The 137,849-nt window shown below is 59.8% G+C and overlaps 3 protein-coding genes and 1 long non-coding RNA gene across 7 annotated transcripts; 2 read left to right on the top strand and 2 right to left on the bottom strand.

Moving 5' to 3' along the window:
• The first annotated feature begins 24,075 nt into the window (after positions 1-24,075).
• TESK1 (testis associated actin remodelling kinase 1) lies at positions 24,076-54,182 on the top strand. The gene is made up of 10 exons (XM_048834691.2): positions 24,076-24,832; positions 40,702-40,823; positions 41,199-41,247; positions 45,276-45,422; positions 46,660-46,742; positions 47,294-47,384; positions 48,823-48,906; positions 50,643-50,732; positions 51,147-51,297; positions 51,820-54,182. Exons 1-10 carry the CDS (start codon positions 24,587-24,589, stop codon positions 52,893-52,895), a joined length of 2,139 nt encoding a protein of 712 aa, XP_048690648.1. The 5' UTR covers positions 24,076-24,586; the 3' UTR covers positions 52,896-54,182.
• Positions 54,183-58,954: 4,772 nt separating this feature from the next.
• On the top strand, positions 58,955-69,495 carry LOC142072087 (uncharacterized). 2 transcript variants are annotated; one of them, XR_012668340.1, is made up of 3 exons: positions 58,955-59,071; positions 65,576-65,670; positions 65,752-69,495. It is a non-coding gene; the product is annotated as an uncharacterized LOC142072087 (long non-coding RNA). The 2 variants fall into 2 exon arrangements; XR_012668339.1 differs by having other exon boundaries at positions 65,576-69,495.
• On the bottom strand, positions 61,464-88,748 carry CD72 (CD72 molecule). The gene is made up of 8 exons (XM_075128311.1): positions 88,277-88,748; positions 88,096-88,194; positions 81,062-81,151; positions 75,179-75,556; positions 73,462-73,610; positions 71,415-71,515; positions 63,371-63,562; positions 61,464-62,353 (listed from the first exon to the last, which is right to left on the bottom strand). The coding sequence occupies exons 1-7, from the start codon at positions 88,359-88,361 to the stop codon at positions 63,391-63,393; spliced, it is 1,074 nt and encodes a 357-aa protein (XP_074984412.1). The 5' UTR covers positions 88,362-88,748; the 3' UTR covers positions 61,464-62,353; positions 63,371-63,390.
• A 4,880-nt stretch (positions 88,749-93,628) lies between these two features.
• On the bottom strand, positions 93,629-133,340 carry LOC125629309 (B-cell differentiation antigen CD72-like). 3 transcript variants are annotated; one of them, XM_075128308.1, is made up of 9 exons: positions 133,264-133,340; positions 123,214-123,977; positions 123,033-123,131; positions 113,043-113,132; positions 107,158-107,535; positions 105,443-105,591; positions 101,206-101,306; positions 95,035-95,243; positions 93,629-94,503 (listed from the first exon to the last, which is right to left on the bottom strand). In XM_075128308.1, exons 2-8 carry the CDS (start codon positions 123,296-123,298, stop codon positions 95,066-95,068), a joined length of 1,080 nt encoding a protein of 359 aa, XP_074984409.1. In that variant the 5' UTR covers positions 123,299-123,977; positions 133,264-133,340; the 3' UTR covers positions 93,629-94,503; positions 95,035-95,065. The 3 variants fall into 3 exon arrangements, with proteins under 3 accessions (XP_074984409.1, XP_074984411.1, XP_074984410.1); XM_075128310.1 differs by having other exon boundaries at positions 95,089-95,243; XM_075128309.1 differs by lacking the exon at positions 133,264-133,340 and having other exon boundaries at positions 123,214-123,978.
• Positions 133,341-137,849: the final 4,509 nt, after the last annotated feature.

The following is a 137,849-nucleotide window of genomic DNA, read 5'->3' as shown; positions in this document are numbered from 1 at the left end:
CACCACCTCCCTAGGTAACGCATTCCAGTGTTTCACCACCCTCTTAGTGAAAAAGTTTTTCCTAATATCCAATCTAAACCTCCCCCACTGCAACTTGAGACCATTACTCCTCGTTCTGTCATCTGATACCATTGAGAACAGTCTAGAGCCATCCTCTTTGGAACCCCCTTTCAGGTAGTTGAAAGCAGCTATCAAATCCCCCCTCATTCTTCTCTTCTGCAGGCTAAACAATCCCAGCTCCCTCAGCCTCTCCTCATAAGTCATGTGTTCTAGACCCCTAATCATTTTTGTTGCCCTTTGCTGGACTCTCTCCAATTTATCCACATCCTTCTTGAAGTGTGGGGCCCAAAACTGGACACAGTACTCCAGATGAGGCCTCACCAATGTCGAATAGAGGGGAACGATCACGTCCCTCGATCTGCTGGCTATGCCCCTACTTATACATCCCAAAATGCCATTGGCCTTCTTGGCAACAAGGGCACACTGCTGACTCCTATCCAGCTTCTCGTCCACTGTCACCCCTAGGTCCTTTTCCGCAGAACTGCTGCCTAGCCATTCGGTCCCAGGTCTGTAGCGGTGCATTGGGTTCTTCCGTCCTAAGTGCAGGACCCTGCACTTATCCTTATTGAACCTCATCAGATTTCTTTTGGCCCAATCCTCCAATTTGTCTAGGTCCTTCTGTATCCTATCCCTGCCCTCCAGCGTATCTACCACTCCTCCCAGTTTAGTATCATCCGCAAATTTGCTGAGAGTGCAATCCACACCATCCTCCAGATCATTTATGAAGATATTGAACAAAACCGGCCCCAGGACCGACCCTTGGGGCACTCCACTTGATACCGGCTGCCAACTAGACATGGAGCCATGGATCACTACCCGTTGAGCCCGACAATCTAGCCAACTTTCTACCCACCTTATAGTGCATTCATCCAGCCCATACTTCCTTAACTTGCTGACAAGAATACTGTGGGAGACCGTGTCAAAAGCTTTGCTAAAGTCAAGAAACAATACATCCACTGCTTTCCCTTCATCCACAGAACCACTAATCTCATCATAAAAGGCGATTAGATTAGTCAGGCATGACCTTCCCTTGGTGAATCCATGCTGGCTGTTCCTGATCACTTTCCTCTCATGCAAGTGCATCAGGATTGATTCTTTGAGGACCTGCTCCATGATTTTTCCAGGGACTGAGGTGAGGCTGACTGGCCTGTAGTTCCCAGGATCCTCCTTCTTCCCTTTTTTAAAGATTGGCACTACATTAGCCTTTTTCCAGTCATCCGGGACTTCCCCCGTTCGCCACGAGTTTTCAAAGATAATGGCCAATGGCTCTGCAATCACAGCCGCCAATTCCTTCAGCACTCTCGGATGCAACTCGACCGGCCTCATGGACTTGTGCACGTCCAGCTTTTCTAAATAGTCCCTAACCACCTCTATCTCCACAGAGGGCTGGCCATCTCTTTCCCATTTTGTGATGCCCAGCGCAGCAGTGTGGGAGCTGACCTTGTTAGTGAAGACAGAGGCAAAAAAAGCATTGAGTACATTAGCTTTTTCCACATCCTCTGTCACTAGGTTGCCTCCCTCGTTCAGTAAGGGGCCCACACTTTCCTTGGCTTTCTTCTTGTTGCCAACATACCTGAAGAAACCCTTCCTGTTACTCTTGACATCTCTTGCTAGCTGCAGCTCCAGGTGCGATTTGGCCCTCCTGATATCATTCCTACATGCCCGAGCAATATTTTTATACTCTTCCCTGGTCATATGTCCAACCTTCCACTTCTTGTAAGCTTGTTTTTTATGTTTAAGATCCGCTAGGATTTCACCATTAAGCCAAGCTGGTTGCCTGCCATATTTACTATTCTTTCGACTCATCGGGATGGTTTGTCCCTGTAACCTCAATAGGGATTCCTTGAAATACAGCCAGCTCTCCTGGACTCCTTTCCCCTTCAAGTTAGTCCCCCAGGGGATCCTGGCCATCCGTTCCCTGAGGGAGTCGAAGTCTGCTTTCCTGAAGTCCAGGGTCCGTATCCTGCTGCTTACCTTTCTTCCCTGCGTCAGGATCCTGAACTCAACCAACTCGTGGCGCTGTGTCCCACGGGGGACAAGGACCCCCTCCCCGGTGCTTGGCGGTGCCGTGTTATGTCTGGAGAGCCGGCGTCTCCGTCTCAGGGCTCTGGGGCCGGGGTCACCCAGGGGAATGTACGTGCTCCATGTTCTGAACATCTTGAATTTTACTCTTGAAAAGCCTCGTGGCCGATCTCTCGCTGGCTGCGGGGGCCCGGCTGGAGAGCCAGACGCGCTGCTGAACCCACTGCTGGGGCTGAGCCGCGAAGCTGGTTTTAGCTGTGCCCCCCCCTTGCTTGTGCCCCCCTTGCGCGGGGTTGTTTTATGTCCGGCCTGGCGCAAGGACAGACCCTGTCCTGGGGACGGGAGGGCAGCTGGTTATTCGGAGCACGCTCCTGCTTCGCATGGCTGCAGCCCTCGGCCACCCTGGGCACACCCCCCCCCAGGGGCCCACCCTACGTCCCCTTGTGCTGAAGCCCTACCCCACCCTGGCTGCACCCCCCACCCCTTGCACCGGAGCACTCCAGCACACACACTCTCGCCAGCCCATGCGGGGAGATATTTTTATTGCACAAGATTTAACTGAAATCGGTTGTAACAAAACCAAGAGTGAGAAAGGGGAAGTTCCCAGCCCGGGCTGGGGACGCAGGGGGACGCTCGCCCCAGGCTGGGTTTGGGGAAGCTGGGGCTGCGGGATGGGGTTTCTGACTGGCCTGTGAGCAGTTCCCACGCTTCTTCCCAGAGCAGGCTGCTGCACATCGCACCCGCTCTCGGACACGTGACCCCAGCTGGACCCAAGGGGGTGGAGCTGTGAGATCTGGGGCGGCTTCCAGCCCAGCACGGCCCAGCACGGCCCAGCCTGGCCAGGCGCAGGGGGCTCCTGGCTGGGCCCAGGGCTCCCCACTGTGACCAGTTTGGCACAGCACCGATTCCCTCCCGTTTGGCATCTGGCTTGGGGCCCAGCTGCAGACACAGCCTGTGCCATGGACGGGCCCCTGCCTGCGACACGGCGGGCACAAGAGTCTCTCCTTCCCTGCCCAGCAGGAACCCCAGCACTGCCGGCCTCTGCGGGGCTGGGGGGCAAATGGGTTTTCTGACCCCTGGGCAGCCGGAACTGACTGCCCCACCCCCTCGTCTGGCTTGCCAGGTCTAACACTGGGCGTGGCCCTGGCCTGGCCCAGCTCTTGCTTCGCCCTCCCTCCCACCCCCGCGGGCCAGGGAGAACAGAGCTCTGAGGCCTGGGAACACCCCCCCATACACCCAAATCCTCCTGCTGACCATAGAGTTGCCAACCCTCCAGGATTGTCCTGGAGTCTCCAGGAATTAAAGATTAATCTTGAATTAAAGACTATGTCATGTGATGAAACCTCCAAGAATATGTCCAACCAAAACTGGCAACCCTAGCCTGGCCAGCACCATGTCCTGGGGCCTGCAGCAGGTCTGACAGCTTCGGGGAGGGGGCAGCGTGGATGTGACATACACGTCCCAACTCCCCAGCATCTGGGGGACAGGGTCTGGAGTGGGGGCAGCTGCTTGTCCAGCTCCCACACCCTGGGCTAGTGACCGTCAGGGCAGATCTCTGCCCGCTGCCTGGGGACGGGAGCCCTGCGTCTTGCTCTGGTTCACTCTCTGGCTCCATCTCTCCCCACATCCGGCTGACCCCCACTGCCATGGATGCCTACGCCACGTTTCGCACTGACCGGTGCCCAGGAGTGCCCCCAATCCATGGGGCGTGTAGTCACTCCAGACCCTGGCGATAAGGGGGGAAGGCTCCGGAGGCTCCCCCCTTTGGCGTGAGCTCTGGCCGTTGGCCTGGAATAGCCCGAGTCTCCTGCCCCTCCTGCCCCACTGGGAGCAGTGGGTGCCAGAGGGTGCTGGCTCAAGGGGGGGGGGGCGGGGATGGGTGCTGGATCTGTGCCAGATGGTGGGCCTGGGGGTCATTGCTGCTGCCCTCTTCTCTATGGGTGGGAGGTCGGGTATCGATTATCCCGAGCAGGGGGGTTGGCAGGGTGGTGCCCGCCTAAGTTCCCTCTAAGCTGCGTGGCCGTGCATCAGGCTATCAAGGGCGTGCAGGCTCAGAGCCACAGGGGCCTGGACTGGAGCAGCGCCTCTCCCCCGGCACCAGGCTGCTGCAGAGCGCAAGGGCTGCGGGGAGTCATCTCTCCCTGCCGCAGCCCCAGGGCAGCCTGCACCCCAAATCCTCCATCCCCGCTCCCTCCCGAGCCCACACCCTTAGCTGGAGCCCTCTCCTGCACCCTGAACCCCCCATTTCTGGCCCCACCCACAGCCTGCACCCCCAGGCCAGAGCCTATACCCCACTGCACCCCTGCCCCATCCCAGAGCCCTCTCCTGCACCCCAAACCCCTCATCCCCAACCTCACCCCAGAGCCCATACCCCCAGCCCAGAGCCTATACCTCACTGCACCCCAACTCCCTGCCGTAGCCTGGATCCCCCTACTGCACCCCAAACCCTTCATCCCAGGCTCCATTCCAGAGCCTGCCCCTCAGCTGGAGCCCTCACCCCCATCCTGCACCCCAACCCCCTGCCCCAGCCCTGAGCCCCCTCCCACACTCTGACCCCCTTGGCCCCAGCCCCGCCACACATCCCCTCCATATTGATGCACATAACAAAATTCATTCCGCACATGGATGTAAAATATTAGAGGGAACACTGCCCTCCATCACGCCTTGTGGTGGCAGGTTCTACACACAGAAGGGGGAGGCCCTTGGCCCAGAGGATACGACAGCTGCCTTTTGTGGGCTCCTAAATCTCACCAAATATCACCATTGCCATGGAAATGCCTGCAAGGGGTCCGCTCCCCCCAGCCCCCGATGGGCCCTGGTGCAAGGGGGCTGCTCCTGCCACCCCTCGACAGACCCGGGCATGAGGGGTCCACTCCTCCCACATCCCCTGATAGGTCTTGGCATGAGGGATCCCTTCCTCCCTGCCCCCGACAGGCCCTGGTGAGAGGGGGTCAGTCCCCACACACACCCCAGGCCAGGCCCTGGGGGAGGAGCTCTCCTGCCCCCCGTGTTCTCAGAAATGCCCTGTACCTAGTTCTGCTGCTGCCCCAGAACCCCGGGCTCCAGATGCGCTCACGGCACCGGGGACATGTCTCCAACCTGGTCTCCCAGCCCAGCTGTGTCCCCTCCCCAATGGGGACTGCCCTCCCCATCGCCCCCCTGCCCGATACCCCCTTCCTCTACATGCCAGCTCTGCCCCCCAGGGTGAGCAGCAGGCTCTGCCCTGGACTCCCTGGGTGAAGCTGCCTCCGGTCGCCCCCTGCACAGATGGCACCCTATGTTAGGGCTCTGGCCCCCAGTGCTCTGCCCCATAGTCCCTGCCCTTGCCCCCAGTGCTGTCCCCAGACGCCGGTAGTGGCCAGCCCCAGGCAGGGCGAGAGTTCAGAGCAGCCCCAGGGGCTTGGCTGGTGCTGGGGTCCCAGGTTGGACCCCCGTTTCCTGTACAGGGCCGGAGTTCTGGTACCCAGGGCCTGGCGTTTCCCCTTTTCGCGTCTCAGCCTGGCCAAGCTCCCAGTGATGAACAGGTGCCCAGAAGCCACCCAGGGTAAGTGGGAACAGGGAAGTGCCCAAAATACCCTGTGCCCAGAAGGGTCCGGATGGAATAGGGAAGGAAAAGCCAAGCAGCTGCTTCCCAAGCGGGCTGGGACCAGGGGTCGGACGGGGAGCAGCGGAGCTGGGGCGCTCGGGGCTGCTCCACCCTCCTTCTCAGCACCCTCCAGACAGGTCTGTCCTCCCCCTGCCCCGGCCGGGTTGGAGCAATGACCCCCCCTCGCTCGTGCAGGGGTCTCTGGGACTGGCCCTGTGCCTGGCCAGAGAATTCCAGGCACCTCTGCTTGGCCCAGGCCTCAAGGCGGGAGCAGGGGCACTCGGGGCATTACAGGCCCTCGGGTGCTTGTCGTCAGAGCCAGGGCGTGAACCCAGGCATCCGGGCCAAAAGCCAGCTGTTAATCACCAGTGGCCATGGGGTGCTGCTGCCCTACAGCGCAGCCCCACGGTGCCCTGCGCTGCTCACACAGCCGGGTCTTGGTGCACGTGGCAAGCCCGGGGGCAGGATGGCAAAGGGGGGAGAAATCAGGCCTCTGGCACTGCGTTGATGTCAAGGGCCCTGCCTGCTGGCAGCCACCCCTCCCTGGGCCATGTAGCGACAGCTCCAATCTGACCCACGGCCCCCTGAGTGTCGGAGAGGGGGAGGGTTGCCAACTTTCTAATCACACAAAACTGAACAAGCTACCCCTGCTGTGACGTTCAGAGTGTAATATAATATCTCATTGAAAGGTGACAGGGCCAGAAAGAGTTAATTACCTCCCAGACTGACCTGACCCAGGGCCGGACTTTAGGGTCTGGTTAGGAAGAGATGGAAATGGAGAGAGCTGTGAAATGCAGCCGGCATTGTGAGAGAGAGAAGGGGAGCTGTGTGCTCAGGGCTTGTGATGTCCGCAAACAAGTCTTGTCTACGGCTGTAGCTTTGATTCAAAGATCAACAAAAGGAATATTAACATTTAGGAAGACACCTGAGTGAAATGTATCAGGGGGTCGCCGTGTTAGTCTGTATCCCCAAAAACAACAAGGAGTCCGGTGGCACCTTAAAGACTCTCATGAAAGCTTATGCTCAAATAAATCTGTTAGTCTTTAAGGTGCCACCGGACTCCTTGTTGTACTTGAGTGCAATAGTGTTATTGTCTATGTCTCTTTGAAGGTTGTGGCAACCTGTGTCTGAACTGTTAATGGATAAGTTACCTTGTGCTAATGGCCAGGATGTTTGGAAGAAGGAAAGTTAAGCCTATTGTTTTCTCAGGCCAAAAGTCTGCAGGAAATGTATAAAAGCCTTGGGACATGATCCTTCATCTCAGATCTGCTCTGGGTTTCAAGAGGGGGAAACCTTAAGCCATAAGGACTGAGATCCCCAGTCACTGACTGGAGTCACCCTGAACATGGACATTGGACTATAACCAGTGGACTATTTCTAAAAGGACTTTTGGCAACTACAAACTCATCTCTGCTGTATAGCTGAACCTCAAGAATTGAATTCAAGTCTGTCTGTGTATTGATCTTTTAACCAACTCTCCACCTCTTTTTTTCTTTTTTTTAATACATTTTAGTTTAGTTAACAAAAATTAACTATAACGTGTATTTTGGGTAAGATCTAAGTTATTATTTGACCTGGGTCTGGGGCTTGGTCCTTTGGGGTCAGGAGAACCTTTTCTTTTATATGATTGTGACGAAGTAGGACTGTTCTTAATGTTTCCTCTGAATACTGTAGGGATGCCTCAGTTTCCCCTATGCATTTCTTAAGTTTCTAGGTGGTGGGATAAGGGGGTGTAATTGTTGCAGAGCAAAGGGCCAGGGTACATAAATGGCCGACACTCTGTTTCCTGGCAACTGATGGCCTGGGCCCTTCCCCCCTGCAAGGTGAGAGCTAAAGGGTTGGAGAACAAAGGAGTCCGGTGCCCTCCTGGCCCGGGAAAGGGACAAAGCCCAGGGGAGGTGGGGCTGGAGGGAGTTTTCAGTTTGGGGCTGGCTGGGGACATGGAGTGAAGGGCAGACGTGGTTGTCTGGCTCACTGCCCCCAAAAATGGACCCAGCTGAGGGGTCCTGTTCTCTGCACCTGCAAGCTCTGTGTTAGACCATGTTCCTGTCGTCTAATAAATCTCTGTTTTACTGGCTGGCTGAGAGTCCCGTCTGACTGTGGAGTTGGGGGGCAGGACCCTCTGGCTTCCCCAGGAGCCCCGCCTGAGCGGACTCGCTGTGGGAAGCGCACGGAGGGGCAGAGGATGCTGAATGCTCCGAGGTCAGACCCAGGAAGGGGGAAGCCGGGTGAGCTGTGTGTCCTGCAGACATGCTGCTCCCGGAGAGGAGACTTCCCCAGAGTCCTGCCTGGCTTCGTGGGGAGCAGTTGCAGAGCATCGCCTGGGGACGCCGTGACAATGATGAAATAAGATTTTCAGAGTTTATCATCCTCTGTTTGACGTGTGTGTCTGGATGGAGGCCGGAGGCTGGTACTTTAAGGGAACTGCGTTGTGTGGACGTCTGAGCACCCAGGAAGGGACTAGAGAAGCTGGTTTGGGCTGGCTGGGTAAATCCCAGTATTGGAATATCCCCCAGCGTTTGGGGTTTGTCTGATCCGCTCTGTTTGCGGATCACCCTGACTGAGTGACCTCAGCTGGCTCCCACGGGCAGCCCCGTCACACCCACCTGTCCCCGAGGCCCCGCCCCACTCAGTCCATCCCCCTCCCTCAGTGGCTCGCTCTCCCCCACCCTGACTCACTTTCACTGGGCTGGGGTTGGGGCTTGGGATGCTGGAGGGGGTGAGGGCTCCGGCTGGGGGTGCTGGCTCTGGGGTGGGGCTGGGAATGAGGGGTTTGAGGTGCAGAGGGGGACTCCAGGCTGGGAGGTGGGGCTGAGGGATTCAGAGTGTGGGAGGGGCCAGTGGGTTGAGGCAGGGGGTTGGGGTGTGGGAGGGGGTGCAGGCTCTGGGCTGGGGCTGGGGGTGAGGGTTTTGGGGTGCAGGGGAGGACTCCAGGTTTGGGGGGGCTCAGGGCAGGGGCACGGGGTTGGGGCTCAGGGTTGGGGCGTGGGCTTACCTTGGGCCGCTCCCGGTCAGCGACACAGCAGGGGGGCTAATGCAGGCTGCCTGCTTGTCCTGACACCCTGTTGCGTGTGCCCCAGAAGTGGCCAGCAGGTCCGGCACTAGTAGGCGGGTGGGCAGGAGGATCTACATGCTGCTCTTGCCTGCAGGCACCGCCCCCCAGCTCCTATTGGCCGGTACCCAGCCAATGGGAGTGCGGAGCCGGTGCTCGGGGTGGGGGCAGCACGCGAAGCCCTGTGGCCCCCTGCCTAGGAGCTGGACCTGCTGCCGGCTGCTGCCGGGGCGCAGCGCGGAGCCAGGACAGGTCGGGACTAGCCTGCCTTAGCACCACAGCACGGCCGAGCAGACCTTTAACGGCACGGTCGGTGGTACTGACCGGAGCCGCCAGGGTCCCTTTTTGACGGGGTGTTCCGGTCAACAACGGGACACCGGGTCACCCTAGCAGAGGGGAGGCTGCCGGCAGGGCCCTGCCATGCGGGCCCTTCAACTGTGGGCTTCACCCCACGCCCGCCTTGGCTGAGTCTGCAGGAGCGTGGCCCTGCAGAGCATGCTGGGAGGAGCCTGCGGGAAGGGGCTGGGGCCAGGCAGTTGCTTGTTCTGCCCTGCTCCAGGGGCAGGGCGGGGGGGAGGTTGGCAGTAGGGTAACCAGATCGAAAGTGTGAGAAATCGGGACGGGGTGGGGAGTAATCGGCGCTTATTACCCCAAAATATCAGGACTGTCCCGATAAAATTGGGACATCTGGTCACCCTGGCTGGCAGGGGCGCTGGTTTGGTGTCTCTGGAGGAGCTGGCTGGGAGGAAGTAAACAAAGGCCAGTGACCCTCGGAGCTCAGCACGAAGGGCAGGGGCCTGGATGGCCTGGACCCGGGGCTCGGGCTTGTCCCGGGAGAGGTCAAAGTCAGCCACCCCCTGCCGGCTGCAGCCACGCGCCTTCAGCCTCTTTGACGACACTGGACTGGGGCTTAGGCCTGAGCGGTGGGTCCAGAAGGCCAGGGAGGCTGAGCCGCCCCAACCCAGGCTGTGGCCCTGCCCATGCTCTGCCCCAAGGCCCTGACCTCGCTTCCCCTCTCCCCTGAAGAGGGTGGGGGCTCAGCTCCAGCCAGCGGCCGGCTGGGGGGCGCTTGAGACTCCTCCGGCTGCGGGGGGTGGGGGGGGCGCTTGGGGCTCTGGTGGGCAGGGGTTGGGGCCTCGGGCAGAAGGGGTGGGGGCAGGGCATCTCGCTCAGCAGCCATTGAACCCGCAGCCCGAACAGACACGGGGTGTGACCGGGAGTCACGGCCATGGCAGCCACGCAGGGCATCCTGCAGGACATGTGCCCCCCGACCCCTTCACTGGAGGACATGGCTGGCTGAGCTTCAGGGGCCTCAGGGGTCCCTCTGGGGTGAGCTGGTCATTTCAGCTCCTGGCTGGGCTAGCCTGGCTCACACAGAAGCCCTTGCCCCGGGGTCCCCATCAGGCCAGCCCAACGTCTGTTCTGCCAACAGGGGCCCTTTAGGGCTCCCCTTGCCGGGTGGAGGACAGAGCCATGCTGGCTGGCCAAGCAAAGACCCACACCTGCTGGCTGAGGGAAGGCACAGGTGGAAGTCCTTGGGGCATCTAGAGCCCTGTTCCCACTCCCCAGAGGCACTTGCCTTCCTCCCACCTTCCCTTGCACTTCCACCTGCTGGGAACAGCTGGCATCACTCTGTGGGGAAAAGGAGTGTGGGACCAATTCGTCTGCAGGATGCTCCATGGGCAGGGTGTGACAAAGTGGGAACAGTTTGTAATATTTTTATGAGGCCTGTTTGTGCCTCAGTTTCCCCATATGCTGCATTATTACCTGGTGGGTGGAAGGGGACTGCTTGTTCTCAGGGCAGGCTGACACACATAGGTGTGGGTGTCTCCAGCTGTCTGGGCCTGAGAAGAGAGAGCAACTCCAATCAACAGGACACTGGCGCCTAGCAACCAGTGACCCAGGGGATATGGACTGTCCCGCCTCTCCTTAGGGAAACTGAATAATCCCCAGCTCGAGATCAAAGGACTGGGGAGCAACAAGGTGGAGGATCAAAGCTGGCAGCTGGGAGGAGTCAGGCTCTCACCTGGAGTCTGATCTACGAGATCAGACAGAGCTTGACCCAAGGGGTTCCCTACAGCTTGGCTGGGCTCTGGGCTGACCAGACTGGACAATGCTCCAACCATCAGTTCTCTGGGCTACTGTGATGTTATTGACATCATCTGGGACCGTATAGATCATTGTTGCAACCAAGGTCCTGTCGTGGCACCAAATCTTGTATAAAGGGGGTTAAATGAGGTGTCTAAGGCACGGTTATGGTTTGCTGGTTATGATTATGCTATCTGGGTGCATGTATCATTTTTGTAGTTAAAGTTATGAATATTGGCTCTAGACTGTCTGTTTTTCAAACTTGTGCTGTGCTTCTGGGGGACACCCCAGACACGTTGGTGTCAGCTCTGCCTAGCCTGCTGGATGGCCCATTAAGGACCATCAGCTACACACCTGGCCCATTGAGAGAAGGCAGACACGCCTTGGGACTCAGCAAGGTGTGCAGGGACCTGCCTATGGACAGAACTCTGAGGTGTTTCCAGGCCATGGGATGGGCAGCTTGTCTTTGGGACAAAGAAAGCAGAGACCACATGGCAAGAGACTATAAAACGCTGCTGCAGCTCCTCCATCTTGTCTTCAGTCCTGCTTCTTACCTCTGGAGGGACTTTGCTACAAACAGAAGCTCTGAACAAAGGACTGAATGACCCATCCCAGCTGGGGATGTTCTCCAGAGACTTGATTTGAACCTGCCGTTTATTCTGTCACTGCTACAAGCCCGAACCGAGAACTCTGCCATTCCTGTATGTCATTGATTCCATTGAACCCATTCTAGCTCTCATCTCCTTTAGATTCTAAGGGATTGGCAACAGCGTGATTTGTGGGTAAGATCTGATTTGTATTTTGACCTGGGTCTGGGGCTTGGTCCTTTGGGATCAAGGGAACCTTTTTTCTTTTACGGGGGTGTTGGTTTTCGTAACCATCTGTCCTCATAACGAGTGGCCCTGGTGGAGATACTCTGAAACCTGTCCAGTTTCCCAGTAACAGCCGTGTTAGTCTGTATTCGCAAAAAGAAAAGGAGGACTTGTGGCACCTTAGAGACTAACCAATTTATTTGAGCATGAGCTTTCGTGAGCTACAGCTCACTTCATCGGAGTGTCTAAGGGAATTGCTTGTGTGACGTGTGGTTAGCCAGTGGGGTAAAACCAAAGTCCTCTCTGTCTGGCTGGTTTGGTTTGCCTTGGTGTGCACAGAAACCCCAGCCTGGGGCTGTGACTGCCCTGCTTGAAGCCATTTGTCCTGAATCGGCACTCTCCGTGGGGTCCCGTCAGAACCAGCCTCGTTACTGCTACCCTGAGGGCTCCCTGTGCTGTGTCCAGATGACTGATCGACCCGACGGCTCTGGCAGCGCTGTGGGAATGTCACTGCAGATGCTGGGCGAGCTGCATTAATCCCTGCGGAGTGGACAGGTCTCCACTTGGCTCTGTCTCAATGGGACTCATTGAGCGGAGCTCATGGGGTGAAATGGGGGAGGGGGGTGGCTGCAGGCCCAGGGGTCCAGAAACTGCGTGGCTCACCCTGGAGGAAGAAGAGCAAGACCCCGAGGGGTCTGGCGCTCTGGCAGGTTCCTCTTACAGACCATTGCAAAGCTGGGACCTAGCACCGACCCTGTGGGTCCTGGACATCTCTGTGCCAAGGCACCCAGTACAGCAGGGCCTGGTCCTGCTCAGGGCCTGGGGGTGCTGCTGAAAGGCAAAGAGGTAACAATCCTGCCCTGCCAGGGGCCCCAGCGCCCCTTTGCCTGGGTATCTGTCACGGGCCGCTCCCCTGCCCTGCAGCCAGTGCTGACGCACTTGGCTCACCGTGAGCACTGGCTTGCACACACACTTGTAAAAGCCCCTGGCCTGGAGGATGTTAATTTCCTCTGGGAGCCAGTCGGAGACCTGTTTGTCCAGAGCCAGCGGAACCTGCCCAGGCAGGGATCAGCAGGGTGGGGTAACTGACATCCTGAAATAGGACAGGAGAGAAACTAGGCCAGGGCTAGTCTGGGTATTTATTCATGCCATGGAGGTCCCTGGAGCCCCAGCGGGGAGCAGGGCCCTGTTGCACCGGGCGCTCTGCCAGCTGCTGCACAGACGCAGTGGGAGACAGGCCCCACTATCGGGCAGCGAGAGGTGGCGCAGCAGGGAGAGCGCTGGCCTCCTGTCTACACTAGCGGCCCCCCTGCACTAGCCCAGACACAGATACTGGGGGCTCCGGCCATGGGTGGCACCAGGCTGTTCTCTCACCCAGTGCCCCACACAGCCCACACCTTCCTGGGGAGCTGGGACCACGGGTGCTGTTTGAACCCTTTTCCTTCCCCATTTGTAGCCTGCCTGGGGAGTGCAGCGAGCGGCTCTCTGGCCTCAGAGTGTCAGAGAGACCGTCCCGCAGAGGATCTCTGTCTGCCCAGGCTGTGCGACCCCGGCACATCTGGCCAGGTGGAGGGGCGAGGGATGTTCCTAGCAGCCAGCCTGGGGCTCGGCCACTGCAGCAGCTGCGGGAGGCAGGTTTTCCCCGGGCCGGCTGGTTCTGATCCATGCTCGGCTCACGCTGGGGGCTGCCTCGGCGTGGAGCAGCAGAAGAGGATGAGAAATGTCAGCGAGCCGCGTGGTTGCTTATTAAGCTCTAAATGGGATTTGCCAGGCCGGGAGAGGCAATAAAGGGCAGAGCCTGCATTGGCTCTGAGCAGCAGCAGAGTCCCCGGCCAGCCCGCCCCCCTCGTCCCATCGCCCACTCAGCTCTGCGGCATCGGAGCGGGATGGGCCCTTCTGGGCTCTGTGATGGTCAGTGGGGCGCTCTCGGGGAGCTGGGGGGCCAAGCCCAGCAGCTCTCCCCGGGGCTCTCTGCCCCCTTCCTGGCACAGGAAGCAGCTGCTGTGGGCAGCGTGGGGGCTGGGTGCCTTACGCTAACGCTCTCTCCGTTTGTGGTGGTTCCTTAGCAACATCCCCAAAAATGCCCTGCCCATATGATGCCCCCTCCGGCCCACGGGAGGGGGTGAGGCACCAGCCTCAGGCCGGGCGGTACTGGGTTAACACCCTCAGCCAGGGAGCAGATGGAGTGAGGAGTAAGGAGGTGAAATGCACCATATCCTAGGAGCTTTCTTCTGGGCGGGGGAGAGGGTCCAAGAAGCTGGCAGCTTGTGGGGGCTCAGCACGGACCCACGAAAGGATCGCCCCACAGCCAGGCTGCCCAGCTCCTGCCCTTGTCTGAGCCTGGGGCTGCCTGGCTAGTGAAGGGCAAACAGAGGTGAGATCGGCTTCCTCTTCTGCTGTGACTTCCTGTCCCTGAGCCTGTCCCTCACATTCTAGCCCCTCATCCTCAGCCCTGCCCTACTCTCGGCTTCTACTGTCAGTACCACTCACCTTCACTCTGCCCCCTGAGCCCAGCTGGCCCCAACCTCACTGTCACGGAGTCCCTGGGCGATGCTCTGGAACTGCTCCCCATGAAGCCAGTCAGGACTCTGGGGCAGTCTCCTCTCGGGGAGCAGCCTGTCTGCAGGACACACAGCTCACACAGCTTCCACCTTCCTGGGTCTGACCTTGGAGCATTCAGCATCCTCTGCCCCTCCGCGCGCTTCCCACAGCGAGTCCGCCCAGGCGGGGCTCCTGGGGAAGCCAGAGGGTCCTGCCCCCCAACTCCGCAGTCAGACAGGACTCTCAGCCAGCCAGTAAAACAGAAGGTTTATTAGACGACAGGAACATGGTCTAACACAGAGCTTATTGGTGCAGAGAACAGGACCCCTCCGCCGGGTCCATTTTGGGGGCAGTGAGCCAGACAACCACGTCTGCCCTTCACTCCATGTCCCCAGCCAGCCCCAAACTGACTCACCCTCCAGCCCCTCCTCCTCTGGGCTTTGTCCCTTTCCCGGGCCAGGAGGTTACTTGATTCCTTTGTTCTCCAACCCTTTAGCTCTCACCTTGCAGGGGGGAAGGGCCAGGCCATCAGTGGCCAGGAGACAGAGTGTCGGCCATTTATGTACCCTGGCCCTTTGCTCTGCAACAATTGCACCCCCTTATCCCACCACCTAGAGACTTAAGAAATGCATAGGGGAAACTGAGGCACCCCTACAGTATTCAGAGGAAATATTAAGAACAGTCCCACATCGTCACACCCACGGGGCTCCTATGCCCAGAGCAGCCCCCTCTGCATGCCTGGCACCTTGTCTCACCCCAGAGCTTGGTCCTTGGGCCTCCTCCCATCTGGGCTGCTCCTGGGCTCACACCTGGGTACCCGCCATGCAGACAGGCCCTGGCTGCAGACAGGCCCTGGCTGGTGCATCACATCTGCTATTGGGTCACAGGCGGCCGGGGGGGGTCTGCCCAGAGCTCAGAACTAGCTGTTTCCCAGTCACTGATGGATCCTAGCATAGCGAACATCAGCAGGACTCTGGGACCTGGTGAATGTGGGAGGAGGTGAGACCTGTCATCTGGCTCAGTGAGAACAGCTGAGATCCCTGACCTAGCCCCGCTCTGTGTTTATGGCCGGGGGAGATGCAGGCTGAGTGCTGACCCAACCAAAGGGCTGCTACCAGAAGAGAAGGAAGAGGGCACAAAGATTACCCGTTAGGGAGGTGACACTCTGCCGGCGGGGGTGGCTCATAAAAGGCGGATCCCAGCTCTCAGTCGGGGACAAGTGCCATGTGGATTGACTGGCGGGGCGGGGGAAGCTCCTTGTTAGACCAGGCAGGACTGCGTGAAGAGGTGCGGGCTCTACATTGCACAGTACGTTTTTCTGTTCTCTGCAGGCAGATCTTTTCAAACCCTTTTGTTTGAATTTCTGTCTCAGGCTCTGGTAAATAAACATCAGTTGGGATTGACTATGAACCGGTCTAGGTGCCTGGTGCTTAGGAGAGCTGAGCTGAGCTGAGCTGAGACGGGGCCCAGGGGACACTGCTTCCCTGAGGGCAGTGGGTCGGTGGGCATGGCGGTGGCCAGAACATAGGGGACGGGGCACTTGAGTGTAGCAAAGCAGGGTGTGTAAGCTGCAAGCCTGCGGAGGGAAAGGGCAGGGCCTGCGGCAGCCCGGAGTGGAGTGCGTGTGTAGCCGGCAGCCGGTAGCTTTGGGGGAACCTCCTCTGGTGGGCTCAGACAAGACGCCTTCGCGCTGCGAGCAGGTGGTAGCGATTCACCCTGACCCCCCGGCTCCCCCAAGTGATGGCACAGGACCACAGTGGGGGGATGTAAGATGTAGGTGGCTCAACACCGAGGTGAGATAATACCGAGCGTGTGAGAGGACAAACTCTCCCAGCTCCCCCGGCTCGGTCCCCCGGCCCCACCGCTGGGACGCTCCTTGGGGCACAGGCCTGGCTTACCCCATCGCCAAAGCCCAGGGCAGGTCCCGGGGAGGTAACACCTCCAGCAGCAGCCTCTCCATGGCGGACTCTGCGCCCGGGTTCCCATCCCACGCCATGCAGCAGGGCTCGCAGGGGCATGGGAGCTGGAGACGGTTCTGCTGGGGGCCCTGGTAGGGAGCAGAGGGGACAAGAGCCGCATGAGACCCTGAGGCAGAGGAGGGGAACGGCCAGGGGGCAGCGCCGGGGAGATGCGCTGGAAGCCAGGGGCCATCAGGGAAGATGGCTGCGCCCTAGGGAGCACAGCCAGGCCTCGCAAGCGACAGCAAGTGTAGCAGGAGCCGGGGAGCAGGCGGGCGAGGCTGGGGCCGCAGGGAATCATAGAATCATAGAATATCAGGGTTGGAAGGGACCCCAGAAGTCATCTAGTCCAACCCCCTGCTCAAAGCAGGACCAATTCCCAGTTAAATCATCCCAGCCAGGGCTTTGTCAAGCCTGACCTTAAAAACCTCTAAGGAAGGAGATTCTACCACCTCCCTAGGTAACCCATTCCAGTGTTTCACCACCCTCTTAGTGAAAAAGTTTTTCCTAATATCCAATCTAAACCTCCCCCACTGCAACTTGAGATCATTACTCCTCGTTCTGTCATCTGCTACCATTGAGAACAGTCTAGAGCCATCCTCTTTGGAACCCCCTTTCAGATAGTTGAAAGCAGCTATCAAATCCCCCCTCATTCTTCTCTTCTGCAGGCTAAACAATCCCAGCTCCCTCAGCCTCTCCTCATAACTCATGTGTTCCAGACCCCTAATCATTTTTGTTGCCCTTCGCTGGACTCTCTCCAATTTATCCACATCCTTCTTGAAGTGTGGGGCCCAAAACTGGACACAGTACTCCAGATGAGGCCTCACCAATGTCGAATAGAGGGGAACGATCACGTCCCTCGATCTGCTCGCTATGCCCCTACTTATACATCCCAAAATGCCATTGGCTTTCTTGGCAACAAGGGCATATTGCTGACTCATATCCAGCTTCTCGTCCACTGTCACCCCTAGGTCCTTTTCCGCAGAACTGCTGCCTAGCCATTCGGTCCCTAGTCTGTAGCGGTGCATTGGGTTCTTCCGTCCTAAGTGCAGGACCCTGCACTTATCCTTATTGAACCTCATCAGATTTCTTTTGGCCCAATCCTCCAATTTGTCTAGGTCCTTCTGTATCCTATCCCTCCCCTCCAGCGTATCTACCACTCCTCCCAGTTTAGTATCATCCGCAAATTTGCTGAGAGTGCAATCCACACCATCCTCCAGATCATTTATGAAGATATTGAACAAAACCGGCCCCAGGACCGACCCTTGGGGCACTCCACTTGATACCGGCTGCCAACTAGACATGGAGCCATTGATCACTACCCGTTGAGCCCGACAATCTAGCCAGCTTTCTACCCACCTTGTAGTGCATTCATCCAGCCCATACTTCCTTAACTTGCTGACAAGAATACTGTGGGAGACCGTGTCAAAAGCTTTGCTAAAGTCAAGAAACAATACATCCACTGCTTTCCCTTCATCCACAGAACCAGTAATCTCATCATAAAAGGCGATTAGATTAGTCAGGCATGACCTTCCCTTGGTGAATCCATGCTGACTGTTCCTGATCACTTTCCTCTCATGCAAGTGCTTCAGGATTGATTCTTTGAGGACCTGCTCCATGATTTTTCCAGGGACTGAGGTGAGGCTGACTGGCCTGTAGTTCCCAGGATCCTCCTTCTAGCCTTTTTTAAAGATTGGCACTACCTTAGCCTTTTTCCAGTCATCCGGGACTTCCCCCGTTCGCCACGAGTTTTCAAAGATAATGGCCAATGGCTCTGCAATCACAGCCGCCAATTCCTTCAGCACTCTCGGATGCAACTCGTCCGGCCCCATGGACTTGTGCACGTCCAGCTTTTCTAAATAGTCCTTAACCACCTCTATCTCCACAGAGGGCTGGCCATCTCTTCCCCATTTTGTGATGCCCAGCGCAGCAGTCTGGGAGCTGACCTTGTTAGTGAAGACAGAGGCAAAAAAAGCATTGAGTACATTAGCTTTTTCCACATCCTCTGTCACTAGGTTGCCTCCCTCATTCAGTAAGGGGCCCACACTTTCCTTGGCTTTCTTATTGTTGCCAACATACCTGAAGAAACCCTTCTTGTTACTCTTAACATCTCTGGGAGAAGGACTGTGTCAAGTGTCCCAGGCCCACAGGATCAGGGCTGAGCCCCAACTTAGAAACGGGCTCTCGGAGGATCCCTTCAGTAGGTCAGGACCATCCCCCCGGGGCCGCTCTTCCTTCCGGCACCCGCTGGCCTCCGAGACTGAGGGCAGACGCTGCAAGCCGGGGGGGGAGCACTCCCTGTGGGCGTGGTGAACCCCCCTCCCCGAGGGGCGGGAGAAGCCATAGCTCGGCCTGTACGGGGCCAAGGGCGGTGTGACTGCATGTGGGTTACCCCGAGCGACGGAGCTACACCGAAGTAATTCTGCAGTGTGGACCGGGGCTGAGCCTCCTGCCACCCCCGGACCCCTGCCCACTGAGCCAGACCCTGGTACTGACGCGCCCAGCTCGGCCCTGCAGGGACACCCGGCAGCCTGGCCCAGCCGGAGCAGGTGTGTTAGTCTGTAGCCAGGGGGCTGCAGGATCCATTCCCTGGCTCTGCCTGTCTGTCAGTCAGTCCCAGCGAGAGCTCAGCTCTTAACACAGACACCTCCTGGCATCTCAGGCCACTGGCCCCCGGAGCCCCAGGCTGGGTCACGGGCTCCGCCTGCAGGGGATTCGTTCTGTCCCTGAGGCTCCCCTTGTGCTCTGGGATCCTCCGTCTGTCTGGCTGGCTCCAGCCAGACTGTTAACACCCCATGTACCCCCACCCTGATGGTCACATGACCCACCCCACCCCTGTCTCCCGCTCTGCCCACTGGGGAGCAATCCCCTATCCAGCCAGGCACTGCCAGGCTCAGGGGTCACCCTGACATCACAGGCAGGCCCCACGTGGGCACACAAGGGAGGGTTTCTCACTTACCCCCAGGGCAGGGCCCCCCAGCGGAGTGGAGTTGGAGGGCAGGGGGAGGGTTGGTCTCAGCTGTTTTCTCTCACCTGTCTCAGAAGAAAACAACCTGAAATTCACCAGAATGTGAGCAGCACCCAGGCCCACCCCTAAGTGAGCTCACCCCCCCAGCAGCCCCCAGATCCCACCCCACCCCAGGGACCCCTATGTCCCCAGCAGTCCCCAGATTCCACTCCAGGGACCCCTATGTCCCTGGCAGTCCCCAGATCCCACCCCACCCCAGGGACCCCTATGTCCCCGGCAGCCCCCAGATCCCACCCCAGGGACCCCTAACTCCCCAGCAGCCCCCTCCCAACTTCCCCTTTGCATCCCCCACATTGTGGTGCCCAGTCTCCTGCTGTATTTGGAGCTTTGTCCCTGGCACATTTCTTCCCGTCTGAGCATCTCTGCTGCTGTACGTGCCAGGCAAGGGACCAGGAGCCGGACCAGCGTGAGGGGCCCTGGCCTAGGGAGAAGGTCCCAGCTTCACTGGCTAAAATCCAGGTAGGATGGGGGCCCAAGGCTGCTCTGGGATGGGGGACCCATGGAGATCAGGGGCCCTGGCATGCAAAGCATCAGCCAGCTCTGAGCAGCTTGGCCCCGCTGCATGCTGGGATCTGCAGTCTCCCCCCACGTCTAGCCATGAGCTTCTGCAATCCGCTTCCAGCAGCGAGCTTTGGGTCAGGGCTCAGCCTCGCCCCGTGCCAGCGAGTGACTCCCACCAGCGCACCAGCTGCCAGGCCGGGCAGACGGGGTCACTCTGCTGGGGGAGTGGCTGGGAGCTCCAGGGCGTTTGTTATCAGTCACTCGGGCATGAACCTGCAGTGCCATCTGGTTAATGAGCCTCCTGCACATTGAGACACTCTTATCTCCTGCTGTCACATGCGATGCCAGTCCCTGCACCCCATGGGCAGGGCTGCCTCTGGGCTCCGAGCTGCACCGGGAGCAGCCAGGGACCCACGTGGTTCCAGGCGGATTCGGCGCGATTGCCCCCTGTACATCCTCTGCTCCAGCGAGCGACGGGACCGCAGTGCTCTGCATGCAACGGGCACCACGAGAACCCAAACTGGCCCTAACCCTGAGCCCCGATGAGCAGGCCTGGCCCAGCAGCCCCTCGGGCTCTTGGGACAGGCCTTGGTCTGAGCGGTGTCTATGCAGCCAGCCCAGCCTGCCAAGGCGGCGCTGAGAAAGCCAGGACCAGCTGGCCCCGGCTACGGCCACCCCTCCTCCATAGTTCACTGATCAGAGTTGCTGAAGTCGGGGGGGACAGCCCGTCAGGCGATCTAGCCCATCCTTAGCCCGGCTGGGTAAACAGGGCCCATGGCAGCCCCTTCCCCGGGCACCTGCCATCCTTAGCCCATCTAGCCCATCCTCCGAGCCACAAGCCACAGGACGGAGCTGCTGTTATTTGCCCATGAGGGGGCCACACAACATACAGCCTCTGTGGGATGGGCATGGGCAGACCTGCCAGGCACATACACAGTTTGCCCAGTTCACAGTTTCCCTGGCAAATAACAAGAGTTCGCCCTTCCCTACACCTCACCCACTCCCTAGGAGAGGCACTGTCACTAGAAGGGGAAACTGAGGTTCAGAGAAGGGACGTGGCCTGCCTAAGATCACATACTGAGTGAATGGCAGAGCTGGGAAGAGAACCCAGGAGTCCTGGCTCCCAGGTCCCTGCTCTAACCACTTGATCCCACTCCCCTGCCAGAGCTGGGGATAGAACCCAGGAGTCCTGCCCCCATCCCCGCTCTATCTAGTGTCATGGATCCACAAGATGTGTGCTATGCCCCAGCTTGTGAACAGTCCTTTGGAGGATCCCTTCAGAGGGCCAGACTCCCACAGGGCCCTGCTCTGGGAATGGGTGATTCCCTGTTCTGTTCATTCCCTCTGGGGCACCTGGCCTTGGCCACTGTCGGGAGACAGGATACTGGGCTAGATGGACCTTTGGTCTGGCCATTCTTCCTTCCCCCAGCCCCATCGCCTCCGAATCTGAACCCCTGGGCCCCAGCCTCCTGCTCCACCCCCAGAGCCCTGCCCAGCGAGTCCCAGCCAGACCCTGGGCAAGACATGTCTCCTCCGCAGGGACCGATGCCCCCTGCCAGGGTCTGCAGTGCTGCCCGGCAGCCTGTTCCAGCCAGAGCAGCGTTTGTCAGGCACCTGGAGCCCCCATGGGGCAGCCCTTAGCTCAGCCCAGAGACCTGCAGGCTGAAGCATCGTCCACCTGGCCGAGCAGAGCAGCTCCCCAGCCGGGCTGGCCTGGCCCCAGCTCAGGCCCTGGCCCTCTCTCGCTCCCTCGGCTGGTCAGTCCCAGGTGCGAGCAGCCAGTTCCCTCCAGTAGCCTGCTCTGTACCCCCTGCCTGGCCTGTCTCAGCCCTTTGTCCTCCAGCGGGGATCTCTGCCCAGCTTCCCTGCTGAGAGCTGGGGGGACCTCCTGCCCCTTGCCTGTGGGTCCCTGGGTGTCCAGGTGCTGGGCACTGGGGTCCCATGGCCTGGCTGGGATCTAGCATCACCACGGGGTGCGGCCAGCTCCTTAACAACCCTCTGCACTGCGGCCCAGACGGCCCCGGGACACCCACTTCCTTTTCTGCGCTGACCCTGGAGCAGACTTACCCCCCCATGGGTAACAACGCAAAGTGCGGCAGGAAACTGAGGCACGCCTAGGAGTCATCCAGACATTACAGACCATCCCCCTTCTTTGGTGACGGGTTTCGGGGCCCCGTCCCCCAGCCCACGGGGCCTCCCCAGAGCAAGTTGCCAGAGCGGTGCTGGGAGACTCTCTGCCCTCAACACCATGGCCCTGGCAGGAGCACGCGGTCTTGCGGGCTGTGCCAGCTCGGCCAGGGGGTCGCTGGGCTGCTGTTCCCAAAGACACGGAGTCCAGTTGCCCTCCTGGCACAGGGTGCGCTCAGCCCACTCGGGGCCATCTGTAAATGGCTGGGGCTGGGCACAGCAGGCCGGGGAGGCCGGCGGGGAAGTGGAGCCCAGAGTCCTGGGTGACGGAGGAAGGCTGACAGGACATGGCGGGGGCTGGCGGCCGGTTCGGGGGGGCTGGGACCTGAGGGCAGGTCTAAGACCCGTCCAGGCCTGTAGTGGAGACACCCCCACACCGAGGGGCCATTTCTGTCACCCTCCTCTGAACCTTTCCGATTCGAATGTACCGGCTGGGGCTGGGGCTGGGGCGAGCAGGCCTGCCCGCCGCGTTCACGGGGTGGGGACAGGGGATTTCTACAGGGGCTTCATGGCATTTTCCCTCTTAATAACTAAACATTAAGCACGGGGGACCCTGCCCAGGCAGGCGCTAGGTGCCCTTGGGGGCAGGGCCCCACATGCCCTGGGGAGCCCCGTCCCGGCCAGGCTCTGGGATGTTGGGGGGCCTGCGGCTTGTCAGGTCAGAGGCTGAACCGGAGCAGAGGCTGGGGCAGGGGGCCGGGGAGTGGGGCCGGGGCAGGGGCCGGGAGGGAGCCGGGGACAGGGCAGAGGGACGGGAGGGAGCCGGGGAGCGGGGCTGGGGCCGGGAGGGAGCCGGGGAGCGGGGCTGGGGCCGGGAGGGAGCCGGGGAGCGGGGCTGGGGCCGGGAGGGAGCCGGGGAGCGGGGCTGGGGGCCGGGACGAGGGCCGGGAGGGAGCCGGGGAGCGGGGCTGGGGCAGGGGCAGGGGCCGGGAGGGAGCCGGGGAGCGGGGCTGGGGCCGGGAGGGAGCCGGGGAGCGGGGCTGGGGCCGGGAGGGAGCCGGGGAGCCGGGCTGGGGCAGGGGCAGGGGCCGGGAGGGAGCCGGGGAGCGGGGCTGGGGCAGGGGCCGGGAGGGAGCCGGGGAGCGGGGCTGGGGCAGGGGCCGGGAGGGAGCCGGGGAGCGGGGCTGGGGCAGGGGCAGGGGCAGGGAGGGAGCCGGGGAGCGGGGCTGGGGCAGGGAGGGAGCCGGGGAGCGGGGCTGGGGCAGGGGCAGGGAGGGAGCCGGGGAGCGGGGCTGGGGCCGGGAGGGAGCCGGGGAGCCGGGCTGGGGCCGGGGCAGGGGCAGGGAGGGAGCCGGGGAGCCGGGCTGGGGCAGGGGCCGGGAGGGGGCCGGGGAGCGGGGCTGGGGCCGGGAGGGGGCCGGGGAGCGGGGCTGGGGCAGGGGCAGGGGCCGGGAGGGAGCCGGGGAGCGGGGCTGGGGCAGGGGCAGGGGCAGGGAGGGAGCCGGGGAGCGGGGCTGGGGCAGGGGCAGGGGCCGGGAGGGAGCCGGGGAGCCGGGCTGGGGCAGGGGCAGGGGCAGGGAGGGAGCCGGGGAGCCGGGCTGGGGCCGGGAGGGAGCCGGGGAGCCGGGCTGGGGCCGGGAGGGAGCCGGGGAGCCGGGCTGGGGCCGGGAGGGAGCCGGGGAGCCGGGCTGGGGCAGGGGCAGGGGCCGGGAGGGAGCCGGGGAGCGGGGCTGGGGCAGGGGCAGGGGCCGGGAGGGAGCCGGGGAGCGGGGCTGGGGCTGGGGCAGGGGCCGGGAGGGAGCCGGGGAGCGGGGCTGGGGCAGGGGCAGGGGCCGGGAGGGAGCCGGGGAGCGGGGCTGGGGCTGGGGCAGGGGCTGGGAGGGAGCCGGGGAGCGGGGCTGGGGCCGGGAGGGAGCCGGGGAGCGGGGCTGGGGCAGGGGCAGGGGCCGGGAGGGAGCCGGGGAGCGGGGCTGGGGCAGGGGCAGGGGCCGGGAGGGAGCCGGGGAGCGGGGCTGGGGCCGGGAGGGAGCCGGGGAGCGGGGCTGGGGCAGGGGCAGGGGCAGGGGCCGGGAGGGAGCCGGGGAGCGGGGCAGGGGCCGGGAGGGAGCCGGGGAGCGGGGCTGGGGCAGGGGCAGGGGCCGGGAGGGAGCCGGGGAGCGGGGCTGGGGCTGGGGCAGGGGCAGGGGCAGGGGCCGGGAGGGAGCGGGGCTGGGGCAGGGGCAGGGGCCGGGAGGGAGCCGGGGAGCGGGGCTGGGGCTGGGGCAGGGGCAGGGGCCGGGAGGGAGCCGGGGAGCGCGGCAGCAGCGGACGGGGAGGCTGGTACCCAAGGAGTTAAGGGCTCGCCCCGCCCCGGCTCCGCCTCTCCGGTCCCCTCCGCTCTCAGGGCCGCGCTCGGAGCCGCAGAGAAGCGGAGACACGGAGCGGCGGAACCGAGCCCGGCCGGGCCCCTGGCGAGCCCGAGCTCCGCTGCGCCCCGGGGCTGCCCCCCGCCGGAGCGCCCTGCTCCCGATCCCCTGCCCCGGCTCCACCCGGGGCCCCGCCCCCACTCCGGCCATTGCCCCGGGCCTGCTGCAACCCCCCGGCCCCACCCCAGGGCATGACCCCCCCGTCCCCACCCCTCCCCAGGGGCTGCCCCCTCCCCTGCCCCTGCGCCTGGTGCCAAACTCCCCTGGATCCCCTCTGGTCCTGGGGCCCCTGAAGGCCCCCAGGCCCTGCGCCTGTCTGTGCCCCCGCCCGGGCAGGACACTGGGCTCCCAGCTGGGGGCGAGGGGAGCTGTGCCCAGGCAGGGGGCCGAGCCGAGCACTATGTGAATGGCTCTGGGGGTGCTCAGCGCGCCCGACATGGACTGGGAGAAGCTGAGCCGGCGGCCCGGGCTCTCCCTGCGGGTGGACCGGCTGGACGAGGGTGACGGGGAGCCTCTGGCCGCCTGGCAGGGCTGTGGGCGCCTCCGGCCCTCCTCATACCGGGCCCTGCGCAGCGCTGTCTCCACCCTGGCCCGCATCGACGACTTCTACTGCGAGAAGATCGGAGCCGGCTTCTTCTCCGAGGTCTTCAAGGTACGGGGACGGGCACCTGGGGACGGGCAGTGCGGGACGGGGACGGGCACCTGGGGACGGGCAGTGCGGGACGGAGACGGGCACCTGGGGACGGGCAGTGCGGGACGGGGACGGGCACCTGGGGACGGGCAGTGCGGGACGGGGACGGGCACCTGGGGACGGGCAGGGCGGGACAGGAACGGGCACCTGGGGACGGGCAGGGCGGGACGGGGACGGGCACCTGGGGACGGGCAGTGCGGGACGGGGACGGGCACCTGGGGACGGGCAGTGCGGGACGGGAACGGGCACCTGGGGACAGGCAGTGCGGGACGGGGACGGGCACCTGGGGACGGGCAGGGCAGGACGGACATGTGAGGATGGGCAGCATGGGATGGGGATGGGCACTTCAGGGACAGGGCAGGTGCATGGGTTGGGCACCTCAGAGGGGTAAGGGTTGGGTGCCATGGGGATGGGTGTTTGCGCAGGGTTCTGTGGAGACTGGCGCTTCAAAGGGGTGGGGCAGGTGCATGGGGATGGGAGGGCTCCATGGGGATGGCGCCTTGGAGGGGTGGGAAGCTGGGCAGTGTGGGGACCGCACATGGGGCAGGGACCATGGTTGCCTTGTGGCAGTTGCCTCTTCCTTGTCCTATGCCCCGGCTCAAGGCCTCTGGCTGGGGGTGGAGAGGGCCGGCTCAGCAACCTGTCAGAGCTGTTCCTCCCGTTCCTCTGGGCCATGGGCGCGTGGGCTGGGCTGTGGGCCAGGGGCTAGAAGATAGGAGGGTGGGTACCAGTGGGCACCAGCCGTGGGGGCTGGGTGCCAGGGAGCGCCGGCCATTGGGCTATTGTGGGGACACCCCACTCCCTCTCCCAGGTCCCTGGCACAGCTTCCCCCAGGCTCCTGCTGGCCTCTGGTCTTCGGGCCTTGGCCCTGGCATTTGGCCAGGTATGGAGTTCAGCAAGGCTGGTCGGCGTGGCCGGGAGAACCCTGAACCCCGCACCTCGTCTCCAGGACAGTGGCTTTCCCCTCCCCCACCCAAACCTGGGAGCCCAGGGTCCCTGGCGCGGGGACCTGGGTCAGGCGGCTCTGCTGTGGGCAGTGCTTCCCCTCTGCAAACCCAGAGCAACCTCACCTCGGGGCTCTGGGACGCGCCAGACACCACACGCTCTTTGCTGGGCCCTGGGCTCTTAGGCACCACAGGGCCTGGGCACAAGGAGGGGGCTTTGTTAGCTGGGGTGTCCCGTCCCCTTGGGTCTCGGGTGCTTCAGAAGCCCTCCCTTGCTGAGCTCCTGAGTGTGTGTGGGGGTGTCGGGACTCCCAGGGCAGAGGAGCAGTGTGTGTGTCCGCCCAGCCGCAGGGGAGGGGGCTGCAGTGGCTGAGCTGTGGGGGCCCCTGCCCCGGGCTCCCAGGGCAGAGGGCTGGCAGCTGGGGCCGGAGCACAGGATTGTGTGTCGCAGGGTGTGGGGCGTGTCCAGGCTGTTTACAGCTGTAGGGACAGTGGGAAGCCAAGCCAGGAAGCTCTGGGTGTGAGCGGAGCCCATGGGGCCGAGTGGGGGACAGGGGGTCCCTTGTAATTCTGTGGGGCAGGTCAGGGAAGAGCGACGTCTTTGCACCTCAGTACGGCAGCTTAGCGGGGTGCAGCTGTGGGCCCAGGTGGCGTTGGGCAGAATGGGATGGGGGTGCTGGGCCCATCGATGACCTGGGTCCCACCCACTGTTGAGCGCGGTGGCGGGGCCAGTCGCGGGCAGGGCGCTGGACCTTCCGTCTGCCTGCCGGGGGTACAGGGGAAGGCTAGTGCCCAGGGTGCCGGGGGGCAGCTGGCATCGCCGTCCCGCGTGATGGCTGGGGCTTGGGGAAGCAGTTTGATTATCGAATCGCAGTCCAGCAGAGGGGCCCTGACGCTGGCTGTGGTGGTGTGTCTGTGCCGTGGGCTGCAGGGAGTCGGGCCCTGCCCCTGTGGTTCCAGAGCTCATCAGGCCAGGGGCCGTGGGGCCGGGGTCGTGCCTGCCGCGGGGGCCGTGGGGCCGGGGTCGTGCCCGCCGCGGGGTTTCTGGAGGGGGGAGCGGCAGGGTCTGGCCTGGGCTCTCCGCACAGCCTGTCTCACGGCCACAGGGCCCTGCTCGTTTTCACAGCAGCTGTCCTGGTGCGGTGTGGGGAGGGGCCGCTGGGGGCGGGAGGCTCCTTCTCTGCCCCTCCCTCCGCAGAGGAGCCTGCAAGCGTGTGCCTGCCCGGCTGCCAGAGACGGTTTGGCAGCGTATGGCACGAGGTGTTCGAGGCGCCCACGGGTCGTGGGCAGGTAACATCCTCCCCCCCATGCCTGGCCCCATGCGGCTTCATCCCTGGGGTCCTTTCAGGGGGGAGCAGAGCTGAGAGGGGCTCCCCAGGGTGCTTGTGGGTGCTGCCCAGCATGACAGCGCGAGCTCCAGCTCCCATTTGCAGCTCTCCGGTGGGGCGCGGGGTCAGCCTGGGTCCCAGGGAGCTCGCTAGCTCCATGCCTGGAAGAGCCCCCTGAAGGTCCCCCTGCCCCTGCCCCCTGCTGTGGCCTTGGCACCTGGGGCCGGTTTGCAGGGATCTGGGTCTGGCGTGCTTTCCCCGCCCCAGGGCCCCGCAGGAGGGCTGGCTGCCGTGGGGAGCAGCTGCTGCCTTGGTGACGCTGGCCGTCCCCGCGAGAGGCTGGCCCAGGCAGGCTAAGGGTGGCATTCAACAGAGCCAGGCGGGCGGTTGGCTGCTCAGGGAATACGGCTCCATCTAATAACGACTCTCCTGCCAGCCGGCGGGATCCACACCCCCTGCGCCCGCAGCCGGCGGGATCTGCGCCCCCAGCCGGCGGGATACACGTGCCCTGCGCCCCCTGCCGGGGGTTCGGGTGGCAGCGGCGGGGGAGGGGCAGGGGGTTCGGGTGGCAGCGGCAGGGGAAGGGCCGGGGGTTAGGGTGTCAGTGGCAGGGGAAGGGCCGGGGGTTCGGGTGGCAGCGGCGGGGGAGGGCCGGGGGTTCGGGTGGCAGCGGCGGGGGAGGGGCAGGGGTTAGGGTGTCAGCGGCGGGGGAAGGGCCGGGGGTTCGGGTGGCAGCGGCGGGGGAGGGGCAGGTGGTTAGGGTGGCAGCGGCGGGGGAGGGGCAGGTGGTTAGGGTGGCAGCGGCGGGGGAGGGGCAGGGGGTTAGGGTGGCAGCGGCGGGGGAGGGGCAGGTGGTTAGGGTGGCAGCGGCGGGGAAAGGGCCGGGGGTTCGGGTGACAGCGGCGGGGGAAGGGACAGGGGTTTAGGGTGGCAACAGCGGGGGAAGGGCACAGTTGGGGGTGGGCAGCAGCGGGGGAAGGGCAGGGGGTTCGGGTGGCAGCGTTGGGGGAAGGGCCAGGGGTTCGGGTGGCAGCGGCGGGGGAGGGGCAGGGGTTCGGGTGTCAGCGGCGGGGGAGGGGCAGGGGTTAGGGTGTCAGCGGCGGGGGAGGGGCAGGTGGTTAGGGTGGCAGCGGCGGGGGAGGGGCAGGTGGTTAGGGTGGCAGCGGCGGGGGAGGGGCAGGGGGTTAGGGTGACAGCGGCGGGGGAGGGGCAGGTGGTTAGGGTGGCAGCGGCGGGGGAAGGGCCGGGGGTTCGGGTGACAGCGGTGGGGGAAGGGACAGGGGTTTAGGGTGGCAACAGCGGGGGAAGGGCGCAGTTGGGGGTGGGCAGCGTTGGGGGAAGGGCAGGGGGTTCGGGTGGCAGCGTTGGGGGAAGGGCCGGGGGTTCGGGTGGCAGCGGCGGGGGAAGGGACAGGGGTTTAGGGTGTCAGCAGCGGGGGAAGGGACAGGGGTTTAGGGTGTCAGCAGCGGGGGAAGGGCCGGGGGTTCGGGTGGCAGCGGCGGGGGAAGGGCCGGGTGTTCGGGTGGCAGCGGCGGGGGAAGGGACAGGGGTTTAGGGTGTCAGCGGCGGGGGAAGGGCCGGGGGTTCGGGTGGCAGCGGCGGGGGAAGGGCCGGGGGTTCGGGTGGCAGCGGCGGGGGAAGGGCCGGGGGTTCGGGTGGCAGCGTTGGGGGAAGGGCCGGGGGTTTGGGTGGCAGCGGCGGGGGAAGGGCCGGGGGTTTGGGTGGCAGCGGCGGGGGAAGGGCCGGGGGTTTGGGTGGCAGCGTTGGGGGAAGGGCCGGGGGTTCGGGTGGCAGCGTTGGGGGAAGGGCGGCTGGTCGGCGTTCAGTGTGCGGTGGGGAGGTGTCGTTCCATACCACGGGGGTCCTGGCTTAGTACAGCTGGGGAATCTCACCTGTTACCCCTGTGCTGAGCCCAGTCCCTGGTTGGACCAAAGCCCCCTCCAGAAGGGCTCCGGCGTGGATCGGCAACCCGAGCCGGGGAGTCCCTGGTCGTCTGTGCCAGCGGGAACCACCTCCCTGGCACGCATTTGGGTCTTGTTTATAATGTGCATTACTTTGGCCTCAGCTTCCAGCCCTTTGTCTCTCACTCGTCGTTTTCACCAGTGCTGGAATAATTTGTAACAGCAGCGAGGAGTCCTTGTGGTACCTTAGAGACTACCCAATTTGTCTGAGCACAAGCTTTCATGAGCTACAGCTCACTTCATCGGCTGCATGCAGTGGAAAATAATTTGTGTGTCTCTTCTCTGCACCTCTCCAAGTGTTCAACGTCTTTTTAATACTATGGCAGCCAGAGCTGGACGCAGGATCCAGCATCCGTCTCAGCAGCGCTGTGTATGGAGGTAAAATCCCCCCGCTCCTGCTCATACAGCCCCGGGCTCACCTTAGCCCTTTGCAGCAGAGCATCGCGCTGGAAGCGTTTGTTCTCTTCCTCATCCACTGTGGGCCCCGGATCCTTTTTCGAGTCGCTGTTTGCGTTTGGCTGTTTTAAACCCCATGTTGTTTGAATGGGCCCAGCTTAGCGAGTGTCACCCTGTCCTCATTACTTGCTGCCCCACCCATCTGGCTGCTCTCCACAGATCTCCCCAGATTGCTGATGACAGTAATAATCCCTGGCCTTTTCCTCAGTAGCTCTGCACAAAGGAGGGCAGGATCAGTCTCCAGTTTTACAGGTGGAGAAATCGAGGCACAGGGCAGGGAAGCGACTTGTCCCAGGTCACACAGCAGGCCAGTGGCCAAGCTCAGGCTAGAACCCAGCTCTCCTGAGACCCAGCCCAGTGCACTATTCCAGTATTCTAGCCACTTGGCCAGGCCACCTCTTACAGTGACTAGTGTCAGGCATAGTACCAATCCCAGCAGAACCCCACTAGAAACACCCCCGTTCAGTGATTCCCCATCAGTGACCGCTTCTTGAGATCCATCAGTTAGCCAGTCCTTAAGCTATTTAGCATGTGCCTTATTGATAGTGTACACTGCTCGTTTTTAACCAGAATGTCACACACCTTCCAACAGTCTGTTCCATCCTTCGTTAACTTGGAATCTCATCAAAGGATGAAATCAGATATGGTTGACAAGACCTGTTTTCCATAAAACCTGTTTTCCTGTCTTTCCATTCTTTGTCACTTGAATCCCATATCAGTTTTTCCATTATTTTGTCTGGGATTTATGTCAGGCTAACCAGCCTATTGTTACCCGGGTCATCCTGCTTGAGCTTTTTGAATATTGATGCAACATTAGCACTTCTCCAGTGTTCCGAATTTTCCCCAGTATTCTGGGATTTATTAAACATTTATCATCAGCAGGCCAACTCTTTTAGGACTCTTGGGTGCAAGTTACCAAGACCGCTGATTTAAAAATGTTTATCCCTAGTAGATGTTGTCTAACATCATCTTCAGTTCCTACTGGACTGGGTAGTACTTCATTCTTGTGTGATATGAGTACATCATCCTGCTTCTTTCCAAATACAGAACAGAGATATTTTTGAATGCTTCTTCATTTTCTGTGTCATTGTGAAAAACTTTGCCATCTCCATCTAATAATGGGCCTCTGCCATTGCTAGGGTTTCTTTTATTCCTGACATACCTTAAAAAAACCCTCCTTTTTATTGTCCTTGGCCCAGCCAGCCATGGATATTTTCCCTGATGTCTTCAGCTTCCCTTATCAATTTTCCATTCTGCATAACTTCTCATTTATATCAGTTGCAATCTGCTTGCCCCCATTCCCGTTCTGTTCCTCTTAGTTCCATTTGTTAGATATTGCTTTTTTATTTCTAATTGCTGCCTTCGCATCGTGTCTGAACCTGGATGGGTTTTAGCCCATGTTGGGAACATGCCTAGAGCCTGAGGGGCAGACTGGCCCCCATGCCTAAGCACATAAGGATCCCTGGCCGTTAGGGTCAGGAATGCATGCTGGGGCGTGTGTCCATATTGCAGCTAACAGCTACCTGCCATGTTGCAGAACCCCATGGCTCATGCTCTGGGACCCAGTGAGGGCCGGGGGGCACAGCGCAGCTGCAGGAGTTCCAGTTCCCCAGAGCCTGGCCGTGCCCAGAGGAGGTGCTGAATGCCAGAGCCCAGAGAGGCTAACCTGGAGCATGGCAAGCGGCTGGTAACCATGGGGATGGGAGGGCAAGGTGCCCGCAGCACCGAAGGGCCCAAGGCAGTGCTGAGCCCAGGCATGGAGACTTGTGAGCAAAGAAGGCTGGCAGGGGAGCCACAGGCTGCTGACGGGGATCCCGCACTCGGGCTCCATCCTAGCAGGCCGGATCCGCCTGGCCCTTGGGTGCGACACTTGGACCCGGGCGACTCCGGTGCGCCTCCCAGCTGGGGCGTAGAGCCAGGCCCCCAGAGACCTGCCACCCTGCGCCCGAGTGCGCTCTGTGTCCATCCATGGCGAGTGGGCAGGTTCCCTGGAATCCGCCTGCTGTCCAGTCACCGGCTGTTGGAGCAGGTCTCCCCGCGCCCCCGGGGGCAGGACTGTCCCGTCTTGCAGGAGGAGGGGGTTGAGGCAGGGACAGGCCCCGGGTGCAGAGGGGGAGGTAGAGCATGGCCCCCAGGCTTGTGCCTAGGCAGTTAAGCCCTGCTGGGATGGCACCTTGCTGGGCTCTGCTGGGGAGAAGGGGACTGATCCCTGGGGAAGCGGGGGCCAGGCTGCGGCTCATGGGCCGTCTGCTCGCTCTCATTAACGTTCTCGTTAATCATTTCTAATGTCTGCTGCCAGGGCAGCTCAGCTCCCTGCTGCCCGGGTGGCGTGGCAGGGGATGGATCTTGGAGCTAGCGTGTGCCGGGGGCCCGGTGCTGGCGTCCAAGTGCTGGATGAACTAGAGCGGGTAGCCAGTGCTGTGGGGGTGGGGGGAGTCGCTGGGTGCCAGGCCGGGGGCACTGGGTGCCAGGCGGGTGTCACGTAGGGAGGAGCAGAAGGGCCCATCCAGCCCTGTGGGTGGCGGGCAGGACCAGGCTGCCTGCCCGTCACCCAGAGCAGGGCCGCATGTGCTTGCCCGGCAGAGCTCAGCTCTGGGGAATGTGCCGGGATTCCAGGGCATGGTGCCACCGCATGGGGAGGCGAGGGCGGGTGGCGTAGCTTATCTCTGCCCCCCCCGTCCCCTCCCCGCCACCCGCGCTGTGGGCTGCAAGGGATCAGGCAGCCTGCCTACAAGGGCTCTGCCCGCGGCTCCCATCTCGCGGGGCTGCCCCTGCTGAAGGCTGTCCCGGGGCGGAGGGTGCATTAGACCCTGGTCGTGCCTGGCCGGGGCTGCCTGTTCCCTGATGTTGCCCACTGGGGAGTGAGCATGCAGCTGGGGGAGCCTTGTCTCTGCACACGGCCACAGCACCCCCCAGTGGGGAAGTGTGGGGAGGGAGCTGGAGTTGCAGGACCCAGCGATGGCCCTGGGGTTTCCTCTCTCTGGGGGCCATGCTGAGGTGGGCCCTGACGGGTGAGGTGCCCCCATGGTCCTGGGTAGCAGGGGCTTGGGGGCCTAGCGGGTGTGGGGCCCAGCTGGAGCTGTAACTGAGCTGGGGTGCCAGACAGAGGAGGTGCCCCGATGCCAGTGGGCAGGTGCAGGGAATGGGGGTCAGGCAGCCCCGCTAGGGGCACCCGAACCCTGGCTGCTCCCTGGAGCTGAGCCTGGGCCGGGGGGTGCTGCGGCCACGCCCCACGCTCCCGGCACAGCCGAGCAGGGCGCCAGCCGCCGACTGCAGCCGTGTGTGGGAGGCTGGCTGCACGTACACCGCTTAACCCCTTCACCACTGGCCCAGGGTGCCCGCGGGCTGGGGGGGTCATGCTGGGGGCCCTGGGGCAGGGAACGGTAGTGATGTGCTAGGTGTGCGGGAGCTGCATGGAGAGGGGTTTCTGGGGGGCCCGGCTGGTCGCTGGGTACCGGGGGGGGAGCAGAATGTGGGGGGGGAGCTGGCCTCCCCAAGGTAGGGTTTGGCAGCCCCTCAGGCAGCCAGCTGGGAAGAGGCGCTCGACATGGGGTCCTGGGGAGGGTCTCCCACGTTTTAGTGAGGGAGGGGGAGGGGCAGGAGCTGCCTCGGCTCAGTGTGTTCACGGGGTGCCTGGGGAGCCTTCTCCTGGGGGTTGCCATGGTGGAGGTCCTAGCAGAGGGAGGGGCCAGGGAACAATGCCCTGGGGGGGGGGCGCGTCGTATGGGGGCCAAGCTGGTACCTCTCCATGCTGGGGGAGCTGTCGCAGGGGGTCTGCGGGGAGCCCAGCGGGCCCTGCTTCCTGGGGCTGGGCAGGGCACGGGCCGTTGCTGTCCCATTTTGGTACCTTCTATGCCCAAGGCAGTTTTACTTCCTAATTTCATGGTTTGTTTCTCTCGCAGCTGAGAGGTGCTGGTTAGCCACCGCCAGAGGGGTCTTATGTGGCTTTTAGGGGTTTAGGCCTCTTTGTACCAAATTCCTAGTAGTATTTGCCTGCTTGCGAATGAGACTAGTTTGCAGGTGTGACAAGAAACGTAACTTGTTTTAGTTACCGTTAGGGTTACAGTATTTGTAATTTTTGCTTTAAATTTAACTTTCTTTGCTGTGGTGTTTACTACATTTTGTCTTGCTCGGCCATTGGGGTGTGGATGTGTTTTTATTTGGGTTCCAATTTAGACATGTTTAGCTGAGTTTAATGTATACCAATTTTTATGTTTATTAATAGTGGATTTAACAAGACTTTTACTGGATCACTTTGAGTTACAAACAACTCTGGTGTGTCTATGTTAATTGGGGTGCCTTTTTTGAACGCATAGTTTTTGGTTTAGGTTTTGGTGCATGTGTTTGGGAACCATAGGGTCAGTTTACTATGGGGTATTGGGCAGGATCCCACAAGAACTGTTCATATTGTTCCTGTTTTAACTGGCTGATTTTATTGATAGGGTCACTGTGGGTAGCTGGAGTGTCGGGTGGTATTTTCATAGGGACTCCTTATTTTAACGCCTGTTCCCCAGTGGTTTGGTATTTCTGTGGTGTTTATAAGTTGAACTTTAATTCCCACCTCCCCTTCCCAGGCACTCATACTGGTATTTTTAAGGGGTTTAAGATTCGGCCGGTGTTCCATGAGGATCACCAGATCACGGGGGGGATTTATGATCAGTTGGCAGGCAGTGAATTATTTCTTAAATATTGGCTTATAAGGAGGGCTGCATTGGGGTGCGCTCTGCAGGGAGACAGTTGGGGAGAGGGCCCAGGAGGCAGGGTGAACCTGCTCTCAGCCAGCTGGGGGTGCCTTGGCTCTGGGGTGCTGGGTTTGCCCAGCCCTCTGGCAGCGGAGTGGGGTGGGGGGTGCAGGCTCTGTCTGTCCCATGGCAGCCCCCTGCCCAATCAGTGGGAATTCGGGCGCTCTCCTGCCTGCCTGTGCTACCAGGCTGGCTCCTGGCCAGCAGAGCATGGCAGCCGTGTGCCCTGCCCCCCCCTCCCCCCGCACTGTGGGATCCTGTTACAGGATCCAGTGACATGGGAGGAGTGGCAGGGGGGCACAGAGCTGGGATCTCTCTGTGCCTGTTCCCCAGGGTGTGGAGGGGAGTGTTTGGGAAGGTTTGGGGGGGGTGCAGTGGGGGGGGGGGTGCAGTGTCCTTGGCAGGAGATGGGGCAGGACTGGGCCGGTCCATGGGAAGAAATTGGGCCAGGGAGGGGTCTGTGCCCAGCTAGCTGACCCCTTGGAGATAGCCCCACACGCCTGCTCTAGGGTGACCAGACAGCAAGTATGAAAAATCCTGATGGGGGTGGGGGGTAATAGGAGCCTATATCAGAAAAAGACCCCAAAATCGGGACTGTCCCTATAAAATCGGGACATCTGGTCACCCTACCCTGCTCTGTCCTGCTGCCTTGGGTGGGCAGGGCCCAGAGATATGCAGGGATCCCGGAGGACCTGCCCGCAGTGCAAGGGGAGTGTCTTGTCTGCCCCCGCCTTTTCAGACAGCTCCTCCTGGGGGGCCCTGCCATGTGCTGGCCCTCACCTTCCCCCAGTCCTGCAGCACTTGGGAGCCTCCCTTCCCCCTCCCTGCCCCTGTACAAGGGGATAAGGCCGCATTAGTCTCCATCTGTCCTGGCAAATTACCATGGGAGGAGGCTTATTAGAGGGAATGAGGACGGGGGCTTCCCGGCCAGCAGAGCCGAAGGAGCTCACCCCTCCCCCATGGCAGGAGGCTGCCCACTTGTCCCTGGGCCCTTCCCGACCCATGTGGGGTCCTGCTCCCTGCCCCGGCTGCTGGGGTCCCCTGGGCATCGGGGCGCCTGGGCCCGTCTGCACAGCCCCCGCTCCCCTGCTGGGACCTGGGCTGGCTGCGCACGACGGGGGCCTTGCTGCTCCTGGCGGGGTGCAGGGGGGCTGGGACATCCCCTGCTGGGGAGCTGGGCTCTCGCAGGCCTGGCACCTGGGCGTGCATCCCAGTCCCCTGCCCGATGGGGAGGGGCCCGCACTCCCCCAGAGCGCACTGCTGTGAACAGCAGGCCAGGGCGCGTGCGTGCGTGTGTACATACGTGTTTGTGCGAGCGAGTGCGTGCAGCTCCCAGCACAATGGGGCCCGGTGCTGACTGGGCCTGGGAGAGCTGCCACGCCCTGTGCGCCCTCTGCTGGGGGGTAGCAGCAGAACCTGCTCCTGCCTCTCGCGCCGATGGGCTTAGCTGGCGCTTGTGTGCCGGGGCAGCTCTGCTCGTGCCCTCCCTGCGGGAGCCCCGGGAGCCCCCTCTGCAGGGAGTGCTGGGTGGGGAGAGAGCGCCCGCTGCTTGACGGGTGCTTCCGGCAGGGGAGCCGGGGTGCGCGGGGGCGGGATGGGGTGGTCAGGGATCACGATCGCCCCGGGTACTCTGGCTGGGGAGGGGGGTATCAGGGTGCCCCAGGGTGCCCCTGGGAGTGGCCAGGCCTGGGTCTCTGTCTGGTCGCTGCTCTTGGGCCAGGTGGCTCCGGAGGAGAGTGGGTGCTAAGCAGGGAGCTGCCCTTAGCGCCCGGGCCCCTCGGTGGCACAGGTGCGGGGAGCTGGCTGGGAAGGCGACGCCGGCGAAACACGAGCGCCCAGGCCGAGGGGCTGCTGAATAATGCAGGGCCTGGGGGAGGGCTGAATGGAGAGGCAGGAGCAGGCGAGGCCATTGGGGGCCCAGGGGAGACACCCGGCCTTGGGACACGGGGCGCCAGCCTGGGGGGTGCTCTGGCTGTAGCCTGAATCTGCCCCCCCCAACCGCCCAAAGCCGTGGGAACGAGCACAGGGTACCATGGGGAGGGTGCGTCTACCCTAGGCCCCGTGCACCACGAGCATGGCCACGGACGTCTGTAAGGAAGGGCACTTAGTCTGGCTGGGCCCAGCGCCTCCTGGGCAAGGCACGGCAACGCCCGGGCACAGTGCCCCCAGGCCGAGCATGGCGCCTCCTGGCTACATCTCCTGTATGCTGTGTGTGCGGGGGAGTGCCCGGTGGGGGCAGGGGGCTCTGTGTGACCCCTCACTCTCCAGCCCAGAGAAGGGGCTGGGTTTGAGGCAGGCTCCCCCCAGAACCCCCTGGCCCCCGCTCCCCAACCTTGGCTGGCCTGCCAGCTGCAGTATCCGGTCCCCGCATGGCTCTCGCCCCGTGGTGGAGGCTGTGCCGGGATCACCACGTGCCTCGCTCTGCACTGGGGGGCAGGAGGGGGGCACAGGCATCTGCGCAGGTCCCTGTGGGATGGGGCACCCCCCACAGGATGACGCACTCGGGTCCTGTGCTGAGGGAGGGGGCAGGCAGCAGAAGGAGGCAGGTTCACAGTGTAACTATCATTTCCTTGGCCCCATTCAGCCAAAGTGCTGCACACACGGTATGTGGGGCACCCCTGCCCAGCACTGGCATGCAGCCACCTCTGGGGCAGGCTTGGCAGCTCTCTTAACAGTGCACAGCAACACCGCCCAACTGCTCAGGACAGCAAGGGAGGCGGACAGCCTTGTGCTGCGAGGGGCCTGCTCCCCTCCTGCCTCTGCCATGGGAACTGCCCAGGGCCTGTCTACATCTGCCCCCCAGACAGCTCCCGCGCCCTGCCGGTACTGACTGGGGGAGGCAGACTCTGCCTGGAGCCCCTCGCGGGGGGGGCAGGCCTGGCTGGGGGCGGGCCGGGGCCTGGCACAGCCACAGCGACTCAGAGCTGCATTGACTAAAAAGGGCAAACGTGGGGAGCTGACAGCAGCCCTGAGGAATGCCTGAGCCTGCTGCGGCTCCCTGGGGGCTGGGGCTCCTCCCTCAGCGGCTGGGCCCCACCGCAGGGCCCCGCCCGGTGGGCAGCTGGGCTGGGGGGTGCTCTGCACTGCTCTCCGGAAATGGGGCGAGGCCCCTGGTTCTTCCCAGCACCCCCAGAGCCCAGGGACCCCCTAGGGAATTGGAACCCCCGGGGAAGACTCTGAGCCTGTGGGGGCTCCGTGTGTGTGCGTGCGTGTGTCAGCCGTGTGTGCGTGTGGCGGGGGCTCCGTGTGCATGCGTGTGTCAGCCGTGTGTGTGTGATGGGGTCTGTGTGCGAGAGACGGGGGCTCCGTGTGCGTGTCAGCCGTGTGTGCGTGTGGCGGGGGCTCCGTGTGCGTGCGTGTGTCAGCCGTGTGTGTGTGTGTGTGTGATGGGGTCTGTGTGCGTGCGGTGGGGGCGCTGTGTGTGCATGTGCGTGTCAGCTGTGTGTGTGTGTGGCGGGGTCTGTGTGCGTGTGGCGGGGGCTCCGTGTGCGTGCGCGTGTCAGCCGTGTGTGCGTGTGGCGGGGCTCCGTGTGCGTGCGCGTGTCAGCCGTGTGTGCGTGTGGCAGGGTCTGTGTGCGAGAGACGGGGGCTCCGTGTGCGTGTCAGCCATGTGTGCGTGTGGCAGGGGCTCCGTGTGCGTGCGCGTGTCAGCCGTGTGTGCGTGTGGCAGGGGCTCCATGTCCGTGCGTGTCAGCCGTGTGTGCGTGTGGCGGGGTCTGTGTGCGAGAGACGGGGGCTCCGTGTGCGTGCCAGCCGTGTGTGCGTGTGGCAGGGGCTCTGTGTCCATGCGTGTCAGCCGTGTGTGCGTGTGGCGGGGCTCCGTGTGCGTGCGTGTGTCAGCCGTGTGTGCGTGTGGCGGGGTCTGTGTGCGAAAGACGGGGGCTCCGTGTGCGTGTCAGCCGTGTGTGCGTGTGGCAGGGGCTCTGTGTGCATGCGCGTGTCAGCCGTGTGTGCGTGTGGCAGGGGCTCCGTGTCCGTGTGTGTCAGCCGTGTGTGCGTGTGGCGGGGGCTCCGTGTGCGTGCGTGTGTCAGCCGTGTGTGCTTGTGGCGGGGTCTGTGTGCGAGAGATGGGGGCTCCGTGTGCGTGTCAGCCGTGTGTGCGTGTGGCGGGGGCTCCGTGTGCGTGCGTGTGTCAGCCGTGTGTGTGTGTGTGTGATGGGGTCTGTGTGCGTGCGGTGTGGGCGCTGTGTGTGCATGTGCGTGTCAGCTGTGTGTGTGTGTGGCGGGGTCTGTGTGCGAGAGACGGGGGCTCCGTGTGCGTGCATGTGTCAGCCGTGTGTGCGTGTGGCGGGGCTCCGTGTGCGTGTGCGTGTCAGCCATGTGTGCGTGTGGCAGGGTCTGTGTGCGAGAGACGGGGGCTCCGTGTGCGTGTCAGCCATGTGTGCGTGTGGCGGGGGCTCCGTGTGCGTGCGCGTGTCAGCCGTGTGTGCGTGTGGCAGGGGCTCCGTGTCCGTGCGTGTCAGCCGTGTGTGCGTGTGGCGGGGTCTGTGTGCGAGAGACGGGGGCTCCGTGTGCGTGTCAGCCGTGTGTGCGTGTGGCAGGGGCTCTGTGTGCATGCGCGTGTCAGCCGTGTGTGCGTGTGGCAGGGGCTCTGTGTCCGTGCGTGTCAGCCATGTGTGCGTGTGGCGGGGCTCCGTGTGCGTGCGTGTGTCAGCCGTGTGTGCGTGTGGCGGGGTCTGTGTGCGAGAGACGGGGGCTCTGTGTGCGTGTCAGCCGTGTGTGCGTGTGGCGGGGGCTCCGTGTGCGTGCGCGTGTCAGCCGTGTGTGCGTGTGGCGGGGGCTCCGTGTGCGTGCGCGTGTCAGCCGTGTGTGCGTGTGGCAGGGGCTCTGTGTGCATGCGCGTGTCAGCCGTGTGTGCGTGTGGCAGGGGCTCCGTGTCCGTGCGTGTCAGCTGTGTGTGCGTGTGGCGGGGCTTTGTGTGCGTGCGTGTGTCAGCCATGTGTGCGTGTGGCGGGGTCTGTGTGCGAGAGATGGGGGCTCCGTGTCCGTGTCAGCCGTGTGTGCGTGTGGCGGGGGCTCCGTGTGCGTGCGCGTGTCAGCCGTGTGTGCGTGTGGCAGGGGCTCCGTGTCCGTGCATGTCAGCCGTGTGTGCGTGTGGCGGGGTCTGTGTGCGAGAGACGGGGGCTCCGTGTGCGTGTCAGCCGTGTGTGCGTGTGGCGGGGGCTCCGTGTCCGTGCGTGTCAGCCGTGTGTGCGTGTGGCGGGGTCTGTGTGCGAGAGATGGGGGCTCCGTGTCCGTGTCAGCCGTGTGTGCGTGTGGCGGGGGCTCCGTGTGCGTGCGCATGTCAGCCGTGTGTGCGTGTGGCAGGGGCTCCGTGTCCGTGCGTGTCAGCCGTGTGTGCGTGTGGCGGGGTCTGTGTGCGAGAGACGGGGGCTCCGTGTGCGTGTCAGCCGTGTGTGCGTGTGGCGGGGGCTCCATGTCCGTGCGTGTCAGCCGTGTGTGCGTGTGGCGGGGTCTGTGTGCGAGAGATGGGGGCTCCGTGTGCGTGTCAGCCGTGTGTGCGTGTGGCGGGGGCTCCGTGTGCGTGCATGTCAGCCATGTGTGCGTGTGGCGGGGTCTGTGTGCGAGAGACGGGGGCTCCGTGTGTGCTGGGAGGACGGACCCCGGCAGCCACCGCCCCTCTGGGATTCCCTGGAGCAGCCCCAGTAACGCGGATCACGTGGTGGCCTCCTCTCAGAGCAGGCTAAATATACCGCCCTGCTACAGCTGCCAGGGCTGGGCGCCGAGCCCCCGCTCCCTGCGGCCGGCTGCTCACCCAGGCAGGGCTCCCGGGTCCGCCAGGGCCTGGTGCTGAGCCTGCAGGCTCGGGGCCGACGCTGCGCTTTGGGAAAGTGGTTCTGGTCAGTTGCAGAGTGCTGAGCTCCCGGCTCCTCCCCTCGCCCCCGAGAGCCTTGCTGGGCTCCAGGGGCCGTTCAGTCCTCTGCTAAGGGGCCTTGTTAATACAACAGCGCTGACGTGCCCAGAGCCGGCCATCCGCAGTGTGCTTGCAGACCTTCCTCTCCACTTCACATGGGGAAACTGAGGCTCCTGGCAGGGTGGGACCCAGCAGGTCCATCTCAGCACTCGGCGTCCTGGCTCCCAGTCCTGTGCTCTGCCCGCTAGGCCATGCTGTGTCCCACCCCTAGAATTATAGAAGATCAGGGTTGGAAGAGAGCTCAGGAGGTCATTTAGTCCAATCCCCTGCTTAAAGCAGGACCAATCCCCAACTAAATCATCCCAGCCAGGGCTTTGTCAAGCCTGAGCTTAAAAACCTCAAAGGAAGGAGATTCCACCACCTCCCTAGGGAACCCATTCCAGTGCTTCACCCCCCTCCCAGTGAAATAGTGTTTCCTACTATCCAACCTAGACCTCCCCCACTGCAACTTGAGACCATTACTCCTCGTTCTCCGCTCCCCCCAGGTACGGCACCGCCAGTCCGGCCAGATCATGGTGCTGAAGATGAACAAGCTGATGAGCAACCGGGGGAACATGCTGCGGGAGGTGCAGCTCATGAACCGCCTCTCGCACCCCAACATCCTCAGGTGAGGGGCCCGCAGTGACCCCCCCATCGCCCCCTGCCACCCGGGCGGCCCTTGCCCTGCTCTGCGGAGAGGAGCAGCTGGCTTCTGCGAGCCCTGCTCCCAGCCGAGCGTGGCCCCTCCTGGCCCGGCCTGGCTGCTGAGGCTGGCTCTGTGGCCCTCGTGGAGGCCTTGGCTCTGCCCGTGTGCCTCCGCCCAGGGCAAGCCAGCTCGGGCTGGGGGGTGAGGTCCCTGCCCCGGATTGGCATGTGCTGGGCAGAGGGAGCCGGTCCCTTCTCCGCCTCGTGGATTCTCTCTCTTCTCTGCGAGCGGCTCTGGCCCGTCCAGGGGGCAGGTCCCTGGCGCTGCTGGTCTAACCCGTCCCCCTCTGTGTCTCAGGTTCATGGGGGTCTGTGTGCACCAGGGGCAGCTGCACGCGCTCACGGAGGTAAGAGGGGGTCGCCCAGGGGGTCCTAGGGGTGCTGCTCAGGGGCCCATGAAGCTGTGCCCGCCCTGGCAGGGGCACATGGGCTGGGGCTGGTGGGCACTGAGCTGGCAGGGAGGCAGGCAGGGCAAGGCAAGATGGAGAGTGGGACGGGCCCCATGGGGGAGGTGGGCAGGGCAGGGTGGCAGGGGGAGGCGGTGGAGAGGCAAGCAAGGCAAGATGGGAGATGGGACGGGCTCCATGGAGGAGGTGGGCAGGGCAGGGTGGCAGTGGGGATGGGCTCGATGGGGGAGGTGGGCAGGGCAGGGTGGCAGGGGGAGGTGGTGGGGAGGCAGGCAGGGCAGGGTGGCTGGAGGGATGGGCCCCATGGGGGAGGCGGGCAGGGCAGGGCAGGAGGATCGGATTTAATTGGGGATTGGTCCTGCTTTGAGCAGGGGCTTGGACTAGATACTTCCTGAGGTCCCTTCCAACCCTGATAGTCTATGATTCTGTGATCGGGGGACGGGCCTGTCACGGAGTCCCTGGGCGATGCTCTGGAACTGCTCCCCATGAAGCCAGTCAGGACTCTGGGGTAGTCGCCTTTCTGTGAGCAGCCTGTCTTCAGGACACACAGCTCACACAGCTTCCACCTTCCTGGGTCTGACCTCGGAGCATTCAGCATCCTCTGCCTCTCCGTGTGCTTCCCCCAGCGAGTCCGCTCAGGCGGGGCTCCTGGGGAAGCCAGAGGGTCCTGCACCCCAACTTCGCAGTCAGACGTGACTCTCAGCCAGCCAGTAAAACAGAAGGTTTATTAGACGACAGGAACATGGTCTAAAACAGAGCTTGCAGGTGCAGAGAACGGGACCCCTCAGCTGGGTCCATTCTGGGGGGCAGTGAGCCAGATAACCACGTCTGCACTTCACTCCATGTCCCAGCCAGCCCCAAACTGAAAACCCCTCCAGCCCCTCCTCCTCTGGGCTTTGTTCCTCTCCCGGGCCAGTAGGTCACCTGATTCCTTTGTTCTCCAACCCTTTAGCTCTCACCTTGCAGGGGGGGAAGGGCCCAGGCCATCAGTTGCCAGGAAACAGGGTGTCGGCCATTCTCTGTGTCCAGACCCCTTCACACACCTGCCCTCTAGGGCTCTGCAATGATCAGACACCCTTACTCCACCCCCTAGATACTTAAGAACTGCCTAGGGGAAACTGAGGCACCCCCACACTATTCAGAGGAAACATTAAGAACAGTCCCACTTCGTCACATCTCTCCCCCCTTCGAGATCGAACTGAGCGGGGTCACTTTAGCCGGTGACCTGGGGAAGTTCGAAGCCACCAACGTTCCCATGGATGCCCCAGCATCTCTCCCGTTCCTTGGTAGGAGTTACACCAGGCCCTTCCAGTTTCACGCCCTCCCTTAGGTCAGGGGTGGTCGATAGCACTCGCAGGCCGCATGTGGGAAGGTTTATGCAGCCCATGCCCTTTGGCCACCCCAAGAATGTCTCCCCATTGACCATCACCTTCTACTCCCACTGGAGGTCCGGGGGGCCTGGCCCCAGGAAACTCCACACAGACATATAGGTTGGGGTCAGGAGTGGGAGCCTGTCCACCTCCCCAACCATCTGGCTGACGGAGTCTATGGCCTTGGGACCCAGCAAGGGAGCTAGACACCGGGGCTTTTCCGCAGGGTCCCCTTGGTTCAAATCGCCAGCCTGCTCAAAGGCAGTGAGGTGGCATCCACACACCCCCCCCCTTAACCAGGGGCAGCAATTTAGTCTCGAGGTTCCCTGCGGAACTGGCCCCCCGGGATCTATCCCCACTCACCCCGGGGAGGTCCCCTAGGCCTCTCCGCTCCCCCACCGCCAGTTCATGCTGCTGCTGCTTCTGCAGCTCTTTCTCGGGCTCTCGCTGTCTCCCATGGTCCTCTTGCTCTCTCGGACTCAGCTCCAATCCCGTCCATCTCGATCCTCCGATGGGGAACCCGATCGTGAAGACCCCCGTCTGGTCGGGGACAGGAGTCTTGGAGATGCCTGGCTCCCGCTCCAGCTGCTCCCAGATCCTGCTATAGCCCCAGTTGGGGTCAGGAATCTGTTCCTTAGAGCGGTCATCCTCCTCCAGCTGCACGATTAACTCTGCTTTGGTGAACTTTCCAACGCTCAACCCTCTCTTTTTGCACAGGGTTACAATGTCCTTCTTAAGGAGACAGTGACAGGCCATCACTCCACTCCTCCCAAGTTGTTGTGGATTCACAGGCCCGTGTGCTCTCAGCTCCCCACGGTTTCCAGGGAGAACCCCTAGTGTGCCAGCCCTTCTCGAGGTCACCCCCTCTTTGCCAGGGTCGAGCTGCAGACTCCTCCGCCCCTTGGACTGCTCACTGCAGTCCCCAGGGGAACCCTGCTACTGCACAGTCCTTCTCTCTGGTCACACACTCCCAGGGGTTAACCGCCCCCCGAAACCGCTCCTCTCTGAGCCTTCAGCAGGCCTGGTCCTCGGCAATCCCCCTTCGTGTTACTGCTCCCCAGTCACTTACTGCAGGAAGCACCATCCACGGGGTGCAGTACATCCCACCGCTGCCACCAGTTGTCACGGAGTCCCTGGGCGATGCTCTGGAACTGCTCCCCATGAAGCCAGTCAGGACTCTGGGGTAGTCGCCTTTCTGTGAGCAGCCTGTCTTCAGGACACACAGCTCACACAGCTTCCACCTTCCTGGGTCTGACCTCGGAGCATTCAGCATCCTCTGCCTCTCCGTGTGCTTCCCCCAGCGAGTCCGCTCAGGCGGGGCTCCTGGGGAAGCCAGAGGATCCTGCACCCCAACTTCGCAGTCAGACGTGACTCTCAGCCAGCCAGTAAAACAGAAGGTTTATTAGACGACAGGAACATGGTCTAAAACAGAGCTTGCAGGTGCAGAGAACGGGACCCCTCAGCTGGGTCCATTCTGGGGGGCAGTGAGCCAGATAACCACGTCTGCACTTCACTCCATGTCCCAGCCAGCCCCAAACTGAAAACCCTCCAGCCCCTCCTCCTCTGGGCTTTGTTCCTCTCCCGGGCCAGTAGGTCACCTGATTCCTTTGTTCTCCAACCCTTTAGCTCTCACCTTGCAGGGGGGGAAGGGCCCAGGCCATCAGTTGCCAGGAAACAGGGTGTCGGCCATTCTCTGTGTCCAGACCCCTTCACACACCTGCCCTCTAGGGCTCTGCAATGATCAGACACCCTTACTCCACCCCCTAGATACTTAAGAACTGCCTAGGGGAAACTGAGGCACCCCCACACTATTCAGAGGAAACATTAAGAACAGTCCCACTTCGTCACAGGGCCCCATGGGGGAGGCGGGCAGGGCAGGAGGACGGGGGGACGGGCCCCATGGGGGAGGCGGGCAGGGCAGGGCAGGAGGACGAGGGGGATGGGCCCCATGGGGGAGGCGGGCAGGGCAGGGTGGCTGGGGGAGGCGGTGGGGAGGCGGGCAAGGCAGGAGGACGGGGGCACGGGCCCCATGGGGGAGGCGGACAGGGCGGGGAGGCGGTGGGGAGGACGGGCCCCATGGGGGAGGCGGGCAGGGCAGGGTGGCTGGGGGAGGCGGTGGGGAGGTGGGCAGGGCAGGAGGACGGGGGGACGGGCCCCATGGGGGAGGCGGGCAGGGCAGGATGGCTGGGGGAGGCGACAGGGCAGGGCAAGGCAGGGGGACGGGCCCCATGGGGGAGGCGGGCAGGGCAGGGCAGGAGGACGGGGGGACGGGCCCCATGGGGGAGGCGGGCAGGGCAGGGTGGCTGGGGGAGGCGACAGGGCAGGGCAAGGCAGGGGCACGGGCCCCATGGGGGAGGCGGGCAGGGCAGGGCAGGAGGACGAGGGGGATGGGCCCCATGGGGGAGGCGGACAGGGCAGGGTGGCTGGGGGAGGCGGTGGGGAGGCGGGCAGGGCAGGAGGACGGGGGGACGGGCCCCATGGGGGAGGCGGGCAGGGCAGGGTGGCTGGGGGAGGCGACAGGGCAGGGCAAGGCAGGGGAACGGGCCCGTGTGGGTGCGGGGGGCTGACGGCACGCTGCCCGTCCCCTCTCCCTGGCAGTACATCAACGGCGGGAACCTGGAGCAGCTGCTGGACAGCCCGGTGCCGCTCTCCTGGGCCGTGCGCATCCGGCTGGCCCTGGACATCGCCTGCGGCCTGCGCTACCTGCACTCCAAGGGCATCTTCCACCGCGACCTCACCTCCAAGGTGGGCAGTGCCCTCCCCCGCGCTCCCCCCCCCAGCTGCCAGCCCCTCCCCTGCACTCCCCGGCCCCCCGGAGCCCTCACTCGCTCGCCCACGGCGCAGGGTCCCGGAGGAAACAGCCCCTCCATTGCCCGGCCCCGTGGAAGCCACGGGGGCCCCGGGACGAGCCGGGGCTGGCAGGGTGCTGAGCCCAAGCCTCGCTTTGCCGCCTGGGGGCTTCCCTGACGGGACGGTGTGAAGGGCACGTTGTCCCGGCCCCGTACAGTCCCTGGGGGGACCCCCTCAGTGCGACTGCTCTTCGCGGGGGTCCACTTGCTCTCAGGGGTCCAGCCCCTCTGCCTCCTGGAGCCGCACCGCTCTGAGCCTTAGCCCGCCTGTCTCTGCCATGGGCCCCCTCGGGGAGTCCCCTCGCTCTGGGCCCCCGGGGCCTCCACGGCCAGAGGGAATAATCCCCCTGATCTCTAGACCAGAGCGACTCTCAGCCAGCATAACACAGGAGGGTTTATTGAACGTCTGAACCCAGCACAGGAAACTCTCCGGCCTCAGGCCTGGCCTCCCTCAGCCCAGCACATCTAGGGCCGTCCCACATCCAGGGGGGCTCTGGCTGCTCTCCCCTCCCAGCCCAGAGACGCCCCCCCTCCAGCTGGGCATCTGATATCACCGTCCCCAACAGCTCCTCCCCTGTCCTTTGTCTTCAGTCCCAGGTAAACAGGCTGCCTGGTCTCCTCTGCTCTCATCTGTCCTTTGTTCCCTTCTGGCTGGACCAGCTGGTCAGGTCTCCTGGGTCCTCTCTCCGCAGCCCGGTGTCCTCCCACTGGCCAGAACCGGCCGACTGCCAAGCGCGGGTGGGCCTCTTAGTCACCAGGGCAGCAGTTGTTGGGGTTCCCCATCTCCAGGCCGTTGTCTGGGGGTCCCAGCTGCTTGGAGAGGTCACACCTGGTCCTCTACAACAACAACCCCTCTCCCGCCACCTTGTTAAACGTGCAGCACACAGGGAAACTGAGGCACGCACACGCTATTCGTGTAGAACGCTACAAACATCCCCAACTTCATCACACACGCAGAGAGGGCCGAGCTGGACCCCCTGCGCTCCTTCGGATGCTCGCTGCCCTCCCCCGGGACAGCAGGGTGGGAATGCCCCTGCCCGCGACCCTCTCGATTGCCTGTAGGGGGCAGTGTGTCATGGGGCAGGTGCCAGGCGGGGCAGGCGGCGTGACGTCTCCTCTCCTCTGGCTCTCAGAACTGCCTGGTGAAGAGCGAGGACAATGGCTACACGGCCGTGGTGGGCGACTTCGGCCTGGCAGAGAAGATTCCCACCTACAGGTGCGTGGGGAGCTCCCCCACCCCGGAGTGGGGCAGGCCTAGGCAGAGGGGCCAGCAGTCCCCTCTGGACCCTTCCCACACCCGAGGCAGGGCGGCACCCACCCCCTCCTGGGGATCAGAGCCAGCTGGGGGAGGGAAATCGGGGGGTCGTTTGGGTGGTGTGGGTTGCCCCTGGCTGGAGGGGGGATGGGGAGGGCTTGAGGAAGGGATTTGAAGCGCTGCAAGCTGACCCTGGCTTGGGACGGGGACCCAGGGGGACTGGGGGTTGCCTGGCTTGGGGAGGGGACCTGGGTGCTGGGGGCTGCCCCGGCTGTGAGCAGGGACCCCGGGGAGGAGACCCGGGGGCGGGGGGGCTGCAGGCAGCGACCCGGTGGGGCTGGGGCTTGCCCGGCTGGGGGAGGAGACCCGGGGGGAGAACTGGGGGTTGCCCCGGCTGGGCAGGGGACTCAGGGGAGCTGGGCGTTCCCCGGGTCGGGGAGGAGACCGTGGGGGCTCGGGGTTGCCCGGCAGGGCCGGGGGCCGGGGCTAACCCCGCGGCTCTGCCCCACCAGCGAGGACGCTCAGAAGGAGCCGCTGGCCGTGGTGGGCTCGCCGTACTGGATGGCCCCGGAGGTGCTGCGTGGGGAGCTGTACAACGAGAAGGTAACTCGCTGCCTGCGCCTGGGGCCTTCCCCTCGCTGCGCTGGGCACCGGGCACGGCCAGGCTGGCGGGACCGGGGGCTGCTTGCCTTTGCCATGCCTGGGCTCGGCCATTTCCAGGGGTCAGTGCCGGCCTGGCAGCCAGCAGGGCCACAGTGGAGCGGGGGGATGAGTGTGTGATGGTGGCTCCTGGGGGTCAGCGGGGGGGAAGGTGCTGGGAGGCAGCAGGGCATGGGGGGGCTGGCAGGGTGCGGGGGGCATGGGGGGTGCTGGGGGCGGCAGGGCATGGGGAGGGTGAGGGGGCCAGCAGGGTGGGGGGGAAATGTGGGGGCAGGGTGCGGAGGGCATGGGGGGTGGTGGGACATGGAGGGTGCCGGGGGATGGCAGGGCGAGGGGGCTGTGTGGGTGTCACAGATTCCCTGGGTGATGCTCTGGAACTGCTCCCCATGAAGCCAGTCAGGACTCTGGGGCAGTCGCCTTTCTGTGAGCAGCCTGTCTTCAGGACACACAGCTCACACAGCTTCCCCCTTCCTGGGTCTGACCTCGGAGCATTCAGCCTCCTCTGCCCCTCCGTGCGCTTCCCACAGCGAGTCCGCCCAGGTGGGGCTCCTGGGGAAGCCAGAGGGTCCTGCCCCCCAACTCCACAGTCAGACGGGACTCTCAGCCAGCCAGTAAAACAGGTTTATTAGACGACAGGAACATGGTCTAAAACAGAGCTTGCAGGTGCAGAGAACAGGACCCCTCCGCTGGGTCCATTTTGGGGGGCAGTGAGCCAGACAACCCCGTCTGCACTTCACTCCATGTCCCAGCCAGCCCCAAACTGAAACTCCCCCCAGCCCCCCCTCCCCTGGGCTTTGTCCCTTTCCTGGGCCAGGAGGTCACCGGATTCCTTTGTTCTCCAACCCTTTAGCTCTCACCTTGCAGGGGGGACGGGCCCAGGCTATCAGTGGCCAGGAGACAGAGTGTCTGCCATTTATGTACCCTGGCCCTTTGCTCTGCAACAATTACATCCCCTTATCCCACCACCTAGATACTTAAGAACTGCCTAGGGGAAACTGAGGCACCCCCACACTATTCAGAAGAAACATTAAGAACAGTCCCGCTTCATCACAGTGGTCACTGACACTGTCCTTCCAGCGTTTCCTGGAGGGCATCCTGAACCTGTCACTCCCCTGGCCAACCCACCACACCTCCGACACACACCCTGCCTGGAGAGGCCAGGCTGGAGTAGCCAGGAGCCCCCCACAGCCAGCACCCCCTCCCCCTGCCGCACTGGGAGAGGCCGGGGCTGCGGAAGCCGTGATGTGCCGTGCTGTACGGCGGGGCCGTGGCCCCAGCGGGCGCCGTGAGGATGTCCTGGCTCATGCGTGCCCAGCGGAAGGGCAGTCGGGTTCCCCTCAGCGCCTCTGCCAAACCCTCCACCTCCCGCTCCTCTCCGCAGGCTGACGTCTTTGCCTACGGCATCATCCTGTGTGAGACCATCGCGCGGGTCCCCGCGGATCCGGACTACCTGCCCCGCACCGAGGTAACGCTTGGCTGGGCCACCTGGTGCCGGGAGGGACGAGGGCCTGCCCCGGGGTTGGGTGCGAGCCGGGGGGCCGAGGCGGAGCGTGGCGGGGGGGCGCATGGCAGGGGTGCAGAGGCCTGCATGCGGCCTGGCTCCCGCTACAACCCTGCAGCCATGACTCTGCCCCATGTGCCAGCAGCATTGCCACGGGCTGAGCTACAGGTGCCAGGCTCCCTGGGGCACCCGGCCCATGGGGCACCCGGCCCATGGGGCTGCCTAGCTGTGAGCCAGCGCAAGGGGATCGTGTGACCTGGCCCTGTGCGGGGAGCAGCCCCTGGGGGCCAGGCTCTTGTGTTCTCTGCGGGCAGCCAGGACCCCCTCAGACAACGCCAACGGGGCAGAGGCACCGTGGCCGGCACCCCCTGGCGTTTCCTGTCTCGAGAGTCTGACCTGCTCCCCGAGACGCCCTCTCCCCTGGCTGGCCAGGGCTGCGTGGGGAGCCCCCTCCTGTCCCCTCGCGGGGCCAGCCGGGCTGTGCACGCTGAGCGTCTCTGGGCTGTGAGCATGGCCTGAGGGGAGGCCCCTGCAGCTGGCCCACGCTGGTCAGTGATCCCGCCAGTCACACTGCGCTGCGGCAGGGAGTTCCGCAGGCTCCCAGCTCGCTCAGCGCCAGCACGCGGCGTGCGTCTCCTCCCTATGGGCCACGCCCCAGCTCAGATACCAGGGTGATGGGTGTCAAGCCCCAAGAGAGCTCTTCCACACGCCGCGAGAGCTGTGCAGACCCCACCACCCAGCTGGGTCATGCTCCAAAGCCGGCGAGCTGTGGGTGACTGAGGCAGGGGCTGAGTGGGGATGCTTGGGCAGCCCTCATGCTAGGGTCGCTGTCTCTCTAGCTGGGGTGTCCTGCCCCAAGGACTCTGGGGGTGCCAGCCCATTGCCCGGGCTGTGGCTGTGTTGCCCAGGGGTGGAGATGCTGCTCCCCTCTGCGTTGCCCCTGGTGTACGTGTGGGGTGACAGGGGGACGTGCTGCTCCGTGCTAATAACTGGACCCAGCGTTTAGAGCACAGACCAGCCTGCCCATTGTCCCTGTCCGGGGAGCCGGGGACGAGCTGGAGCTGCCTCCAGCTACAGCGGGAGGCAAGGCCGAGGCCAAGCAATTCCTGGGCCCGGGTCCCCGGTGCTGGGAGGGAGGCCGAGCCCCTGCAGTGACCTGTCGGGCTGAGCCATCTCCGGCACCGTCCCAGGAGACACTGGCTGCCCCCGACCCTTCCTCGTGGCAGGGGAGTTGTACTCCTGGTCCCGGTTTGACCCTGCGCCCCGAGGCCCCGATCCCCCCGGGCACCTCTACGCTGCAAGAGAAACCCGCGGCGCCGCCCCAGAGCCGGCTCAGCTGGCTCGGGCTGCAGGGCTAGACAGCAGCGTGGGCGCTGGGACCCTCCCCGTCGCCCCGCAGCCCCTGTCGGCTGAGCTGGGCCAGCTGCGTCTGTGCCACGGCTCCTTTAGTGCAGTGTAGACGCACCGCAGGAGGCCACGCACTCCCCCGGAGACATGGGGCCCTGCTCCCCGGGTCCAGGGATGGCTCCTGTGCGGGGCAGGGCTTTGGGGCACTTCCTGACCTGTGGCTGGGATCCCCCTGGGGCGCCGTCTGGGGCAGGAGCTCAATGCAGAGGGGCGCTGGGGAGGGGGGCAGGCCTCCTGCCCTGGACCCCGTGATTCGGGCTCAGTTGCTGACCTCCCCTCGTCTCCCCGGGCAGGATTTTGGGCTGGACGTTGCCGCTTTCTGCAACATGGTGGGGGACGACTGCCCTGCGGCCTTCCTCCAGCTGGCCTTCCACTGCTGCAGGGTACGTGTCCCTCTCTTCCCTTCCCTCCCCCTGGGCAGGGTCCCTGGGCCTGCCCCCGTCTCCCGGACACCGAGACGAGGCAGCCGGGTGATTGCCTCAAACAGGGACCCTCATCTGAAATTCAGATTCCTGGTGCCAAGGCCTGCCCCCCTGCCAGCCTGTCCCCGAATGGGACTGGGATCCTGGCACCACAGAGCCACTGGGATCCATGCCTGCTCTCCCCTCCCTCGCCCCCAGCATGCAGGACGGGGCAGCACAAGCAAGCTGTCCCCTGCTCTGGAGGGAAGCTGCCCCCGTCTCCTGCCCAGCAATCCCTCCCAAGTCCCACGGGGGCGGGGCCCCGGTGAAGCCGGGCAGGCGGGTGGGAGAGTTGGTGCCCGTGGCCGTCGGTGATGTGGCGACTCCCGCACCCAGATGGAGCCGACGGCCCGACCCGCCTTCGTGGAGATCACGCAGCGCCTGGAGGGTATCCTGCAGCACCAGCTGGGAGCGGGGGGCACTGGCCCCGACCCACAGAGCGATGGGGAGAGCGTGCCCTCGCCCGGGACCCCGGCCACGCCGAACGGTACCGTGACTGCCCTTCCCCCGGGCCTGCTGACCCCCCCGGGCACCCCCAGCAGCCCTTGGCACTGGGCTGGGCACTACGGGTGCTGAAGGGACCTTAGGGCATGTGCTGCCCCCATGTGGCCAGAGCTGGGCACTGCGGACGCTGAGCCTGTCCCCGGGCGCTTGCTGGACAGGGCTGCAGCAAAGGGGTCCGCGGGCGGCTTGCTGGCTGTCCCCCCCGTGGGGACCCGTCTCTCACCCCACTGAACTAATGGGGAGGCCCCACAGCCCTGGGGTGGGATCAGGCGGAAATGCCAGCCCTGCTCTGCGGGGCGGGAGGGCAGGGGGCTGGCGTGACCCAGGCCTGCTGTGGCGGGGCAGACGGCCGGGCAGCAGGGTGCCCAGGCGGTTCTCCTGCCCGGGGCCCAGAGCCCCTGGCTGCGCACGGAGCCAGGCACTCTCCAAACGGGCGGGAGGGGCTGGAGGCCGCGGGCCCGGCCCAGCCTGGGGGGCTGCTAACCCGCTGTCCGTGTTGTGCCAGGCGAGGCAGCGAGCGAGCCCGCGCTCCCCAAGCAGCCAGCGCCGCGGGATCTGAGCTGGCCGCACCTCCAGCCCGACCCCCGCCTCGCCCGCAGCCGGTCGGACATGTTCCCCCCCAGGTCCCCGGCCCTGCTGCCGCCCCAGGAGCCCGACGCGGGCGCCCGCCCCAAGGAGATGCCGCTGCGCCTCAACCCCTTCTCCCGGCGCGAGGACCTGAAGGGCGGGAAGATCAAGCTCTTCGACACGCCCAGCAAGTCGGTCATCTCGCTGTCCTTCGCCCTGCCGCCGCCCGCCCCCTACCAGCTGGGCACGCCCGTCACGCCCGAGCCCGTGGTGGAGGCGCAGTGCGACTTCTCCGCCCCCCTGGTGCTGACAGGCAAGAGCCGCTCGCTGCCCACGTCCCCCGAGCCGGCCCGCCGGGGGAGCCTGGCTCTGTGGGGGGAGCTGGCCCGCGCCTGCCGGCGGCAGGAGTCCCCGGCGTGTGGGGAGGGCCCCCAGCCTCACAGCCCCTTCCCCGCTCAGAGCTGGGGGGCGACGGGGGAGGTGGCAGGGCGCTCGCCCCTTCCCAGCCCCCCCGCGGTGGAGCAGATGGACTGCAGCCCCGACAGCCCCGAGCCCGAGCCGGCGCCCGCCCCGCCGCTCACCAACGGCACCTTCATCAGCACCTCGGCGTCGGGCGCCCAGCCCTGGCCGCCGGGGCCCCCCAACGGCCTGCCCCTCAACAACAACAGCGTGGTGGTGAGCACCCCGCACGGCTGGGGCCGCGGCCTGGAGCGCGGCTGCTCGGAGCTCAGCATCCCCCGCGCGGCGGCCTTGGAGCGGACGGAGCACTCGAGCACGCTGCCCCGGCATGCCTCCAGCGCCGGGCTGGAGCAGGACGAGGTGCTGGCCTGCCCCGGCTGCTGCCTGGGCCCCTTCAGCTTCAGCTTCGCCTCCGTCTGCCCTCGGCCCGCGCCCAGCCCGCCCCGCTACCAGCACCTCACCTGCGAGGCCAAGAGCCTCCTCTGCCAGGACCGGGGCCACCACCCCAAGCGCCCGCCCGAGCCCAGCCTCAAGCTGCCGGAGGCGCAGTCCTAGTGGGGGGCAGATGGGCGATGGACAGATGGGCGAGCCCCCCCGCCTCGGCTCCAGCTCCCCCCATGGCCTGCGCTGAGCAGGGCCCGGAGCAAGGAGCCCAGGAATCCCCGGACCTGGCCTGCCGGCCGGGACCCCACTTCTCCCCTAGGGCCGCCTCAGGGCCGCTCGCCGTGTTGGTGAGACCGTCAGCCATTGTCAAGGCCACGCACAACCTGGGCTCAGGTCCTGGCTGGCCAAGTGTGAGCGGGGAGGAGGGGGACCTCGTGCAGGGAGCGAGAGGCTGGGCACAGACCCAGCAGCCGGCTCTGTGCGGGGCTGGCTCCCTGCAGGGGCACGGGGGGTGGGCGAGTCGTGCTGGGCTGATGTGCAATAACATGGCGGCCTCGTGCGCACGACCCCGTCGGGGCCAGCGCTTCCCCTAGGAGGGGGGAGCGGTGCCGGTTCATGTCCCACCATGGGGACGTGGCTGGGCAGAGGGGCTCTGCACCCCCACTCAAAGCTGGGGGCTCCGGTGACCAGACACAGGTGTGGCACTGATGGACCAGCGGGGCGCGATGCCACCCAGGAGTCTCTGGGAAGGCTCGCTGGGGCAGGTGGGCTGGGCCGGCCCTCCATGCCGCCCCTCCCTGCCCGCGGCTGTGGGGAGAGGAGCAGGGGTGACCCCTGAGCAGGTGCAGTCAGGGGGTCACTCCAGGGCCTGGGGCTCCTTCTTGGTCGCTTGTCCCTGCACGTCCGCTCCCCAGCCCCCGTGCTCAGAGGCGATGGGAGCACAAGCCTGGGGGGCAGCAGTGTGCACTGGGGGCTCCCCTCTGTCCATCACACACAGGGGTAAGGGGGCTGGGTAACGGGTGAGCCGGGCGCTGAGCAGGGGAGACAGCACGATGCCCTCCCCCATGGAACCTGCCTGTCTGGGGGAGGGGGGGGCAGGGCCTGCGGCCCGCCAGGCACAAAGCAGGCTGGATGCCAGTCCCTGGCAAGTGGGGATAAATACACCCCCCCACCCCACCCCCATCACTTCCTGGTTCAGGCCCTGCCCCCTCCATGGCGGCTGTGGAGCAGCCAATGGGGCAGGTCTGTTTGCAATATGGTGGCTGGGGCTTGCCCCCCCCCCCCCCAGCTGCGTCCCCAAGCTGCCCAGTCCCTGCCTGGGGTGGCCCCCGGGCTCCCCGCAGCCGACGTGTACGATGCCCTGGTGCGTGCAGACTCTTGTTTTTTATTATGATTGATAATTGCTAGTAATATATACGGCTTATTTAAGGTGTTCCAATAAAAGTGACTGTCCCAGCACCCACTGTGTGTGTGGTGGGGGGGACGCTGATCTTGCTGGTCGCAGGACAGGGACACAGCCAGGCCTGGGAGTGTGAGTCAGGAAAACCCACCTCAAGTGAGGCCCCTCAGTGCTGTGCCTCGGTTTCCCCATCTGTGTCCTTGGGATTGCACAGCCCTGGGGGTGGGGAGCGTGTCAGCAGCACTGAAGGCTGTTCCTGTGGGTTTCAGCCCCAGGAGGCCCCTGGTTGCAGCGCAGGGAGGAGGGGATGGTGGGGGGCGGGCAGTGGGGCAAGTATGGCTCAGCAGCTGCTGGTGAAAAGGGAGGTGTCGCTGGGGAGGGGGCTCGTCCTTGCTGCCTTCTGGCCGGGGCCCAGGGGGATACACCGGTGCGAGGGATGGAGCCAATCCTGTGCTGGGAGCACGGCAGCTGGGGCCACCCTGGCTCCATCCCTGCACCATGTTGCTGGGGGCAGCTGTCACGGGGTCCCCGGGCGTTGCTCTGGAACTGCTCCCCATGAAGCCAGGCAGGACGCTGGGGAAGTCTCCTCTCCGGGAGCAGCCTGTCTGCAGGACACACAGCTCACCCAGCTTCCACCTTCCTGGGTCTGACCTCGGAGCATTCAGCCTCCTCTGCCCCTCCCTGCGCTTCCCGCAGCCAGTCTGCCCAGGCGTTATCCTGGGGAAGCCAGAGGGTCCTGCCCCCCAACTCCGCAGTCAGACGGGACTCTCAGCCAGCCAGTAAAACAGAAGGTTTATTAGACGACAGGAACATGGTCTAACACAGAGCTTGTAGGTGCAGAGAACGGGACCCCTCAGCTGGGTCCATTTTGGGGGGCAGGGAGCCAGACAACCCCGTCTGCCCTTCACTCCTCGTCCCCAGCCAGCCCCAAACTGACTCCCCCTCCAGCCCCCCCTCCTCTGGGCTTTGTCCCTTTCTGGGCCAGGAGGGCACCTGATTCTTTTGTTCTCCAACCCTTTAGCTCTCACCTTGCAGGGGGGAAGGGCCCAGGCCATCAGGTGCCAGGAGACAGAGTGTCGGCCATTTATGTACCCTGGCCCTTTGCTCTGCAACAATTACACCCCCTTATCCCACCACCTAGAGACTTAAGAAATGCCTAGGGGAAACTGAGGCACCCCTACAGTATTCAGAGGAAACATTAAGAACAGTCCCACTTCGTCACAGCAGCATCTTGGGGTGGGGCATGAGCATTGCCCCGTCTCTGCACCTTGGCCCTGTGCTGCCCCCCCGTTCAGCCCAGCCCCACTGCAGCGTGGCTCCCCACGCCAGCCTGGCCCCCTTCTCACCTGCCCCAGGCACGCGGCCAGCTCCCACCCCCCTGGGCTCGTGACCGTCCTTGGTCATAAATCTTCACATGCCGGCGCCAGCCAAACTTCTGGGCCTGCTCTGCCCCCCTGCCTGCAGCACCGGCCTCCTCCCACGCCCTCTGCTTGCCCCCAGCCTCCGGCCGCTCTCGGCTCCCTGCACTGCCCAGCTCCAGGGATGGCTGCTGGGCCGCACTTTGACAGGCCCCTGCAAGCCCAGCGGGGGGAGGGGGTGTGCCGCGTTGTGTCTCTGAAGCCTGGGGGAGCAGGGGGTGCCGTGTGGGTCCCGTGTTGTGTCTCTGAAGTCTGGGGGAGGATGGGGGGCTTAAGGAAATCGAGGCTCGGGTGATCTTCAGTGGGATTCTGCCTGTTCCTAGAGAAGGGCAACAAAGGTGTGACAAGATGATGACTATCCACAGCTGGGTCAGGCAGCGGCGCTGTGTCACGGAGTCCCTGGGCGATGCTCTGGAACTGCTCCCCATGAAGTCAGTCAGGACTCTGGGGTAGTCGCCTTTCTGTGAGCAGCCTGTCTTCAGGACACGCAGCTCACACAGCTTCCACCTTCCTGGGTCTGACCTCGGAGCATTCAGCATCCTCTGCCCCTCTGTGCGCTTCCCACAGCCAGTCCACCCAGGCGGGGTCCTGGGGAAGCCAGAGGGTCCTGCACCCCAACTTCGCAGTCAGACGGGACTCTCAGCCAGCCAGTAAAACAGAAGGTTTATTAGACGACAGGAACATGGTCTAAAACAGAGCTTGCAGGTGCAGAGAACGGGACCCCTCAGCTGGGTCCATTCTGGGGGGCAGTGAGCCAGACAACCATGTCTGCACCTCACTCCATGTCCCAGCCAGCCCCAAACTGAAAACCCCTCCAGCCCCTCCTCCTCTGGGCTTTGTTCCTTTCCCGGGCCAGGAGGTCACCTGATTCCTTTGTTCTCCAACCCTTCAGCTCTCACCTTGCAGGGGGGGAAGGGCCCAGGCCATCAGTTGCCAGGAAACAGGGTGTCGGCCATTCTCTGTGTCCAGACCCCTGCACACACCTGCCCTCTAGGGCACTGCAATGATCATACACCCTTACTCCACCCCCTAGATACTTAAGAACTGCCTAGGGGAAACTGAGGCACCCCCACACTATTCAGAGGAAACATTAAGAACAGTCCCACTTCGTCACACGCTGTCAGGAGGGCGTTGGGATGTGTGGCCACTGGGAGGCATTCCTGGGCAGAGGACAGTTCTCTCGGGATGGACTTCATCTGAGTAGGGAGGGAAATAGCCTTCTAGGATGGAGGCTGGCACAACAGATTCAGAGAGCTGTAAACTAGGAATCTGGGGGAGATGGATGGTCGGTTGGGACATGTCCAGGTAATCTCCACGCCGGATTTTAGCCTTGAGAGGGAAGAAAACGAAGTAAGAAAGGAGACAGCTGTGGGTAGGAGAATGGACATGAGGAGGAAGGGCAGCGTGGATACCAGCCTAGTAGGAGATACGGGCTGTAGAATGACCATGCCTCATCGGGTAAAGAACGTGAGCGAGGCCAAACAGCAAAAATGAAGCTGTTTGTACAGCAATGCGAGGAGCCCAGGTAACAAAAGGGAGGAACTAGAGGTACCGGTGCAGGAAGTGAAACCGGGTATTCTAGGGAGACCAGAAACAGGGTGGAATGGTCGTCACGACTGGAGTACGGGTATGGAAGGGGATGTGCTGTTTAGGAAAGACCGAAATAAAGGCAAAGGGGGTGGAGTAGCATTGTCTATCACTGAGGAGGTAGAATGTAAAGAAATCAGCGATGGAATGGACAAGACAGAGTCTGTCTGGGCAAAAATCACATTGGGGAAGAAAGCTACTAGATCCTGCCCTGGGCTAGTGCTTGGGGTGTGCTAGAGACCACCAGGATCCGATCTGGATATGGATAGAGCCCTCTTTCATGTTTTTAAAGAAGTAAATACTAATGGGAATTGTGTGATCATGGGAGACTTTAACTTGGAGGACGAGTGCTAGTCATAATAATCGGGCTCAGATGTTCCTAGATGCGATAGCTGATGGATTCCTTCACCAAGTAGTTGCTGAACCGACAAGAGGGGATGCCATTCTAGATTTGGTTTTGGTGAGTAGTGAGGACCTCATAGAAGTAATGGCTGTAGGGGACAACCTTGGTTCGAGTGATCATGAGCTAATTCAGTTCAAACTAAATGGAAGGATAAACAAAAATAGATCTGCAACTAGGGTTTTCGATTTCAAAAGGGCTGACTTTAAAAAATTAAGGAAATTAGAATCATAGAATCATAGAATATAAGGGTTGGAAGGGACCCCAGAAGGTCATCTAGTCCAACCCCCTGCTCGAAGCAGGACCAATTCCCAGTTAAATCATCAATTAGTTAGGGAAGTGGGTTGGACTGAAAAACTTGTGGCTCTAAAGGCGGAGGAGGCCTGGAATTACTTCAAGTCAAGGTTGCAGAAACTACCAGAAGCCTGCATCCCAAGAAAGGGGGAAAACTCATAGGCAGGAGGTGTAGACCAAGCTGGATGAGCAAGCATCTCAGAGAGGTGATTAAGAAAAAGCAGAAAGTCTACAAGGAGTGGAAGATGGGAGGGATCAGCAAGGAAAGCTACCTTATTGAGGTCAGAACATGTAGGGATAAAGTGAGAAAGGCCAAAAGGAGTTGGACCTTGCAAAGGGAATTAAAACCAATAGTACAAGGTTCTATAGCCATATAAATAAGAAGAAAACAAAGAAAGAAATTGCAAGTCCGTTAGCAAGAATTTTTAATGAATCTGTAAACTCAGGGGTTGTACCGTATGACTGGAGAATTGCTAGCATAGTTCGTATTTTTAAGAAAGGAAAAAAAAGTGATCCAGGTGTGACGAAGTGGGACTGTTCTTAATGTTTCCTCTGAATATTGTGGGGGAGCCTCAGTTTCCCCTAGGCAGTTCTTAAATATCTAGGGGGTGGGGTAAGGGTGTAGGATCATTGTAGAGCCCTAGAGGGCAGGTGTGTGCAGGAGTCTGGACACAGACAATGGCCGACACCCTGTTTCCTGGCAACTGATGGCCTGGGCCCTTCCCCCCTGCAAGGTGAGAGCTAAAGGGTTGGAGAACAAAGGGATCAGGTGACCTCCTGGCCCGGGAAAGGGACAAAGCCCAGAGGAGGAGGGGCTGGAGGGAGTTTCAGTTTGGGGCTGGCGGGGGACATGGAGTGAAGTGCAGACGTGGTTGTCTGGCTCACTGCCCCCCAAAATGGACCCAGCTGAGGGGTCTGGTTCTCTGCACTGACAAGCTCTGTTTTAGACCATGTTCCTGTCGTCTAATAAACCTCTGTTTTACTGGCTGGCTGAGAGTCCCGTCTGACTGCGGAGTTGGGGTGCAGGACCCTCTGGCTTCCCCAGGACCCCGCCTGAGCGGACTCGCTGTGGGAAGCGCAGGGAGGGCAGAGGAGGCTGAATGCTCCGAGGTCAGAGCCAGGAAGGGGAAGCTGGGTGAGCTGTGTGTCCTGCAGACAGGCTGCTCCCAGAGAGGAGACTTCCCCAGAGTCCTGCCTGGCTTCATGGGGAGCAGTTCCAGAGCATCGCCCAGGGACTCTGTGACACCAGGTAACTACACGTCTTTTAGTTTGACATCTGTAGTATGCAAGGTCTTGGAAAAAATTTTGAAGGAGAAAGTAGTTAAGGACATTGAGGTCAATGGTAACTGGGACAAAATATGGCTTTACAAAAGGTAGATCGTGCCAAACCAACTTGATCTCCTTCTTTGAGAAGAAAAGGAGTACTTGTAGCACCTTAGAGACTAACCAATACAGCTCACTTCATCATGCTCAAATAAATTGGTTAGTCTCTAAGGTGCTACAAGTCCTCCTTTTCTTTTTGCGAATACAGACTAACACGGCTGTTACTCTGAAACCTGTTCTTTGAGAAGGTAACAGATTTTTTTAGACAAAGGAAACGCAGTGGATCTAATTTACCTCGATTTCACTAAGGCATTTGATATGGTTCCACATGGGGAATTACTAGCTAAATTGGAAAAGCTGGGGATCAATTTGAAAGGTGGATAAGGAACTGGTTAAAGGGGAGACTACAGTGGGTCACAATGAAAGGTGAACTGTCAGCCTGGAGGGAGGTTACCAGTGGAGTTCCTCAGGGATCGGTTTTGGGACCAATCTTATTTAATCTTTTTATTACTGACCTTGGCACAAAACGTGGGAATGTGCTAATAAAATTTGCGGATGATACAAAGCTGGGAGGTATTGCCAATACAGAGAAGGACCGGGATATCCTACAGGAAGATCTGGATGACCTTGTAAACTGGAGTAATAGTAATAGGATGAAATTTAATAGGCAAAAGTGCAAGGTCATGCATTTAGGGATTAATAACAAGAATTTCTGTTATAAACTGGGGACGCATCACTTGGAAGTAACAGAGAAGGAGAAGGACCTTGGAGTATTGGTTTATCACAGAATGACTATGAGCCGCCAATGTGACATGGCCGTGAAAAAAGCTAATGCGGTCTGAGGATGCATCAGGCGAGGTATTTCCAGTAGAGATCAGGAGGCGTTAGTACCGGTATACAAGGCACTGGGGAGACCTCCCCTGGAATACTGTGTGCCGTTCTGGTCTCCCATGTTTAAGAAAGATGAATTCAAACTGGAAGAGGTGCAGAGAAGGGCTATTAGGATGATCCGAGGAATGGAAAACCTGTCTTATGAAGGGAGACTCAAAGAGCTTGGCTTGTTTAGCCTAACCAAAAGAAGGTTGAGGGGAGATAGGATTGCTCTCTATAAATATATCAGAGAGATAAATACCGGAGAGGGAGAAGAATTATTTAAGCTCAGTACCAATGTGGACACAAGAACAAATGGATTTAAACTGGCCATCGGGAAGTTTAGACTTGAAATTAGACGAAGGTTTCTAACCATCAGAAAAGTGAAGTTCTGGAACAGCCTTCCAAGGGGAGCAGTGGGGGCAAAAGACATATCTGGCTTCAAGACTAAGCTTGATAAGTTTATGGAGGGGATGGTATGATGGGATAGCCTAATTTTGGCAATTAATTGATCTTCGACTATTAGCAGTAGATATGCCCAATGGCCTGTGATGGGATGTTAGATGGGGTGGGATCTAAGTTACTACAGAGAATTCTTTCCTGGGTGTCTGGCTGGTGAGTCTTGCCCACATGCTCTGGGTTTAGCTGATCACCATATTTGGGGTCGGGAAGGAATTTTCCTCCAGGGCAGATTGGCAGAAACCCTGCGGGTTTTTCACCGTCCTCTGCAGCGTGGGGCACAGGTCACTTGCTGGAGGATTCTCTGCACCTTGAAGTCTTTAAACCACGAATTGAGGACTTAGCTCAGACATAGGTCAGGAGCGGGTGGGTGAGATTCTGTGGCCGGCATTGTGCAGGAGGTCAGACTAGATGATCATAATGGTCCCTTCTGACCTTAAAGTCTATGAGTCTGTGAATCTATGTTGTGTCTCTGAAGCCCAGGGGAGAAGGAGCGGGGGCGTGTTGTGTCTCTGAAGGCCGGAGGGGTGTGTGGGGGGCGTGGGGGGACGTGTTGTGTCTCTGAAGGCCGGAGGGGTGTGGGGGGTGTGTGTTGTGTCTCTGAAGACCGGAGGGGCGTGGGGGGGGGGGGGGCGTGTTGTGTCTCTGAAGGCCGGAGGGGTGTGGGGAGGGCGTGTTGTGTCTCTGAAGGCCAGGGGTGTGTGGGGGGGGGCGTGTTGTGTCTCTGAAGGCCGGAGGGGTGTGGGGGGGTGTGGGGGGGTGTGGGGGGCGTGTTGTGTCTCTGAAGGCCAGGAGGGGTGTGTGGGGGGGCGTGTTGTGTCTCTGAAGGCCAGGAGGGGTGTGGAGGGGGTGTGGGGGGGCGTGTTGTGTCTCTGAAGGCCGGAGGGGTGTGGGGTGTGGGGGGGGGGGGCGTGTTGTGTCTCTGAAGGCCGGAGGGGTGTGGGGGGGGTGTGGGGGGGCGTGTTGTGTCTCTGAAGGCCAGGAGGGGTGTGGGGGGGGCGTGTTGTGTCTCTGAAGGCCGGAGGGGTGTGGAGGGGGTGTGGGGGGGCGTGTTGCGTCTCTGAAGGCCGGAGGGGTGTGGGGGGGGCGTGTTGTGTCTCTGAAGGCCGGGGGCAGGACCGGGGGGGCCGTGTTGGGCTCACCCAGCCCTTGCCCCGCTAACCCATCAAACGCTGGGTGCGGAAGGCAGGGCGGCGAGGGCTGTGCCCCAGGCCCGGCGGTGACACCCCCGGGCACAGCTGGGCCTGGGACCAGCCCTGGGTGCTCTGGGTCACTGCTCTGCTGCCCCAGCGGCCGGGCAGCGCCCCAATCCCAGCCACGCCGGGCTGTGGGCTGCAGAAATCACCCCGCACGAGCGACCCGGCCTGCGTGGGAGCCCACCACCGTTAGAAAGGGGCAGGCTGCTTGCCCTGCATGGGCCCATGCCCACAGCCAGGGGGCTGCAGGAGGATCTGTGGGGCAGAGCGCAGCTCCCTGCTCCTGCCCTGCTGGCAGGTGTCGGCAAGCCGTGGGGAGCGCTCTGGGCGCCCCTCCCCGGAGCCTGCCCCACTGGGGCATTTAGTGGCCACTCGCCCGCATGGAACCCAGCCCCATGTGCGGGAAGGGGGCTGGCTGTGTGCTGATGGCCGGCAGCTCTTTTCGTGGGCATGACGCCCCAGCCCTTTGCTGCGAGCACCCTGCCCTGCCCAGTGCGCGAGCTGGCACCTGCCGGGGGCGAGGCCGGGCTCCAGGCCGGAGCAGGGGCCCTGCCCCCCAGGCAGGGGGCAAGGCTGAGTGTGGAGCAGGCGATGCTGGTGGGGCCGGCCCTCGGGCGCTGTGTCCTCGGCACTGGGAGCAGGGCAGGAAGACGACACAGGAGCCGAGCCTGGCGCAGTGGGAGCTGTAAGGGAACAGCCAGGGTGAGCTGGGCCGGGGGGTCAGTCCCCCGCCCCCGGCTGGGGCAGGCCTGAGACCCTGACGGATGCAATGGCAGTGCCAGCTAGGCCTGGCCTCTGCCCCTCGTACAGCCGGGGTGGGGGGCCTGGTTCTGTGGCTCTGCACGGCCTGGGGAACGGGGTGAGTTTGGGCTCAGGGGCGGCTGATTTGGGGCATGCCCAGGGCGACGCGAATCGACCTGACTGGTGCCCGGAGCCCGCAGGGGAGCCTGGCTGGTGCTTTAGTTCAGAAACATCCTCGGTTATACTGAGCCCTGGATCTGCACCACAGGGAGGAGGGGGACAGGCACGCTTGCTGGGCCCCCCTGTTACCCCAGCACAACCCACTGAACCCACAGCTAACCTGTGTGCCCTGCCCCGCAGCACCACCCTGAAAACCCACCGCTCCCCTGCCCCCCGAGTGCCCTGCCCCCCAGCACCACCCTGCAAAGCCACCGCTCCCCTGCCCCCCATGTGCCCTACCCCCCAGCACCACCCTGAAAACCCCCCACGTCCCTGTCCCCCGTGTGCCCTGCCCTGCAGCACCGCCCTGCAAACACCCCACTCCCCTGCCCCCAGTGTGCCCTGCCCCCCCAGCACCACCCTGAAAACCCACCGCTCCCCTGCCCCCCGAGTGCCCTGCCCCCCAGCACCACCCTGCAACCCCCCCGCGTCCCTGTCCCCCGTGTGCCCTGCCCCCCCAGCACCGCCCTGCAAACACCCCGCTCCCCTGCCCCCAGTGTGCCCTGCCCCCCAGCACTGCCCTGCAAACCCACCATGCCCCTGCCCTCCGAGTGCCCTGCCCCCCAGCCCCGCTCTGCAAACTCACCACTTCCCCGCCCCCCCGGTGTGCCCTGCCCCCCAGCCCTGCCCTGCAAACCCACCACTCCCCTGCCCCCATGTGCCCTGCCCCCCAGCCCCACCCTGCAAACCTGGACCTTGCCCAAGATGTCCCCAATACGGGGATGGTGCTGCAGACTCACAGGACTGTCCAGTAGGGCTCTCACTGATTGTCCCTCCAGGGACTCGAAGGAAACCAACGTCTGGCTGGGCTGGGCTGGCTGGGTGCCTTCTCACAGATCCATGGCTTTGGAGAGTAGCACGAGTCCCTGTTTATGAAGCCATTTCTTATTACTCCACACGACGTATAGCTGTAACTCGTGTAGCTCCAGTCTCTGGAAAGAGAAGGGGCATTGCTGAGACAGCCTGGCCCGCCCTACGCTGACTGTCAGCTCTGCCACCCTGGCGCACTAAGGCCAGGTCACCATCGATTTCAAGGCCAGAGTCGCTTCTTGACTTTAGCAAAGCTTTTGACACGGTCTCCCACAGAATTCTTGTCAGCAAGTTAAGGAAGTATGGGCTGGATGAATGCACTACAAGGTGGGTAGAAAGCTGGCTAGATTGTCGGGCTCAACGGGTAGTGATCAATGGCTCCATGTCTAGTTGGCAGCCGGTATCAAGTGGAGTGCCCCAAGGGTCGGTCCTGGGGCCGGTTTTGTTCAATATCTTCATAAATGATCTGGAGGATGGTGTGGATTGCACTCTCAGCAAATTTGCGGATGATACTAAACTGGGAGGAGTGGTAGATACGCTGGAGGGGAGGGTGTCACGGAGTCCCTGGGCGATGCTCTGGAACTGCTCCCCATGAAGTCAGTCAGGACTCTGGGGCAGTCGCCTTTCTGTGAGCAGCCTGTCTGCAGGACACACAGCTCACACAGCTTCCACCTTCCTGGGTCTGACCTCGGAGCATTCAGCATCCTCTGCCTCTCCGTGCGCTTTCCCCCAGCGAGTCCGCTCAGGCAGTGCTCCTGGGGAAGCCAGAGGGTCCTGCACCCCAACTTCGCAGTCAGACGTGACTCTCAGCCAGCCAGTAAAACAGAAGGTTTATTAGACGACAGGAACATGGTCTAAAGTAGAGCTTGCAGGTGCAGAGAACGGGACCCCTCAGCTGGGTCCATTCTGGGGGGCAGTGAGCCAGACAACCACGTCTGCACTTCACTCCATGTCCCAGCCAGCCCCAAACTGAAACTCCCTCCAGCCCCTCCTCCTCTGGGCTTTGTTCCTTTCCCGGGCCAGGAGGTCACCTGATTCCTTTGTTCTCCAACCCTTTAGCTCTCACCTTGCAGGGGGGGAAGGGCCCAGGCCATCAGTTGCCAGGAAACAGGGAGTTGGCCATTCTCTGTGTCCAGACTCCTGCACACACCTGCCCTCTAGGGCTCTGCAATGATCATACACCCTTACCCCACCCCCTAGATACTTAAGAACTGCCTAGGGGAAACTGAGGCACCCCCACACTATTCAGAGGAAACATTAAGAACAGTCCCACTTTGTCACAGAGGGATAGGATACAGAAGGACCTAGACAAATTGGAGGATTGGGCCAAAAGAAATCTGATGAGGTTCAATAAGGATAAGTGCAGAGTCCTGCACTTAGGACGGAAGAACCCAATGCACAGCTAGAGACTAGGGACCGAATGGCTAGGCAGCAGTTCTGCGGAAAAGGACCTAGGGGTGACAGTGGACGAGAAGCTGGATATGAGTCAGCAGTGTGCCCTTGTTGCCAAGAAGGCCAATGGCATTTTGGGATGTATAAGTAGGGGCATTGCCAGCAGATCGAGGGACGTGATCGTTCCCCTCTATTCGACATTGGTGAGGCCTCATCTGGAGTACTGTGTCCAGTTTTGGGCCCCACACTTCAAGAAGGATGTGGATAAATTGGAGAGAGTCCAGCGAAGGGCAACAAAAATGATTAGGGGTCTGGAACACATGAGTTATGAGGAGAGGCTGAGGGAGCTGGGATTGTTTAGCCTGCAGAAGAGAAGAATGAGGGGGGATTTGACAGCTGCTTTCAACTACCTGAAAGGGGGTTCCAAAGAGGATGGCTCTAGACTGTTCTCAATGGTAGCAGATGACAGAACGAGGAGTAATGGTCTCAAGCTGCAGTGGGGGAGGTTTAGATTGGATATTAGGAAAAACTTTTTCACTAAGAGGGTGGTGAAACACTGGAATGCGTTACCTAGGGAGGTGGTAGAATCTCCTTCCTTAGAGGTTTTTAAGGTCAGGCTTGACAAAGCCCTGGCTGGGATGATTTAACTGGGAATTGGTCCTGCTTTGAGCAGGGGGTTGGACTAGATGACCTTCTGGGGTCCCTTCCAACCCTGATATTCTATGATTCTATGATTCACCCAGCGACAGCCGCAGCCCAGCCAGGAGCCCCACCTTCAGCGAAAGGACACCCCCTCGTCACGGAAACCCGGGGGACGGAGACTCCGCCGCGTGCCTGGGTGAGTTGTTCCATTGGTTAATTCCCCGCCCGGTTTTCTGCCTTATTTCCTGTCTGATTTTTGTCTCTCTTCGTCTTCCAGCCACTGGGGCTTGCTCTGCTCTCGTCTGCAGCTAGATTGAGGAGCCGCCTGCCACCAGAAATCTGCTCTGTATGTAGGTGCCCTGGGCCCAGATCCACAAAGACACGCAAGTCCCAGGCCTCGGCACCCTGCGCTGCAGAAAATCCCCCCTCGGCTGCCGCTGAGCCCTGGAGGAGCCTAAAGTCACTCAGCACCTAACCTTTGGCTGTCAAGGTTTCCTGGCCCTGGCTGCTGTGGTCACAGCTGAGCTTCTGCCTTGGAATCCTGTCCCCCCTGGGCATTCTCACCTCCCCTGCCTGCTGCTGCTTCTGCCGGCTCCCTTCAGCCTCTCCTGCCCCTCTGCCCCTCTCGGTGGGCTTGGCACAGGGCTCGTCTCCCTGTCCACCCTGGTCCAGTCGTGCTGCTTCTGCCCCCGGCTCTGCGGTGACTCAGCTCTGCCTCTCCATACTCAGCTTCATGGATTCCCGGGCCAGAAGGGACCACCGTGCAAATCTAGTCTGACCCCCTGCACAGCACGGGCCCTAGGACCGGCCTGACCTCCTGCACAGCGTGGGCTAGAGACCTGCCCCTGTACGGGGAGACTTTGGCAAACCAGTAAAGTGCCTGAAACCACTATGGCTTATTGCGAAAAGCAGCCAAGTCAGCAGGCTTAGCTTAACAAAGGTTTCAGAGTAACAGCCGTGTTAGTCTGTATTCGCAAAAAGAAAAGGAGTACTTGTGGCACCTTAGAGACTAACCAATTTATTTGAGCATGAGCTTTCGTGAGCTACAGCTCACTTCATCAGAAAGAACCAAAGGTGTGTGTGATGGTGGTGGTGGAGGGGATTGGGTGCCACAGAAAGGGCAGCTTGACCCCGCGTCCTTCCTGATAAGAATTGTGTTGAAGTTGCTGATACATGCATCTTAGAATCATAGAATATCAGCGTTGGAAGGGACCTCAGGAGGTCATCTAATCCAAACCCATGCTCAAAGCAGGACCAATCCCCAACTAAATCATCCCAGCCAGGGCTTTGTTGAGCCTGACCTTAAAAACTTCTAAGGAAGGAGATTCCAGCACCTCCCTAGGTAACGCATTCCAGTGCTTCACCACCCTCCTCGTGAAAAAGTTTTTCCTAATATCCAATCTAAACCTCCCCCACTGCAACTTGAGACCATTACTCCTCGTTCTATCATCTGCCACCACTGAGAACAGTCTAGAGCCATCCTCTCTGGAACCCCCTTTCAGGTAGTTGAAAGCAGCTATCAAATCCCCTCTCATTGTTCTCTTCCGCAGACTAAACAATCCCAGTTCCCTCAGCCTCTCCTCATAAGTCATGTGCTCCAGACCCCTAATCATTTTTGTTGCCCTTTGCTGGACTCCCTCCAATTTATCCACATCCTTCTTGTAGTGTGGGGCCCAAAACTGGACACAGTACTCCAGATGAGGCCTCACCAATGTCGAATAGAGGGGAACGATCACGTCTCTCGATCTGCTGGCAGTGCCCTTACTTATACATCCCAAAATGCCATTGGCCTTCTTAGCAACAAGGGCAAACTGCTGACTCATATCCAGCTTCTCGTCCACTGTAACCCCTAGGTCCTTTTCTGCAGAACTGCTGCTGAGCCATTCGGTCCCTAGTCTGTAGCGGGGCATGGGGTTCTTCCGTCCTAAGTGCAGGACTCTGCACTTGTCCTTGTTGAACCTCATCAGATTTCTTTTGGCCCAATCCTCCAATTTGTCTAGGTCCCTCTGTATCCTATCCCTACCCTCCAGCCTATCTACCACTCCTCCCAGTTTAGTGTCATCCGCAAACTTGCTGAGGGTGCAATCCACACCATCCTCTAGATCATTAATGAAGATATTGAACAAAACTGGCCCCAGGACCGATCCTTGGGGCACTCCGCTTGATACCGGCTGCCAACTAGACATGGAGCCATTGATCACTACCCGTTGAGCCCGACAATCTAGGCAGCTTTCTATCCACCTTATAGTCCATTCATCCAGCCCATACTTCTTTAACTTGCTGGCAAGAATACTGTGGGAGACCGTGTCAAAAGCTTTACTAAAGTCAAGGAACAACACGTCCACTGCTTTCCCCTCATCCACAGAGCCAATTATCTCGTCATAGAAGGCAATTAGATTAGTCAGGCATGACTTGCCCTTGTTGAATCCATGCTGACTGTTCCTGATCACTTTCCTCTCCTCGAAGTGCTTCAGAATTGATTCCTTGAGGAACTGCTCCATGATTTTTCCGGGGACTGAGGGGAGGCTGACTGGCCTGTAGTTCCCCGGATCCTCCTTCTTCCCTTTTTTAAAGATGGGCACTACATTAGCCTTTTTCCAGGTCAAAGCAGGTAGAAGCAGGGTGGGGGTGTAATTGTCCCAGGTCACTGGGTCAGGGCTCGAGCCAGTCCTGTGTTGTATTGTTGAAAAGGGACCCCCTAGATATTGAACCCGGCCCTGGTTGCTGCCGGCTCCACCTGGCAGAAGGGTTACAAATGGAACTAATAGGGCACATGTTAGATGGATTAAAAACTGGCTCACTGGGAGGTTGCAAAATGTCTTTGTTCACAATGAGCGGGGCCATTTCTAGCAGGATCCGAAAGATTGGTTTCTGGTCCAACACTTCAATATTATCAAGAATCTAGATCATGATATAAAATCTTGGCTGGTAATTATGCAGGTGACACAAAGATTGGTGGAGTGGTGAGTAATGAGGAAGACAGGAGACTGTCACAGTCATCTGTATTGGCTGGTTAAATAGTCACAATCCGACAAAACGTGATTTAATACAGCCAAATGCATGGCAGTGCATCTGGGAACCAAGAACACTGGTTATTTCTACAGGACATGTGTAACGATATTGACATGAACTGTGACTGTATAGATCATTGTTGCAACCACTGTTATATATTCGCAGCAGATTTTGTACAAAGGTTATCGTGTGAGGTGTCTATGGAGAGGTTATAATTTGCTGATTATGATGATGCTATCTGTATGGGTGTGTCATTGTTGTAGTTGAAGTTATGAATATTGGCTATGTACTTGTATCTTAATGTGTTTTCATAGAATCATAGAATATCAAGGTTGGAAGGCACCTCAGGAGGTCATCTAGTCCAACCCCTTGCTCAAAGCAGGACCAATCCCCAATTTTTGCCCCAGATCCCTAAATGGCCCCCTCAAGGATTGAACTCACAACCCTGGGTTTAGCAGGCCAATGCTCAAATCACTGAGCTCTCCCCCCCCCCAGTAGCCTCAGTGAAGCATTTGGTCAGCTTCTTGACAAAGGACTATTCTCAGTAAGTGCCCAGTCAAGAAACACCTAACTGACAATGAACTTTGGGGGACACCAATCCACATCTGAGCTTTCCTGGGAACGTTCAAACTAACATGTAAACAATGGTGTCGGCCTGTAAAGAACTGAGACGTGTATGGACATGTGACTCCAAACTCCATCTTGCCGCTGTGTCCGTCTATGGGCAGAGAATATAAAATGCCCTGAAAACACCTCCATCTTGTCTTCAATCCTGCTTCTTACTTCTGGAGGAACCTTACCGCAAACTGAAGCTCTGAACAAAGGACTGAATGACCCATCCCAGCTGGGGATGTTCTCCAGAGGCTTGATTTGAACCGGAAGTTTATTCCATCCCTGCTACAAGCCTGACCCAAGAACTCTGCCATCACTGTATGTCATTGACTCCATTGAACCAATTCTAGCTCTCATCTCTCTCTTTTTCCTTTTATGTATAAACCTTTAGATTTTACATTCTAAGGGATTAGCAACAGCGTGATTTGTGGGTAAGATCTGATTTGTATATTGACCTGGGTCTGGGGTTTGGTCCTTTGGGATTGAGGGAACCTTTTTTCTTTTGCTGGGGTGTTGGTTTTCATAACCATTCATCCCCATAACGAGGGGCACTGGTGGTGATGCTGGGAAACGGTAGTGTCTAAGGGAATTGCTTGCGGTAAAACCAAAGTCCTCTCTGTCTGGCTGGTTTGGTGTGCCTTAGAGGTGGAGAAACCCCAGCCTTGGGCTGTAATTGCTCTGCTTAAAGCAATTTGTCCTGAATTGGTACTCTCAGAAGTGTCCCACCAAGGGCAGCATCATTACAACATGAGACTTTGTCTTGGGAAGCAGCGACTCACAAAAGGACTTTGTGTGGCCTCAACGTGAGCCATGAGTGCAAGGCTGTGGCAGAAAGAGCTAACATGCTCCATGGGTGTATAAAAAAGGGACTTTCCAGTAGAAATAAGGAAGTGATCTTAGCCTGACCATGCTGCGTACAGAGGCGATACTAGAATACTGTGTCCAATCCTGGTGTCCGCACCTGAAGAAGGATATGGAAATACCAGAGAATGTTCAGAGGAGGGTCACAAAAATGATCCAGAGGATGGAAAACAGGATGTATGATCCGAGGTTTGAGGAGCCCAATCTAATCCGCTTATCAAAGACAAGGTTGAGAGGTGACGCCGTCTCAGTGTCTAGGTTCTGACACATGGAAAAGAGAGCTGACACCAAGGGGCTTTTCAGGCTAGCAGACAAAGCCATAACAAGGTCCAATGGCTGGAAGTTGGAGTTGGACAAATTCAACCTTGAAATAAGATGCTGTTTCCTAGCTGTGAGGGTGATTAACCACTAGAACAGTTCACCATGGTGTCTCCATGGCTTGGAGTCTTTAAATCGAGGTCAGATAGATTTCTAGAAGATACGTTTTAGTGCATCTTTGGGGAGCAGTGCTCTGGCCTGTGTGTGACGGATGTCAGGCTAGATGAACATCGTGGTCCCTTCTGGTCTAGGAATAAATTACTGGTTGGGACTGTCCTCTGTGTGCCCTCACTGAATGTGATCAGGTCATGAGACCTCCCACACCTCTCCCAGACTGAAGTCCCTCATAACACAGGTTTTCTTCCCACGTCACAGACAAGAGGTTAGTGAGTATCCCATTCTGTTCTCTGGTTTGATTTGGTGTCTGTAACAGACCCCACCCGTGCACCCGCTGGGCTTTGTTAGCACATTCATCCATAGGCATGATCCTGCACTTCTGAGTTAGCAACACCTCTAAAACAGGTGATGCTGCCTTTCATGCAGAGTGCCCCCCAAAAACCTTCCTAAAGAGGCTGTAACCAGAGAGTTTAACATCCCCGTCCTGTGACTCATCCCGCCAGGCCTCAGTGATGACAATAATACCTCATTTCTTCTCATCAGTGAGAATTTCCAATTCCTCTGGCTTGTTAGCCAGATTCCCAGCATTGGGTCAGAGACAATTAAGAAATGTCTCCTCTTCACGTTCCCTGCCAGCGCTGTTAAGTATGTTCCTGACATCTGGATTTGTGTTTTACACTCATTTGCTCTGTGGTTTTGCCCCTTGCCCTCCCAGGAACCACCTGACTTACGCTTGGGCGCTACCGATAAAGAATTTCCTCAGAGGACCTGAAACTGCTTGAAACTCGTTATTTTGCAGCTTTCAAGTACATGGTGTTGCTTTAAATATTCCCCTCTGGCAAAGGGTCCACATGAGGAACTGCAGGCCCGTTGGTTCCATTATGGGAAGCCACTTCTAACCCTTCCAGCACACTTTAGTCAGTGGCTTTAGCTACAGCTACTAAAGTGCATGTTTCTTTTGGATGGTGCCACTGGTTAGCACATGGAGCATCTAGCTTAAGAAATAAATATGATACTTACTCTTCAAAGCGTGAGTTATCAACCCACTTCCACTGCCACTGTGATTCCTTATTCCGGACTAGTCCAATCCAGTACTGGACATTAGTATTTTTCAGAAAATTCTAGGAAGAAAAGAGTTACATAATGACACCCCTGCATTCAAGTGACTGCGGTGAAGAAGCAGAGAACTGCAGGGAAGGGATTAGCTGGTGGAGAAAAGGATGTTTCCATGAGCACGATCACAGCAGGCAGCCTGAGCCCAGCTGTGCCGCCGGGCAGGAGCCGCCTGTGGTAAGTGCCTCCCGGCTGGAGCCTGCACCTCACACCCCCTCCCGCACCCCAACCCCCTGCCCCAGATCAGAATCCCCCTCCTGCACCCCAACTCCCTCCCAGACCCTGCACCCCCTCCTGCAACCCAACCCCCTGCCCCAGATCAGAATCCCCCTGCTGCACCTCAACTCCCTCCCAGACCCCGCACTCCCTCCCGCACCCCAACCCCCTGCCCCAGATCAGAATCCCCCTCCTGCACCCCAACTCCCTCCCAGACCCCGCACCCCCTCCCGCACCCCAACCCCCTGCCCCAGATCAGAATCCCCCTCCTGCACCCCAACTCCCTCCCAGACCCTGCACCCACTCCCGCACCCCAACCCCCTGCCCCAGATCAGAATCCCCCTCCTGCACCCCAACTCCCTCCCAGACCCCGCACCCCCTCCCGCACCCCAACCCCCTGCCCCAGATCAGAATCCCCCTCCTGAACCCCAACTCCCTCCCAGACCCCGCACCCCAACCCCCTGCCCCAGATCAGAATCCTCCTCCTGCACCCCAACTCCCTCCCAGACCCCGCACCCCCTCCCGCACCCCAACCCCCTGCCCCAGATCAGATATGAAGAAAATTATGACTCAATTGGCACTAAGGGGACTTAGTGGGACAGCTCCCATGACTCGAGTACCAGCACTGAGGGATAGAGCTTGTTCCAGAAGGACAGATATGGGGACAAAGGAGGAGGTGTTTGCTGTAGGTCAGGAACGTGCACACTTGCCGCGAGGCGAAGTACGTGGCAGAACTACTGAGAGTCTCTGGGTGAGGATAACAAGGGAAAAGAACAGCAGAGATCTTATGGATGGGCGTTGTCTGTTATAGACACCAGATCAGGACGAGGAAGTGGACAAGTCATTCCACAAGCAGGTAACAGGATTAGCTAAGACGCATGAGCTCGTATTAATGGGGGATTTTAACTTCCCTGGTATCTGTTGTAAGACTGTTACAACAAGCCATAACATGCAAGTTCTTAGCACGTGAGGGGACAGCTTTCTGATTCAGGAGGAGTTGAGCAAACAACGAGGGGGTCATCCATGTTGGATCTGGTGTTGACCAACAGGGATGAACCAGTTGCGACCGTGAAGGTGGGCGGGAGCTTGGGAGGAAGTGACCATGATCTGATGGAATTCAAGACCCTAAGGAAAGGAGGACACGAGAACAGCAAAACAAGGACACTGGACTTCAGAAAGGCGGATTTCAGCGGAGTCAGCGAAATCGCAGGCAGGGTCCCGTGGAGGGGAGAGAAGGAGTCGAAGGGGGCTGGCAGTTCCTAAGAGCTGTAACACTCAGGCTATTCGGAGGCAGAGGAGAGAGAAGAGGAGCGGCAGGAGGCCAATGTGGCTACACGAGGAGCTTTCTAGCTCTCTACAAACCCATAGGGACAAATCCAGGGAACGGAGGGCGGGGCACGGCTCCAAGGGAGTGGACATGGCAATAGTGCAAGCATGTAGGGACAAAATCAGGAAAGCCAAGGCAAGGAACGAGTTACAGCTGGCAAGGAATGTTAGAGACAACAGGAAGGGGGGTTCTTCAAATCTGTCAGACACAAAAGAACAATCCAGGACAGTGCGGGTGCGCTGCTCAGTGGAGAAGGTGAGCTGGTAACGCTCCTCCAGCCCCTGGATCATTGCCATTGCTCTTCTCTGAGCCCCTGCCTATTTGCCAACGCCCCCCCCCGCCCAGCCTGGAGACACCCCCTCTTTACGCAGTGTTCCGGCTGCGCTCGCTCCGGCCGTGCATGTACCGTACCGGCATTGCCCTCGAGTCCCAGGATTTGGTGATAAGAAGCCGAGCAGAGTTCCCTTCGCAGTCTTTCTTGCTTTCTTCCCAAGTCTTCTCCTCCTTCGAGACGAACAAGCACTTTCCTCTGTACAACACCCAGTCTGCCGGGCAGCAGCCTGGAGGGAAGAGGGGGTGAGAGGCTCAGAGGCGCTCCTGGCCCTGAGTGCAGCTAACAGGCTCATGCCCTGGGCCGTACAAAGAAGGCCTGGTCCCTCCCCAGGGGCTCACACTCCCCCAGACTCCAGGCTGCCCCAGGAGCTGCTCCGAGCAGGTGGAGGGTGGGGGGGGGGGGAGGGTTCTCGAGGGTTTGGGGCAGGCTGGGAGCTGAGTCCAGGGCTCAGATACAAGTGTAACTGTTCATGGGGTTCAACATTTCCCTGTCCTTTCGCTCTCCCCCACCCCCGGGGATTCAGCCACCGTGAGGACGTGGACACTGCTCCGTTACAGCTCTGGCCGGAGGGCTGGGCAGTGATGCGCGGACAGACTGAGCCCTTCTAGGGATCGGGCTGTTTCCCTCGTTCTGACAGAGCTCCTTGTTCCGTGTGAGCAGACGGCGACGCGCTGCCCTTGTCACCTGGCAGCCGCCTCCTCCCCGTGCCCTGCTCTGCCCGTTGGCAGGGCCCCAGGCTGTCTGCGATGGTGCGTCGTCCTCAGGGCTGGGATTCTGCCCTTGGCGAGGGTGCAGGGCCCTGGGTGTCTCCACCGCACCAGAGCCCCGGCTGGAGAGTCGCCCAGCTCGCCTGCCTGGGAGCCCGGGCCAGGACTGGCAGGGGCAGCCTCAGGGAAGCTGATCTCATTTTTTATTGCCTGGGATAGTTTCTTTGCCTGGGGTGGTTGAAGCACCAAGCGCGTCACGGGCACAAAATATGACTCAACCTGCCCCGTGTGTGGGCATTTGCTACAAAAAGTCCCAAAGGCGAACGGGCCGTTGTGTGCTGGGCCCCATGGGCTGTTTGTGCGCGTCGCCCACTTCTGAACACATGGGAGAGAGGCCTGGACCTGGATTGTGGGGCTGCAGGTCGGGTCTGAGGAGCGCCAGCAGATCGGGGGGGTGGGGGCAGGGAGAGCAGGGGGGTGCAAGCAGAGCTCAGTGGTGGAGAAGCAGCCCGAATTCAGTTAGTCCAGGTGTTATCTCTTAGCCAGACTGAATCATGGGAGCTCGGCTGACTAATTAGCATGTTCATAGTTTGTATTTGGCCAGCACCCTTTCTCCAAAGATCCTAGCTTGTGTCTACAGATAAACCGTTAGACAGGCTACATGTGGCAGGCATTGCTTCGTGCACCCCTGAGATGCAGCCACCTCTGGGGTGGGATGCAGCGTGTTTAACAGCTGAAACAGCAGGGGGATTTAGGGGAGCTGGTTGGAACTGGGCCAGGACAGCGGGTTCACGTCCCAACTCTTATTCCATGGAACCAGCCAGTGCCCACCACCCGGGGTTTTCTGTCTCGTCTCCAGCACTGATTACCCCCCCACACCCCGCCCTCGCCATCAATACACACCCACTCCCCTGCACCATGCAGACCTGGGGGCCAGCACTGCCTGGGGGAAGAGCTGCCCCTCCTGAATGACCAGAGCCACTTGCTGCAGCACGGCCCTGGCCCTGGGTGCTCCCCCGCCCCAGGGCTCAGCTGTCCCTGCTGGGGGGTGGGGGCCCCAGTGACCCCCGCCCCAGGAAGGCAGTACCTGTCTGCTCGCAGGGGCGGATGCTGGACAGGGCGCTCTCCATTTGGTTCAGCTTCTCTTTAATTTCTCTCTTCTCCTCCTGTACCCTCGCCAGCTCCTCCTTCGTTCCCTCTAATGCGGCATCCCGCTCTCGCAGCTGCTCCTGGGTGCTGTTCTCCTCCTGCCTCGCCTGCCCTAGCTCCCGCCTGGCCTGCTCCAGCTCCTGCCTGGCCTGCTCCAGCTCCCGCCTGGCCTGCTCCAGCTCCTGCCTGGCCTGCTCCAGCTCCCTCGCCGTCTGCACCAGGGTAGCCTCCTTGGTGCTGACTTGCTGGGAGAGGTGGCTGCTCTCGGCCTCGTGCGCTCGGGACGCCTGCTGCAGATGCTGGGAAACCTGCCAGTCTGCAGGGGACAGACAGCGTGAGCCTGGCCGGACACAGGGGCGCATGTGCTCCGGCATAGGCCGACGGGCACGTGCCAGCAGGGCAGGGTGGGGCCGGGAGGGCAACTCGAGAACTGGGCTCACTCATCCACCCCAGCAGGGCCCCAGGGGGACAGGGACCCTCCCGACCGTGGAGAACAGCCCCATAATGCTGTTGTATCAACCAGGCAAGGTACTAACAAGCTTCAACAGGACTTTATTTTTGAAGTGGAAACCTCTTTACCAAGCTGCTGCTGCACCCTCGGTAGCTTTCTCCCAGCCTCTCAACTCCTCCCCGCTCCTTCCTGGTTCCTGTCCTTTCAGACTCCCAACAGCCAGAGCTCCCAATTCTAATAATTACAAGCAACATCTTAACACCACATCCCCGCCTCTCTTAAGAAACTCTCCCAATTAAAATAAACATTATTGTTCTAACCACAGGAACAAATATGAAACAAGACACTATACTGTTGGCAGAAATATGACACTGAAAACACCGTAGATACTACATAACATAGTCTCTAGTCCAGACAGGTGGTCGTCTGGGTCTGACAGGCCGTCTCTCAAGCCCCAGTTCCAGGTCAATGTCTTGTTGTGTTGGCACCACGGTGAAGCCATCCCATGCAGACTGGGCGTTGGCATAATCTCCTCTTGGTGCATAGGCAGGTGCAAGATAAGAAGCATTCCATACCCACCCATCAGAAAGTCGATAGGTGTAAGGTCCCTTCTTCTCTATGATTTTAAGAGGAGCTGTGAATTTATGGTCCCCTTTGCGTAAAGTTCCAGGTTTTCGTATTCTCACGAAGGAACCACACTCAAACTTTGGTTCCTTAGCACCCCGCCGCTTGTCTGTGAAAGCCTTAGACTTTGCTTGGTTCTGTTCAACTGTTTTTCTGACATCATCCTCGGTTGGGTGTGACGAAGTGGGACTGTTCTTAATGTTTCCTCTGAATAGTGTGGGGGTGCCTCAGTTTCCCCTAGGCAGTTCTTAAGTATCTAGGGGGTGGAGTAAGGGTGTATGATCATTGCAGAGCCCTAGAGGGCATGTGTGTGCAGGAGTCTGGACACAGAGAATGGCCGACACCCTGTTTCCTGGCAACTGATGGCCTGAGCCCTTCCCCCCCTGCAAGGTGAGAGCTGAAGGGTTGGAGAACAAAGGATTCAGGTGACCACCTGGCCCAGGAAAGGAACAAAGCCCAGAGGAGGAGGGGCTGGAGGGGGTTTTCAGTTTGGGGCTGGCTGGGACATGGAGTGAAGTGCAGACGGGGTTGTCTGGCTCACTGCCCCCCCAAAATGGACCCAGCTGAGGGGTCCCGTTCTCTGCACCTGCAAGCTCTGTTTTAGACCATGTTCCTGTCGTCTAATAAACCTTCTGTTTTACTGGCTGGCTGAGAGTCACGTCTGACTGCGAAGTTGGGGGGCAGGACCCTCTGGCTTCCCCAGGAGCCCCGCCTGAGTGGACTCGCTGGGGGGAAGCGCAGGGAGGGGCAGAGGATGCTGAATGCTCCGAGGTCAGACCCAGGAAGGTGGAAGCTGTGTGAGCTGTGTGTCCTGAAGACAGGCTGCTCACAGAAAGGCGACTGCCCCAGAGTCCTGACTGGCTTCATGGGGAGCAGTTCCAGAGCATCGCCCAGGGACTCCGTGACATTGGGGCATCAGGTCGTGCCTTTAACAATCCAACAATGTTCAGTTTAGTATTCATCTGTTTCCCATGCAGTAACTCTGCAGGCAATCTTTGCGTGGTGGAATGTCGTGTAGCCCGGTGTGCTTGCAAGAAATCAGTTGTGAAGGGTATCCACAATCGCCCTTCCAGTTTAGCCATTTGCAAACTCTCTTTCAAACTTCTGTTAAATCATTCAATTTCCCTACTGGCTTGAGGGTACTATAGGGATGACCTTCTGTGTAAAATGTTCCTCTGTGCTAGAAAAGTTTCAAACTCCAGGGAAGTAAATTGACTACCATTATCTGAAACCAGTTCTTGGGGTTACCTTCCCTGCTAAAAACTGAAGAGAGGAACTTAATTACTGTAGCAGAAGAGATTTGCGTTGTAAACGCCACCTCAGGCCATTTACTGAAATAGTCTATTAAGGTGATGGCATAATGGCAGCCAATTGGAGCAGTATCAAAGGGTCCTACAATGTCAATTTCCACTTTTTCCCATGCAGATTCAGGAAGAGGAACAGGCTGTAATGGAGGGGTACATGTCACTGCTCTCTTATCATGCATTTGGCAAGTGACACAGGATTTTATGAGTGCTTCAGTTTGAGAGTCCATCCCTGGCCACCAATACAGATCCCGTAGTCGTTGTTTGGTTTGGACAATTCCTGGATGAGTATCGTGTGCCTGGTGTATGAGTTTTGACTAATTCTTCTGGCACAAGGAGCCGGTGTGTACCTGGTAGCACACAGCCATCAAACAAAGTTCATCCTGAACTCTAAAATAAGGCAGCAAAACCGGGTCAAGGTTTTTAGGGTGACTGGGCCATCTCTTTGTCAGAAATTCCCGTAGTTTTTGTTGAACTGGACACGCTGAACAAGCAGCTTGAAATTGTTCTCTTGTAACTGCAGTGAGAGCGCTTGTAATAAGCGCAACCACGACATCCTCATCCTCCGGTGGACCATCTGGTGAAGGCAAAGGCAGGCGAGAAAGGCAATCGGGGACCACGTTTTGGTTTCCAGGCTTATATTCCCGTTCATAACTGAAAGAGAGTAGTCCTGCAGACCCTCGAGCAATACGGTACCCTGCTCTTCCCAGTCCTTTCGTGGTGAGCAACGTCGTCAAAGGGCTGTGGTCTGTGCGCAACTTGAACCTGCGGCCCCACGGGTAAGTTCTCCATCTTTCCGTAGCCCAGACACAAGCAAGTGCTTCTTTTTGGACTGTAGAATATTTCCTCTCAGCATTACTTAGTCTCCTTGAACCAAACGCAACCGTCCTCTCTGTGTTGTCCTCACGCAGTTGTGTGACAACAGCCCCAAGGCCATAATCAGAAGCATCAGTAGTTACAATTGAGGGCAATGCAGGACTGAACAGTGCAAGTACTGGACTATGTACAATCAAGTCTTTCACCGTTTCGAAACTAGCTTGTGCGTCTTCTTGTCCACACTAAGGTTGAACTTCTCCGTAGTAATTCCCGTAACGGTTCAATGACAGAAGCATAACTGGAAATGAATTTTGCATACCAGGAGGTAAGACCCAAGAATGAATGTAAGGTTTGCAAATCTGTTGGAGGAGGAGCATTTGAAATTGCCAGGATATGATCTGGATCAGGTTTTAGTCCAGCCTGTGAAATTGTATGCCCCAGAAAGGAGAGTTCAGTTTGTCTAAATTTGCATTTGGACCTATTGAGTTTGAGGCCTGCTTTGCTGAGGCAGTTTAGTACAGACTGCAGGTTATTGTCATGCTCCTCAGAAGTATTTCCAAACATGATAATATCATCCAGATAGCACTGAACTCCATGTTGATTCTTCAGAATCAATGACATCATTTTTTGGAAGGCACTTGGGGCAGATGCGAGACCATATGGAACACGTTTAAAACGAAATAGTCCCTTATGTGTAATAAATGCTGTGAGGTCTCTGCTATCTTCATGCAACGTAACCTGGTGGTATGCGCTCTGCAAATCAAGAGCAGAAAACATCTTTGCTCCACGGAGTTCTGCAAATGCTTCTTCTATGTGAGGAAGAGGATGGCTGTCAATCACAATAGCTTTATTTGGCTCCCTTAAGTTCACACAAAGGCGAATGCCTCCACCCTTCTTCTGCGCAACTACGACAGGTGAAACCCATTCCGAGGAGTCGATCTCTTCAATAATGTCCTTTTGAACAAGTTTTCTCAGTTCCTCTGAAACAGCTTCCCTGCCTGAAAATGGTAAGCACTGTAACTTCTGTTGTACAGGCATCACATTATTCCACATTTTACCTTTATGCAGAAACCCATAAGCACAGCCGCGTTTCTCCTCAACTTGGTGTTGGGTCCCAGCTGAAACTGGTGTGTGTACCGCAGGAGCGCTTTGCTGAGGAAGATCAATTCGTCCATTAACTACCCTGAGATTTAAAGCAGCCAATAAATCTCTGCCAAGGATAGGAGGGCCTTTGTGGACAATGTAGAACTCTGCAGTTACACAGCAATCACCAAAAGTAACTATTGCTGGCAGGCAGCCATGTACTGGAATATGGTTTTTCAAATAGCACACCAAGTGAAGTCTGGGTTCAGTAAGAGGCACGTCTTTAAAGTAAGGCAGAAAGATGGAATCAGGTAGCATAGATACTGCTGAGCCAGTGTCCGACATTAGCTGAATAGAGTGTGGTTTGCCTGAGGGTATGGCGGAAACGTTTACAGTGCACTTTATTTGTTCTGGAATATGTGCAGTAGTGATTTTGTCCACGCTCAGCACAGTAACATCTGGTATTGTAACTGTATGCACCTGTTGATTGAACTGGCTACTGCGACATACTTGAGCAAAATGTCCAGTCTTTTTGCAATGATTGCACTGAGCTACTTTTGCTGGACATCCTGTGTAGCTTGCAAGGTGTTGTGGGGATCCACAGCAAAAACATGCTTTTACTGTATTTTTAATTTGCTGATTCGGTGGTTTTAGCAACATCTAAACACCACAAATGCCAGAGCCTCCAGCAGCGGTGACGGAGACTCAGGAACGCTGGGCCGAGGCGGTTCAAACAGCTGGGAGGTGAGTGGGGGCTGCAGCCAGCAGGCAGCCTCCGAACCCACAGCGAGGGGCCCCGGGTGCCGGCCAGCGAGGGGCCGGGCAGAGCGCCCTGCAGGCAGCCAGCCAGGGTCAGCCGAGTGCCCGCCCAGCAGCCTTTCCTGGCCCTGCCAGGGACTCGCCTGTGCCCTACAGCCCTTGGCCAGCGGAGCTGGGGAAGCGTCAGCCCCGCCATGCGCTGACTGGCCCCAGCAACATCTGTGCCGGTGGGCGGGTGCCAGGCGGGCAGCGGGTAGAGGGCCCAAGAAACAGGGCCCCGCCCCTCCCCCCATGGGCCCCTCCCCAGAGAGGATTCCCTGACAGGGGCTCCCATGGCTCCCTTGTGACAGGGCCCCCCCAACTGCCCCAGGACAGGGCCCCCCACATTTTCCTGGTAACAGGGCCCCCACTTGCCCTGGGACAGGGCCCCCCACATCTCCCTGGTAAAAGGTCCCCACCTGCTCTGGGACAGGGCCCCCCCACATCTCCCTGGTAACAGGGCCCCTGCCTGCCCCAGGACAGGGCCCCCAAATGCCCCGGACAGGGCCCCCCATGGCTCCCCAGCTGGATCCGTGTTGCTGCTGGGGAGGTTTCCTGAGCTGCAGCCCAAACTCTCCTTTGCTCGGGTTCACCCCTCCCCGCGCCCTGTGTCGCCCTGACCCCCCCCCTCCATGGGGCCCCCTGCCCCCCACATCATCACTCCCCACATGCAGCTCCTTCCCTTTCTCTTCTGGCCAGGCGTTTTGTCCCCACAAGCCCCCCACAGCCCGAGTCCCCTACTCACAGCGAACCCCCAGGCCGATGGTGGTGGCCAGGAGGAAGAGGCAGGTCCCCAGCAAGCCAAGGGGCAGGTACCGTGTGCTCCACCACGGCTCTGCTGGAGAGAACCAGCTGCGTTAACGCGGGGGAACCCTGGGCACCAGGTCCCCCATCCCCTTCCCCCAAGAGGGCAGCGTGCCTGGGAACCCAAACCCACGGCCCAGCTCCCCCCTCCGGCCACCCAGGGAATGGGGCTCAGCCCCCCAGGAGGGCAGTGGGAGCCAGGGGAGAGCTCCCAGTGCTGTGGGGCTGCAGGGACAGGACCCGCCCGGGCTTAGGCTACCAGCTCCGGTTCCCCCACAGTGCGTGGCTGGCAGCCTGGTGGGGTGGGCGCCGAAGGCCTGCCCGTGCAGTGGGCCACGCACCCAGGCTTTGCCCTGTGCTCCTGCCCACCCAGCTGGGGCCTCTGCCCTCACCCAGCCACACTCCCCCATCCCCATCCCCACCAGGAACAGGGACACCCTGCCCAGAGGCCGGGACAGGCTCCTGGGGGCATGGCCAGCACCAGCTGCTGGAGTGCTGGGGAGCGCCCCGTGGGCAGGTCTGGGCTAACCCCAGGTGCTGGGTCATTCCAACCTGATCCCTGAGCCAGCCGGGCGAGGACCCCGCAGACAGAAGAGCCCCAGCAGCCCCCCAAGCCCGTCCCCGGGGCTGGGCCAGGTATCGGGGAGACAGGGGCCAGTTCACTATAGCGCCCGTCCCTGCCCAAGAGGTCTCTTCTCTCTCGTTCGGAGCCTGATGGGGGCCGTGTCGGAGGGGGCTGCGTGGGGGGTCTGAGCTCCTGTGAGTGGGCTCCATGCCCCTTGTGTGGGCTCTCCCCACGCATGCCCCACCAGCCGCTGGATTTCCTCTCTGTGGCCAGGCGGCCTGCTGCAGGCACTGGGCCTGGGGCCTCGTGCCTGGCTGGCTACTCTGGGCGCTCACAGCTCCACTCAGAGCTGGGTGAGCGGCAGGGCCCAGGCCCCAGCCCCTCCGAGCGGCAGGGGGAGGCAGCTCCAGCCGGGCACCCGCAAAGGAGGCTCCAGCGAGCATCGGCCGCAGCAGCCCTGTAGGGCTCCACGCCCCAGGGGCTCTGCAGCCCGTGGGGCACAGGACACAGCCCTTGTTATCCTATACGGCAATTCGTTACCGTGGCCCGCTTGTGTTGAGGTGTGTGCGGATGTAGCTCATGTACATGTTATATGTGTAACCCTTCTGCCCATCAGCGTTGGCAGCAAGAAGGGCCAGGAGGGAAACAATGCAGCATTTTGTTGGGGAAACACCACCAGCGGGATTCATAACACCAACCATGAGCAAAAACCCACCCCCAAGTGAGTTGGGCAGTGTCCTCTTCCTCTCAGGCTCTTAAGTCCAGCAACCCAAAAGTCACCCAAAAGGCAGGGTCAGGAACTCATAGAGCCCCAGAGGGGTGATAAAGGCCGATTTCAGCCGGGCATCTGCATCCAGCGGCACTTGCCAGTAGCCCTTTGTAAGGTCCATGGTGGTGGGGTACCGAGCTCCTCCCAGCTTGTTTAGGAGTTCGTCCGGCCTGGGCATGGGGTAGGCATCAGATACAGTGATGGCATTGAGCTTCCGATAGTTCACACAGAACCAGTCCGACCCGTCCTTTTTGGGGACCAGCACCACCGGCGAGGCCCAAGGGCTGGCAGATGACTGGATCACCCCCAAAGCCAGCATGTCCCGGACCTCTCTTTCCAAGCCCTGAGCAGTTTTCCCTGTGACTCGGAAGGGGGAGCATCTTATCGGCGGGTGCGACCCTGTCTGCACCCGGTGGACAGTCAGATTAGTGCGTCCAGGCTGGTTGGAAAACAGCTGTCGGTACGGATGCAGCACCTCCCTGACCTCAGCTTGCTGGGCAGGGGTTAGCTGATCCGAGAGGGGAATTGTTTCCAGGGGGGGAACCAGCTCTGGTCCCAGGGAATAGATCTTCTAAAGGGTCATCTCCCTGCTCCTCCCAATGTCCACACACGGCCAACACCACATTCCCCCTGGCATAATATGGCTTCATCATATTCACATGGTACACCCGGCAGTGGTGCGCCTGGTTCGACAGCTCCACCACATAGTTTACCTCAGTGAGCTGCTTGACGACCTTGAAAGGGCCCTCCCAGGCGGCCTGTAGTTTGTTCTTTCTCATGGGGATGAGAACCATCACCTGATCCCCGGTGGCGTAGGCCCGGGCCCGCGCTGTGCGGTCATACCAGACCTTCTGCCTCCTCTGGCCAGATTCTCCCTGGCCAGGCCCATGAGTTCAGCCAGTCTCTCTCGGAAGATCAGGACATACTCCACCACTGACTCTCCAGCGGGAGTGGCCTTCCCCTCCCACTCGTCTCTCATCAGGTCCAGGGGGCCCCTCACCCTCCTGCCATATAACAGTTCGAAAGGCGAAAATCCGGTAGACTCCTGGGGCACCTCCCTGTACGCGAACAGCAGGTGAGGTAAGTACTTGTCCCAATCCTGCGGGTGCTGGTTCATAAAGGTTTTCAGCATCATCTTTAGCGTCCCGTTAAACCTCTCCACCAGCCCATTGGACTGGGGGTGATAAGCTGAGGCCCAGTCGTGCCGGACCCCACATTTCTCCCACAAGCACCGGAGCAGGGCCGACATGAAGTTGGAGCCTTGGTCTGTCAAGACTTCCTTGGGGAACCCCACTCGGCTGAAAATGGTCAGGAGCGCATCGGCCACGGTGTCGGCTTCAATGGAAGCTAAGGGCACTGCCTCGGGGTAGCGGGTGGCAAAATCTACCACCACCAGAATGTATTTCTTCCCCGACCGGGTCGTCTTGCTGAGAGGCCCCACGATGTCCATGGCCACCTTCTGGAAAGGCTCCTCTATGATGGGCAAAGGTCTCAAAGCCGCTTTCCCCTTGTCCCGGGCCTTCCCCACCCTCTGACAGGGGTCACAGTATCGGCAATACTGCCGGACCGTGGTAAAGACCCCGGGCCAGTAAAAGTTCTGTAGCAACCTCTGCCGGGTGCGCCGGATTCCCTGGTGCCCTGCGAGGGGGATGTCATGGGCCAGGTACAGGAGCTTGCGGCGATACTTCTGGGGGACCACCAGCTGCCTCCTGATCCCACAGGACTCTACTTCCCTTGTGGGAGCCCATTCTCGGTACAGGAACCCCTTCTCCCACAGGAACCTCTCCTGGCAGCCTCTCCTCATGGTCCGTACCACACTGAGGTCGGCCAGGTCCCTGAGCTTCCGCAAGGAGGGATCTTTCCTCAACTCGGCCTGGAACTCAGCGGCTGGGGAAGGGATGGGGACCGGTTCCCCCTCAGTGGCCAGGTCTGAGGCCTCAGCCTCTCTGAGCCGTGCCCCTCGGCGCTCCCTCCCCACCAGGGTAGGGTCCTGCGCCTCCGGTGTGGTACCCTCCCCGAGGTCAGGGAGCAGTGCCCCTCGCCGGCTCTGGCTACGGGTCACAACCAGGGCGGTCTGGTTGGTCTGCTTGGCCAGTCCTCTAGGTCTCCCCCCATCAAAACCTCAGTGGGCAAATGGTGGTGTACCCCCACATCCTTGGGGCCCTCCTTGGCCCCCCATTTCAGGTGTACCCTTGCCACGGGCACCTTAAATGGGGTCCCGCCCACCCCTGTCAGGGTCAGGTAGGTGTTGGGCACCACCCAATCTGGGGCCACCACCTCAGGCCGGGCCAGCGTCACCTCCGCGCCCGTATCCCAGTATCCATTGACCTTCCTCCCATCCACCTCCAGGGGAACAAGGCACTCTCTCCGGATGGACAGCCCCACGCCCACCCTGTAAACCGAGCACCCTGAGTCCAGAGCCTCCAGCCCTCTGGTGGAGCTGGCCGGGGGTACTCTTCCCTCCTCAGCAGGTGGTAAACTGGTAGCCCCCCTTGCCTGGGTCATCTGCCCCTCGTCCAGCTGGGTCCCTACCCAGTTAACCCTGGGTAGGTTGGGTCTGCTCAGTTTGTCCCTGAGCCCGGGGCACTGGGTCCGTACGTGGCCCCTCTGGCCACAATGATAGCAGCTCAGGTCACGTTGGTCCCCTCGAGCGGGTCGGAGGGGCCCGACACCAGGCATTCCCCTTTGGAGGGGGTTCTCCCTATTTCCCCGCTGGGAGGCCCCATGGTGACTCTCTCTCTGCATCGGGGGGAGGCCTGTTCTTTTGGGACTCCTCCCTGCTACCCCCTGACCGACTGTTCACAAACTCGTCGGCCAGCTGCCCTGCGTGCTGGGGGTTCTCGAGCTTTTTGTCCACCAGCCACAGCCTCAGGTCGGAAGGGCACTGTTCATACAGTTGCTCCAGTACGATTAGGTCCAGCAGGTCCTCTTTAGCTCGGGCCCCAGCTGTCCACTTGCGGGCATATCCCTGCATCCAGTTGACCAGTTGTAGGTAGGTGACCTTAGGCGTTTTACGCTGACTCCGGAACCTTCTCCGGTAAATCTTGGGGGTCAGCCCAAACTCACGGAGCAGGGCCTGTTTGAACAGTTCATAGTCCCCTGCCTCCGCCCCGTCATCCGGCTGTACACCTCCACGGCTTTGGGGTCCAGTAAGGGGGTGAGGAACTGGAGCCTGTCTGCAGGGTCAACCCTGTGCATCTCGCAGGCATTCTCAAAGGCCGTCAGGAAGCTATCTATGTCCTCCCCCTCCTTACGCTGGGCCAGGAAGCACTTATCAAAGCTCCTTGCAGTCTTGGGTCCCCCTCACTCACTGCAGCCGGGGCCCCACTGCTCCACAGCCTGGCCAGCTCCAGTTCATGCTGTCTTTGTTTCTCCTTCTCCTGACGTTCCCTCTCCTTCTCCTCCTGCTCATGTTGACGTTGTTTCTCCTTCTCCTCGTGCTCATGTTGACGTTGTTTTTCATGATCCTCCAGCTCCCTCATTTTCATCTCCCTCTCCCATTCCAGCCACATCCGCTCCAGGGATGGGGAGATCCACTGGGAGGATCCCCTGCTGGCTGCTGGGGTCAGGGTGCCCTCGGTATTTGCTGGGCTTCCCCCAACCCCTCCCCCAGGCCTAGGTAGGAAGGGTCTCGGGATGTCCTCGGCAGCAGTCTGACCCCTCCCAGCCCGGTCAGGCTCTAGGGCCCGCGCTGCGTCCGCCGGGCGGCTTCCCTCGGGGACAGGGATCGGGTCATCCAAGCGATCCCTCTCCTCCAACTGGGCAATCAGCTGTTCCTTGGTGGACCTCCCAATGCGCAGCCCCCTCTGCCTGCACAGCTCCACCAGGTCGCTCTTCAGGCGTTTAGCGTACATCTCCCTGCTGGCCACTCGCAGGCCGGGCAGCTTTCCACGGTTTCCAGGAAAAGCCCCTAGTGTGCCAGTCCTTCTTGAGGTCACCACCTCTTTGCCAGGGTCGAGCTGCAGACTCCTCCGCCCCTGGGACCGCTCGCTGCAATCCCCCGGGGAACCCTGTTAGTGCAAAAGTTCTTCTCTCTGGTCACACATTCCCAGGGGTTAACCGCCCCCGGAAACCATCTCTCTCTGAATCTTCAGCACGCCCGGTCCCCGTCAATCCCCCTTCGTTTTACTGTTCCCCAGTCACTTACTGCAGGAAGCGCTGTTCACAGGGTACAGTACATCCCACCGCTACCACCAGTTGTCACGGAGTGTGGGGGAGTCCAGGCCCTGCACCCCTCTTCCTGGGATTCACTGAGACTCTCAGCCAGCCAGTAAAACAGAAGGTTTATTGGACAATAGGAACACAGCCCCCAACAGAGCTTGTGGGTACAACCAGGACCCCTCAGTCAAGTCCTTCTGGGGGAGCAGGGAGCGTAGACCCCAGCCCTGGGGTTCCCTGCGTTCCTCCACCCAGCCCCAAACTGAAACTAAACCCCCGCAGCAGGCTCCCTCCTGCAGCCTCTGTTCACATTCCTGGGCAGAGGTGTCACCTCCCCCTCCCCCTCCTGGCTCAGGTGACAGGCTCTCAGGTCTCCCATCCCCAGGGCACATTCCCAGGTCAACACTCCCCCCTCCCTGCTGAGTCACATCGTCACACTAATGTCTTACAGGAGACAGGCCTGTCGGCTGACTCTCACTGCAGCAGCTAAATATCATGAAGGGAAGGAAGGAAAAGGCAAGCTAGCTCTATGGGCTACGCTCCCAGCCTGGGCAAGGAGACACCCCCGGGGCCAAGCCACACCCTGGGGTCCCTTGGTGGGGATTCCTGCAAACAGTCCCCTCAGCCCCACAGATTGGCTCCCCCTTGTCCTGCACCGCTCCTCCAGCCCTCCAGCAGTGGGGCTGCTCCAGTGGGGTGGGGAGTGGGGCAGGCTGTGCAAGGCTGTGCCGGGGGGGCTCCAGCGCTTTCCTGGCAGGGATCTGGTGACATAGGCACCGCTGCAGGGTGTGATGGCGAGCGGCTCTCCTCTCCAGAGCCCCTGGCACCCAGCCCTGCAGAGCTCGGCTGAGGGCTTGGGGGCCATACTAAGGGGGGGCCCCTCAGGGCACAGCCACCTGGGTAAGGTCCCCTCTGGGGGCCTGAGCCAGCACAGTGGGGGGTCCTAGACTTAGAGCCCAGTCATAGGCTCGCACCCGGCACCGCTGCCGGACGGCGTCTCACTCGCTCCCCGGGGTTTCCTCCCGCTCTCCAGTCATTGCTGCGACGCGTCCGGCCCCCAGCATCCTTCATAGAACGCAGCCCCTGGAGCTGGTGCGGGATCCCGGGTCGGCCTCACCAACCCCTGCCCCCCGCCTACTCCCCTCTTTGTGCACCCCAGGGTCGCGTTAGCCCCTTGTGCCACAGCATCGCGCTGGGTGCTCGTCTTCCCTTTGTCCACTGTGACTCCAATTCCCCCTCCGAGTCGCTGCTTCCCAGATACAGCCCCGCTCTGCACGCCAGCTGCGGTCCTGCTCCCCGCGGGGAGGACTCTGCCTCTGTGTGCCTGGGCCCAGCTGACCAAGCGATCCCGCTCGCTCTGTGTGCCAGGCCTGGGGACGGGGCAGGGTCCCTGCAAAGGGAGCAGGAGGCCCCTGGGTGCCTGCCCGGCTTGCTCCCCCCGGGACCCCTGGGCTAGGGGCAGGGCGAACAGCCACACACTCACCTTTGCTCTGCTCCGCCCCTTGCCCCCGCCTCACCTCCCCAGGCTGGGCCAGCTGGATGTTCTCGTAGGTGAGCTCTGCCTCCTCCTCGTCTGCGGGCGCTGCAGGGAGAGGGCGCTGGTCAGTCTGCAGGCCTGGCTCAGGCAGGGGGCGGCACCGCGCAGGGGGCAGGTCAGCTCTTACCTGCCTCCCGCGCCCTGGAGCACACGCTGCTCCCCACAGGGGCCTTCACGAACTTCAGGTCGGCATAAACGACGCTCTGGGCCATCTGGGAGCCGGCTGCAGCTCCGGGGCTCGCTGGGGAGGGGCTGGCAGTGCCTGTGCAGTGCTGGGTAGAGAGGACCCGGCTGTGCCCGCGGTGCCGGCTGTGTGGGAACCGGCTGTGCCCGCGGCGTCGGCTGTGGAGGGACCGGCTGTGCCCGCGGCGTCGGCTGTGGAGGGATCGGCTGTGCCCACGGTGCCGGCTGTGGAGGGACCGGCTGTGCCCGCGGCGTCGGCTGTGGAGGGATCGGCTGTGCCCGCGGCGTCGGCTGCGGAGGGACCGGCTGTGCCCCCGGCGCTGCAGAGGATCTAGCTCACTCGCTCTGTGGCAGAAGAAAAGGGATCTCACAGACAGCAGGAAGCAGAAGTTTGCATAGAGCTGGGAGCAGGTGGGGCTGGCCAAGCGCAGATGGGCTCTCGCCAGCAGCCAACTTCTCTTTTACTTTCTCCAAGCAGAGAAAGTCCCGACCCCTCCCCTGGAGCTAATGAACTTACAGGAGCAGGCTGGAGGGGCTGGAGCGATCCACCCCACGCTGTGTACGGAGATGCCCAGCCTGGCGGAGGCAGAGTTGGTCCAGACCCCACCGGGTTACCGGGCAGGGGCCTTTGTGGCTGGATGACTGGGGAGAGCAGAGCAGCTTGTCTGCCGGCAAGAGCTGCAGAATTGATTTGCCACCCCTGGCCATGTGCAAGGCGCTGCTCAGACAGGGACGGAGACGCTCTCCCTGCCCTGGGAGCTACACTCGGCACCGGCTCCATGCAGAGGGCAGGGCGCTGGGAAGAGAAGCCTCTGGCTTGGCCTGTGGTTGAAGCTGAAGACTTTGTGAGTCGCTGCCATGCAGGGCTGGGGCCGACGCTGACCGATCTGCCAGCCTGTCTCTGTCAGTTCAGAGCGTGACGACGTCACTCCGAACGCCGTGCCATGCTGGCAAAGCCCCAGCGTGGATGCGGTTATCCCGGCTCCAGGGGCCGTAGCCGGGACAGCGTGTTCCCTCCAGGGTACTGGTCTAAGCTACGCCGGCAGCCGCACCCTCTGGTCAGCCCAGTGGCGTCTCCCGCGTGTCGGGGTGTCTGGTCTGGCAGGGCCTCCCAGGGCAGACAAGGGCTCCGGGGCCCGTGGAGGAGGAGCGGCCGGCAGGGCCCGGTGGGGATTTGGTGCCAGGCACAGGGAGCAGGCAGGCTTGGAGCAGGCAGTGAGATGTTTGACTTCGGGGCAATAGCACGGGGCAACCGGCCCCTGTCTACCTGCGACGGGCTTCTTTCCGGAGAACCAGCCCATCTCAGCCCAGCTGTGAACAATCAACTGGCTGCTGGCTGGCGGCTGCCTGGCTAACAAGCCCCTGGGCCCCGTACGAGGTGACCGGAGCTCAGTGGACGAGGGGCTCGTGGAGAGAGATGCTCCGGGAAGGGAGGTGGGGCTGGACCTTCCCGAGAGCTGCGGGAGGCCCAGGCTGTGAGGAGCCGTGTGCTGGGAGAAGGGCTGCAGCTGGCAGGAAGGCCCTGGCTCCAGGGACGGGATAACGCGGGGTGGGGGGTGCCTTGGGGGTGCGGCCGGGGCGTGGCACTGCTGGACTCAGCCGGAGGCGTCCGGGGAAAGGTCTTTCTCGTGTTCCTGGGAATTGTCTGTTCATGAAACAGGCGCCTCCGAAGGGGGCTGCTCTTGGACTGATGCCAGCCTGGCTGAAGCTACAGGCGGGGCGACCCGCCTGGCACCCCTGCTCTCTGCACCCGGCCCCAAGGGGCAAGCGGGTGTCAAGGAGTCCCCGGGCATTGCTCTGAAACTGCTCCCCATGAAGCCAGGCAGGACTCTGGGGAAGTCTCCTCTGTGGGAGCAGCCTGTCTGCAGGACACACAGCTCACCCAGCTTCCACCTTACTGGGTCTGACCTAGGAGCATTCAGCCTCCTCTGCCCCTCCGTGCACTTCCCCCAGCCAGTCCGCCCAGGCGGGGTCCTGGGGCAGCCAGAGGGTCCTGCCCCCCAACTCCGCAGTCAGACGTGACTCTCAGCCAGCCAGTAAAACAGAAGGTTTATTAGACGACAGGAACATGGTCTAACACAGAGCTTGCAGGTGCAGAGAACGGGACCCCTCAGCTGGGTCCATTTTGGGGGGCAGTGAGCCAGACAACCCCGTCTGCCCTTCACTCCATGTCCCCCGCCAGCCCCAAACTGAAACTCCCTCCAGCCCCTCCTCCTCTGGGCTTTGTCCCTTTCCCAGGCCAGGAGGGCACCGGATCCCTTTGTTCTCCAACCCTTTAGCTCTCACCTTGCAGGGGGGAAGGGCCAGGCCATCAGTTGCCAAGAAACAGGGTGTCGGCCATTCTCTGTGTCCAGACCCCTGCACACACCTGCCCTCTAGGGCTCTGCAATGATCATACACCCTTACCCCACCTCCTAGATACTTAAGAACTGCCTAGGGGAAACTGAGGCACCCCCACACTATTCAGAGGAAACGTTAAGAACAGTCCCGCTTCATCACACCCAGTCCTTTGATCTGGAGCTGGGGATAGTTCAGTTTCCCTAAGGAGAGACAGGGCAGTCCGTATCCACTGGGTCGTTGGGTGCTAGGTGCCAATGTCTCGGTGTCACGGAGTGTGGGGAAGTCCGGGCCCTGCACCCCTCTTCCTGGGATTCACCGTGACTCTCAGCCAGCCAGTAAAACGGAAGGTTTATTGGACAACAGGAACACAGTCCCAAACAGAGCTTGTGGGTACAACCAGGACCCCTCAGTCAAGTCCTTCTGGGGGTCAGGAAGCTTAGACCCCAGCCCTGGGGTTCCCTGCGTTCCACCACCCAGCCCCAAACTTAAAAAAAAATCCCTCCCGCAGGCTCTCTCCCCCTCCCCCCAGCTCCTCCTCTAGCCTTTGTCCAATTTCCCAGGCCAAGATGTCAGCTCTCCCAGCCCCCCTCCTGGCTCAGGTTAGAGCCTCAGGTATCTTCCTTCAGGGGAAGTCTCCCATCGCCAATGCAGACGGTCCCAGTGAACCTCCCCGGCAACCCTCCTTGGGCAAATCCGCCCCACTCCCTGCTGCGTCACATCTGGCGATTGGATTTGCCCCTGTTGTCTCAGATGCTCCACTGATGTGGGGATTAAGTCCCAGACACCTATGTCTGTTCACCTGCCCTGAGAGGAAACAGTCCCCTTCCACCCACCAGGTAACAATGCAGCAGGTAGGGGAAACTGAGGCACACACAGGCTTCACACAAATATTACAAACGATTTCCAATTTTGTCACAGTCTCACTGCAGACACTGGCTGGCTGCGTCAGTCACTAAAGAGTGGACGTGTCTCTCCCAGGGCTCTGTCTCAGTTGGACTCGCTGGGCAGAGCTCACAGCACGAAGCAGGGGGGCTGGAGCCCCAGAGACTCAGTCTCGGAGGCGGTGAGACCACATGGCTTACTCTGGAGGAAGAGTGAGGCCCGTAGGGGACCTGTCCCACTGACGGGCTCCTCCTAGAGACTGGTCCAAAGCTGGGGTCGTAGCACCGATCCTGTGGGACTAGGACCGCATGTCTTGAGACAAAGTTCTCCAGTCCAGACTGGGCTGGAGACACCTCCAGGGTGGACCAATGTGCATTGCACGTCCTACAATAGGTGTCTATTAGCATTCGAAGTCTGATGCCACTGACAGCGGGCAGAGCCTGCAGAAGGACGCTGCCAGGAAGAGGTAAATAGTGGGGTGGGGGTGGGGACCCTAGGTGAACATCACAGGTCTGGTCTGGTGCATTTGGGGGGAAGACACCCCAGCACCCTTCACCTAAGCAGTGATCTGACGGCAGGTTTTCTTCATGAAAATGGACTTCAGCCAGGCTTGGTTGTAAAGACCAGGGTGGATTCAGAGGCAGGCCACCCAGGTGACCTTTGGGTGAGAAACTTCGTTAGACAGGAGGAGAACTTGGTAGTTCGGTTCCTGAGAACACGTCTTCTGATGTGTACGGAACCATTTGCTCCCATCTCTCACGCTGGTTTCTGCTTGAATCGCTTGTGTTACTGTAGTTGAACTCAAGCGCTGTGTGTGGTACCGGGGAGGGAGCGAAGGGAAAGCTGGGGTACACTGCTCCTTTGGGAACAGGGGATCTTGGATCTCTCGGGGGATGCAGTGACTGGGGCTGGATCACAGAGCGGAGGGGACACTTTGCAGGGCCTTGGAGGCTGGGGGGATCGGTTGGCAGCCTGCAAGGCAAAGGCAGGGCTGGTACAGGCTGGTGGAGAGGACTGGAGGGCTGCCAGGCTGGGGGCAGCAGGGGGCTGGCACCGGCAGGGATAACAAGGCGACTCTCAGCCCTGGGTGCCCTGAGAGGCGTCACAATGCGTGCACCCTGTCCGGACAAACCCCTCAATTGTCCCTGTCTGCCTGGGGTTCTAGCCTGCGTCTGCCTTGCAGGGGGACGTTTCTCCCAGGGACACGAGAGAGCCACCCTCAGTTTTCTCCCTTGCTCCCACTTCACGTCGGCCTTTCTCCTGGCCAGGGCAGCATCAATCCCCAGCCACCTGGCTTCCGGCTGCTCTTCCCGGGTTCGCTAGGGCTGCCTCCCTGGCTCCCCCGGCACTGCAGGGTACAGCTCTCCGCCCTGGCTCTGCCGCCAGCACAGGGCCTGGCTCCGGTGGGGGGAGACTGGGGGCTGCCACAGCGATGCTCAGTGCAGCCTGGCTGTGCTCTGCCTCGGTTGCTGCCGCTTGCGGCTGCCTCTGGCTGGGACTGCAAACCAGCCGGACACCCCCCGCCCTCCGCCAGCGCCTCGCCCTCCCCAGCACAAGCCCAGCGCCCCCAGCCGCTGCTCTCCAGCCTCTGCTGGCGCACGGGCAATGGACCGTCCCTTGCAGGAGTGAGGCGGGGCCTTCAGGATTCGGCCCCGCGTCGGCGACCCAGGAGCCTCTCCGGCTGCAGGCTGCTGCCCATCCCAGCAGCGTGGGGCGAGTCCAGTGAGCCCATCAGCCCCAGCCAGCCGGGGACTGACCCCAGAAAAGAGCTGGGGCTCCCCTGTTATGGGAAGGGGGCTCAGCCACGGCACGGCTCTGTGCTGTCCTGGGAGGAGCCCCCGGCCCGGGTCCCTCTGTCGCTCACCCTCTGCTGAGAGGTGGGTGGGGGAATGATGCTCCGCGCTGCCGTGGGGCTACCCTAGGCCTTGAGCGACTGGGCTCTGCCTGGGCTGTGAGCCGCTGCGGCACGGCTTCCCTGGGTGCTGGTGAGGGCTGCGTATGGGTGCGCTCAAGGGAATGGATGCAGGGGTCCCCCTCCCCCGACACACGGGCTCCCAAAAGAAGGTGAGACGGGAACATTTTAAGGTTTATTGGTGAGCTTTACAGAGGTGGGGTGGGGGAAACAGCTTCCCCCCGCCCCCCGGCTGCTGCTGCCCATCACCATTGCAGCTGGGTGCCTTCCCATCAAATCTAGAGCGACAGCACGGTCCTTAGGGGGTTCACGGAGCCTCTGGCATCCTTCCCCTTTGGGGATAAAATCGGGGTTGGGGGATGCAGTGGGGGGCGGGGGGTTCGGACGGGGAAAGCCTTGTCGAAGAGGGAGGTGTTGCAGAGTTCCTCGGAGAGGCTCTGACTCCGGATTCACCTGATCTCCAGAAGCTCATGCCACCGCCGGTCCCCTCGCCCGGGCATGCCGGGTCCCGGCTCAGGCACTGTGCCCTGGACTCTGCGGTCTGCACTGCCCCAGAGGAGCGCAGCTGTCGGGGGGGCCAGAGAGCGACAATCTGGCTCTGGAGGAGCGGGGGCTTGATCCGGTGATTGCTCTGACCGTTAGGCCTGGGCAGGACCTGGGGGCCGCTGGACAGAGTGGAGCATGGGTCTGACGGGCTCATGGGAGCCCAGACCCCGGGGCGGGCGGTAGCGTGGGGGTGCATGGATCACTGGGCTCCCAGGAGGGCAGGAGCACCGGGAGCAGAGGGGAGCAGGTCACCAGGTGCAGGGTCCTGGGTCTGGGCCCTCAGCTGCTCTCACTGGGGATCGAGGCAGGTGTAGGTCGTGTTCCCCACCAGGAAAGTGGGAGGGGCAGAGCCGTGGCCCCACTGCAAGGTGAGGGCACTCTGCTCACAGATCCAGCGGCAGGGGTCTGTGCACGACCCGCCCGACAGCCCAGGGCCCGACACCCTCCCACAAGCCAGGTAGGAGGCGGTGGAGCGCGTCACTGGGAAGAGCCTGGGCGGAGAGAGCAGAAAAGGCAGTGTCAGGACGTCTCCTGGGTCCTCCTTCATGGAGATCCCTGGGGGCAGCACCCAACCCTCCACCCCACAGGGGCTCGGACAGAGCCGCCCCACAACCCCCCCTCTCCACCGCCCCGCGTGTGTCCTGCCCCCCAGCTCCACCCCGCAAACCCCCCACTCGCCCCCCATGTGCCCTGCTCCCCAGCCCCGCAATCCCCCCACTCCTCCACCCCCCATGTGCCCTGCCCCCCAGCTCCGCCCCGCAACCCCCCCGCTAGCTCCCCATGTGCCCTGCCCCCCAGCCCCGCCCTGCAACCCTCTGCTCTCCCACCCCCCGTGTGCCCTGCCCCCCAGCTCTGCCCCGCAAACGCCCCACTCCCCCGCCCCCCGTGTGCCCTGCCCCCCAGCTCCGCCCCGCAAACCCCCCGCTCCCCCGCCCCCCGTGTGCCCTGCCCCCCAGCACCGCCCTGCAGGCGTGGACTTCGCCCGGGATGTCCCTAATATGGGGATGGTGCTCCAGACTAACAGGACTGTCCTGTCATCAGGGCCAGCGGCTCTCATTGATTGTCTCTCCGGGTACCGTAAGGAGGCAATGGTCTGTCTGGGCTGGGTTTGCCGGGTGCCTTCTCACAGATCCATGGCTTCTTTTCAAGATAATAGCAGCTGTTGCTCTTTATGACACCACCTCTTATTGCTCCACACGACGTAAGGCTGTAACGCGGGTAGCTCAAGTCTCTGGAAAGAGAAGGGGCATTGCTGAGACGGCCCGGCCCGCCCTACGCTGGCTGTCAGCTCTGCCACCCTGGCGCACTAAGGCCAGGTCACCATCGATTTCAAGGCCAGAGTCGCTTCACCCAGCGACAGCCGCAGCCCAGCCAGGAGCCCCACCTTCAGCGAAAGGACACCCCCTCGTCACGGAAACCCGGGGGACGGAGACTCCGCCGCGTGCCTGGGTGAGTTGTTCCATTGGTTAATTCCCCACCCGGTTTTCTGCCTTATTTCCTGTCTGATTTTTGTCTCTCTTCGTCTTCCAGCCACTGGGGCTTGCTCTGCTCTCGTCTGCAGCTAGATTGAGGAGCCGCCTGCCACCAGAAATCTGCTCTGTATGTAGGTGCCCTGGGCCCAGATCCACAAAGACACGCAAGTCCCAGGCCTCGGCACCCTGCGCTGCAGAAAATCCCCCCTCGGCTGCCGCTGAGCCCTGGAGGAGCCTAAAGTCACTCAGCACCTAACCTTTGGCTGTCAAGGTTTCCTGGCCCTGGCTGCTGTGGTCACAGCTGAGCTTCTGCCTTGGAATCCTGTCCCCCCTGGGCATTCTCACCTCCCCTGCCTGCTGCTGCTTCTGCCGGCTCCCTTCAGCCTCTCCTGCCCCTCTGCCCCTCTCGGTGGGCTTGGCACAGGGCTCGTCTCCCTGTCCACCCTGGTCCAGTCGTGCTGCTTCTGCCCCCGGCTCTGCGGTGACTCAGCTCTGCCTCTCCATACTCAGCTTCATGGATTCCCGGGCCACAAGGGACCACCGTGCAAATCTAGTCTGACCCCCTGCACAGCACGGGCCCTAGGACCGGCCTGACCTCCTGCACAGCGTGGGCTAGAGACCTGCCCCTGTACGGGGAGACTTTGGCAAACCAGTAAAGTGCCTGAAACCACTATGGCTTATTGCGAAAAGCAGCCAAGTCAGCAGGCTTAGCTTAACAAAGGTTTCAGAGTAACAGCCTTGTTAGTCTGTATTCGCAAAAAGAAAAGGAGTACTTGTGGCACCTTAGAGACTAACCAATTTATTTGAGCATGAGCTTTCGTGAGCTACAGCTCACTTCATCAGAAAGAACCAAAGGTGTGTGTGATGGTGGTGGTGGAGGGGATTGGGTGCCACAGAAAGGGCAGCTTGACCCCGCGTCCTTCCTGATAAGAATTGTGTTGAAGTTGCTGATACATGCATCTTAGAATCATAGAATATCAGCGTTGGAAGGGACCTCAGGAGGTCATCTAGTCCAACCCCCTGCTCAAAGCAGGACCAATCCCCAACTAAATCATCCCAGCCAGGGCTTTGTTGAGCCTGACCTTAAAAACTTCTAAGGAAGGAGATTCCAGCACCTCCCTAGGTAACGCATTCCAGTGTTTCACCACCCTCCTAGTGAAAAAGTTTTTCCTAATATCCAACCTAAACCTCCCCCACTGCAACTTGAAACCATTACTCCTCGTTCTGTCATCTGCCACCACTGAGAACAGTCTAGAGCCATCCTCTTTGGAACCCCCTTTCAGGTAGTTGAAAGCAGCTATCAAATCCCCTCTCATTCTTCTCTTCCGCAGACTAAACAATCCCAGTTCCCTCAGCCTCTCCTCATAAGTCATGTGCTCCAGACCCCTAATCATTTTTGTTGCCCTTTGCTGGACTCCCTCCAATTTATCCACATCCTTCTTGTAGTGTGGGGCCCAAAACTGGACACAGTACTCCAGATGAGGCCTCACCAATGTCAAATAGAGGGGAACGATCACGTCCCTCGATCTGCTGGCTATGCCCCTACTTATACATCCCAAAATGCCATTGGCCTTCTTAGCAACAAGGGCACACTGCTGACTCATATCCAGCTTCTCGTCCACTGTCACCCCTAGGTCCTTTTCTGCAGAACTGCTGCTGAGCCATTCGGTCCCTAGTCTGTAGCGGGGCATGGGGTTCTTCCGTCCTAAGTGCAGGACTCTGCACTTGTCCTTGTTGAACCTCATCAGATTTCTTTTGGCCCAATCCTCCAATTTGTCTAGGTCCCTCTGTATCCTATCCCTACCCTCCAGCCTATCTACCACTCCTCCCAGTTTAGTGTCATCCGCAAACTTGCTGAGGGTGCAATCCACACCATCCTCTAGATCATTAATGAAGATATTGAACAAAACTGGCCCCAGGACCGATCCTTGGGGCACTCCGCTTGATACCGGCTGCCAACTAGACATGGAGCCATTGATCACTACCCGTTGAGCCCGACAATCTAGGCAGCTTTCTATCCACCTTATAGTCCATTCATCCAGCCCATACTTCTTTAACTTGCTGGCAAGAATACTGTGGGAGACCGTGTCAAAAGCTTTGCTAAAGTCAAGGAACAACACGTCCACTGCTTTCCCCTCATCCACAGAGCCAATTATCTCGTCATAGAAGGCAATTAGATTAGTCAGGCATGACTTGCCCTTGTTGAATCCATGCTGACTGTTCCTGATCACTTTCCTCTCCTCGAAGTGCTTCAGAATTGATTCCTTGAGGAACTGCTCCATGATTTTTCCGGGGACTGAGGGGAGGCTGACTGGCCTGTAGTTCCCCGGATCCTCCTTCTTCCCTTTTTTAAAGATGGGCACTACATTAGCCTTTTTCCAGGTCAAAGCAGGTAGAAGCAGGGTGGGGGTGTAATTGTCCCAGGTCACTGGGTCAGGGCTCGAGCCAGTCCTGTGTTGTATTGTTGAAAAGGGACCCCCTAGATATTGAACCCGGCCCTGGTTGCTGCCGGCTCCACCTGGCAGAAGGGTTACAAATGGAACTAATAGGGCACATGTTAGATGGATTAAAAACTGGCTCACTGGGAGGTTGCAAAATGTCTTTGTTCACAATGAGCGGGGCCATTTCTAGCAGGATCCGAAAGATTGGTTTCTGGTCCAACACTTCAATATTATCAAGAATCTAGATCATGATATAAAATCTTGGCTGGTAATTATGCAGGTGACACAAAGATTGGTGGAGTGGTGAGTAATGAGGAAGACAGGAGACTGTCACAGTCATCTGTATTGGCTGGTTAAATAGTCACAATCCGACAAAACGTGATTTAATACAGCCAAATGCATGGCAGTGCATCTGGGAACCAAGAACACTGGTTATTTCTACAGGACATGTGTAACGATATTGACATGAACTGTGACTGTATAGATCATTGTTGCAACCACTGTTATATATTCGCAGCAGATTTTGTACAAAGGTTATCGTGTGAGGTGTCTATGGAGAGGTTATAATTTGCTGATTATGATGATGCTATCTGTATGGGTGTGTCATTGTTGTAGTTGAAGTTATGAATATTGGCTATGTACTTGTATCTTAATGTGTTTTCATAGAATCATAGAATATCAAGGTTGGAAGGCACCTCAGGAGGTCATCTAGTCCAACCCCCTGCTCAAAGCAGGACCAATCCCCAATTTTTGCCCCAGATCCCTAAATGGCCCCCTCAAGGATTGAACTCACAACCCTGGGTTTAGCAGGCCAATGCTCAAATCACTGAGCTCTCCCCCCCCCCAGTAGCCTCAGTGAAGCATTTGGTCAGCTTCTTGACAAAGGACTATTCTCAGTAAGTGCCCAGTCAAGAAACACCTAACTGACAATGAACTTTGGGGGACACCAATCCACATCTGAGCTTTCCTGGGAACGTTCAAACTAACATGTAAACAATGGTGTCGGCCTGTAAAGAACTGAGACGTGTATGGACATGTGACTCCAAACTCCATCTTGCCGCTGTGTCCGTCTATGGGCAGAGAATATAAAATGCCCTGAAAACACCTCCATCTTGTCTTCAATCCTGCTTCTTACTTCTGGAGGAACCTTACTGCAAACTGAAGCTCTGAACAAAGGACTGAATGACCCATCCCAGCTGGGGATGTTCTCCAGAGGCTTGATTTGAACCGGAAGTTTATTCCATCCCTGCTACAAGCCTGACCCAAGAACTCTGCCATCACTGTATGTCATTGACTCCATTGAACCAATTCTAGCTCTCATCTCTCTCTTTTTCCTTTTATGTATAAACCTTTAGATTTTACATTCTAAGGGATTAGCAACAGCGTGATTTGTGGGTAAGATCTGATTTGTATATTGACCTGGGTCTGGGGTTTGGTCCTTTGGGATTGAGGGAACCTTTTTTCTTTTGCTGGGGTGTTGGTTTTCATAACCGTTCATCCCCATAACGAGGGGCACTGGTGGTGATGCTGGGAAACGGTAGTGTCTAAGGGAATTGCTTGCGGTAAAACCAAAGTCCTCTCTGTCTGGCTGGTTTGGTGTGCCTTAGAGGTGGAGAAACCCCAGCCTTGGGCTGTAATTGCTCTGCTTAAAGCAATTTGTCCTGAATTGGTACTCTCAGAAGTGTCCCACCAAGGGCAGCATCATTACAACATGAGACTTTGTCTTGGGAAGCAGCGACTCACAAAAGGACTTTGTGTGGCCTCAACGTGAGCCATGAGTGCAAGGCTGTGGCAGAAAGAGCTAACATGCTCCATGGGTGTATAAAAAAGGGACTTTCCAGTAGAAATAAGGAAGTGATCTTAGCCTGACCATGCTGCGTACAGAGGCGATACTAGAATACTGTGTCCAATCCTGGTGTCCGCACCTGAAGAAGGATGTGGAAATACCAGAGAATGTTCAGAGGAGGGTCACAAAAATGATCCAGAGGATGGAAAACAGGATGTATGATCCGAGGTTTGAGAAGCCCAATCTAATCCGCTTATCAAAGACAAGGTTGAGAGGTGACGCCGTCTCAGTGTCTAGGTTCTGACACATGGAAAAGAGAGCTGACACCAAGGGGCTTTTCAGGCTAGCAGACAAAGCCATAACAAGGTCCAATGGCTGGAAGTTGGAGTTGGACAAATTCAACCTTGAAATAAGATGCTGTTTCCTAGCTGTGAGGGTGATTAACCACTAGAACAGTTCACCATGGTGTCTCCATGGCTTGGAGTCTTTAAATCGAGGTCAGATAGATTTCTAGAAGATACGTTTTAGTGCATCTTTGGGGAGCAGTGCTCTGGCCTGTGTGTGACGGATGTCAGGCTAGATGAACATCGTGGTCCCTTCTGGTCTAGGAATAAATTACTGGTTGGGACTGTCCTCTGTGTGCCCTCACTGAATGTGATCAGGTCATGAGACCTCCCACACCTCTCCCAGACTGAAGTCCCTCATAACACAGGTTTTCTTCCCACGTCACAGACAAGAGGTTAGTGAGTATCCCATTCTGTTCTCTGGTTTGATTTGGTGTCTGTAACAGACCCCACCCGTGCACCCGCTGGGCTTTGTTAGCACATTCATCCATAGGCATGATCCTGCACTTCTGAGTTAGCAAAACCTCTAAAACAGGTGATGCTGCCTTTCATGCAGAGTGCCCCCCAAAAACCTTCCTAAAGAGGCTGTAACCAGAGAGTTTAACATCCCCGTCCTGTGACTCATCCCGCCAGGCCTCAGTGATGACAATAATACCTCATTTCTTCTCATCAGTGAGAATTTCCAATTCCTCTGGCTTGTTAGCCAGATTCCCAGCATTGGGTCAGAGACAATTAAGAAATGTCTCCTCTTCACGTTCCCTGCCAGCGCTGTTAAGTATGTTCCTGACATCTGGATTTGTGTTTTACACTCATTTGCTCTGTGGTTTTGCCCCTTGCCCTCCCAGGAACCACCTGACTTACGCTTGGGCGCTACCGATAAAGAATTTCCTCAGAGGACCTGAAACTGCTTGAAACTCGTTATTTTGCAGCTTTCAAGTACATGGTGTTGCTTTAAATATTCCCCTCTGGCAAAGGGTCCACATGAGGAACTGCAGGCCCGTTGGTTCCATTATGGGAAACCACTTCTAACCCTTCCAGCACACTTTAGTCAGTGGCTTTAGCTACAGCTACTAAAGTGCATGTTTCTTTTGGATGGTGCCACTGGTTAGCACATGGAGCATCTAGCTTAAGAAATAAATATGATACTTACGGTTTAAAGGGTGAGTTATCAACCCACTTCCACTGCCACTCTGATTCCTGATTCCAGACTAGTCCAATCCAGTACTGGACATTAGTATTTTTCAGAAAATTCTAGGAAGAAAAGAGTTACATAATGACACCCCTGCATTCAAGTGACTGCGGTGAAGAAGCAGAGAACTGCAGGGAAGGGATTAGCTGGTGGAGAAAAGGATGTTTCCATGAGCACGATCACATTGCTCCAGAAGTGGAGTTACCCAGCTAGCCAGGTGTGGGGCGGCGAACAGCATCCTCCCAGCGCACCCTGCTATTGGTTATCCATCGTACTGGAGCCCACTCACCCCAGCCCACCAGAAATGAGAGGCCCTGGGTACTTTCCCTGCTGGGATTGGCTGTGCTAACTGGGCCTACGAGTTTCCCCGAAGTGTGAGCTCAGCTGTGAAAAGTGGGCAACGGTTCCTAAGATGGCACAATACCCCTAGGACAAGAAACGTGATGGGAAAAGGTGGAAAAAGGAGACAGACTGAATTAGTCCAAATAAAAAGGCCCCCTGGTGTAACTCAAGGACTGCATTAAGGCCTTGCCTGATAAACAAGAGACGTGTGGGACCAAAGTCAAGGAGCCAAAATTGGTGTGTCAGAAATTAGGTCTAATTGGTAGACAAGGAGGGCAGGGGCTGTTCTACCCACTACTCCCTTCGGCATCCTTAAAGAAAGAGACTTTGGGAGACAAATTGCCTACTGGAGCCAGCTTCACCATCCTGGCTGCCCTTCACCCATCTTCTGGGACCATCATTCGGACCCTGAGAGATGTCCTGTCCTTACCAGACTGGACCAGAGAGAGGGACCCAGATGACACCAGCTCTGGCTGAGTCCTGAACACCATTTGGGATGTGAGACTTCATCTCTCCATCTCCCTTGGGCGTCCCTTTCCTTCCCCACCTTATTTCTTCCCTCCCCTGTCCTTCTCCTTTTGACTTCTGTCTAATAAGAGTCTGGGTAGCCAGCCAAGACTGCACATTTTGCAGCAAGGCTGTGAGCCTGTGACCAGGGAGGCAGAGGAATGCAATGCCCTAACCAGCCCAATGGTGGTACGAGTTTGTCAGGTCTCAGAGTGGCCGATCAGACCTTGTGCTGGGCCTGAGTCTCTCCAGCAGTGAGGCTGCACGTGAGAATCAGCACCAGAGAGAGAAGCTGCATTTTCTCTCTTTGCTGTTCTCTTCTCTCCCCCTTTGGGAGTTTGTCTCGTTTTGTCTTTTAGGAAACAGGACTGGACTTTAACAGCAGCGCTAGCCCATCTCAGCTAACGTCTTCTCCTCTCCCCAGAAGGACAGTTATCACCATCTTTGATACCATCTAAGACAGTCGTTCTCAGGCAGGGGAACATGTACCCCTGGGGTACACAGAGGTCTTCCAGGGGGTGCATCAATTCAGCTAGATGTTTGCCTAGTTTTACAACAGGCAACAGAAAAAGCACCAGCGACGTGAGGACAAACTAATATTTCAGACAGACACTGACTTGTTTGTACTGCACTGTATGCGATACACCGAAATGTCAGTACAATATTTATATTCCAGTGGATTTATTTTATAATTATATGGTAAAAATGAGAAAGTCGAAATTTGTCAGGACTAGTGAGCTGTGCCATGTCTGTATTTTTATGTCTGATTTTGTATTTAAGAAGTTTTTAAGTGAGGTGCAACTTGGGGGTACGCAAGATAAATCAGACTCCTGAAAGGGGCGCAGCAGTCTGGAAAGGTTGACAGCTGCTCATCTAAGAGACTGTCAAAAGGGAGACAGGTTCTTTTTAAAAACTCTCTCCAGCTGAAGGGAAAGGGAACAAGGGATGTTGTTCAAATGCAAGCCTTACATAATACTTTAATTCCAAAGGCTTTAACTGTTTTTCCCCCTTTTCTGTATCTTTAATGAAAGGTTAAGAGGCTGTTGAATGGGGTGTTTGCCGGGGCACTCAGCAGGCCGAGGTCTCTGTGGACCAAACCCTGAACGTTGTTTAAAACTGTTCAATGCTGGACAGTGACAGGGTCGTGTTAACACCTTTGACTCTTTGGGCTGGTACACTCCCTCTAAATCAATACAACAGACCTGCAGGCCCGGACCAGCCCAGCGCTCCATGGCTAGAGCGGAGGCTGGGAACTGGCCAGTGGGAGCCACGGGGACGGCGCTTGCGGACGCGGGCAGCGCACAGAGACACACTGTCCCCTTCCCTGCAGGGGCCGCGGAGACGTGCTAGCAGCCGGCCACTTCCGGGAGCGCCGTGGGGCCACAGCAGGCAGCCTGAGCCCAGCTGTGCCGCCGGGCAGGAGCCGCCTGTGGTAAGTGCCTCCCGGCTGGAGCCTGCACCTCACACCCCCTCCCGCACCCCAACCCCCTGCCGCAGATCAGAATCCCCCTCCTGCACCCCAACTCCCTCCCAGACCCTGCACCCCCTCCTGCACCCCAACCCCCTGCCCCAGATCAGAATCCCCCTGCTGCACCTCAACTCCCTCCCAGACCCCGCACCCCAACCCCCTGCCCCAGATCAGAATCCCCCTCCTGCACCCCAACTCCCTCCCAGACCCTGCACCCCCTCCTGCACCCCAACCCCCTGCCCCAGATCAGAATCCCCCTCCTGCACCCCAACTCCCTCCCAGACCCCGCACCCCCTCCCGCACCCCAACCCCCTGCCCCAGATCAGAATCCCCCTCCTGAACCCCAACTCCCTCCCAGACCCCGCACCCCAACCCCCTGCCCCAGATCAGAATCCTCCTCCTGCACCCCAACTCCCTCCCAGACCCTACACCCCCTCCTGCACCCCAACCCCCTGCCCCAGATCAGAATCCTCCTCCTGCACCCCAACTCCCTCCCAGACCCCGCACCCCCTCCCGCACCCCAACCCCCTGCCCCAGATCAGAATCCTCCTCCTGCACCCCAACTCCCTCCCAGACCCCGCACCCCCTCCCGCACCCCAACCCCCTGCCCCAGATCAGAATCCTCCTCCTGCACCCCAACTCCCTCCCAGACCCCGCACCCCAACCCGCACCCCAACCCCCTGCCCCAGATCAGATATGAAGAAAATTATGACTCAATTGGCACTAAGGGGACTTAGTGGGACAGCTCCCATGACTCGAGTACCAGCACTGAGGGATAGAGCTTGTTCCAGAAGGACAGATATGGGGACAAAGGAGGAGGTGTTTGCTGTAGGTCAGGAACGTGCACACTTGCCGCGAGGCGAAGTACGTGGCAGAACTACTGAGAGTCTCTGGGTGAGGATAACAAGGGAAAAGAACAGCAGAGATCTTATGGATGGGCGTTGTCTGTTATAGACACCAGATCAGGACGAGGAAGTGGACAAGTCATTCCACAAGCAGGTAACAGGATTAGCTAAGACGCATGAGCTCGTATTAATGGGGGATTTTAACTTCCCTGGTATCTGTTGTAAGACTGTTACAACAAGCCATAACATGCAAGTTCTTAGCACGTGAGGGGACAGCTTTCTGATTCAGGAGGAGTTGAGCAAACAACGAGGGGGTCATCCATGTTGGATCTGGTGTTGACCAACAGGGATGAACCAGTTGCGACCGTGAAGGTGGGCGGGAGCTTGGGAGGAAGTGACCATGATCTGATGGAATTCAAGACCCTAAGGAAAGGAGGACACGAGAACAGCAAAACAAGGACACTGGACTTCAGAAAGGCGGATTTCAGCGGAGTCAGCGAAATCGCAGGCAGGGTCCCGTGGAGGGGAGAGAAGGAGTCGAAGGGGGCTGGCAGTTCCTAAGAGCTGTAACACTCAGGCTATTCGGAGGCAGAGGAGAGAGAAGAGGAGCGGCAGGAGGCCAATGTGGCTACACGAGGAGCTTTCTAGCTCTCTACAAACCCATAGGGACAAATCCAGGGAACGGAGGGCGGGGCACGGCTCCAAGGGAGTGGACATGGCAATAGTGCAAGCATGTAGGGACAAAATCAGGAAAGCCAAGGCAAGGAACGAGTTACAGCTGGCAAGGAATGTTAGAGACAACAGGAAGGGGGGTTCTTCAAATCTGTCAGACACAAAAGAACAATCCAGGACAGTGCGGGTGCGCTGCTCAGTGGAGAAGGTGAGCTGGTAACGCTCCTCCAGCCCCTGGATCATTGCCATTGCTCTTCTCTGAGCCCCTGCCTATTTGCCAACGCCCCCCCCCGCCCAGCCTGGAGACACCCCCTCTTTACGCAGTGTTCCGGCTGCGCTCGCTCCAGCCGTGCATGTACCGTACCGGCATTGCCCTCGAGTCCCAGGATTTGGTGATAAGAAGCCGAGCAGAGTTCCCTTCGCAGTCTTTCTTGCTTTCTTCCCAAGTCTTCTCCTCCTTCGAGACGAACAAGCACTTTCCTCTGTACAACACCCAGTCTGCCGGGCAGCAGCCTGGAGGGAAGAGGGGGTGAGAGGCTCAGAGGCGCTCCTGGCCCTGAGTGCAGCTAACAGGCTCATGCCCTGGGCCGTACAAAGAAGGCCTGGTCCCTCCCCAGGGGCTCACACTCCCCCAGACTCCAGGCTGCCCCAGGAGCTGCTCCGAGCAGGTGGAGGGTGGGGGGGGGGAGGGTTCTCGAGGGTTTGGGGCAGGCTGGGAGCTGAGTCCAGGGCTCAGATACAAGTGTAACTGTTCATGGGGTTCAACATTTCCCTGTCCTTTCGCTCTCCCCCACCCCCGGGGATTCAGCCACCGTGAGGACGTGGACACTGCTCCGTTACAGCTCTGGCCGGAGGGCTGGGCAGTGATGCGCGGACAGACTGAGCCCTTCTAGGGATCGGGCTGTTTCCCTCGTTCTGACAGAGCTCCTTGTTCCGTGTGAGCAGACGGCGACGCGCTGCCCTTGTCACCTGGCAGCCGCCTCCTCCCCGTGCCCCGCTCTGCCCGTTGGCAGGGCCCCAGGCTGTCTGCGATGGTGCGTCGTCCTCAGGGCTGGGATTCTGCCCTTGGCGAGGGTGCAGGGCCCTGGGTGTCTCCACCGCACGAGAGCCCCGGCTGGAGAGTCGCCCAGCTCGCCTGCCTGGGAGCCCGGGCCAGGACTGGCAGGGGCAGCCTCAGGGAAGCTGATCTCATTTTTTATTGCCTGGGATAGTTTCTTTGCCTGGGGTGGTTGAAGCACCAAGCGCGTCACGGGCACAAAATATGACTCAACCTGCCCCGTGTGTGGGCATTTGCTACAAAAAGTCCCAAAGGCGAACGGGCCGTTGTGTGCTGGGCCCCATGGGCTGTTTGTGCGCGTCGCCCACTTCTGAACACATGGGAGAGAGGCCTGGACCTGGATTGTGGGGCTGCAGGTCGGGTCTGAGGAGTGCCAGCAGATCAGGGGGGTGGGGGCAGGGAGAGCAGGGGGGTGCAAGCAGAGCTCAGTGGTGGAGAAGCAGCCCGAATTCAGTTAGTCCAGGTGTTATCTCTTAGCCAGACTGAATCATGGGAGCTCGGCTGACTAATTAGCATGTTCATAGTTTGTATTTGGCCAGCACCCTTTCTCCAAAGATCCTAGCTTGTGTCTACAGATAAACCGTTAGACAGGCTACATGTGGCAGGCATTGCTTCGTGCACCCCTGAGATGCAGCCACCTCTGGGGTGGGATGCAGCGTGTTTAACAGCTGAAACAGCAGGGGGATTTAGGGGAGCTGGTTGGAACTGGGCCAGGACAGCGGGTTCACGTCCCAACTCTTATTCTATGGAACCAGCCAGTGCCCACCACCCGGGGTTTTCTGTCTCGTCTCCAGCACTGATTACCCCCCCACACCCCGCCCTCGCCATCAATACACACCCACTCCCCTGCACCATGCAGACCTGGGGGCCAGCACTGCCTGGGGGAAGAGCTGCCCCTCCTGAATGACCAGAGCCACTTGCTGCAGCACGGCCCTGGCCCTGGGTGCTCCCCCGCCCCAGGGCTCAGCTGTCCCTGCTGGGGGGTGGGGGCCCCAGTGACCCCCGCCCCAGGAAGGCAGTACCTGTCTGCTCGCAGGGGCGGATGCTGGACAGGGCGCTCTCCATTTGGTTCAGCTTCTCTTTAATTTCTCTCTTCTCCTCCTGTACCCTCGCCAGCTCCTCCTTCGTTCCCTCTAATGCGGCATCCCGCTCTCGCAGCTGCTCCTGGGTGCTGTTCTCCTCCTGCCTCGCCTGCCCCAGCTCCCGCCTGGCCTGCTCCAGCTCCTGCCTGGCCTGCTCCAGCTCCCGCCTGGCCTGCTCCAGCTCCTGCCTGGCCTGCTCCAGCTCCCTCGCCGTCTGCACCAGGGTAGCCTCCTTGGTGCTGACTTGCTGGGAGAGGTGGCTGCTCTCGGCCTCGTGCGCTCGGGACGCCTGCTGCAGATGCTGGGAAACCTGCCAGTCTGCAGGGGACAGACAGCGTGAGCCTGGCCGGACACAGGGGCGCATGTGCTCCGGCATAGGCCGACGGGCACGTGCCAGCAGGGCAGGGTGGGGCCGGGAGGGCGACTCGAGAACTGGGCTCACTCATCCACCCCAGCAGGGCCCCAGGGGGACAGGGACCCTCCCGACCGTGGAGAACAGCCCCATAATGCTGTTGTATCAACCAGGCAAGGTACTAACAAGCTTCAACAGGACTTTATTTTTGAAGTGGAAACCTCTTTACCAAGCTGCTGCTACACCCTCGGTAGCTTTCTCCCAGCCTCTCAACTCCTCCCCACTCCTTCCTGGTTCCTGTCCTTTCAGACTCCCAACAGCCAGAGCTCCCAATTCTAATAATTACAAGCAACATCTTAACACCACATCCCCGCCTCTCTTAAGAAACTCTCCCAATTAAAATAAACATTATTGTTCTAACCACAGGAACAAATATGAAACAAGACACTATACTGTTGGCAGAAATATGACACTGAAAACACCGTAGATACTACATAACATAGTCTCTAGTCCAGACAGGTGGTCGTCTGGGTCTGACAGGCCGTCTCTCAAGCCCCGGTTCCAGGTCAATGTCTTGTTGTGTTGGCACCACGGTGAAGCCATCCCATGCAGACTGGGCGTTGGCATAATCTCCTCTTGGTGCATAGGCAGGTGCAAGATAAGAAGCATTCCATACCCACCCATCAGAAAGTCGATAGGTGTAAGGTCCCTTCTTCTCTATGATTTTAAGAGGAGCTGTGAATTTATGGTCCCCTTTGCGTAAAGTTCCAGGTTTTCGTATTCTCACGAAGGAACCACACTCAAACTTTGGTTCCTTAGCACCCCGCCGCTTGTCTGTGAAAGCCTTAGACTTTGCTTGGTTCTGTTCAACTGTTTTTCTGACATCATCCTCGGTTGGGTGTGACGAGTGGGACTGTTCTTAATGTTTCCTCTGAATAGTGTGGGGGTGCCTCAGTTTCCCCTAGGCAGTTCTTAAGTATCTAGGGGGTGGAGTAAGGGTGTATGATCATTGCAGAGCCCTAGAGGGCATGTGTGTGCAGGAGTCTGGACACAGAGAATGGCCGACACCCTGTTTCCTGGCAACTGATGGCCTGAGCCCTTCCCCCCCTGCAAGGTGAGAGCTGAAGGGTTGGAGAACAAAGGAATCAGGTGACCACCTGGCCCAGGAAAGGAACAAAGCCCAGAGGAGGAGGGGCTGGAGGGGGTTTTCAGTTTGGGGCTGGCTGGGACATGGAGTGAAGTGCAGACGTGGTTGTCTGGCTCACTGCCCCCCCAAAATGGACCCAGCTGAGGGGTCCCGTTCTCTGCACCTGCAAGCTCTGTTTTAGACCATGTTCCTGTCGTCTAATAAACCTTCTGTTTTACTGGCTGGCTGAGAGTCACGTCTGACTGCGAAGTTGGGGGGCAGGACCCTCTGGCTTCCCCAGGAGCCCCGCCTGAGTGGACTCGCTGGGGGGAAGCGCAGGGAGGGGCAGAGGATGCTGAATGCTCCGAGGTCAGACCCAGGAAGGTGGAAGCTGTGTGAGCTGTGTGTCCTGAAGACAGGCTGCTCACAGAAAGGCGACTGCCCCAGAGTCCTGACTGGCTTCATGGGGAGCAGTTCCAGAGCATCGCCCAGGGACTCCGTGACATTGGGGCATCAGGTCGTGCCTTTAACAATCCAACAATGTTCAGTTTAGTATTCATCTGTTTCCCATGCAGTAACTCTGCAGGCAATCTTTGCGTGGTGGAATGTCGTGTAGCCCGGTGTGCTTGCAAGAAATCAGTTGTGAAGGGTATCCACAATCGCCCTTCCAGTTTAGCCATTTGCAAACTCTCTTTCAAACTTCTGTTAAATCATTCAATTTCCCTACTGGCTTGAGGGTACTATAGGGATGACCTTCTGTGTAAAATGTTCCTCTGTGCTAGAAAAGTTTCAAACTCCAGGGAAGTAAATTGACTACCATTATCTGAAACCAGTTCTTGGGGTTACCTTCCCTGCTAAAAACTGAAGAGAGGAACTTAATTACTGTAGCAGAAGAGATTTGCGATGTAAACGCCACCTCAGGCCATTTACTGAAATAGTCTATTAAGGTGATGGCATAATGGCAGCCAATTGGAGCAGTATCAAAGGGTCCTACAATGTCAATTTCCACTTTTTCCCATGCAGATTCAGGAAGAGGAACAGGCTGTAATGGAGGGGTACATGTCACTGCTCTCTTATCATGCATTTGGCAAGTGACACAGGATTTTATGAGTGCTTCAGTTTGAGAGTCCACCCCTGGCCACCAATACAGATCCCGTAGTCGTTGTTTGGTTTGGACAATTCCTGGATGAGTATCGTGTGCCTGGTGTATGAGTTTTGACTAATTCTTCTGGCACAAGGAGCCGGTGTGTACCTGGTAGCACACAGCCATCAAACAAAGTTCATCCTGAACTCTAAAATAAGGCAGCAAAACCGGGTCAAGGTTTTTAGGGTGACTGGGCCATCTCTTTGTCAGAAATTCCCGTAGTTTTTGTTGAACTGGACACGCTGAACAAGCAGCTTGAAATTGTTCTCTTGTAACTGCAGTGAGAGCGCTTGTAATAAGCGCAACCACGACATCCTCATCCTCCGGTGGATCATCTGGTGAAGGCAAAGGCAGGCGAGAAAGGCAATCGGCGACCACGTTTTGGTTTCCAGGCTTATATTCCCGTTCATAACTGAAAGAGAGTAGTCCTGCAGACCCTCGAGCAATACTATATCCTGCTCTTCCCAGTCCTTTCGTGGTGAGCAACGTCGTCAAAGGGCTGTGGTCTGTGCGCAACTTGAACCTGCGGCCCCACGGGTAAGTTCTCCATCTTTCCGTAGCCCAGACACAAGCAAGTGCTTCTTTTTGGACTGTAGAATATTTCCTCTCAGCATTACTTAGTCTCCTTGAACCAAACGCAACCGTCCTCTCTGTGTTGTCCTCACGCAGTTGTGTGACAACAGCCCCAAGGCCATAATCAGAAGCATCAGTAGTTACAATTGAGGGCAATGCAGGACTGAACAGTGCAAGTACTGGACTATGTACAATCAAGTCTTTCACCGTTTCGAAACTAGCTTGTGCGTCTTCTTGTCCACACTAAGGTTGAACTTCTCCGTAGTAATTCCCGTAACGGTTCAATGACAGAAGCATAACTGGAAATGAATTTTGCATACCAGGAGGTAAGACCCAAGAATGAATGTAAGGTTTGCAAATCTGTTGGAGGAGGAGCATTTGAAATTGCCAGGATATGATCTGGATCAGGTTTTAGTCCAGCCTGTGAAATTGTATGCCCCAGAAAGGAGAGTTCAGTTTGTCTAAATTTGCATTTGGACCTATTGAGTTTGAGGCCTGCTTTGCTGAGGCAGTTTAGTACAGACTGCAGGTTATTGTCATGCTCCTCAGAAGTATTTCCAAACATGATAATATCATCCAGATAGCACTGAACTCCATGTTGATTCTTCAGAATCAATGACATCATTTTTTGGAAGGCACTTGGGCAGATGCGAGACCATATGGAACACGTTTAAAACGAAATAGTCCCTTATGTGTAATAAATGCTGTGAGGTCTCTGCTATCTTCATGCAACGTAACCTGGTGGTATGCGCTCTGCAAATCAAGAGCAGAAAACATCTTTGCTCCACGGAGTTCTGCAAATGCTTCTTCTATGTGAGGAAGAGGATGGCTGTCAATCACAATAGCTTTATTTGGCTCCCTTAAGTTCACACAAAGGCGAATGCCTCCACCCTTCTTCTGCGCAACTACGACAGGTGAAACCCATTCCGAGGAGTCGATCTCTTCAATAATGTCCTTTTGAACAAGTTTTCTCAGTTCCTCTGAAACAGCTTCCCTGCCTGAAAATGGTAAGCACTGTAACTTCTGTTGTACAGGCATCACATTATTCCACATTTTACCTTTATGCAGAAACCCATAAGCACAGCCGCGTTTCTCCTCAACTTGGTGTTGGGTCCCAGCTGAAACTGGTGTGTGTACCGCAGGAGCGCTTTGCTGAGGAAGATCAATTCGTCCATTAACTACCCTGAGATTTAAAGCAGCCAATAAATCTCTGCCAAGGATAGGAGGGCCTTTGTGGACAATGTAGAACTCTGCAGTTACACAGCAATCACCAAAAGTAACTATTGCTGGCAGGCAGCCATGTACTGGAATATGGTTTTTCAAATAGCACACCAAGTGAAGTCTGGGTTCAGTAAGAGGCACGTCTTTAAAGTAAGGCAGAAAGATGGAATCAGGTAGCATAGATACTGCTGAGCCAGTGTCCGACATTAGCTGAATAGAGTGTGGTTTGCCTGAGGGTATGGCGGAAACGTTTACAGTGCACTTTATTTGTTCTGGAATATGTGCAGTAGTGATTTTGTCCACGCTCAGCACAGTAACATCTGGTATTGTAACTGTATGCACCTGTTGATTGAACTGGCTACTGCGACATACTTGAGTAAAATGTCCAGTCTTTTTGCAATGATTGCACTGAGCTACTTTTGCTGGACATCCTGTGTAGCTTGCAAGGTGTTGTGGGGATCCACAGCAAAAACATGCTTTTACTGTATTTTTAATTTGCTGATTCGGTGGTTTTAGCAACATCTAAACACCACAAATGCCAGAGCCTCCAGCAGCGGTGACGGAGACTCAGGAACGCTGGGCCGAGGCGGTTCAAACAGCTGGGAGGCGAGTGGGGGCTGCAGCCAGCAGGCAGCCTCCGAACCCACAGCGAGGGGCCCCGGGTGCCGGCCAGCGAGGGGCCGGGCAGAGCGCCTTGCAGGCAGCCAGCCAGCCAGGGCCAGTCGAGTGCCCGCCCAGCAGCCTTTCCTGGCCCTGCCAGGGACTCGCCTGTGCCCTACAGCCCTTGGCCAGCGGAGCTGGGGAAGCGTCAGCCCCGCCATGCGCTGACTGGCCCCAGCAACATCTGTGCCGGTGGGCGGGTGCCAGGCGGGCAGCGGGTAGAGGGCCCAAGAAACAGGGCCCCGCCCCTCCCCCCATGGGCCCCTCCCCAGAGAGGATTCCCTGACAGGGGCTCCCATGGCTCCCTTGTGACAGGGCCCCCCCAACTGCCCCAGGACAGGGCCCCCCACATTTTCCTGGTAACAGGGCCCCCACTTGCCCTGGGACAGGGCCCCCCACATCTCCCTGGTAAAAGGTCCCCACCTGCTCTGGGACAGGGCCCCCCCACATCTCCCTGGTAACAGGGCCCCTGCCTGCCCCAGGACAGGGCCCCCAAATGCCCCGGACAGGGCCCCCCATGGCTCCCCAGCTGGATCCGTGTTGCTGCTGGGGAGGTTTCCTGAGCTGCAGCCCAAACTCTCCTTTGCTCGGGTTCACCCCTCCCCGCGCCCTGTGTCGCCCTGACCCCCCCCCTCCATGGGGCCCCCTGCCCCCCACATCATCACTCCCCACATGCAGCTCCTTCCCTTTCTCTTCTGGCCAGGCGTTTTGTCCCCACAAGCCCCCCACAGCCCGAGTCCCCTACTCACAGCGAACCCCCAGGCCGATGGTGGTGGCCAGGAGGAAGAGGCAGGTCCCCAGCAAGCCAAGGGGCAGGTACCGTGTGCTCCACCACGGCTCTGCTGGAGAGAACCAGCTGCGTTAACGCGGGGGAACCCTGGGCACCAGGTCCCCCATCCCCTTCCCCCAAGAGGGCAGCGTGCCTGGGAACCCAAACCCACGGCCCAGCTCCCCCCTCCGGCCACCCAGGGAATGGGGCTCAGCCCCCCAGGAGGGCAGTGGGAGCCAGGGGAGAGCTCCCAGTGCTGTGGGGCTGCAGGGACAGGACCCGCCCGGGCTTAGGCTACCAGCTCCGGTTCCCCCACAGTGCGTGGCTGGCAGCCTGGTGGGGTGGGCGCCGAAGGCCTGCCCGTGCAGTGGGCCACGCACCCAGGCTTTGCCCTGTGCTCCTGCCCACCCAGCTGGGGCCTCTGCCCTCACCCAGCCACACTCCCCCATCCCCATCCCCACCAGGAACAGGGACACCCTGCCCAGAGGCCGGGACAGGCTCCTGGGGGCATGGCCAGCACCAGCTGCTGGAGTGCTGGGGAGCGCCCCGTGGGCAGGTCTGGGCTAACCCCAGGTGCTGGGTCATTCCAACCTGATCCCTGAGCCAGCCGGGCGAGGACCCCGCAGACAGAAGAGCCCCAGCAGCCCCCCAAGCCCGTCCCCGGGGCTGGGCCAGGTATCGGGGAGACAGGGGCCAGTTCACTATAGCGCCCGTCCCTGCCCAAGAGGTCTCTTCTCTCTCGTTCGGAGCCTGATGGGGGCCGTGTCGGAGGGGGCTGCGTGGGGGGTCTGAGCTCCTGTGAGTGGGCTCCATGCCCCTTGTGTGGGCTCTCCCCACGCATGCCCCACCAGCCGCTGGATTTCCTCTCTGTGGCCAGGCGGCCTGCTGCAGGCACTGGGCCTGGGGCCTCGTGCCTGGCTGGCTACTCTGGGCGCTCACAGCTCCACTCAGAGCTGGGTGAGCGGCAGGGCCCAGGCCCCAGCCCCTCCGAGCGGCAGGGGGAGGCAGCTCCAGCCGGGCACCCGCAAAGGAGGCTCCAGCGAGCATCGGCCACAGCAGCCCTGTAGGGCTCCACGCCCCAGGGGCTCTGCAGCCCGTGGGGCACAGGACACAGCCCTTGTTATCCTATACGGCAATTCGTTACCATGGCCCGCTTGTGTTGAGGTGTGTGCGGATGTAGCTCATGTACCTGTTATATGTGTAACCCTTCTGCCCATCAGCGTTGGCAGCAAGAAGGGCCAGGTTCAATATCTAGGGGATCCATTCCCAATAATACAATGCAACTGGCTCGAGCCCCCACCCAGTGACCTGGGACAATTACACACCACCCCCTGGGCGCCTCTGAGAGGCAAAACTTCCCCTCTCGCAAGCACGGAGTCTGAGTGCAGCCAAAGTCTTTTGATAAAGGAGGGAAACAATGCAGCATTATGTTGGGGAAACACCACCAACGGGATTCATAACACCAAACATGAGCAAAAACCCACCCCCAAGTGAGTTGGGCAGTGTCCTCTTCCTCTCAGGCTCTTAAGTCCAGCAACCCAAAAGTCACCCAAAAGGCAGGGTCAGGAACTCATAGAGCCCCAGAGGGGTGATAAAGGCCGATTTCAGCCGGGCATCTGCATCCAGCGGCACTTGCCAGTAGCCCTTTGTAAGGTCCATGGTGGTGGGGTACCGAGCTCCTCCCAGCTTGTCTAGGAGTTCGTCCGGCCTGGGCATGGGGTAGGCATCAGATACAGTGATGGCATTGAGCTTCCGATAGTTCACACAGAACCGGTCTGACCCGTCCTTTTTGGGGACCAGCACCACCGGCGAGGCCCAAGGGCTGGCAGATGACTGGATCACCCCCAAAGCCAGCATGTCCCGGACCTCTCTTTCCAAGCCCCGAGCAGTTTTCCCTGTGACTCGGAAGGGGGAGCATCTTATCGGCGGGTGCGACCCTGTCTGCACCCGGTGGACAGTCAGATTAGTGCGTCCAGGCTGGTTGGAAAACAGCTGTCGGTACGGATGCAGCACCCCCCTGACCTCAGCTTGCTGGGCAGGGGTTAGCTGATCCGAGAGGGGAATTGTTTCCAGGGGGGGAACCAGCTCTGGTCCCAGGGAATAGATCTTCTAAAGGGTCATCTCCCTGCTCCTCCCACTGTCCACACACGGCCAACACCACATTCCCCCTGGCATAATATGGCTTCATCATATTCACATGGTACACCCGGCAGTGGTGCGCCTGGTTCGACAGCTCCACCACATAGTTTACCTCAGTGAGCTGCTTGACGACCTTGAAAGGGCCCTCCCAGGCGGCCTGTAGTTTGTTCTTTCTCACGGGGATGAGAACCATCACCGGATCCCCGGTGGCGTAGGCACGGGCCCGAGCCGTGCGGTCATACCAGACCTTCTGCCTCCTCTGGCCAGATTCTCCCTGGCCAGGCCCATGAGTTCAGCCAGTCTCTCTCGGAAGATCAGGACATACTCCACCACTGACTCTCCATCGGGAGTGGCCTTCCCCTCCCACTCGTCTCTCATCAGGTCCAGGGGGCCCCTCACCCTCCTGCCATATAACAGTTCGAAAGGCGAAAATCCGGTAGACTCCTGGGGCACCTCCCTGTACGCGAACAGCAGGTGAGGTAAGTACTTGTCCCAATCCTGCGGGTGCTGGTTCATAAAGGTTTTCAGCATCATCTTTAGCGTCCCGTTAAACCTCTCCACCAGCCCATTGGACTGGGGGTGATAAGCTGAGGCCCAGTCGTGCCGGACCCCACATTTCTCCCACAAGCACCGGAGCAGGGCCGACATGAAGTTGGAGCCTTGGTCTGTCAAGACTTCCTTGGGGAACCCCACTCGGCTGAAAATGGTCAGGCGCGCATCTGCCACGGTGTCTGCTTCAATGGAAGCTAAGGGCACTGCCTCGGGGTAGCGGGTGGCAAAATCTACCACCACCAGAATGTATTTCTTCCCCGACCGGGTCGTCTTGCTGAGAGGCCCCACGATGTCCATGGCCACCTTCTGGAAAGGCTCCTCTATGATGGGCAAAGGTCTCAAAGCCGCTTTCCCCTTGTCCCGGGCCTTCCCCACCCTCTGACAGGGGTCACAGGATCGGCAATACTGCCGGACCGTGGTAAAGACCCCGGGCCAGTAAAAGTTCTGTAGCAACCTCTGCCGGGTGCGCCGGATTCCCTGGTGCCCTGCGAGGGGGATGTCATGGGCCAGGGACAGGAGCTTGCGGCGATACTTCTGGGGGACCACCAGCTGCCTCCTGATCCCACAGGACTCTACTTCCCTTGTGGGAGCCCATTCTCGGTACAGGAACCCCTTCTCCCACAGGAACCTCTCCTGGCAGCCTCTCCTCATGGTCCGTCCCACACTGAGGTCGGCCAGGTCCCTGAGCTTCCGCAAGGAGGGATCTTTCCTCAACTCGGCCTGGAACTCAGCGGCTGGGGAAGGGATGGGGACCGGTTCCCCCTCAGTGGCCAGGTCTGAGGCCTCAGCCTCTCTGAGCCGTGCCCCTCGGCACTCCCTCCCCACCACGGTAGGGTCCTGAGCCTCCGGTGCGGTACCCTCCCCGAGGTCAGGGCGCAGTACCCCTCGCCGGCTCTGGCTACGGGTCACAACCAGGGTGGTCTGGGGCTTGCTTGGCCAGTCCTCTAGGTCTCCCCCCATCAAAACCTCAGTGGGCAAACGGTGATGTACCCCAACATCCTTGGGGCCCTCCATGGCCCCCCCATTTCAGGTGTACCCTTGCCACGGGCACCTTAAATGGGGTCCCGCCCACCCCTGTCAGGGTCAGGTAGGTGTTGGGCACCACCCGATCTGGGGCCACCACCTCGGGCCGGGCCAGCGTCACCTCCGCGCCCGTATCCCAGTATCCATTGACCTTCCTCCCATCCACCTCCAGGGGAACAAGGCACTCTCTCCGGAGGGACAGCCCCGCGCCCACCCTGTAAACCGAGCACCCTGAGTCCAGAGCCTCCAGCCTCTGCCTGGGGTACTCTTCCCTCCTGAGCAGGTGGTAAGCTGGCAGCCCCCCTTGCCTGGGTCGTCTGCCCCTCACCCAGCTGGGTCCCTACCCAGTTAACCCTGGGTAGGTTGGGTCTGCTCAGTTTGTCCCTGAGCCCGGGGCACTGGGTCCGTACGTGGCCTCTCTGGCCACAGTGATAGCAGCTCAGGTCACGTTGGTCCCCTCGAGCAGGTCATCCAAGCGATCCCTCTCCTCCAACTGGGCAATCAGCTGTTCCTTGTGTGACGAAGTGGGACTGTTCTTAATGTTTCCTCTGAATAGTGTGGGGGTGCCTCAGTTTCCCCTAGGCAGTTCTTAAGTATCTAGGTGGTGGGGTAAGGGTGTATGATCATTGCAGAGCCCTAGAGGGCATGTGTGTGCAGGAGTCTGGACACAGAGAATGGCCGACACCCTGTTTCCTGGCAACTGATGGCCTGGGCCCTTCCCCCCCTGCAAGGTGAGAGCTGAAGGGTTGGAGAACAAAGGAATCAGGTGACCTCCTGGCCCAGGAAAGGAACAAAGCCCAGAGGAGGAGGGGCTGGAGGGGGTTTCAGTTTGGGGCTGGCTGGGACATGGAGTGAAGTGCAGACGTGGTTGTCTGGCTCACTGCCCCCCAGAATGGACCCAGCTGAGGGGTCCCATTCTCTGCACCTGCAAGCTCTGTTTTAGACCATGTTCCTGTCGTCTAATAAACCTTCTGTTTTACTGGCTGGCTGAGAGTCACGTCTGACTGCGAAGTTGGGGTGCAGGACCCTCTGGCTTCCCCAGGAGCACCGCCTGAGCGGACTCGCTGTGGGAAGCGCACGGAGAGGCAGAGGATGCTGAATGCTCCGAGATCAGATCCAGGAAGGTGGAAGCTGTGTGAGCTGTGTGTCCTGAAGACAGGCTGCTCACAGAAAGGCGACTACCCCAGAGTCCTGACTGACTTCATGGGGAGCAGTTCCAGAGCATCGCCCAGGAACTCCGTGACACCTTGGTGGACCTCCCGATGCGCAGCCCCCTCTGCCTGCACAGCTCCACCAGGTCGCTCTTCCGGCGTTTAGCGTACATCTCCCTGCTGGCCACTCGCAGGCCGGGCAGCTTCCCACGGTTTCCAGGAAAAACCCCTAGTGTGCCAGCCCTTCTTGAGGTCACCACCTCTTTGCCAGGGTCGAGCTGCAGACTCCTCTGCCCCTGGGACCACTCGCTGCAATCCCCCGGGGCACCCTGTTACTGCAAAAGTCCTTCTCTCTGGTCACACACTCCCAGGGGTTAACCGCCCCCTGAAATGTCTCTCTCTGAATCTTCAGCACCCCTGGTCTCCGTCAATCCCCCTTCGTTTTACTGCTCCCCAGTCACTTACTGCAGGAAGCACTGTTCACGGGGTGCAGTACATCCCACCGCTACCACCAGTTGTCACGGAGTGTGGGGAGTCCAGGCCCTGCACCCCTCTTCCTGGGATCCACTGAGACTCTCAGCCAGCCAGTAAAACAGAAGGTTTATTGGACCACAGGAACACAGTCTAAAAGAGAGCTTGTGGGTACAACCAGGACCCCTCAGTCAAGTCCTTCTGAGGGAGCAGGGAGCTTAGACCCCAGCCCTGGGGTTCCCTGCGTTCCTCCACCCAGCTCCATACTGAAACTAAACCCCCTCCCAGCAGGCTCCCTCCTGCAGCCTGTCTTCACATTCCTGGGCAGAGGTGTTACCTCCCCCTCCCGGATCAGGTAACAGGCTCTCAGGTTTCCCATCCCCAGGGCCCATTCCCAGGTCAACATTCCCCCCTTCCTGCTGCGTCACATCGTCACAGCCTCTCGCCCTGCCTGTGGCCCAGATCCCTGTGCAGACCCAGGAGGGGTGAGGCTGGCTGGCCGTTGGGGTGCTCCAGGATACCAGCTGCGAGACCCTGTTGTGGGGTGAGTGTGTCTCTTTGGGATAGGATCCAGGCCCTTTTCCTGTAACTGCCAAGGGTTTGAATTTGAATCCAGGGAACGATGCAGTGAGGAAAGCAGTGAGCTCGCTGCCTGCCCCCACTGGGACAGCAAGGGCAGTGCTGAGCACAGTGGGAGCTGAGACCCCAGCTGAGTGTGGGGAGACACAGGCCGGGCAGGGGATCTGTTGGGAGTGGCAAGGTGCTTGTGTGACGAAGTGGGACTGTTCTTAATGTTTCCTCCGAATATTGTGGGGGTGCCTCAGTTTCCCCTATGTAGTTCTTAAGTATCTAGGTGGTGGGGTAAGGGTGTATGATCATTGCAGAGCCCTAGAGGGCAGGTGTGTGCAGGGGTCTGGACACAGAGAATGGCCGACACCCTGTTTCTTGGCAACTGATGGCCTGGGCCCTTCCCCCCCCGCCCCCCCCCCCACCAAGGTGAAAGCTGAAGGGTTGGAGAAGAAAGGAATCAGGTGACCACCTGGCCCAGGAAAGGAACAAAGCACAGATGAGGAGGGGCTGGAGGAAGAGTCAGTTTGGGGCTGGCTGGGACATGGAGTGAAGGGAAGACGTTGTTGTCTGGCTCACTGCCCCCCAAAATGGACCCAGCTGAGGGATCCTGTTCTCTGCACCTACAAGCTCTGTGTTAGACCATGTTCCTGTCGTCTAATAAACCTTCTGTTTTACTGACTGGCTGAGAGTCACGTCTGACTGCGAAGTTGGGGTGCAGGACCCTCTGGCTTCTCCAGGAGCCCTGCCTGAGCGGACTCGCTGTGGGAAGCGCACGTAGGGGCAGAGGATGCTGAATGCTCCGAGGTCAGACCCAGGAAGGGGGAAGCTGGGTGAGCTGTGTGTCCTGCAGACAGGCTGCTCACAGAAAGGAGACTTCCCCAGAGTCCTGGCTGGCTTCATGGGGAGCAGTTCCAGAGCATCGCGCAGGGACTCCGTGACAGCTTGGTAAGGAAAGTTTGGATGAGCCTAGGCAGCCTTGTGAGCTGATGGCTGTGTCTAGTCAGCAGGGTGGGAAGGCGAGGAGAGTGGGAGATGAGTGTCCCTGGACCTTACCTGTTAGCTGGGTGGAGAAGTGGGACAGTGAAGGAAACGTGCCTCTGTCTGCCAGGGGTATTGACTTGCCTGTGGCGGGAGCTACCCTGATCTCCAAGCAGTTGTCTGTGACCAGCCTTGTGTGCTGGGACACGGGGAAAGAGATCTTTTATCATCAGCAAATTTGCGGATGATACTAAACTGGGAGGAGTGGTAGATACGCTGGAGGGGAGGGATAGGATACAGAAGGACCTAGACAAATTGGAGGATTGGGCCAAAAGAAATCTGATGAGGTTCAATAAGGATAAGTGCAGGGTCCTGCACTTAGGACGGAAGAACCCAATGCACAGCTACAGACTAGGGACCGAATGGCTAGGCAGCAGTTCTGCGGAAAAGGACCTAGGGGTGACAGTGGACGAGAAGCTGGATAGGAGTCAGCAGTGTGCCCTTGTTGCCAAGAAGGCCAATGGCATTTTGGGATGTATAAGTAGGGGCATAGCGAGCAGATCGAGGGACGTGATCGTTCCCCTCTATTCGACATTGGTGAGGCCTCATCTGGAGTACTGTGTCCAGTTTTGGGCCCCACACTTCAAGAAGGATGTGGATAAATTGGAGAGAGTCCAGCGAAGGGCAACAAAAATGATTAGGGGGCTGGAACACATGACTTATGAGGAGAGGCTGAGGGAGCTGGGATTGTTTAGCCTGCAGAAGAGAAGAATGAGGGGGGATTTGATAGCTGCTTTCAACTACCTGAAAGGGGGTTCCAAAGAGGATGGCTCTAGACTGTTCTCAATGGTAGCAGATGACAGAACGAGGAGTAATGGTCTCAAGTTGCAGTGGGGGAGGTTTAGATTGGATATTAGGAAAAACTTTTTCACTAAGAGGGTGGTGAAACACTGGAATGCGTTACCTAGGGAGGTGGTAGAATCTCCTTCCTTAGAGGTTTTTAAGGTCAGGCTTGACAAAGCCCTGGCTGGGATGATTTAACTGGGAATTGGTCCTGCTTTGAGCAGGGGGTTGGACTAGATGACCTTCTGGGGTCCCTTCCAACCCTGATATTCTATGATTCTATGATTCTATGATCTCAAGCTGTGTGTCTGGGAAAGGAGAAAGTGTGTCCGGCTCTTCTTTGTCTGTGGAGCAGACAGAAAGGGCCTTTCAGCCTGTGATGGTTGAGGGGAGTGCAGTTGTCTCAGAGCTGGTTCTGGATTCAGCTAAAGCCCAGGAAGGGAAGGGTCCTAAGTTTGTGTCTACTCGGGAGAATGGCCCTGTAACTAGGTCGCATCCAGTTAGTGTCTGCAAAATCCCAGAGACCAGACAATTCTGGTGCTTGTATTTTGCCTGTTGCTAGTGTGTGGCTGGGAAAGGGTGGAGCAACTCTGTCTAATCAGGGTGAGATACTAGCCAGGGCACAAGGAGAGCATGAAGGTGTGTGATTGTGTTACCGACTGAGGGTGTGGAAACCTGTAGCAAGAAGGAAAAGATTCCTGAACTTGTGTGTGGCAAAGGGAAGGAGAATGCTTCTGACCTTTTCTCCAGAAAGTCTGTAAGTTTGCCTGAAAGGGGATTGTGTAGGAATCCGCTGGATGGGCTAGAGGTGATTCTGGATGTAAGGGAGACCCAGAAAGAGTCTGTTGTTGCTCAGGAAAGTGTTCCTCTAGAGCAAGCCCTAGGTGAAGAGGGTAAGAGCAGAATTTCTGTGAGGGGTGAATTGTTGCATAGAAAAGCCTTTGGGAAAGGAATTCTCATGGAGTCTTTGCAAGCAGTTTACTGCCACTGAAGGGTGTGAAAGTGATTTAATCAAGAAAGTTTCAGTTCCTAACAGCCAGAAATTTTCTGTTGTGAATGGATCCACTGACTTTCCTGTTGAAGGATACAGTGTGGAGAGCTTTGAGAAGGTCTCAGATGAAGTGAAAGCTGTTAAGAAAGTTAAACAGTCCTATAACCAAGTGGCTGTGTTTGGCCAGCTTGTTGGGGAGAAGACCCAATCCCAGTTTGACCCCCTGGGGTTTTGGGGTGGCCAAAGGGCACGGGCCGCAGAAACCTTCCCACATGCATCCTGCAAGTGCTATCGACCACCCCCGACCTAAGGGAGGGCGTGAAACTGGAAGGGCCTGGTGTAACTCCTACTAAGGAATGGGAGGGATGCTAGGGCATCCATAGGAACGTTGGTGGCTTCGAAAGTCCCAGGTCACTGGCTAAAGTGACCCCGGTCATTTCAATCTCGAAGGGGGGAGAGATGTGTCGAAGTGGGACTGTTCTTAATGTTTCCTCTGAATAGTGTGGGGGTGCCTCAGTTTCCCCTAGGCAGTTCTTAAGTATCTAGGGGGTGGGGTAAGGGTGTATGATCGTTGCAGAGCCCTAGAGGGCAGGTGTGTGCAGGGGTCTGGACACAGAGAATGGCCAACACCCTGTTTCCTGGCCACTGATGGCCTGGGCCCTTCCCCCCGCGAGAAGAGAGCTAAAGGGTTGGAGAACAAAGGGATCTGGTGACCTCCTGGCCTGGGAAAGGGACGAAGCCCAGAGGAAGAGGGGCTGGAGGGAGTTTCAGTTTGGGGCTGGCTGGGACATGGAGTGAAGGGCAGACGGGATTGTCTGGCTCACTGCCCCCCCAAAATGGACCCAGCTGAGGGGTCCTGCTCTCTGCACCTACAAGCTCTGTGTTAGACCATGTTCCTGTCGTCTAATAAACCTTCTGTTTTACTGGCTGGCTGAGAGTCACGTCTGACTGCGGAGTTGGGGGGCAGGACCCTCTGGCTTCCCCAGGACCCCGCCTGGGCGGACTGGCTGGGGGAAGCGCATGGAGGGGCAGAGGATGCTGAATGCTCCTAGGTCAGACCCAGGAAGGTGGAAGCCGTGTGAGCTGTGTGTCCTGCAGACAGGCTGCTCCCACAGAGGAGACTTCCCCTGAGTCCTGACTGGCTTCATGGGGAGCAGTTCCCGAGCATCGCCCAGGGACTCCATGACACCTGCCCGGCTTGCTCCCCCCGGGACCCCTGGGCTAGGGGCAGGGCGAACAGCCACACACTCACCTTTGCTCTGCTCCGCCCCTTGCCCCCGCCTCACCTCCCCAGGCTGGGCCAGCTGGATGTTCTCGTAGGTGAGCTCTGCCTCCTCCTCGTCTGCGGGCGCTGCAGGGAGAGGGCGCTGGTCAGTCTGCAGGCCTGGCTCAGGCAGGGGGCGGCACCGCGCAGGGGGCAGGTCAGCTCTTACCTGCCTCCCGCGCCCTGGAGCACACGCTGCTCCCCACAGGGGCCTTCACGAACTTCAGGTCGGCATAAACGACGCTCTGGGCCATCTGGGAGCCGGCTGCAGCTCCGGGGCTCGCTGGGGAGGGGCTGGCAGTGCCTGTGCAGTGCTGGGTAGAGAGGACCCGGCTGTGCCCGCGGTGCCGGCTGTGGAGGGACCAGCTGTGTCCGCGGCGTCGGCTGTGGAGGGACCGGCTGTGCCCGCGGCGTCGGCTGTGGAGGGACTGGCTGTGCCCACGGTGCCGGCTGTGGAGGGACTGGCTGTGCCCACGGTGCCGGCTGTGGAGGGACCGGCTGTGCCCGTGGCGCTGGCTGTGCGGGAACCGGCTGTGCCTGCGGTGCCGGCTGTGGAGGGACCGGCTGTGTCCGCGGCGTTGGCTGTGGAGGGACCGGCTGTGCCCGCGGCGTCGCCTGTGGAGGGATCGGCTGTGTCCGCGGCGTCGGCTGTGGAGGGATCGGCTGTGTCCGCGGCGTCAGCTGTGGAGGGATCGGCTGTGTCCACGGCGTCGGCTGTGGAGGGACCGGCTGTGTCCGCGGCGTCGGCTGTGGAGGGACCGGCTGTGCCCGCGGCGTCGGCTGTGGAGGGACCGGCTGTGTCCGCGGCGTCGGCTGTGGAGGGACCGGCTGTGTCCGCGGCGTCGGCTGTGGAGGGACCGGCTGTGCCCGCGGCGTCGGCTGCGGAGGGACCGGCTGTGCCCCCGGCGCTGCAGAGGATCTAGCTCACTCGCTCTGTGGCAGAAGAAAAGGGATCTCACAGACAGCAGGAAGCAGCAGTTTGCATAGAGCTGGGAGCAGGTGGGGCTGGCCAAGCGCAGATGGGCTCTCGCCAGCAGCCAACTTCTCTTTTACTTTCTCCAAGCAGAGAAAGTCCCGACCCCTCCCCTGGAGCTAATGAACTTACAGGAGCAGGCTGGAGGGGCTGGAGCGATCCACCCCACGCTCTGTACAGAGATGCCCAGCCTGGCGGAGGCAGAGTTGGTCCAGACCCCACCGGGTTACCGGGCAGGGGCCTTTGTGGCTGGATGACTGGGGAGAGCAGAGCAGCTTGTCTGCCGGCAAGAGCTGCAGCATTGATTTGCCACCCCTGGCCATGTGCAAGGCGCTGCTCAGACAGGGACGGAGACGCTCTCCCTGCCCTGGGAGCTACACTCGGCACCGGCTCCATGCAGAGGGCAGGGCGCTGGGAAGAGAAGCCTCTGGCTTGGCCTGTGGTTGAAGCTGAAGACTTTGTGAGTCGCTGCCATGCAGGGCTGGGGCCGACGCTGACCGATCTGCCAGCCTGTCTCTGTCAGTTCAGAGCGTGACGACGTCACCCCGAACGCCGTGCCATGCTGGCAAAGCCCCAGCGTGGATGCGGTTATCCCGGCTCCAGGGGCCGTAGCCGGGACAGCGTGTTCCCTCCAGGGCACTGGTCTAAGCTACGCCGGCAGACACACCCTCTGGTCAGCCCAGTGGCGTCTCCCACGTGTCGGGGTGTCTGGTCTGGCAGGGCCTCCCAGGGCAGACAAGGGCTCCGGGGCCCGTGGAGGAGGAGCGGCCGGCAGGGCCCGGTGGGGATTTGGTGCCAGGCACAGGGAGCAGGCAGGCTTGGAGCAGGCAGTGAGATGTTTGACTTCGGGGCAATAGCACGGGGCAGCCGGCCCCTGTCTACCTGCGACGGGCTTCTTTCCGGAGAACCAGCCCATCTCAGCCCAGCTGTGAACAATCAACTGGCTGCTGGCTGGCGGCTGCCTGGCTAACAAGCCCCTGGGCCCCGTACGAGGTGACCGGAGCTCAGTGGACGAGGGGCTCGTGGAGAGAGATGCTCCGGGAAGGGAGGTGGGGCTGGACCTTCCCGAGAGCTGCGGGAGGCCCAGGCTGTGAGGAGCCGTGTGCTGGGAGAAGGGCTGCAGCTGGCAGGAAGGCCCTGGCTCCAGGGACGGGATAACGCGGGGTGGGGGGTGCCTTGGGGGTGCGGCCGGGGCGTGGCACTGCTGGACTCAGCCGGAGGCGTCCGGGGAAAGGTCTTTCTCGTGTTCCTGGGAATTGTCTGTTCATGAAACCGGCGCCTCCGAAGGGGGCTGCTCTTGGACTGATGCCAGCCTGGCTGAAGCTACAGGCGGGGCGACCCGCCTGGCACCCCTGCTCTCTGCACCCGGCCCCAAGGGGCAAGCGGGTGTCAAGGAGTCCCCGGGCATTGCTCTGAAACTGCTCCCCATGAAGCCAGGCAGGACTCTGGGGAAGTCTCCTCTGTGGGAGCAGCCTGTCTGCAGGGCACACAGCTCACCCAGCTTCCACCTTCCTGGGTCTGACCTCGGAGCATTCAGCCTCCTCTGCCCTCCGTGCACTTCCCCCAGCCAGTCCGCCCAGGCGGGGTCCTGGGGAAGCCAGAGGGTCCTGCCCCCCAACTCCGCAGTCAGACGGGACTCTCAGCCAGCCAGTAAAACAGAGGTTTATTAGATGACAGGAACATGGTCTAACACAGAGCTTGTGGGTGCAGAGAACAGGATCCCTCAGCTGGGTCCATTTTGGGGGGCAGTGAGCCAGACAACCACGTCTGCCCTTCACTCCATGTCCCCCGCCAGCCCCAAACTGAAACTCCCTCCAGCCCCTCCTCCTCTGGGCTTTGTCCCTTTCCCGGGCCAGGAGGGCACCGGATCCCTTTGTTCTCCAACCCTTTAGCTCTCACCTTGCAGGGGGGGAAGGGCCCAGGCCATCAGTTGCCAAGAAACAGGGTGTCAGCCATTCTGTGTGTCCAGACTCCTGCACACACCTGCCCTCTAGGGCTCTGCAACGATCATACACCCTTACCCCATGTGAGGATGTGACTCAGCAGGGAGGGGGAAGTGTTGACCTGGGAATGTGCCCTGGGGATGGGAGACCTGAGAGCCTGTCACCTGAGCCAGGAGGGGGAGGGGGAGGTAACACCTCTGCCCAGGAATGTGAACAGAGGCTGCAGCAGGGAACCTGCTGGGGGGGTTTAGTTTTCAGTTTGGGGCTGGGTGGACGAACACAGGGAACCCCAGGGCTGGGGTCTAAGCTCCCTGCTCCCCCAGAAGGACGTGATTGAGGGGTCCTGGTTGTACCCACAAGCTCTGTTGGGGGCTGTGTTACTGTTGTCCAATAAACCTTCTGTTTTACTGGCTGGCTGAGAGTCTCAGTGAATCCCAGGAAGAGGGGTGCAGGGCCTGGACTCCCCCACACTCCGTGACAACTGGTGGTAGCGGTGGGATGTACTGCACCCCGTGAACGGCGCTTCCTGCAGTAAGTGACTGGGGAGCAGTAAAACGAAGGGGAATTGACAGGGACCAGGCGTGCTGAAGATTCAGAGAGAGACGGTTTCGGGGGGTGGTTAACCCCTGGGAGTGTGTGACCAGAGAGAAGGACTTTTGCAGTAACAGGGTCCCCCGGGGGATTGCAGCGAGTGGTCCCAGCTCGAGGAGTCTGCAGCTCGACCCTGGCAAAGAGTCGGTGACCTCAAGAAGGACTGGCACGCTAAGGGCTTTTCCTGGAAACCGTGGGAAGCTGCCCGGCCTGCGAGTGGCCAGCAGGGAGACATACGCTAAACGCCTTAAGAGCAACCTGGTGGAGCTGTGCAGGCAGAGGGGGCTGCGCATCGGGAGGTCCACCAAGGAACAGCTGATTGCCCAGTTGGAGGAGAGGGATCGCTTGGATGACCCGATCCCTGCCCCTGAGGGGAGCCGCCCGGCGGACGCAGCGTGGGCCCTGAGGCCTGACCGGGCTGGGAGGGGTCAGACTGCTGCCGAGGACATCCCGAGACCCTTCCTACCTATGCCTGGGGGAGGGGTTGGGGGAAGCCCAGCGAATACTGAGGGCACCCTGACCCCAGCAGCCAGCAGGGGATCCTCCCGGCGGAGCTCCCCATCCCTGGAGCGGATGCGGCTGGAATGGGAGAGGGAGATGAAAATGAGGGAGCTGGAGGATCATGAAAAACAACGTCAACATGAGCAGGAGGAGAAGGAGAAACAACGTCAACATGAACGTCAGGAGAAGGAGAAACAAAGACAGCATGAACTGGAGCTGGCCAGGCTGTGGAGCAGTGGGGCCCCGGCTGCGGTGAGTGTGGGGGGACCCAAGACTGCAAGGAACTTTGATAAGTGCTTCCTGGCCCAGCGGAAGGAGGGGGAGGACATAGATAGCTTCCTGACGGCCTTTGAGAATGCCTGCGAGATGCACAGGGTTGACCCTGCTGACAGGCTCCAGTTCCTCACCCCCTTACTGGACCCCAAAGCCGTGGAGGTGTACAGCCGGATGACAGGGTTGGAGGCAGGGGACTATGAACTGTTCAAACAGGCCCTGCTCCGTGAGTTTGGGCTGACCCCCGAGATGTACCGGAGAAGGTTCCGGAGTCAGCGTAAAACGCCTGAGGTCACCTACCTACAACTGGTCAACCGGATGCAGGGGTATGCCCGCAAGTGGACAGCTGGGGCCCGAGCTAAAGAGGACCTGCTTGACCTAATCGTACTGGAGCAGCTGTATGAACAGTGCCCTTCCGACCTGAGGCTGTGGCTGGTGGACAAAAAGCTCGAGAACCCCCAGCACGCAGGGCAGCTGGCCGACGAGTTTGTGAACAGTCGGTCAGCGGGTAGCCGGGAGGAACCCCAAAAGAACAGGCCCCCCCCAATGCAGAGAGAGAGAGTCACCAGGGGGCCTCCCAGCGGGGAAATAGGGAGAACCCCCTCCAAAGGGGAACGCCTGGCGTCGGGCCCCTCCGACCTGCTCGAGGGGACAAACGTGACCTGAGCTGCTATCACTGTGGCCAGAGAGGCCACGTACGGTCCCAGTGCCCCGGGCTCAGGGACAGACTGAGCAGACCCAACCTACCCAGGGTTAACTGGGTAGGGATCCAGCTGGACGAGGGGCAGACGACCCAGGAAAGGGGGGCTGCCAGCTTACCACCTGCTCAGGAGAGAAGAGTACCTCAGGCCAGCTCCGCCAGAGGGCTGGAGGCTCTGGACTCAGGGTGCTCAGTTTACAGGGTGGGCGCGGGGCTGTCCCTCCGGAGAGAGTGCCTTGTTCCCCTGGAGGTGGATGGGAGGAAGGTCAATGGATACTGGGATACGGGCGCGGAGGTGACGCTGGCCCGGCCCGAGGTGGTGGCCCCAGATCAAGTGGTGCCCAACACCTACCTGACCCTGACAGGGATGGGCGGGACCCCATTTAAGGTGCCCGTGGCAAGGGTACACCTGAAATGGGGGGCCAAGGAGGGCCCCAAGAATGTGGGGGTGCACCACCATTTGCCCACTGAAGTTTTGATGGGGGGAGACCTAGAGGACTGGCCAAGCAAGCCCCAGACCACCCTGGTTGTGACCCGTAGCCAGAGCCGGCGAGGGGTACTGTGCCCTGACCTCGGGGAGGGTACCACACCGGAGGTGCAGGACCCTACCCTGATGGGGAGGGAGCGCCGAGGGGCACGGCTCAGAGAGGCGGAGGCCTCAGACCTGGCCACTGAGGGGGAACCGGGCCCCATCCCTTCCCCAGCCGCTGAGTTCCAGGCCGAGTTGAGGAAAGATCCCTCCTTGCGGAAGCTCAGGGACCTGGCCGACCTCAGTGTGGGACGGACCATGAGGAGAGGCTGCCAGGAGAGGTTCCTGTGGGAGAAGGGGTTCCTGTACCGAGAATGGGCTCCCACAAGGGAAGTAGAGTCCTGTGGGATCAGGAGGCAGCTGGTGGTCCCCCAGAAGTATCGCCGCAAGCTCCTGTCCCTGGCCCATGACATCCCCCTCGCAGGGCACCAGGGAATCCGGCGCACCCGGCAGAGGTTGCTACAGAACTTTTACTGGCCCGGGGTCTTTACCACGGTCCGGCAGTATTGCCGATCCTGTGACCCCTGTCAGAGGGTGGGGAAGGCCTGGGACAAGGGGAAAGCAGCTTTGAGACCTTTGCCCATCATAGAGGAGCCTTTCCAGAAGGTGGCCATGGACATCGTGGGGCCTCTCAGCAGGACGACCCGGTCGGGGAAGAAATACATTCTGGTGGTGGTAGATTTTGCCACCCGCTACCCCGAGGCAGTGCCCTTAGCTTCCATTGAAGCCGACACCGTGGCAGATGCGCTCCTGACCATTTTCAGCCGAGTGGGGTTCCCCAAGGAAGTCTTGACAGACCAAGGCTCCAACTTCATGTCGGCCCTGCTCCGGTGCTTGTGGGAGAAATGTGGGGTCCGGCACGACTGGGCCTCAGCTTATCACCCCCAGTCCAATGGGCTGGTGGAGAGGTTCAATGGGACGCTAAAGATGTTGCTGAAAACCTTTATGAACCAGCACCCGCAGGATTGGGACAAGTACTTACCTCACCTGCTGTTCGCGTACAGGGAGGTGCCCCAGGAGTCGACCGGATTTTCGCCTTTCGAACTGTTATATGGCAGGAGGGTGAGGGGCCCCCTGGACCTGATGAGAGACGAGTGGGAGGGGAAGGCCACTCCCGCTGGAGAGTCAGTGGTGGAGTATGTCCTGATCTTCCGAGAGAGACTGGCTGAACTCATGGGCCTGGCCAGGGAGAATCTGGCCAGAGCCCAGAGGAAGCAGAAGGTCTGGTATGACCGCACGGCGCGGGCCCGTGCCTACGCCACCGGGGATCCGGTGATGGTTCTCATCCCAGTGAGAAAGAACAAACTACAGGCCGCCTGGGAGGGCCCTTTCAAGGTCGTCAAGCAGCTCAATGAGGTAAACTATGTGGTGGAGCTGTCGAACCGGGCGCACCACCGCCGGGTGTACCATGTGAATATGATGAAGCCATATTATGCCAGGGGGAATGTGGTGTTGGCCGTGTGTGGACAGTGGGAAGAGCAGGGAGATGACCCTTTAGTAGATCTATTCCCTAGGACCAGAGCTGGTTCCCCCCTGGAAACAATTCCCCTCTCGGATCAGCTAACCCCTGCCCAGCAAGCTGAGGTCAGGGGGGTGCTGCATCCGTACCGACAGCTGTTTTCCAACCAGCCTGGACGCACTAATCTGACTGTCCACCGGGTGCAGACCGGGTTGCACCCGCCGATAAGATGCTCCCCCTTCCGAGTCACAGGGAAAACTGCTCAGGACCTGGAAAGAGAGGTCCGGGACATGCTGGCTTTGGGGGTGATCCAGCCATCGGCCAGCCCTTGGGCCTCGCCGGTGGTGCTGGTCCCCAAAAAGGACGGGTCGGTCTGGTTCTGTGTGGACTATCGGAAGCTCAATGCCATCACTGTATCTGATGCCTACCCCATGCCCAGGCCGGACGAACTCCTAGACAAACTGGGAGGAGCTCGGTACCTTACCACCATGGACCTTACAAAGGGCTACTGGCAAGTGCCGCTGGATGCAGATGCCCGGCTGAAATCGGCCTTTATCACCCCTCTGGGGCTCTATGAGTTCCTGACCCTGCCTTTCGGCCTCAAGGGAGCGCCGGCCACCTTCCAGCGCCTGGTGGACCAGCTCCTGAGGGGGATGGAGTGTTTTGCCGTGGCGTATATTGATGACATCTGTGTCTTTAGCCAGACCTGGGAGGACCACGTGTCCCAGGTTAGACAAGTGCTGGACCGACTCCAGGGGGCTGGGCTGACTGTAAAAGTGGAGAAGTGCAAGGTGGGGATGGCGGAAGTATCTTACCTGGGCCATCGGGTGGGGAGCGGCCGCCTAAAGCCGGAACCAGCCAAGGTGGAGGTGATCAGAGACTGGCCCGCTCCCCACACCAAAAAGCAGGTCGAAGCCTTTATTAGGATGGCAGGATACTACCGAAGATTTGTGCCCCACTTTAGTGCCATAGCCACACCCATCACTGAGCTATGCAAGAAGGGGAAGCCAGACAAGGTGGTCTGGACCGAGCAGTGCCAGGAGGCTTTCCGGGCGCTGAAGGAGGCTCTGGTCAGTGGCCCGGTTCTGGCAAACCCAGACTTTGACAAGCCCTTTGTGGTGTTCACCGATGCCTCCGACACGGGACTGGGGGCAGTGTTAATGCAGGAGGATGAAAAGGGGGAGAGACACCCCATCGTGTACCTGAGCAAGAAGTTGCTACCCCGGGAGCAACACTACGCGGCCATCGAGAAGGAGTGCCTGGCCATGGTGTGGGCCCTCAAGAAACTAGAGCCCCATCTCTTCGGGCAACACTTCACCGTCTACACCGACCACTCTCCCCTGACCTGGCTGCACCAGATGAAAGGAGCCAACGCCAAGCTCCTGAGATGGAGCCTGCTCCTGCAGGATTACGACATGGACGTGGTCCACGTGAAGGGAAGTGCCAACCTGATAGCGGATGCGCTGTCCCGGAGAGGGGGCCCCGAACTTCCCCAGGTCACTGGTCACAGTGACCCCGCTCAGTTCAGTCTCGAAGGGGGGAGAGATGTGACGAAGTGACTCAGCAGGGAGGGGGGAGTGTTGACCTGGGAATGTGCCCTGGGGATGGGAGACCTGAGAGCCTGTCACCTGAGCCAGGAGGGGGAGGGGGAGGTGACACCTCTGCCCAGGAATGTGGACGGAGGCTGCAGGAGGGAGCCTGCTGGGGGGGGTTAGTTTTCAGTTTGGTGGTGGGTGGAGGAACGCAGGGAACCCCAGGGCTGGGGTCTAAGCTCCCTGCTCCCCCAGAAGGACGTGATTGAGGGGTCCTGGTTGTACACACAAGCTCTGTTTGGGACTGTGTTCCTGTTGTCCAATAAACCTTCTGTTTTACTGGCTGGCTGAGAGTCTCAGTGGATCCCAAGAAGAGGGGTGCAGGGCCTGGACTCCCCCACACTCCGTGACACCCACCCCCTAGATACTTAAGAACTGCCTACGGAAAACTGAGGCACCCCCACACTATTCAGAGGAAACGTTAAGAACAGTCCCGCTTCATCACACCCAGCCCTTTGATCTCGAGCTGGGGATAGTTCAGTTTCCCTAAGGAGAGACAGGGCAGTCCGTATCCACTGGGTCGTTGGGTGCTAGATGCCAATGTCTCGGTGTCACGGAGTGTGGGGGAGTCTGGGCCCTGCACCCCTCTGTCACGGAGTCCCTGGGCGATGCTCTGGAACTGCTCCCCATGAAGTCAGTCAGGACTCTGGGGTAGTCGCCTTTCTGTGAGCAGCCTGTCTTCAGGACACACAGCTCACACAGCTTCCACCTTCCTGGGTCTGACCTCGGAGCATTCAGCATCCTCTGCCTCTCCGTGCGCTTCCCACAGCGAGTCCGCTCAGGCGGTGCTCCTGGGGAAGCCAGAGGGTCCTGCCCCCCAACTTCGCAGTCAGACGTGACTCTCAGCCAGCCAGTAAAACAGAAGGTTTATTAGACGACAGGAACATGGTCTAAAACAGAGCTTGCAGGTGCAGAGAACGGGACCCCTCAGCTGGGTCCATTCTGGGGGGCAGTGAGCCAGACAACCACGTCTGCACTTCACTCCATGTCCCAGCCAGCCCCAAACTGAAACTCCCTCCAGCCCCTCCTCCTCTGGGCTTTGTTCCTTTCCCGGGCCAGGTGGTCACCTGATTCCTTTGTTCTCCAACCCTTCAGCTCTCACCTTGCAGGGGGGGAAGGGCCCAGGACATCAGTTGCCAGGAAACAGGGTGTCGGCCATTCTTTGTGTCCAGGCCCCTGCACACACATGCCCTCTAGGGCTCTGCAATGATCATACACCCTTACTCCACCCCCTAGATACTTAAGAACTGCCTGGGGGAAACTGAGGCACCCCCACACTATTCAGAGGAAACATTAAGAACAGTCCCACTTCGTCACATCTCTCCCCCCTTCGAGATCGAACTGAGCGGGGTCACTTTAGCCGGTGACCTGGGGAAGTTCGAAGCCACCAACATTCCCATGGATGCCCCAGCATCTCTCCCATTCCTTGGTAGGAGTTCCACATCCCCAACCACCTGGCTGACGGAGTCTATGGCCTTGGGACCCAGCAAGGGAGCTAGACACCGGGGCTTTTCCGCAGGGTCCCCTTGGTTCAAATCGCCAGCCTGCTCAAAGGCAGTGAGGTGGCATCCACACACCCCCCCCTCCTTAACCAGGGGCAGCAATTTAGTCTCGAGGTTCCCTGCGGAACTGGCCCCCCGGGGTCTATCCCCACTCACCCCGGGGAGGTCCCCTAGGCCTCTCCGCTCCCCCACCGCCAGTTCATGCTGCTGCTGCTTCTGCAGCTCTTTCTCGGGCTCTCGCTGTCTCCCACGGTCCTCTTGCTCTCTCAGACTCAGCTCCAATCCCGTCCGTCTCGATCCCCCGATGGGGAACCCGATCGTGAAGACCCTCGTCTGGTCGGGGACAGGAGTCTTGGCGATGCCTGGCTCCCGCTTCAGCTGCTCCCAGATCCTGCTATAGCCCCAGTTGGGGTCAGGAATCTGTTCCTTAGAGCGGTCATCCTCCTCCAGCTGCACGATGAACTCTGCTTTGGTGAACTTTCCAATGCTCAACCCTCTCTTTTTGCACAGGGTTACAATGTCCTTCTTAAGGAGACGGTGACAGGCCGTCACTCCGCTCCTCCCAAGTTGTTGTGGACTCACAGGCCTGTGTGCTCTCAGCTCCCCACGGTTTCCAGGGAGAACCCCTAGTGTGCCAGCCCTTCTCGAGGTCACCACCTCTTTGCCAGGGTCGAGCTGCAGACTCCTCCGCCCCTTGGACTGCTCACTGCAATCCCCAGGGGGACCCCATTACTGCACAGTCCTTCTCGCTGGTCACACACTCCCAGGGGTTAACCGCCCCCCGAAACCGCTCCTCTCTGAGCCTTCAGCAGGCCTGGTCCTCGGCAATCCCCCTTCGTGTTACTGCTCCCCAGTCACTTACTGCAGGAAGCGCCATCCACGGGGTGCAGTACATCCCACCGCTGCCACCAGTTGTCACGGAGTCCCTGGGCGATGCTCTGGAACTGCTCCCCATGAAGTCAGTCAGGACTCTGGGGTAGTCGCCTTTCTGTGAGCAGCCTGTCTGCAGGACACACAGCTCACACAGCTTCCACCTTCCTGGGTCTGACCTCGGAGCATTCAGCATCCTCTGCCCCTCCGTGCGCTTCCCACAGCGAGTCCGCTCAGGCGGGGTCCTGGGGCAGCCAGAGGGTCCTGCCCCCCAACTTCTCAGTCAGACGTGACTCTCAGCCAGCCAGTAAAACAGAAGGTTTATTAGACGACAGGAACATGGTCTAACACAGAGCTTGCAGGTGCAGAGAACGGGACCCCTCAGCTGGGTCCATTCTTGGGGGCAGTGAGCCAGACAACCACGTCTGCACTTCAGTCCATGTCCCAGCCAGCCCCAAACTGAAAACCCCCTCCAGCCCCTCCTCCTCTGGGCTTTGTTCCTTTCCCGGGCCAGGTGGTCACCTGATTCCTTTGTTCTCCAACCCTTCAGCTCTCACCTTGCAGGGGGGGAAGGGCCCAGGCCATCAGTTGCCAGGAAACAGGGTGTCGGCCATTCTTTGTGTCCAGGCCCCTGCACACACATGCCCTCTAGGGCTCTGCAATGATCATACACCCTTACTCCACCCCCTAGATACTTAAGAACTGCCTGGGGGAAACTGAGGCACCCCCACAATATTCGGAGGAAACATTAAGAACAGTCCCACTTCGTCACACCCTCTTCCTGGGATTCACCGTGACTCTCAGCCAGCCAGTAAAACGGAAGGTTTATTGGACAACAGGAACACAGTCCCAAACAGAGCTTGTGGGTACAACCAGGACCCCTCAGTCAAGTCCTTCTGGGGGTCAGGAAGCTTAGACCCCAGCCCTGGGGTTCCCTGCGTTCCACCACCCAGCCCCAAACTGAAAAAAAATCCCTCCCGCAGGCTCTCTCCCCCTCCCCCCAGCTCCTCCTCTAGCCTTTGTCCAATTTCCCAGGCCAAGATGTCAGCTCTCCCAGCCCCCCTCCTGGCTCAGGTTAGAGCCTCAGGTATCTTCCTTCAGGGGAAGTCTCCCATCGCCAATGCAGACGGTCCCAGTGAACCTCCCCGGCAACCCTCCTTGGGCAAATCCGCCCCACTCCCTGCTGCGTCACATCTGGCGATTGGATTTGCCCCTGTTGTCTCAGATGCTCCACTGATGTGGGGATTAAGTCCCAGACACCTATGTCTGTTCACCTGCCCTGAGAGGAAACAGTCCCCTTCCACCCACCAGGTAACAATGCAGCAGGTAGGGGAAACTGAGGCACACACAGGCTTCACACAAATATTACAAACGATTTCCAATTTTGTCACAGTCTCACTGCAGACACTGGCTGGCTGCGTCAGTCACTAAAGAGTGGACGTGTCTCTCCCAGGGCTCTGTCTCAGTTGGACTCACTGGGCAGAGCTCACAGCACGAAGCAGGGGGGCTGATGCCACTGACAGCGGGCAGAGCCTGCAGAAGGACGCTGCCAGGAAGAGGTAAATAGTGGGGTGGGGGTGGGGACCCTAGGTGAACATCACAGGTCTGGTCTGGTGCATTTGGGGGGAAGACACCCCAGCACCCTTCACCTAGGCAGTGATCTGACGGCAGGTTTTCTTCATGAAAATGGACTTCAGCCAGGCTTGGTTGTAAAGACCAGGGTGGATTCAGAGGCAGGCCACCCAGGTGACCTTTGGGTGAGAAACTTCGTTAGACAGGAGGAGAACTTGGTAGTTCGGTTCCTGAGAACACGTCTTCTGATGTGTACGGAACCATTTGCTCCCATCTCTCACGCTGGTTTCTGCTTGAATCGCTTGTGTTACTGTAGTTGAACTCAAGCGCTGTGTGTGGTACCGGGGAGGGAGCGAAGGGAAAGCTGGGGTACACTGCTCCTTTGGGAACAGGGGATCTTGGATCTCTCGGGGGATGCAGTGACTGGGGCTGGATCACAGAGCGGAGGGGACACTTTGCAGGGCCTTGGAGGCTGGGGGGATCGGTTGGCAGCCTGCAAGGCAAAGGCAGGGCTGGTACAGGCTGGTGGAGAGGACTGGAGGGCTGCCAGGCTGGGGGCAGCAGGGGGCTGGCACCGGCAGGGATAACAAGGCGACTCTCAGCCCTGGGTGCCCTGAGAGGCGTCACAATGCGTGCACCCTGTCCGGACAAACCCCTCAATTGTCCCTGTCTGCCTGGGGTTCTAGCCTGCGTCTGCCTTGCAGGGGGACGTTTCTCCCAGGGACACGAGAGAGCCACCCTCAGTTTTCTCCCTTGCTCCCACTTCACGTCGGCCTTTCTCCTGGCCAGGGCAGCATCAATCCCCAGCCACCTGGCTTCCGGCTGCTCTTCCCGGGTTCGCTAGGGCTGCCTCCCTGGCTCCCCCGGCACTGCAGGGTACAGCTCTCCGCCCTGGCTCTGCCGCCAGCACAGGGCCTGGCTCCGGTGGGGGGAGACTGGGGGCTGCCACAGCGATGCTCAGTGCAGCCTGGCTGTGCTCTGCCTCGGTTGCTGCCGCTTGCGGCTGCCTCTGGCTGGGACTGCAAACCAGCCGGACACCCCCCGCCCTCCGCCAGCGCCTCGCCCTCCCCAGCACAAGCCCAGCGCCCCCAGCCGCTGCTCTCCAGCCTCTGCTGGCGCACGGGCAATGGACCGTCGGTCACGGAGTCCCTGGGAGATGCTCTGGAACTGCTCCCCATGAAGCCAGTCAGGACTCTGGGGCAGTCGCCTTTCTGTGAGCAGCCTGTCTTCAGGACACCCAGCTCACACAGCTTCCACCTTCCTGGGTCTGACCTCGGAGCATTCAGCATCCTCTGCCCCTCCGTGCGCTTCCCACAGCGAGTCCGCTCAGGCGGGGATCCTGGGGAAGCCAGAGGGTCCTGCCCCCCAACTCCGCAGTCAGACGTGACTCTCAGCCAGCCAGTAAAACAGAGGTTTATTAGACGACAGGAACATGGTCTAAAACAGAGCTTGCAGGTGCAGAGAACGGGACCCCTCAGCTGGGTCCATTTTGGGGGCAGTGAGTCAGACAACCACGTCTGCACTTCACTCCATGTCCCAGCCAGCCCCAAACTGAAACTCCCTCCCGCCCCTCCTCCTCTGGGCTTTGTTCCTTTCCCGGGCCAGGTGGTCACCTGATTCCTTTGTTCTCCAACCCTTCAGCTCTCACCTTGCAGGGGGGGAAGGGCCCAGGCCATCAGTTGCCAGGAAACAGGGTGTTGGCCATTCTCTGTGTCCAGACCCCTGCACACACCTGCCCTCTAGGGCTCTGCAATGATCATACACCCTTACCCCACCACCTAGATACTTAAGAACTGCATAGGGGAAACTGAGGCACCCTCACAATATTCGGAGGAAACATTAAGAACAGGCCCACTTCGTCACATCTCTCCCCCCTTCGAGATCGAACTGAGCGGGGTCACTTTACCCGGTGACCTGGGGAAGTTCGAAGCCACCAACGTTCCCATGGATGCCCCAGCATCTCTCCCATTCCTTGGTAGGAGTTACACCAGGCCCTTCCAGTTTCACGCCCTCCCTTAGGTCGGGGGTGGTCGATAGCACTAGCAGGCTGCATGTGGGAAGGTTTCTGCAGCCCATGCCCTTTGGCCACCCCAAAACCCCAGGGGGTCAAACTGGGATTGGGTTTTATCCCAGAGCTCCAGTCTGGAGGGCTGCAATTCGGGCTCTCTTGGTTAAGGGCCCCCATCTTGACCTGGGCCACATACTGTTCACTTACAGAACTAGCATGGAGACATCCCTTTCTCCACAACCTTGTCTCCCCAACAAGCTGGCCAAACACAGCCACTTGGTTATAGGACGGT

This window comes from Caretta caretta, chromosome 5 (assembly GCF_965140235.1).
Source record: "Caretta caretta isolate rCarCar2 chromosome 5, rCarCar1.hap1, whole genome shotgun sequence".
Classification (NCBI taxonomy): Eukaryota; Metazoa; Chordata; order Testudines; family Cheloniidae; genus Caretta; species Caretta caretta.
Note: the sequence above shows the minus strand (reverse complement) of the source record. Positions and strands in the feature narration are given on the sequence as shown.

Excerpts from the sequence above, each read along its gene's own strand:
- TESK1 (XM_048834691.2), top strand. The coding sequence starts at position 24,587 with ATGGCTCTGGGGGTGCTCAGCGCGCCCGACATGGACTGGGAGAAGCTG. Across the intron at positions 46,743-47,293 it reads GAGAAGATTCCCACCTACAG|CGAGGACGCTCAGAAGGAGC; the intron begins GTGCGTGGGGAG and ends CTGCCCCACCAG. Across the intron at positions 48,907-50,642 it reads ACTACCTGCCCCGCACCGAG|GATTTTGGGCTGGACGTTGC; the intron begins GTAACGCTTGGC and ends CTCCCCGGGCAG.
- CD72 (XM_075128311.1), bottom strand. The coding sequence starts at position 88,361 with ATGGCCCAGAGCGTCGTTTATGCCGACCTGAAGTTCGTGAAGGCCCCT. Across the intron at positions 88,195-88,276 it reads CTCCAGGGCGCGGGAGGCAG|CGCCCGCAGACGAGGAGGAG; the intron begins GTAAGAGCTGAC and ends CTCTCCCTGCAG. Across the intron at positions 71,516-73,461 it reads GGGACTCGAGGGCAATGCCG|AATTTTCTGAAAAATACTAA; the intron begins GTACGGTACATG and ends TTTTCTTCCTAG.
- LOC125629309 (XM_075128308.1), bottom strand. The coding sequence starts at position 123,298 with ATGGCCCAGAGCGTCGTTTATGCCGACCTGAAGTTCGTGAAGGCCCCT. Across the intron at positions 101,307-105,442 it reads GGGACTCGAGGGCAATGCCG|AATTTTCTGAAAAATACTAA; the intron begins GTACGGTACATG and ends TTTTCTTCCTAG. Across the intron at positions 95,244-101,205 it reads GATAACTCACCCTTTAAACC|AGACTTGAGCTACCCGCGTT; the intron begins GTAAGTATCATA and ends TTCTCTTTCCAG.